Here is a 144,179-nt window from a genome sequence, read left to right as displayed (position 1 = left end):
GGAAGTGGATCTCTTCGATAAAGAGAGCCTTAATTGATCAAAGATGGACAGAAGCAGCTACACCCAGAGAAAGAACACTGGGAAATGAATATAAACTGCTTGCATTTTTGTTTTTCTTCCCGGGTTATTTATACCTTCTGAATTCAATTCTCCCTGTGCAACAAGAAAACTGTTTGGTTCTGCACACATATATTGTATCTAGGATATACTGCAACCCATTCAACATGTAAAGGACTGCTTGCCATCTGGGGGAAGGGGTGGAGGGAGGGAGGGGAAAAATCGGAACAGAAGTGAATGCAAGGGATAATGCTGTAAAAAATTACCCTGGCATGCGTTCTATCAATAAAAAGTTATTAATAAAAAAAAATGTAAAAAATTGTTTTACATGTAACTGTGGAAAATAAAAATATTAAAAAAAAATTTAATGGTCTTGAATTTCCTATCCAATTTTCCTATGAACAGCAAGCAGTCCAGTTTGATTGGAAAGCAGTTTACATTGCAATTAGTATGGAAAAAATGGCTGGAACCTGGTCTTGAAAGGCTTTCAATGTTAAGCAGATGAGTTTATGTAGATAAGTTTATATTGCACTAAGACTTCTAGGACACTACTTTTTCTTAGAATCACTAAAGAACTATTAGAGTACCTTGAACAATGATATAGCATGGTCACACTTATGTTTGAAGAATATAATTTTTTTCCCCCTGAAGCAATTAGAGTTAAGTGATTTACCCAGGATCACACAGTTAGGAAGTCTTAAGTGTCTAAGACCAGATTTGAAGTCATGTCTTCCTGACTTCAGGGCTGGTACTCTATCCACTGCCCCACCTAGTTGCCCCAAGGACATCAATTTTAAGGCCATCGGAAGAGGAGATTGAAGAGGGGACAAACTAGAAATGTGAGATCAATTGAAAACTATTGCATTACTGTATTTTTCAATATAAAATTTAGTCCTATAAATTTTGAAACTATCCTTTAACTTTGTTGATCAAAAATTTAATAAGCATGTCTTTCTTGTTCTCATAGTAGAGCCACTATATACCTTTAGGCCAGTATTCTTTTTTTGTTTGTTTTTAATAGCTTTTTATTTAGAAGTTACATGCATGGGTAATTTTATAGCATTGGCAATTGCCAAATCTTTTGTTCCAATTTTTCCCCTCCTTTCCCTCCTCCCCTCCCCCAGATGTCAGGTTGACCAATACATGTTAAATATGTTAAAGTACAAATTAAATACAAAATGAGTATACATGTCCAAACAGTTTTTTTCTGTACAAAAAGAATTTGACTCTGAAATAGTGTACAATTAGCCTGTGAAGGAAATCAAAAATGCAGGTGGACAAAAATAGAGGGATTGGGAATTCTATGTAATGGTTCTTAGTCATCACCCAGAGTTCTTTTGCTGGGCATAGGTGGTTCAGTTCATTCCTGCTCCATTGGAACTGATTTAGTTCATCTCATTGCTGAAGATGGCCAGGTCCATCAAAATTGATCATCATATAGTATTGTTGTTGAAGTATATAATGATCTCCTAGCCCTGCTCATTTCACTCAGCATCAGTTCATGTGTCTCTCCAGGCCTTTCTGAAATCATTCAATTATGCTGGATCTACAATTAGAATTGTACAGGATTTATTAACTGAAATCATTCTGTTGGTCATTTCTTACTGAACAATAATATTCCATAATTTTCATATACCACAATTTATTCAGTCATTCTCCAATTGATGGGCATCCACTCAGTTTCCAGCTTCTGGCCATCACAAAAAGGGCTGTAGGGCCAGTATTATTAACATTGGATCTCATGACTTATCTTTTTCTTTCTTCTCTCCCTCTTTATTTATTTATTTATTTTTTTGCCTGAGGCAGTTGGGGTTAAGTGACTTGCCTAGGGTCACATAGCTAGGAAGTATTGTGTCTCAGACCAGATTTGAACTCAGATCTTCCTGACTTCAGGGCTGGTGATTTATCCACTGCACCACCTAGCTGCCCTGGATCTCATGACTTTAAAAAAATTTTTTTTAATAACTTTCTTTTAATAAGAGTGGCTTATTTTGTAATCCTATGTATTTTGTTTTATAAATTTAAAAACATTTTGACAGGGAGTTCATAAACTTTGTCAGAGTGCTAAAGGTGTCCATGACCCAAAAAAGATTGACCCCAGATTTAAGGGGTTAACATATAAAAGTGGGTATATAAGCATCATCTCCAAGGTTTTGTCAATCATCTTTTTCATTCAGCTACTAAAATTGTTATAACTTTCACTTCCTCTAAATAGTCAAGTACTACAGTCTTCTCTGTAGTACCTGGGCTGTGAGCCAACATTAGCAAGTTGGATCAAAGTACTCACCAAACCAGAACTATCCAAAAGGTAGTATCCAAAGACAATCAAAGGAAGCTTGCAACCTGCATTTACTGGAAGTTATTCATAGAGAATAATTGCAATATCCTTTCCCTAGCACTAACACTAGCTGCATCTGGCAACATAAGGTAGCCACACCCTGGTCAGGAAGTATAGTAGTTTACCTTCAGCCTCAAAAAGGTATCATAGAATCTGTTATTACTTTCCTCTAACAAATTAGAAGGCAGCATATTACTTTAAATCATAGCAACAAATACAATCTCTAATGGAAACTTGTCATTTCCCTAGAGTCATACATGAAACTTAAGAAGTGCTTATATCCCTGAGGCCTTGAGATATAAGATCAGAAAAAGCTTATAGCACAACAGGAATGTAAGTAGCATTACTCAAATGTGGGGTTGGACTAAGTGGCTTGAAACTATGGTTCCAACAGTCTTCAGTTCTAGGATTTATTTATATAAAATAGCTTTGTTCTGCTTGCTTCACCAAGATGCAAGATTGTAATTATATATAGAACAAAACCGAGTCAGGATTTTAAATGAAGTTGTTTGTTTGTTTGTTTGTTTTTTTCTCAACAGGATTAAAAATCCTTACATTAATTTTGTCACTATTGCTGGGCAGACTATTTTCTTTGAAGTTTATACCATTCACTCTATCATTCCATCCCTATCTTTGTTGTAATTATTTATAGATTTTTCAGATCTTTTCTCCACTTCAGTGAGTTAATACTCAGTTTTCATTCTTCCTTTCCACCCTCCTCTCCAGGCTTCTACCCTTATTTTTGGTGACTTAAGTACTAGTTTTGATGACTCTTTAAATGTATTGACCCTACCAATTCATCAACTTCTTCATGTTGTCCTCAGTCTCCAATTTAGCCCTCCACAGTAGGAATAATACCTTATATCTTATTATCATGGAAGATTTTTCTACTTCCAAGATCTTGAACCCTGAAATTCTCCTGTCTGATATATTTCTTCTGCCTTGTCTACTGCCACTCTTCTAAAACTTTTTTCTTAATCTTTATCTAACCTCTAATCTTCTATTCTCCTAGCCTGTCATCCCTGTTTTGGCTACAACATCTTTGCCTTTCAGTCTAAACCTCATATTTAAACTATCCAGCAAGGTTTTGTCCTCCAACATAAAGACTTTTATTCCTTTAATCAGCTAGGTTTACAGCCTAGCATTCAACTGGTTTCTCATTGTCATGCATCAATGTTTGTATTCATCTCTAATTGATTACCATATTTTCCACAATGGTTTTTCCAAAGTTCCCTCTGAGAGCCCATGACTCTATTCTCTTATTAGTAGATTGAGTCTGCCATCCCTTCAAACATTCATCCTCTATTACTCTACCCTTTTACTACTGAATTCTTCTGAGTCATCTGCACTTATGGTCTTAATTCTGTTTCAAAAGACTTTTATAAAAGTGCCTTTTGTGTCCAAAATGTTATACTAATAAACTAAAATCACAAAAATAAAACTGAAGCATTCCTGAGTTCAAGGAATATATAGTAGGGAAGATAAAAATGAAATTTGAGGTGGTAAGAAACAATCATTATGGGGGAATAGGAAGGATTTAGGTGGTTGCTGAGCCTTGAGTAAATTAGGGATTCTAAGAAGTTTAGGTGAAAAGAGAATATATTCTAGAGATAGGAAACATAGGGAATGAATAATTGGGAAATAGACTATCAAATTTAGGGAATAGCTTCTACTAGCTAGCTTAGCTAGAAAATACTGTGTGTGTGGTGGAAAGTAATATGAAATGTCAGGAAAAGCAAGTTGGGCTCAGAGAATGTTAAATACCAGGTTTTGTGTTTAATCTTATAAAATAGGGAGTTCCTCAAGTTGCTGAAGCAAGGGGATGACATAATATTCAAATCAGTATCTGAGGAAGCTATTTTGGGTACCTGGGGGGGATTTGCTTGAGTAACTGGAAGGCTACAGATAGAAGAGGAACTGTAAAGCAAGGATCAACAAAATTTGGCAGCTGAGTGGATAAGAAGGCTATGTAAAAGGGAAAGGTCAAAGGTGACTCCAAAGTTGTAAAGAGGCAGTAGGCAGGTGGCTTTGTGTGTGTCAGTCTTGTGACTGACGTTTACTAGAGATTATAACTGTACATAGAGGTTTTTGTGGTTATCTTGGGAGAGATGATAATTGAACCCGTGGGTGCAAATGAGATCACTGAAGTAGAGAGACCTGAAAGTAAAAGAGAAAATAATGAACAGACAGAGCCTTGGAGGATCACTTTCCTTCCAGAGCAGGTTGATGGATGAAGATACAGGAAAGGACAAAGTGATCTTCCAAAAGCACAGATCTGAACATAAACCCAGCTATTCCATAAATTCCATTTGCCTTCAGGATCAAACAAAATCCTCTGGTTTTTAAAGGCTTTCAGAACTTGGACCTTTCTTATCTTTTCAGTCTTCCAACACTTTGTTCCCCTCCATGTGCTCTATGATCCAGTGTTCTTTGTCTTTTCACTGTTCTTCACAAAGCACCTCCCATCTCCCAACTCTGGACATTTTCACTGGCTATTCCTCAAGTCTGGGATTCTCTACCTCCTTGTTTCCCTTGCTTCCTTTAAATGCTGCCTTTTTTTTTTTAATATTTTATTTTATTTTATAATAACTTTATATTGACAGAATCCATGCCAGGGTAATTTTTTTTACAACATTATCCCTTGCACTCGCTTCTGTTCCAATTTTTCCCCTCTCTCCCTCCACCCCCTCCCCTAGATGGCAAGCAGTCCTATATATGTTAAATATGTTGCAGTATATCCTAGATACTAAATGCTGCCTTTTGAAGTCATCCTTTCCTGGTCTTTTTATAATGTTAGCACCTTCATCTGAAATTGTTTCCAAATTATTACAAGTGTGTGTGTGTGTGTGTGTGTGTATACATGCATGTCTATATCTCTTGTTTGTAGACTCCCCAATTGTGAGCTCTCTGAGGGTAGAGACTAGGATTTTTGTGTTTTGTTTTGTTTTTCCCATTCCTTTATATCTTGAATGCTTAGCACAGTACTTGGCACATTTTAAACACTTAATAATACTTGTTCACTGAATTTGACTTACATCTCTGGCTGATTCATTCTTCAAACAAATGTCATTAAGTATATTCCTAATGCACAATCTAATCATGTTACTAACTTGTTCAATTATTTTCAACAACTCCATATTGCCTGTAGCCTAAAACCCAAACTCCTTGCTGGTCATACTATAACTAATTATAGTTTATTGATTATATAATAGAACATTATCCAATGCTAAATTTAAAGAGATTAAGTAGTTGATTGTGTTCATAGTAAGTATTAGGGAGAGAAATTAATTTCAAATCTCCTGCCTAATCTAGTACTTTGATCACTAAACAAAGTTCATTATTTTCCTAACTTAAATCTGGGCCTCTACCATTTTCATCAGTGGCATGATTACACTCTTCACCTTCCATATTCAAATAATTAACAAATTCTTGTAACTCAATCTATGCAATATCTTTTGTATATATCCCTTATTCTGTACTCAGACTCTCATTAACTGCTCAAAAATCTTCTTTGTTGTTGTTGTTATTCAGACATATGTGATTCTTCATGAAATGGATTTTCTTGGTAGAGATGTTGGAGTGGCTTTCCATTTCCTTCTCTAGTTTATTTTACATATGAGGAAACTGAGGCAAATTTACTTTAACACTTAGTTGCCTGATAACATGGTTAGTGGTTGTCCTTTGCTCTCCAAGAAGACCAACATGATGTCACTATGTTGCAGTCAAGGTACAGTGATTAGGTGAGCTCAGAAGGCTCTATCACAAGTCAAATAGTTCATATGCACATTTGGAGTGGAGAGGTCTCTAAGTTTGTGTATGTCACATTTCTTTTGAATTAGAGGAATTTTACTTTGCTCACATAGTACAGAGCCTTTCTTGATTCTGACATGCCATCCTGAGTGATCATACCAGTGTCTCCTATATGTCCCAATCAATTCTTCAGAGACATAGTGTCCTTGATAGTGTCCTTCTATTGCTTCTTTCACTCTCCATGTGGGTGTTTGCCTTGGGTGAGTTCTCCATAAAATAGTCTTTTAGACAAAATGTTTGTTTGGCATTTGAACAATGTGGCCCCCCCACATCAGGGCTGTACTTTCTGTAGGAGAGTTTGAATGCTTGGCTATCCAGCTTGAGAAAAGTTGGGCTTTAACTTTCCAGATGATCTTCAGAATCTTCCTAAGACAATTCAAGGGTTAGTGATTGAGTTTTCTGATGCATGATACAGGTATATTATCCAGGTTTCACAGGCATACAACAATAAGGTCATCACACTGGCTCTGGAGACCTTCAGTTTGGTAGGCAATCTAATCCCTCTTCTCTACCGCATTTTCCTTTGGAGATTCCTACACACTGATCTAGCTCTGGCAATGATATTGTCAACCTTGTTTTCTATATATAAGCCCTTAGAAGGTATATTGCCAGGGTAAGTGAACTTATCCACATTTAAAACTTCCCCATTTGTGATCATTGATGGTTGCGTGTATGGAGGGTATGGTGCTAGCTGGTGGAGAACCACTATTTTCTTGGTGTTAGGCCAAAATTAGCACAAACTGCAGAGAATTGATCCATCCTTTACTGCATCTCAGCTTCAGAGACTGCACTGAGTGCACATTCATTGTCTGGTACATAGTGAGCACTTAAGCACCGTTTACTCTTTGAAAAGTGCAGACCAGTGTAGTTCTAAAGTAATTTCTTTTAGAATGCTTTTCTTGTGTTGATGGAGTTATTGAAATTTATGTAGCTACCCCTACTGTTCCCGGTCTGGCTAGTCTTCTGTGCTGGTCAACATAGCCTTAATCATCATTTTGTTAGTAGAGGTGTCAGTCTACCAGTACTTTTATTTATAAAAATCTTTCCTATTACCTGCTAGTTTTACCATCCCCATCAAATCTTATTTTCCTAAGATATGGCAATGAAGGAGAAGCTAAATTGAAATGGCTTATTCCCTTTTGTAAATATGTACCCACAGGACTGCCTTGCTCTTATTATGACAAATTGGCTTTAAAAGCTGTTTAGGTTAAATTCCCAGTGTTGATTGATCCCAATGATCATCCTACCAACGCATTTGTCTTGGTGTTTTAATAAACTTTTAATTTCCTTTTCCTGAGTTTTGCCTCTTTCTGTAGGCAAAGGTTTAAACAAAGAATTTTCTTTAATAGAATATTAAAATAAAAAATATGGAAAGAAAAGTTTTTAGCAATTGTATTGTTAAAAGAAAATTGGTGTTTAATAGTGTTTTTTTCCCTCTATCACATATAACTTCTTTAGCTTGCTTTGATTTTGATACATTTTTTTAGTGGATATACTTATCATCAAAGCCGAAACTACAGAAAATGGTTACTTCACCATAGTTTTGAGCTACCACTCCGATGACCTCACAGCTGTCTTGCCTTCCTCTCTGACTTGCCTTTTCACTAAGATTCACTAATCTTCCCTCACCCCAATCATGAACCAATTAGCCCGTAGACTCATGCCATGTGAAACTCCTCAGATTAGCTCATTATCAGCTGCCACTACCTTTCCCCACCCCCCACCCCAATTTTGTTTAGTCCCATCCAGATAAATTCATCCTGAGTCTGCATAATTTCTCTTCTTTTCATCTTGTGACTCTAATTGAAATCTAATTTCCTAAGATACCACCATATCTTGACAGCTTCTCTAAGTCTTTCAGCCCCTTTCAAAGTTTCTTGCAGTCAAGAAAAATTGGGATAGTTCTTGCTTTCTTTTGTTACTTTCGGATCTTCCATCTTCCTCTTTCCATCACAACTTCCTTTTCTCTCTTGGAGTTCATTGCATCATGTTAAAATCCATGTTGTTGTCACTTATGGACAGCTAGGTCAATTTTCATCCTTTACAAGATTTTCAATCTTCTTCACCCTCTCTGTTTTTCCTGAACACCTTAGCTCCTCATTTTCTTAGTTTTCACTACCATGATTTCTGTCTCCAGTATTATCTCAACCATATTTGGAATTGTCACAATTTAGCCATCCTGCCCCCGTCCCCTCCCCACCCTCCAAGGTCTTTCAAACTTTACTTATTTATGTTGTCAAAATCATTGGTTTACAATTCTATTTATGATCCATATTCTAAAAGTTGGACCGATGGTTGATTTGTGCCATGTGCTTTTCTCATCCAATTCAATTTCAGATATTTGAGCATACCCTGAAAGAACAGAAATCCTGAATTAGGAATCAGAATATCTGGGTCCTAGTCCTTACCCTCCCATTTATTAGCCTTATGACCTTGCACAAATCACTAGCCCTAGTGTGCTTCTTGATCATAAATCTTGCATCTCCAACTGATTCTTGAATATTTTGAACTGTGTGTCTTGTAAACATCTTAAACTTACTCTCATTCAAAATCTAGTTCTCATTTTCAGCTCCTCATCCCTCTAGATAGTCTCTATTGCCAAATCCTGTTGATTATTCTACCTTTCTGACTAACTCTTTCTCTCCTCTGATACTGTCCTCATCATCTCATACATGGACAATTGAAATAGCTTTTTGGTTGGCCTTCATTCTTCAAGTCTCTTCACTCTAGTCTAGCTTCCACTCAGCTACTGTGATCTTCCTAAAATCCAGGTCTGTCCATGTCCCTCTTTCCTCCTCCCCATTTCCCCCATAAATTCTTTTACCTCCAGAATCAAACATAAAACTTCTTTTTGCCTTTAACTGACCTTTCTAATTTTGTTAGACTTTAGTCCCATTCATGTATTGTCCTATCCAATGGCTCAGGCCTTCTTATTGTTCCTCAAACAAGTTACCAATTCATGATCTGAAAAAGGCTTCATTTCTTAAATATACAGAGAATTGACTCAAATTTATAAGAATTCAAACCATTCTCCGCTTGATAAATGCTCAAAGGATATGAATAGACAATTTTTAGATGAAGAAATTAAAACCATTTATAGACATATGAAAAAATGCTCTAAATCATTATTAATTAGAGAAATGTGCATTAAGATAATTCTGAGATATTACTACACACCTCTCAGATTGGCTAAGACGACAGGAAAAGATAATGACAAATGTTGGAGGGAATGTGGGAAAATTGGGACACTGATACATTGTTGGTGCACTTGTGAACTGATTCAACCATTCTGGAAAGCTATTTGGAATTATTCCCAAAGGGCTATCAAACTGTGCATTGATCCAGCAGTGTCTCTATTGGATCTGTATCCCAAAGAGAGCATAAAAAAGAGAAAAAGAGGGGCAGCTAGGTGGTGTAATGGATAGAGCACCAGCCCTGAAGTCAGGAGGACCTGAGTTCAAATCTATCCTTAGACACTTAACACTTCTTAGATTTGTGACCCTGAGCAATCACTTAACCCCAACTGCCTCAGTAAAGAGAGAGAGAGAGAGAGAGAGAGAGAGAGAGAGAGAGAAACACCCACATGTGCAAAAAAATGTTTGTAGCAGCTCTTTTTGTAGTGGCAAGAAACTGGAAACACTGATTGGATGCCCATCAGTTGGAGAATGGGTGAATAAATTATATTATGTGAATGTTATGGAATATTATTGTTCTGTAAGAAACGATCAGTAGGATAATTTCAGAGAGGCCTGGAGAGACTTCCATGAACTGATGCAAAGTGAAGGGAGTAGAATCAGGAGATCATTGTACATGGCAACAGCTAGATTACACGATGATCAATTCTGATGGAATTGGGTCTTTTCAACAGTGAGACGATTCATACCAGTTCCATAGATAATAGTTTTGTGGTGAAGAGAGCCATATGCATCCAGAGAGAGGACTGTGGAGACTGAGTGTGGATCACAACATTGTATTTTCACTATTTTTATTGTTTGCTTGCATTTTGCTTTTTTCTCATTTTCATTTTTGATCTGATTTTTGTGTGTATGTGCAGCATGATAAATGGGGAAATATGTATAGAAGGATTGTACATGTTTAACATATTGGTTTACTTGCCATCTAGGGAAGGGGGTAGGAGGAAGGAAAAGAAAAAAAAAATTGGAAAAACAAGATTTTTCAAAGGTGAATGCACAGGTGAAAATTATCTATGCATATGTTTTAAAAATAAAAGGCTTTAATTAAACAAAATTAATAAAAATTATACTATAGGAGATTTAAAGGGAAAAAAAAAACTAGAAGCAAGTTACCCAATCTTCCAATTCAATGCATTTTCTTTCCTTCCTTCCTTCTTCCCTTCCTTTCTCTCTTCTTTCCTTCTTTCCTCTGTATCTTTCTCCCTCCCTATCTTCCTGCATCCCTCCCTTCTCTCCCTCCCTCTTTTCCTTCCTTCCTTCCTTTCTTTCTTCCTTCCTTTCTTCTTTCCTTTCTTCCTCTCTCCTTCCCTTCCTCCCTTCCTACCTTTCCTCTTTCCTTCCTTCCTTTCTCCCTCTCTCCATCCCTCCCTTCCTTTTTTCTCTTTTTCTCTTTCATAAATAGCATTTTTTTCTGTTTCCAATGATATGTAAAGATTGTCTTCAACATTATTTTTAAATAAGATTTTGAGTTCCAAATTTTTTCCCTTCCTCCCCTGTCCCTTTCTCAAGATGGCAAGACAACTAATATAGGTTATAAATGTGCAATAATGTAAAAGCATTTCCACATTATTTATATTGTGAAAGAAGAAGTGGAACAAAAAGCAAAAGTGAAAATAGTGTGTTTTGATCTGTATTCAGATTTTATAGTTCTTTCTCTGGATGTGAATAGCATGAGTCCTGGAATTGTCTTGGGTCATTGTATTGTAAGAATTAAGTCTATTTTTGGGGAATAACACAATGTTTCTGTTACAGTGTTCGATGTTCTAGTTTTACTCACTTGACTCAAGCATCAGTTCATGTAATTTTTTCTAAAATCTGCCTACTCATGATTTCAGTGCATTTTTAATGGCTGTCTTCTATGCCTGGTATTCCCAGTCTTTCTTCAAGTTTCAACTAAAATACTATCATCTGAAAGAAACTTTTACTTATCTCATTTAATGGGGTAGTACCTTTCCTCTGAGATTATTTCTAATTTTCCCTGTATGTATCTTGTTTTTATATAATTGTTTGCATAGAGTCTATTCCTCATTAAATTGTAAACTCTCTGAGGACAGGAACTGTTTTTGCTTTCTTTGTATCCCTATTACTTAGCATAGGTGCGTAGGGCTTAAAAATACTTATTGATTTGACTTTATTTGACTGAAGACAGAGCTATAACTAGCACTTTGTACCTTTTTAAAAAATGATACTCCGGTAAGCTAAGTGGAAAATGCCCTCAAATAATTTTTTAGAGGATACATTTAGTTGAAGTACAAAGGAAGAGACCTTTGAGATACTAGAGTGGAGGCCATAATACAGCTTGTGAGAATGGGAAATCACCTAAGATCAAGTTAAATCCATTATAAATTTTAAAATTTAAGTTACATTATTAACATTTCTTTCTTTATCAGATATTTAAGTCTATACAATGAACAAAGCAATAAATCAAGTTCTGATTTATAATGTTTGCTGATTTTTAAGGTTCCTTTGGGGTACAAATAGCTCTTGGCCACTTATTTTTCTTAATAGCAAATTGTACTTGCAACAGGAAATGTATCACAGTTGAGGACATGGAGATTGTTTTAGGACTGGGCAGTGGAGAAAATAATGCCTCCTCCTGATTGCTGACAGGACTTTTAAAGGTTTACAAAGTGCTTTAGATTTTATAATAGGAATGAACAGTACCCATGGGAGCGAGTTTTTAGTAATGACTGTGCACCTTCCGTGAAAAAACAAGTAACACAGCTCACTTTTTTTGGAGTATTCTTTCCTGAAGGTAAAATACACACATAGACACACTCCCCTCAAACAATATAGTATTAGCAAAATCTAGGCTATGTAGGATTTATGGGAAATGTCTAGTTTTCTGGGTAGCTAAGAGTTTATCTTTTTTAAATAACAAGAAGTTTTTGTTTGCTTATTTGTTTTAATCATTGTTGATTGAGATTATTTCTAAAATGTCACACATCTTCCAGTTTTCTTTTAAAACTTTAAAATAAGTTTTTATGGATGTCTTGTTTTTCACAGTATCATAGTTTTCCCCAGCATTCTTCCCTTCTTCTTTGAAGAAAAGTATTCTATGTAACAAATAGCATTTTTTTAATACAAAAAGGGAAAGAAAAAAAATCAGAACAAGTGATCAAAACATTGAAAAAAGTCTGAAAAATACATGCAATGTACAACAACTATGGATCCCCTACTTCTACAAAGAGATAAGTTGGAAGTGTCCATTCTTTGCTCTTCTTTTAAACCCTGCTTGTTTCTTTATAATTTTGTTACACTCCCTGACTTTTGAAAGAGATATTGAGAAACTTCTCAGTATAGGTTATTGAGAGTCCAGGGAGGATCTTGCCCCAAAGCGGAACCATATATGACTCAAGGTCAAATAAAGGGAGTTGCCAAACTGAAAGGAAAAGTGATATATTGATGCTTAAAAAAAGCTTGGAGCATGGAGCCTCAGCTGTCCTCAGCTTGTATATAGCCATTGCTGGACTGCTCAGGCAATCATCAGCCTTCTATGGAATGGAATTTGTGGTAGCTAAGTGGCTCTGTGGATAGAGTGCGAGACCTAGAGTCAGGAAGATTCATCTTTTTTGTCTTAATTTTCTCATCTGTAAAACGAGCTAGAGAAGGAAATAGCAAGCCATTCCTGTATCTTTATCAAGAAAACCCCAGATGAGGTCATGAAGAATTGTACATGACTGAAAAAAGACTGAACAATGATGATGTATAGCTTGTCCAGGAAAATTGATCTCTAGTTGGGTGTTGGATGCTACTTTAGAGAATCATGATCAGCCAAAGCACAGCACAGCAGGGATTGTTGTATTCAAACTAAGTATGGTGGAAGCATTTGAGTCAGGTTTTGTAAATTCAATTCACTGCAAAATAGGATTGTTTTGTTCTCTACGGGTGTAATGTTCTTTTGATTCGGTTTCTTTGGGGTCTCTGGAAGCAGCCTTCATTTCAGTTCAGTAATCACCATAAAGTACAGCCAGGAGTTAAAGTCCAGATCCTTTATTGTGTCTTTCAAAGTCTTGTCTCTTTTCCTGGGGCCCAGTTACCTTTCTTAGAGGCCTGTCTCTCTCCTTGGTTCAGAGAGCTTGAGCTCCAGCCTGTCTTTTCTGCCCTCTGCATCTCTCTGAATGAATCCTGGCTAGGGCTCCTAGCTTATATGCTCTACACTGAGTATAAAGCAATCATTATATCACTAGGAAACCATTATTTGTTGTACGATTAAATCTATCATACTGAACCATGCTAAACTAGATAACCATTGTCTCTATCAATTCCACTGACTTTTAATTTAATACCTTGTAAGAATCCTTTGTTTTAAGTTCAGAGTTCTGGCCCATAACACTCTGGTACCAAATTTATAACCTTTTTTGATTGCTCACAGTCCATTCATCTCTCAGTAAACAATTTTCATGAGTTGTGGCCAAAAAAAATTCATCAGTTGGTGACATGGCTTCTGGGGGTGAGATTCTGTGAATTTAGGCTGATCTTGTACTCCAAAGTACTGCTTTGGAAGAACCAGTGAGATCTGCTTTTTCTATTTTTCCTATGTCTTTCCTTGCTTTTCACTGACAGTATATTTGTCTACAGTATCTCACTGGACTTTTCTAATTTACTACTTCTGATTTATGAGAGGCTTAAAAACTTGATAACTAAGCTTGGTAAATAGACTGTAATTAAGGGCTTGAGACAATTGACTCCAGTATAGGAAAGTATACAAGGTAAGTTTTGTGGATTTTGCCCCATTTGCTTTGGCTGCGTGGAGACAGAGGCCAGGGGAAAGGTCAGTGATAATATTTGTCCCAAGGTATGTTGGCCCAACTGGTTCTCTGCTTTGTGTATGCTTACAATGGAGATCTTTCTTCTTTTATGACTTTCTGGTTCTTGGTGGTATTTTAGACAGAGGAAGTTATTAGTAAGCCTAGTTCCTCATAGAAATTAGTTCATGAGCATTTATTAAGCATTTATCCACCATGTCCTAGCATTAGAAGGTACAAAGAATTAAAAATTAAAACATTCTGTATCTTCAAGGAATAATGAGACAATATGTATATATTTATATATGTAGTGTATACATACACATAAAATACATGAAAATCATTGGTTGAGGGAGTCACTAGTAGTAGTAGAACAATTGTATGAAGATATGAAAGGCTAAAAATCTGGAAATTAATGAATCAGGGTTCTGTCTTTACATTTGTAAAGTATAATCATTTATTACGGTAAGTAGAAACCTAATTTAAAAAATTAATAATGATGAAGCATTTATTAATAGCTTGTTATGTAATAAGGCACTGTGCTAAACAGGAAAAATACAAATCTTTTTTTTTTAATTTTATTTTATTTAATAATAACTTTGTATTGACAGAATCCATGCCAGGGTAATTTTTTACAACATTATCCCTTGCACTCGCTTATGTTTCGTTTTTTTCCCTCCCTCCCTCCACCCCCCCCCAAGATGGCAAGCAGTCCTATATATGTTAAATATGTTGCATTATATCCTAGATATAATACATATTTGCAGAACCAAACAGTTCTCCTGTTGCACAGGGAGAATTGGATTCAGAAGGTAAAAATAACTCGGGAAGAAAATCAAAAATGCAAATAGTTCACATTCGTTTCCCAGTATTCCTTCTTTGGGTGTAGCTGTTTCTGTCCAACATTTATCCATTGGAACTCAGTTAGGTCTCTTTGTCATAGAAATCCACTTCCATCAGAATACATCCTCATACAATATCGTTGTCGAAGTGTATAATGATCTCCTGGTTCTGCTCATCTCACTTAGCATCAGTCCATGTAGGTCTCTCCAAGCCTCTCTGTATTCATCCTGTTGGTCATTTGTTACAGAGCAATAATATTCCATAACATTCATATACCACAATTTACCCAGCCATTCTCCAATTGATGGGCATCCATTCATTTTCCAGTTTCTAGCCACTACAAACAGGGCTGCTACCAACATTTTGGCACATATAGGTCCCTTTCCCTTTTTTAGTATCTCTTTGGGGTATAAGCCCAGTAGTAGCACTGCTGGATCAAAGGGTATGCACAGTTTGATAACTTTTGGGGCATAATTCCAGATTGCTCTCCAGAATGGTTGGATTCATTCACAACTCCACCAACAATGCATCAGTGTCCCCGTTTTCCCGCATCCCCTCCAACATTCATCATTATTTTTTCCTGTCATCTTAGCCAATCTGACAGGTGTGTAGTGATATCTCAGAGTTGTCTTAATTTGCATTTCTCTGATCAATAGTGATTTGGAACACTCTTTCATGTGAGTGGTAATAGTTTCAATTTCATCATCTGAAAATTGTCTGTTCATATCCTTTGACCATTTATCAATTGGAGAATGGCTTGATTTTTTATAAATTTGAGTCAGTTCTCTATATATTTTGGAAATGAGACCTTTATCAGAACCTTTAATTGTAAAGATGTTTTCCCAGTTTGTTGCTTCCCTACTAATCTTGTTTGCATTCATTCTGTTTGTACAAAGGCTTTTTAATTTGATATAATCAAAATTTTCTATTTTGTGATCAGTAATGGTCTCTAGTTCATCTTTGGTCACAAATTTCTTTCTCCTCCACAAGTCTGAGAGATAAACTATCCTATGTTCCTCTAATTTATTTATAATCTCGTTCTTTATGCCTAGGTCATGGACCCATTTTGATCTTATCTTGGTATATGGTATTAAGTGTGGGTCCTTGCCTAATTTCTGCCATACTAATTTCCAGTTATCCCAGCAGCTTTTATCAAATAATGAAATCTTATCCCAAAAGTTAGATTCTTTGGGTTTGTCAAACACTAGATTGCTATAGTTGACTATTCTGTCTTGTGAATCTAACCTTTTCCACTGGTCAACTAATCTATTTCTTAGCCAGTACCAAATGGTTTTGGTGACTACTGCTTTATAATATAATTTTAGATCAGGTACAGCTAGGCCACCTTCATTTGATTATTTTTTCATTAATTCCCTTGAGATTCTCGACTTTTTATTGTTCCATATGAATTTTGTTGTTATTTTTTCTAAATCATTAAAATATTTTCTTGGAAGTCTGATTGGTATAGCACTAAATAGATAGATTAGTTTAGGGAGTATTGTCATCTTTATTATATTTGCTCGGCCTATCCAAGAGCACTTAATATTTTTCCAATTATTTAAGTCTGACTTTATTTGTGTGGAAGCTTTTTTGTAATTTTGCTCAAATAATTCCTGACTTTCCTTTGGTAGATAGATTCCCAAATATTTTATGCTATCAACAGTTATTTTGAATGGAATTTCTCTTTGTATCTCTTGTTCTTGGATTTTGTTGGTGGTGTATAAAAATGCTGAGGATTTATGGGGATTTATTTTGTATCCTGCTACTTTGCTAAAATTATGAATTATTTCTAATAGCTTTTTAGTAGAATCTCTGGGGTTCTCTAGGTATATCATCATATCATCTGCAAAGAGTGATAGTTTGGTTTCTTCATTGCCTACTCTAATTCCTTTAATATCTTTCTCGACTCTTATTGTAGAGGCTAGTGTTTCTAATACAATATTGAATAATAATGGTGATAGTGGGCAACCTTGCTTCATTCCAGATCTTAATGGGAAAGGTTCCAGTTTTTCCCCATTGCATATGATGCTTACTGAAGGTTTTAAATATATGCTCCTGACTATTTTAAGGAAAAGTCCATTTATTCCTATGCTCTCAAGTGTTTTTATTAGGAATGGCTGTTGGATTTTATCAAATGCTTTTTCTGCATCTATTGAGATGATCATATGGTTTTTGTTTGGTTGGTTATTGATATAGTCAATTATGTTAATAGTTTTCCTAATATTGAACCAGCCCTGCATTCCTGGTATAAATCCTACTTGGTCATAGTGTATTATCCTGGGAATGATTTTCTGTAATCTTTTTGCTAATATTTTATTTAAGATTTTAGCATCAATATTCATTAGGGAGATTGGTCTATAATTTTCTTTCTCTGTTTTCAGCCTACCTGGTTTAGGTATCAGTACCATGTCTGTGTCATAAAAGGAGTTTAATAGGACTCCTTCAATCCCTACTTTTTCAAATAGTTTATTTAGCATTGGAGTTAATTGATCTTTAAATGTTTGATAGCATTCAGATATAAATCCATCTGGTCCTGGGGATTTTTGAAAAATACAAATCTAAGCAAGTGAATCCTTGCCCTCAAGGAGCTTACAGTCTAAAAAAATTTTTAAAAATATCTTTAGATTTCATATTTTATAATAAAATTTAAATTTCTACTATATACTTCCCTTCTATCTCCCAGAGAACTGTCCCTTATCAAAGATTTTTTTTTTTTTAAGGAAAAAGAGGAGAAAGAAGGTAAAAATCAGCAAAATAAATTAATATATTGAAAAAAATCTGAAATATATACAATGTTTTACTTTGGCAAAGGTATGGGGAGAGATGTTTTCTTGTCTTTGAAGCCTACCTTATTCTTTGTAATTTCAAAACATTCATTTTTGATTCTTTTTTTTTTAAACTTCTGTGAAAAGGAAATGCATCAATTTCAAACCTACCTGGGAAATCCAAATGCACTATTTCTACTCCTGAGTACTTAATCAATGCAAATTAGTAGCCTAGACAATGAAAGTATAAAAAAGGCTTAATGAACTTGCTCATTGTTAAATATTGTAAAGCAACAATCAAGTCAGGAGACCTGAGTTCAAATCTGATCTCAGACACTTAATACTTCCTAGCTGTGTGACCCTGAGCAAGTCACTTAACCCCAAGTGCTTCAGCAAAACGAAACAAAAAAAAAAAAAAGAAAAAAGAAAAAGAAAAAGAAATATTCTGTTTGTTCAAATGTGTGTTTTAAGAATATTTATAGGAAAAGAAGTCTGACCCCTTAAAGATTAAAGGCAATGGAGAGACTTACATGAACTGATGCTGAGTGAAATGAGCAGGACCAGGAGATCATTATATAATTTCAGCAACAATACTATATGATGATCAATTCTGATGGGCATGGCCATCTCCAGCAATGAGATGAACCAAATCAGTTCTGATAGAGCAGTAATGAATTGAACCAGCTACAACCAGCAAAAGAACTCTAGGAGATGACTGTCTACCATTACATAGAATTTCCAATCCCTATATTTTTGTCCATCTGTATTTTTGATTTCTTTCACAGGCTAATAGTACACTATTTCAAAATCCGATTCTTTTTGTACAGAAAAATAACTGTTAAGACATGTATACTTATATTGTATTTAATTTATACTTTAACATACTTAACATGTATTGGTTAACCTGCCATCTTGGGGAGGGGGTGGGGGGGAAGGAGGGGGAAAATTGGAACAAAAGATTTGGCAATTATCAATGCTGTAAAATTACCCGTGCATGTAACTTGTAAATAAAAAAGCTATAATTAAAAAGAATAAAAATTAAAAAAAAAAAAAGATTAAAGGCAATGTCTACTAAGCAGAAAGGCATGTTATAAAAATAAGAGGGAAAATACAACATTTAGCAAAAAATGGTATTCAATGTTAATTTGACACTGATAGAGAAAAGAAAAGTCCAAAAGTAACTAGTTGCCTTTGTCGGAGGGGAGAAGAAAATAGACATGGAGACTATAAACTAACATGTAACATAATGATCTTTTAATTCCTTTTAAAGCAAAGTCAGATAAATAATATATAGAATGACATTAGTATAAATTGAAACAATCAACACCACCAACAACTACTAAAACAGAGTATATGTGTAAGAAAAAAAAGGGAGACATGTAGTCAATGTCAGTCCCTTATGTGGCCCCTTTTCTACCCACCCTCTCCAAGAAGAAAGTTGAGGCTGGGGGTTACCACTTTACTTTTCTCAGAGAGATGGGTTATCAATTTTGAAATATATCTTTCTTCTCCCTTAAATACTATTTACTGAGAGGATATGATTGGGTTCCACGTAACTTCTGATTGCTTTGTCATCTGGAAGAAGGGGGACCTCAAGCTCTATATCCAAGTCTTGACCCCCTTCCCAACTAATACCTGTTCTATAATGAATACATATTGCAAATAACAAAGTAACCCACTTACCTAAATTATAGAAAAACTAATTAGAGATATTTTGCAATAGATAATATATACCAGACAATACAGAATGAAGGAGTTCTCCCAGTGAGAATGAAATAACTTACCTCAACTGAGAGTGTCCTGGATCTTACCCAAGGGGAAACTCCCTTAAGTTTCTAGAGTAGTAAGCTGGGAATAGGGACATGATGGATACTACTAGTTCTCCTCGTGTCTTCCCAGTCTTTTTCCTTCACCAGCCTGAAGTAAGATTGGTCTCATCCCTCTTGAAACTGAGGACCAGAAGCACCCAAAGTAACTTGATTCATAGCTTGATGAGTTTCAAAGGGAGCTGGTTCTTGAAGAGTCCCAAAAAGGGACTGGTGAAGGCTAGAGCAACTCTCCGACTAAGCTCCTCCTCTCATATAGGATAAGGTCTTCATCTCAATAAGGAGAGAGAATTCCATTGCCAGTCCTTTGGGACAGGTATTACATATCTCCCCTGAAAAAAATCCTTTGCAGTCCCTTGAAAAAATCACCTGGGGCATGTCCCAAACCTGTAAATATAAAATCCAAACACTAGCACTTTAAAATAATTTTCCTGGCAACCAACTGTTGGTTGAAACTGAAATATAAGACAAATTAGTTTCAGCAATACATGCAGTAAGCATGGCACAATTCAGAGGAATTCTGCAAGGAATCTGCTGCAATAACATGCTTAACTACATGGAAAACATAGCATAAGTGCATTTCAAAAGAACAGGTATACACAGCAATCAATCTAAAGCTAACATGGCTAACAAAGTAGAGCTAACAAGTTGCAACAATAATACTATATAACACTATCAATAGAGATTATGTATAACTATACATATCCAAGGTTGAAAATCACTTGTCCAGCAGATAATCCAGGACATTTTGCATTGTTTTACTGAAGTCCTTTTGTTCAAACTTTAATAATGAGCACACATCCACATCTTTTCATTCTTTTTGGGTACCACTACTATGGGTGATACATAAGAGCCAATGGATTTTGTGATGTCATTAACCAATTTTTCTTTAAGAAGGTTTCTGAGGTCTTTCATCATAGATGGAGGAATCTTCCTGGATTTTTCTTTGAATGGTCTGGAATCAGTAAGTTGAATTCCGTGAGTTGCCCCTTGACAAAATGCCAAGGGATACCTAATTAGGACATGACCTAGATGAGATTCCAGCAAAGGAGACTGAAAAGTAGCTGTTTGAGAGGAGAACCAGGAGAGAACCGTATCCCAAAAGCCTAAAGAGAAGACAGTATCAGGAAGAAGAGGGGTGATCAACAGTGTCAAAGGCTGAGGAGAATTGACATTTAAGAGATCATTGGTATCTTTGGAGAGAACTTTCAGTGGAAGGATGTTGGAAAACAGATAGTAAGGGGATAAAAAGAGTGTGAGAAGAAAGTGGAAGTACCTATTATAGATAACCTTATTGAGAAGTTTAGCCACCAAGGGCAGAAGAGATAAGGAATTATGGCAATCAGCAAGCAAGAAAGATCATGAGAGTTTATTTGATGTGGGCATGTTTGTATTAAGTAGAGAAGGAGCCAGTAAACAGAGAAAGATTGAAAAAGAGTAATAGAGTGGTGTTGACAGCAGATGAAGGCAATTTGTTGGAGGTGATGGGATGGAATATGAATTCATTTGTGCAGGTAGAAAGATTAGCTTTGGTAAAAAAAAAAAAAGTATGGCCACTTCTTAATATGAGTCAAGGTTGAATGAAGAGATAGGACAGAAGGCATGAGTGATGTGAGATGAGGAAATAGGGAGAAGAAGGATCTTACAGCAAATGACCTCAAATTTTTTTTTCCATAGCTTTTTATTTACAAGTTATATGCATGGGTAATTTTACAACATTGACAATTGCCAAACCTTTTGTTCCAATGTTTCCTCTCCTTCCCCCATCCCCTCCTCCAGATGGTAGGTTGACCAATACATGTTAAATATGTTAAAATATAAATTAAATACAATATATGTATACATGTCCAAAGAGTTATTTTGCTGTACAAAAAGAATCAGACTTTGAAATAGCATACTATTAGCCTGTGAAGGAAATAAAAAATGCAGGTGGACAAAAATATAGGAATTGGGAATTCTATGTAATGGTTCATAGTCATTTCCCAGAGTTCTTTTGCTGGGTGTAGCTGGTTTTATTCATTACTGCTCTATTAGAACTGATTTGGTTCATCTCATTGCTGGAGATGGTCATGTCCATCAGAATTGATCATCATATAGTAATATTGTTGAAGTATATTATGATCTCCTGGTCCTGCTCATTTCACTTAGCATCAGTTCATGTAAGTCTCTCCAGGCCTTTCCGAAGTCATCCTGCTAAATGACCTCAATTTTAAAAAATAAAATATGAGATATAGTTTTAAACTGAGAGGGGCAAGGGGAGGTAGTGCCATGGGAATTTTGAGGAGGGATGACAAGATTTACAGAATGGAAAAGTGTACTGAATAAGGGAAGTAGAGTAGGATAGTTGGATAGCACCCAATACATTAGGTAGTTTCTAACTTTCAATTGTAATTTACATATCAAATTATTTGTAAAATGTCATATTTAGTAGTTATTGAATATTAATTACATGGAGTTTTATAGTTAAAGACTTCTGGTCCCACATCTCTACTTGTCTATTGGACAGCTTGCATTGTACATCTTGTAGACATCTTTTTTTTCCCCTTCCATTTATCTTTTTATGCTTCTCTTGAGTCTTGTATTTGAAGATCAGATTTTCTGTTCCGCTCTAGTCTTTTCATCAGAAATGATTGAGAATCCTCTATTTCATTGAATGTCCATCTTTTCCCCTGAAAGATAAAGCTTAATTTTGCTGGGTAGTTGATTCTTGGTTGTAGTCCAAGCTCCTTTGCCTTCAGGAATCTCATATTCCAGTCACTCCAAATGGGATGGAATTTCCAAATGGAAATATAGAAGCTGCTAAGTCCTGGTTATCCTGATTGTGGCTTCTCGATATTTGAACTCTTTCTGGCAGCTTGCAATATTTTCTCCTTGATCTGTTAATTCTGGAATTTAGCTACAGTATTCCTTGGAGTTTTCACTTTGGGTTCTTTTTTAGGTGGAAATCAATGGATTCTTTCGATGACTATTTTGCCTTCTGGTTCTAGGATATTAAGGCAGTTTTCCTTGATGATTTCTTGAAAGATGCTATCCAAGCTCTTTTTAACCCCATCATGACTTACAGGTAGCCCAATAATTCTTAAATTGTCTCTCCTCGATCTACTTTTCAGATCAGTTGTTTTTCTATTTACATTTTCTTTTATTTTTTTCATTTTCTTGATTTTTTTTATTGATTCTTGATATATTATTGAGTCATTCACTTCCATTTGTCCAGTTCTAAGTTTTAGTAAATTATTTTCTTCTGTTAGCTTTTTTATCTTCTTTTGCATTTGGCCAATTGTAGTTATTGGCCAATTTAAAGTAGTAGTATTTTGTTTAGTGGATTTTTTTTTCTATTTCACAAATTCAATTTTTTAAAGGATTTGTTTTCTTTTTCCTTTTTACTAAATTTATTTTTAAAAATGTTTTCTTCAATTAATTTCTGTGTTTCCTTTTCCAAGCTGTTGGCTTTTCCCCAAAAACTTGCATAATTCTTTTGCAGAGCTTTCATTTCTTTTACCCATTTTTCTTCTTTCTTTTAAGATCCCTTTTGAATTCTTCTAAGTGAGCTTTGAGTCCATTTGAAAGCATTTTGCCTTTGCTGTCCTTTTCTGGGTTTGTATTCTGATCTTCCCATCTTCATAGTGGCTTTCTATAGTCAGACCTTTTTGGTTTTTTTGCTCATTTTTAGAAGTTGAATTCTGCTCACAGGACATAGTGGAGATTGTTCCACGCTTCTTTTGCAGGGGGACACTGAGAGGCTGGTGGTGCTGCAGATGATTTTCCACTATACTGGATGGGCCTGGTCAAGTCCCATTTGTTATGGGGAATCATAGACTCCCTTCTGTCTATGGACAGAATTTGCCTTCTGTAATGGAATGTCTCACAGCTGGTTTGCTGATCTATTAGCCTGAACCAGAGTTCAGAGTAGTCAACGCTGCTGTATTTGGGCTGAGCCTCCTGCTAAATTCCTGCTTCGGGCCTCCACACATCCTGGGCCTCATTGAGCCTGGGACATTCTTATTGGGATGAGTTCCCCTTTGCCCAATTGAGGTAGACCTTTCCTGAAGTCCTTCCATATCTTAAACTGGAAAATTAATATGTCTCCTCTCTGCCATCTTCATCTTGTAAACTTCTTAAACCCAAAATATCTAAAACTAAACTTATTATAATATTAAATATGTTATATTATATTTACTTCCTGCCTAGTTTATCCCTTTTCCTAACTTCCCTGTGACTGTGAAAAAGATCATCATTCTTCCAGGCATTTGGGTTCCCAATGAAGTCCCATTTAGACTCCTCTCTCTCTCTATCCAATCAATTGCCAAATCCTGCCATTTCTATCTTTATAATATTCTAGCCATGATTTAAATTATAGATATGGAGTAATAGAAAGCTAGTGTATCTAGTTGTGTAATAAAAAGAAATGAAACCCCAAGTTAGAAAGCATGAGTGCTTTTTTTTTTTTTTTTTTGAGACTAATAATAGAATAGACTATGGTACCAATTTGGAATAAGGTTAATTGATCTAAAAGTTAACATAAACATTTATAAAGTAATAATCTCGTTCAATTTAGCTATAGGTCATGTCCAATTAAAATAACTATTTTAAAGCCCTCAGCAGAATGCATAATGAAAAAAATATATTCCCTACTCATTTTGAGAAATATTTGACCCAAATTAAATTCCAGTATATAGCTCTTACTGAAAGATGTACTAAGTGTTTTGAACTTCTCCCTCTTTTACGTGCTTCCATCACCTCTACCCATTTGTTCTGGATTAATACCACCACCTAGAGACTGATCTGGGAAATTATTTGAACCTCTTTTTCCTCAAAACTTCACCACTTATAAATTAATTAGTAGTTTCTTACACATACATACATTTTAAAATTCTTCTTCTTTTAGATACTTACTTAGAAAAATTAATTTCCCTTTCATCATTCCAGATATGAATCAAAGAAATCATGCATGACAGTTTATTTTGTCATTTCTTATTGCATTTATATATTGCAAGTCATTTTCTAAATAATGAGCATCCTCCTCTTTAGATAATATCTTTTAAAATTCAATTTTATTTTATTTTCAGGCAAGTTCCTCTCCTCCCTTATATTTTAATTTTTGCTTTCCTTTTTCTCCCTTTTAATTCCCCTTTTAGAATGAAGAAATCAGAATCAAGAAATTTATTTTTCTTGTGCCTATCTCCTCCTGACTATTAACTTCTCTCTCAACCATCTTGACTTGTTTCCATGTTGGATTTTTGTATTTCTTCAATCTTCCTTTGATTTTTTCTTCCTTTTCTTTTTAAACAAGAACATTAAAGTGTTAAGTGTTTGAAGTCAGTTTTGAAAAGGCATGTCCTCCTGACTCTAGGCAGTGCTCCTACCTACTCTGCTATCTAACTGCCCCATAGGGACTGTTTATGATCAGAGTAAAGTTCATCTGATATATTCTCCCCCCCACCTCTTTTCTATATTTGAATACTCTTCTTCCCATGCATCCTAGTTATGTGAAATTGCACATTACCAATGGCCCCTTCCTTTCAACACGTTTTTCCTTTTATTGTCCCTTCTCTTTACCTTCTTAAAATCCTCAGAATAAAATTAATCTGCCTCTCAAGTCTTTTGTTTTTCCTTTTTAACTAACTCAATATTCTTTGTAGACATTAAAGTTTTCAAAGGGACACTTATTTCTTGCCTACCCATACCCATTAGAATGTTAGCACTACAGAACCATATAACCTCTTTCAATTGCTCAAATAAATTTATTTTTCTACGTTGATTCTTAAATTTTCATTTCAAAGTTCCTTTTCAGCTATGGTATTTTTGTCAGAAACATTTGAAAATTCTCTATTAAATTAAAGATTCCCCCCCCCCCCCCCCCCCCTTTTTTTTTTTGCCCTATAGGATTACATACACAGTTTTGTGGAGAAATAATTCTTCCTTAAAAACCTAAGTCTTTTGCCTTTTGGACTAACTATTGTATTCCAAAATATCATCTCATTTATAGTATAAGCTGCAAGGTCTTGCATGATCCTGATCACAGTTCGTTGGTGCTTGAATTGTTTATTTTTTGACTGTTTGCTGTATTTTTTCTTTGATATGATTAATGACATTCCTGAGACTTTCTGTTTTGGGGTTTCCTTCATAAAGTGAACAGTGGGTTCTATCTTCTCTTTCTCCTTGATAGATTTGGTTACATATTTTTTGAAATTATAGAATCTAGGGCAGGTTGTTTTTTTTTTTTAACATTTTTTTTTTTTCTGAGGCAGTTGGGGTTAAGTGACTTGCCCAGGGTCACATAGTTAGGAAGTGCTAAGTGTTTGAAATCAGATTTGAACTCGGGTCCTCCTGACCACCCTTAAACATGGTTTTTAGAGAATCTTATGATTCTTAAATTATCTCTCCTTGACATGTTTTCCAGGTCATTTTATATATTTGATATCTTACATTCTCTCTATTTTTTCAACCTTTTGTTTTTGTTCTAATTATTTCTTGTTGTCTCATTGCTTTCTGTTTGGTATATTCTAATTTTCAGGGAGTTCTTTTTTTGGATAATGGCTTACACTTTCTCTGATAAACTAGTTCTTTCCTCCATAGTTTTTAATTTCTTTAAATGTTTTTTCTTTTAGGTATCCATAAGTCCTCATAGAAAATCCATTTTTTCCTTCCAGTTGAATTTCTGCTTGCAACTATTATGGCTGTTAGCTCTCTCACTTGAGGGATCTATAGATTTTAAACAGTTTTTGATACAGCCTGGGGTTTTTGGTTTATTTCTCTTTAGCTCAGTTTCTGAACTGGGGATTTGGGTTTTGCTCCAGCTGCCTTTTTGGAAGGATCGATGTTTCTCTGAGTCCCCTGGGTTCTTTCCGCCACTTCTCAGGGATCTATCTCTCTGTATCTCTGAAATTCAGAACACGGTTTCTTTAGGGCCCTCTGTGGCACGTCCCGGCAAGACACTTGGCGTTTTGGACACGGAAGCTCAGTTGTGACTTGAAACACCTTGGAGCTTTCAAAGCAGAGCTCTTCTGCCGGTGCTGCCTCGGGACAAACCTCTGCAAAACCATCTGGCCTTGCGGGGTAGGCAGGGCCTGTTTGCTTGTGCTTGTACCACTTAACGCAGGGAGGCTTTTACAAAGGGATATTTACTTCAAAGACGGATTTTAAAAAACAAAAACAAGTGCACGCACATTTCTTCCAATACCCAAAGGGAACACTTCTCTTTATATCACCTCAGACTGGGTTGGTTGGCTCTAAACAGTCCAAGATCATGACTAGGCGAGTATCAGCCTCGGGATGCATCACTCCCAAAGACCACTCCTTGTTCTTCAGAGGATAGATGCTGTGCTGGCTATAAAAGCTGGCCTGGATTCTGGTTTATCCTAAATGAAGATTCCGGGCCAGCGAGGTGGCTCAGTGGATAGAGCACCAACCCTAAAGTCAGGAGATCCAAGTTCAAATTTGATCTCAAACACTTATCACTTCCTGGAAGTGTGACCCTGTGCAATCACTTAATCCCAATTGCCTCAGGAAAAAAAAAGTTAGGGATTCCTTATATCTAGAATTGAGAAGAACAAATAAATTGCAAATGTGTGTATGGGGGGTGTCAAATGGCCTCTGAAGGAAAAAGAAGGCTCCATTTCCCTTATGACTGTAGTGCACAGTCTCTCGCTGGACATTGTCACACTACTAACCATAGCTGGTGATGACGGGTGAAGAAGATAGTCAGTCACATGTGGACAATTCCACACACACCCTGAACACAGACACAAACTGAAGCCCTCCTCCTACCACGCAGCCAGTCAGCCAGAATCGGTCACAACACGTCCGGTGCGATCCAGGCCCTCCAAGGCGCTTTTCTTACTCATCATCACCATTTTCTCAGAAACAGCTCCCTAGCGTTTGGAAGAGACGCCATCTGAGCAGGCTCAGTGAACGTGGCTGTATCCATCACCTGTCCATGAAGCTGTTCTTGGTACGTCTTTGTTCGTATCAGGCCGGATTTGCCCAGAAAATTAATGTTATTCTACTTAAACTCTTAAGTTATGTAATAAACCCCAATGGAGGAACTACCTGAAGGGCCCTAAGTAGCAGAAGTTACTCCAGTAGTGCTAGTGTAGCTGCAGATGACTGGAACAAGTCAACCAGTACAAGACAGTCTGAGAGGCAATACGGTAGGAGAGAGGAGGCCTCACAAACAAGAAGACCTGGGGCCTCTGGGGAAGATGCATTGCCCACTGTGGACTCCTTTTACTTAGGAAATCACAGATTAGGTTAAACACACACACATACAAAACCAAACAACAGCCACACAACACAACTGAGAGGTCTGAGGATCATACTACTTTCTTTTCTTTCTTTCTTTTTTTTTTTTTAATCAAAGCTTTTTATTTTTCAAAACATATGCATGGATAATTCTGACATTAGCCTTGCAAAACATTGTGTTCCAATTTTCCCTCCCTTCCCCCACATCCTCCCCTATTTGGCAAGTAGTCTAATATGTTAAACAAGGTAGAAATAAATATATGTTGAATCCAATATATGCATATACATTTATACAATTATCTTGCTGCACAAGAAAAATCAGACCGAAAAAAATGAGAAAGAAAATAAAATGCAAGCAAATAACAACAAAAAGAGTGATCCACACTCAGTTCCCACAGTCCTCTATCTGAGGGTAAATAACTCTCTTCATCACAAGGTCATTGGAACTGGCCTCAGTTATCTCATCATTGAAAAGAACCATGTCCATCAGAATTGATCATTGGATCATACTACTTTCTTAGGCACAAATGGCTAAAAGCTAGTGATGAAAAGGGTTATTTGAGCTCACTAGATTGATTATAATTTTAAAAAGACATTGTGTGATAAAATACCTTACTCTTCATTTGCAATGTTGGGCTGAGAGTGGCTTTCAGATAGAATAAATCATATTTGATGAATAATTGCTCAGAAATGTTTGCTTTCACAGAATCATAAAATTTGAGAGTTGAAAGGGACCTTAGACCATATAACCTAAACCATACAGGAATGAAATCCTCACTATATTATATCCAGCAAATGCTCATTGAAGACTTCAAAAGAGAGAGAATCCATAAGGGGTTCTCAAACAACGGCCCTCAGGGCCAGATGCTGCAGCTGAGGACGATTATCCCCCTCACCCAGGGCTGTGAAGTTTCTTTATTTAAAGGCCCACAAAACAAAGTTTTTGTTTTTACTATAGTCCGGCCCTCCAGCAGTCTGAGGGACAGTGAACTGGCCCCCTATTTAAAAAGTTTGAGGACCTCTGCGGAACCTCTCAAGGCAAACTGTTAAACTTTTGGACAGTTATAACTTTTTTTCCTGCCATTGGGGCTAAATCTGTTCTCTTTCAACTTCCCCACATTAGTCTTGATTCTGCTTTCTGGGGCCCAAACAAAACAAGACTAACCACTTTTCCACACAGCTGCCCTTCAAGTATTTGGAAACAGTTACAATATTCCCTTAGTATTCTGTTTCCGGGATGAATCTCTTTTTTATTTAAAGCTAAATTTAATTATAAAAATTTCTATATGGAATATTCTCCTAATTCTTTGGATTCAAATTCTCTGTAGCATTATATAACTTATTTTTTCATTCTATTTCTTTAATTTTTTCAATTATCATTTATTTTTCTTTTCCCTTTCCCTTTCCCTCCAATTTAGAAGCAAGAAATTAAAACCTTTTAACCAATATGTATATCAAGCAAAACAGATAACTACATTTCCAAGTCCAGAAAGCTATACTTCATTGAATCTTGTATACAATTTCATTTGTGAAAATTTAAATAAGATATATCTCCTTCCCTGAAACATTCAAACCACTAGACAATCTTAAAAAGGAAGACTTTAGAGAAAAAGGGGAACCAAAACCTTTAGATGGTTTTCATATCTTTCGAAGACAAGAGACTTTCTCAAATAACTTTGAAGGCAAGTTTCTAAAATGTAAAAGTACACATACAACATTATATTATCTCTCAAAGGACACATATAACATAATCTGGTAATTTAATATTTTAAGAATTTACTTAAAAGAATTTGAATGAAAGGAATTAAATGCTCTTCTTACATATGTGGCTGAGGTAGATAGAAGGTCATGGGAATTTGAGTTTGAGGAACTAGAAGGACAGGGTTTCAAGGGAACAGGGGTTGGGCTGAAGAAGAACTGAGACAGGTTCCTGTTTATTATTGATAAAAATCAGGAGAGAAAAAGTGATTGATTAGCTACAGAAGCCCATAATTATTTGTAATTCAATATAATCGAAGAGAACAGGTTGATAAAGAAATGCCAAAATCCTTTTATGTAGTTCATAAAACAAGACTAGGTAGGAATATATCAAAACCATGCTCAAGAAACATAGTGGGCAAAGCAATTTAAAAGTGAGGCAAAAACATATTTAACATATATAGGACTGCTTGCCATCTTGGGGGGGGGGGGAGAGGAGGGAAGGAGGGGAAAAAACGAAACATAAGTGATTGCAAGGGATAATGTTGTGTAAAAATTATCCTGGCATGGATTCTGTCAATACAAAGTTATTATTAAATAAAATTAAATTTTAAAAAAAAAAAGTGAGGCAAAAATGATATCCTAAGTTAGGAATTCTCTCTATGAAGTTAGTATTATATATATTATTGCTAATATGTCATATAGTTAATATTATTATACATGTGCAATTATATATGTATAAGTAATACATATTAGTGTTAGTTTGTATGGCAGAGCTGATATTCATTTACTATATCATCTGCTGATATCATCATCTTGTTCAATTGATTTTTGAAGCCATCTGCTGATTCAAGTCACTCTCCTTCTTCAGTGAGTTCAATACTTGGTTAATTGTCATTTCTCAATATTCAAGTAGAAAAATCTTTGAATGTCAGGGTCCATCTTAATTCCCATGACCTGTTTCCACTCTATCTCAATCATCCATAAAAGTAGTTGCACTTGAAATTTCACCATCTATTTTATCTCTAAAATGTTGTCTAATTACAATCTTCTATCCTTCAATCTTTCCCACTTTACCTGCAGTAGTAACGCCATTACACAGCAGACTGAATTGTAAGGGAATTCAGCAGAGAAACAGAAGCAGGAGATACATTTATCTATCTTTCAATCATAGAAATGCTAATTCTATGGCTCATAGGTAGGAAGGAATTTGGTTCTCATTGATCAGATTATTACTGACCAGATTATCAGTCATCAGTGAATAGAGGAGTGCTTTTACTCACTTTTGTCTCAGGAGTTTGATGTGTGGAAGTTTCCTAAGGCTGGAAGCTGTCTGTCTAAGGGTCAGAATCAGGCAGATGGGGTGGGGGAGTTTCCTGAGGCAGATTCCAAAGCTAGAAGATTTAGGACTACTGACTTATTGTTAGAACAGAGGCCCCCCAAAATCAGGGGACCACAAAATCATATTACACCATTCCCCCTCCCCCCTCAAATAGTCATCCCCAAATTCATTTGGTGCAAAAGGATGGAGGTCTCATCTTCTGGACTGCTTCATGCTGATAAGGGGCGCGGTATAAGGCTCTGCCCAGGGCGGGTCCAGACTCAGTCTGGACCTGAGGAGGGAAGGCAAGATGGCAGCAGTAGCATTCAGGGGTGTCCTGGGTTTCAGAATCAGTTAGCCAATGGTATTCAGGATGAACAAATAGTTGGAAGTTCATAGCTTGGAGCCTGGAGGAAACAAATCTCACAAGTAGGTTAAAAATGCAGGAGTCAAATAGGATCAAAAAGGATAATTAAAAGTGGAGTTAGTAGGGACAATAGCTGGGAACCCCACCCAGAGGAAGGCTGGGGGTGTGGGGTAGAGAGATGAGGCTATCATGAATGCGGAAAATAACAAAAAACAAAGCTAATCTTAAGTGCCTCAGGCACCTTGTGAGTTAGTAAAGGGCCATTGTAGCTCTGCAAAGAGATGGGCAGCCAGAAAGAAGTTCTCACTGATTTGCCTCTGAGATTAGAAGCCGGCCTGAGGATGAAGAAGAAAGGATGGATCCCCCTTTTTTCCAAGCTAGGGAAGTGAAGGTGCCATGGGCAGGGGCAAATAGGCAGCAGCATGGGCAGCTGAATCTGCAAGCCAGTTTCCCTTACATGTTTGATAGGAGAACTTTTTGCTGTCCAAAGTCCCCTTTCTTTTCATATAACCCCCAAAACATTCAAAATATGAAAAGCATATTGGGGGTCAATATAGATGTTCACTCTCATTCCTTTCCCTAGTTCTAAAATTCTGTAAAGGCAAAAATGTTCTGAACCTGGTGAGGCGTTAGAACCTCCAGTGGTTGACCTAGGGTGAGCTTAGAGGCTTAGGGGTCTCCCCAAAGATACCAAATTTAGCCCCACCTTTCATTCAGTAGGGTTAAGGCCCGAGCAAGAGATTAGTTTAGCTTTCAGGATGTTTTTTTTTTTTTTAATAATAGCCTTTTATTTTCAAAATACATGCAAAGAGAGTTTTCAATATTCATCCTTACAAAACCTATAAAAATAGGCACAATAAAAATCAGATCAAAAAAGAAAAAAATAAGAAAACAAAAAGCATAGCTTTCAGGATCTTAACTGTGTGGGCCTTTAAACAAAGAACTTCATAGCCCTGTATGGGCTGCAAGGGAGGCTGGAAGTTAAGGGTTTGTATGGCTGCAGTCACAGAAGCCTCTGGGGTGGAGCTACAGATCAAGATACCACCTAACCCATACGGCCATGTGCATTGGTGGGGGGTTGCATTCTCCTGGATTTGCCCTTCAAGGGCAAAAAGAAATTGTGAGTCTTTATGCAATGGTACACAAAAGCAGGCATCTTTAAGATCTAGACTGGAACACCTTTGTGTCCCCTGGGATCTGAATGTTGGGATTAGGTCACTAAAGCTGGGGAAGCGTGAGGGGCTCACCCAAGGATTCCTTGGTCCCAGCAGAGGAACCTGGTTCCTCCCAGATTTCATATGGGAACCTTTGAGAGAGGTGAAAAAAGTTCATCTGGAGGTCTGAGAAGGGAAAATTGGGTCCTCAACTTCACCATTTAATCATCCCCCAGCAAGGGAAGCATTTTAACCATGCCTTTCCATCTTCGTGGTAAAATCAGTTTCTTGAACCCAAACATAAGATTTTACATTATGTTTATCTTATTTAATTCCAATTCATTCGATCCAAAAGATATTCTAGTCTCAGATTTTTTTTTTTTTTTTGGATTTTAATCCTGTTGTCTAGTGTGTTAGCTATCTCTCCTAGCCTTGCATCATTTGCCAATTTTATCAGGATGCCATCTATACCTTTCGTAGACTGATCTACCTTACATAAAATCACTGAACATCAAATGTGTTTAAGAATGAGCACAGGGTAAAGCACAGATTCCTAAGGCATGTTATGGAACCATGATTTTGTGTTAAGTTCTGAATCTACCAATTAGACTATCTTCTGAAGCCCAAGCTTTGGCACACTCTTTAGTCAAGGCTTCAGCCGCTTCACACCTTCAGGCTTCATAATTGTAATTTTCTTACTCGTTTCCAGCCTCAATTAGTATAAAAGGTCTTTCCAAAAGATCAGGCCTCTGAACCTGAAAAAATAACATGGAGGCTGGTGATACATTTTTTGCATCCAGATCTTTCCCACTGATGGCAGTCTGGCTGTGTCCAGGATGTCCTTCTTCAACTTGCCATGGAATCTCAAAGGAGAATAGGTGATTGGCAAACTCCAAATTTTCTTTCACATCCCGAGTATTGCTATATTTACCCCATATACCAGGCTCAATGTTGAGAAACTATGAGAACAGTATCCTTTTCCCTCTTTCACTGTAGAAGCTGATTTTATTGAAATAGTTATATGTTTTAATTATATGTTATTATCAATTTTTTTATGATGAATAGAACCCTATCTTGCTGCTAAAGCAAGCTGAATGACAGTTACAAAAACAACAAAACTCCAAAAAAACAAAACAAACAAAAAACAAGCAAAAAACTATTGGAAAGATTTCATATAATTTGGAAAACTACTGTTCAGTGAATCAGTAGTGAATCAGGGATTAACTTCATGGCTCAGATAATTTTAAAAATTTGTAAAGCTCTACAAATTCACAGCACTTCCATTACCCTCAGTTAGAAGAAGCAGTAAAAATAAAGATCAGTATTTTGAAAAATAAGCTGATCAAGATATATGGCAAAACTTATCTGAAATGTTTAGATATCTTACTACTTATTTTTCTGACCATGAAATCCACAAGTAGAAAAACTGTTCTTTGCCTTCATGAAATATTCTGAGGAGACTAATGAGAATCCTTGTAGCATCCTCATCTTATCCCCCTTTTATGCAAATCTTTATTTGGTTTGTGACATGTTGAGTTATTGCAGAACATTCACAAAATGTTAAGGGGTTCTATTCATATCTCCTCGATGTACAAACAATGGCCTCTGACAAATGGTGCCAACTTCTCATAATCTGAAGACTAGGTCCATATAAAAGTCCTTTAAGGAAAGCTTTGGAAACTTGTGGGAGGAGTCCTTGTCTTGTTTATTAATCACTAACACTGCTATTAAGAGTCAAAGTTTTCAATCCTGTATCCACAATTCAACTTGTAAATTGCCTCAGCCCCTTTAGAAGTAGACATGGTAATGGAAGGACAGGGTGAAATTCTAGGTACTTTCACTATAGCCTTAAAAAAGAATCTAAACTTTGACAGTAAATGGACATGACTTTATACAAGATCTACAACTTCAGGGACAAAAGCCCATGTGGATAGTTCTAAATAATGTCTTTTTAAAATTTTTGGCTACATTCTTTTGCCTGGATTTTGTAGATATCAAATCATTAATGGTAATGTCACCATCCTGGACTTGGAGTCAGAAAGTGACAATTTTGAATTCTTCCTCAAATTTTTAGCTTTGTGACCCTGGGCAAATCACTGAATCTCTCAACCTCAGTTTCCTTATTTATAAAATAGAAATTATAATAGTACCTATTTCATAGGATTACTAGGAGGATCAATTGAGTTAATATATATGAAAAGCTCTGTAAAGCACAAAGTGCTATATTTAAGCCATTGTATGTAGCCTTACAAAGGCTACATATCTTTTCTCTTTTTTGGAAGCAATGAGGGTTAACAGATATGCTCAGGATCACACAGCTGGCGTCTGAGCCAAATCTGAATCCCCGTCTTCCTGACTCCAGGGCCGGTGCTCTATCGACTGCACCACGTGGCTGCCCCCAAAGTCCTCTCTTAAAGAGAACTTTATTCCTCCAGACATTACCATGTCTCACTTGCTTTCTCATGGTCTGGCCCTGCAACCCTTATGATATATTCCTTCTGGAAACTCTATTTTGATGAAAGACCAAGCTAGCTCCACTTCATTCCTTCATTCCTTTTTCTCTTCAGAAATACTATGAATGTTAGTTGGAAACAACTTGGGGCAGCAGGTTAGAAAACTGTTTCATTAATAGAAATGTAGTTGATAGGTTTGGCTAAAATCCAAGTGGGATTGTTTTTCTTTCAAATGCAGATTTCCAGAATTTTTGTGAGAAATGACAATATTTTACTTGTTTTTCTCAGCTCTCATGAATTCTATTATCTCTACAATGATTCTCAACACTTTGTATCCAGCCCAAAACTCTCTTTTGACCTGCCGTCTCCCATCTGCTTCCTGGCTTTTCTGACCGAGTTCTAGATTAAAAAAAACATCTATAAGGTGGCTTTCCTTATCTCCCTTCATGCTAATTCCTATCTTCTGTTAAATTATAATTTTAACTATCCGGTGTCTCATCCACTAGACTCCCTGTCTTTTGCTTAAACCTGTCCAAAAAAGTTAGTCTAGCACCACTTGTTCTTGAAGAAACCAAGTAGCCGTTTGAGGGGTTTCCCTTAAATAGAACATATTAAATGATTAGGAAATAGCTAAAATCTGACTAAGAATCTGCCCAATATCAATTTAATTAATTTGTATCATCTTCCCCTTTTTTGGCATAAACATTTTTTCAGGTTTGTTGGGTCTTTTTTTGGTCCAGGTGAAATGAATTCTTACTATTTCCTCATTCCTATTTCCTAGGTTTTTCTCACATAGGCCTACATGTGATTTTATTGTAGCCCTAAAGAGAAAGTTCCTTTGACCAAAGACAGCCAATTGGCCCTGACTCTGGAATTCATAGTTCTGTGAACTCCCTGGGCTACTGAGGGACCAAGTGATGTGTCCATAGTCATGCAGCCTTGCAAAGTGGGACTGATGTGAAGGACTTCCCAGTTCTATAGTTGGTTCTTGTCTCTTGTTCACAGCTGTCATTTTTGTTCTGTCCTTTGCGGAAAAAAGCAAAATATAAATCATAGGCTCTGCCTTCTGCAGGCAGTTATCAATGCTCCCTCTCAGAATAGGGGTCAGATTTTTTTCCCCATCCCAAGGAAATTAACTTCCCAATCCCCAAACTCTCCTGCTGTCTTTAGTTTTCCCGCTCATTGCGATTTAGCACTAACATGGTTTTTATAGGATTATCCTAACTTTTGCATTCATACTGTTAAGGCCCTAATGGTTGAGGCCCCAATTCCATTCTTTTATTTTTGAACACGATAAAGTATTAGGCCAAGATAAGATGGAATGTGAAGGAACAGAATGTCTTTTTTTCCTATTAGCTATATATATTTTTTACCAAATCCTTCAAGTCTTTTCTCATTTTTTCCTCTTCCAGTTTTCTTCAAGTTATCACATTTAATCTTAATCAATTGGTAAAAGCAATGAATGCCAATACAAATTTCTCCAAACTCTCCATATTGGTTTAGATTCTCAGCTTTGTCTTTTCCAAATAACTTGTAGGTGAATTGTTCACCTTGAAAGAAATTCTTGAAACCTCTATCGCCTTACTGATATACCCTTTTAATAATTGATAGTTATACCTTCCTTTCCTTTTCCTCATCATGGCAGTTGGATTTAACCTGCTTTCCTCTTATCATTTTTACCGTTCCATTCACTTACCTTTCCATATGATCTACTGCTCAATGCACTTTTTTAAAAGTCCTTTTTCTCAAGTTCTTCCACATTTTTGTCTTCATGAGTCATCCTAACTACTTTCACCATTTCCTTTAGCTCAAATTCTTCTCTTTTGGTTCTATAAGGTACGATTTTCCCCACTCAAATCCCTTGATAATCTTCAATTACAGATCACATTCACCAACTGTTTTCTCTCCTCCTAACCCCATATTATTCAATATTCCTGGAAATAATCAGAAAATCAGTGTCCATACCAAGTGCTGACTGGGCCCTTACCTATACAAAGTAATTTGTATATCTGATTATCCATACATTCTCTATCACAACTGTCCCAAACTCCCTATCTCTGTAGGTTCCACTCTTTTATTCAACTATTTCATCCCTTTTCCGAAATTCTTCTGAGATCTTAGACCATTTGTGCTGAATTTCCCCATTTTCCAAATCTTTTTTCTTCACCTTTATTCTCCTTTTAACTTTAACCTCACAGCTGTGATAAGTTTTCTTGGGACTTTATTTTAATAATCACTTCTCTTTCTCAGTCTTCAATTTCCTCATCTATACTTGTTTCTTACCCAGTGCCTATGGGAGCAGGTAAATAGTGCGTAATAAATGCTTACTGTTTTTTATTTTCATTTATTAATAAGCATTTATTACGCACTATTTACCTGGTACCTAACACCACTCTTCAATACTGCTATCTACTCAGGCTTCTGTTCTATATCCTTTTTTCTTTCATGGCCCAAGTCTTACAAAAAATAGTTTATGATTTCTACTTTTGTTGCAAAAGTTCTTATGATTTTATTTCTGATTTCACCAGTTCCCTGAAATAGTTCTCAAAGGCCATCAGTGACTTTTTAATTAACATGATTGTTTTTTTGAAGTACTAACATGAACATTTCACTGCACTTTAGACCACTGATAACTTTATGTCTCTAATAATCTCATAAATGCTCGATTGCTTTCTCTTTTGCTGGATTAGCCGCCTCTTGCTCCTTAAGTATAATGAGTAATAGCTCAAAATTCTATAAATACCTGTAAATGTCTTTATATAGACTTCATTTGTCAATAGGTATTATCTCCATTTCATAGCTGAAGACAGAAATCCATAGTCCCCTTCAAGATTAATTACCTCTGTTGATATGAACTATTTCTTTAGTTGTTAGTATAGGAAAAAGGATGCTCTCAATTTCTATAATATTTTCTGAGTGCCTCTAGTGGTAGCATAGAAATGCTAAAGATACTTGCGTTTTGAATGTTAGAAAAATATCTTTAAAAAAAGAGAAAAAAAGAAAATCAGACTAATAAAGTTATAAAACAAAACAAAAATATGCTGAAATTTTCCTGTCTGGCACGACCAAATTATAAATTTATCATGTTCACTGAAATGATTACTGAAAAAGAAAATGACAACTAAAATTTGAATTATGTGAGGTTAAACCTTTCCCTTCAAAAATGCAAATAGTTATATTTGGTGCTAATCTAATTTTGTTGGTGCTACATCTTGCTAAATGGATTTGACAAAAATATGAAATTAAAAAAACTGATGAAAATAGAAATGTAAGGGGGAAAAGGATAAAGGATATGTAATTTATAGTTGAGATGATGTTTTTCAGGATTTGTTAGGAAATTAGCCACTCCTTGACATAATATGTAGCATTTTTAAACACAGCATCTTTAAATATAAAATCCAACCACGTACCTATCACCTCTACACACAACTTTTCTAACATTGAGGATGGTACATGCACAATGATTCTCATGAGAATCAAACTTTGTGGATTCTACTATCATAATTTACCTGTTGATTCACCTTATAGGATAGGTAAAAAAGAAAACTGAAGGATAATACTTTTAAATAACACTGGCAAACCAAGAAACAAAGAGAATTCATTGGAATTGGAATTAGAGCTTTCAGCTCAAAGTTAGGAATTTACCAATCATAGAAGAAAGGTTATTTCTAACACAGTTGGAATAAAAGTTAACTAGCCAAAATAGTAGTTATTAAAAAGCACTGACAGGTACTTGAAGTTATAGGGGAAATAAGGAATTTGAGCAACATTTGCCCTCATTTTCCTTCCCCCAAGGTAATGTATGGTAAGACATGATTGGGAAGAATGGCCTGGTCTTTATAGTCACTAATGCTATCTGCTCCTTTCTTGGAGTTTCTAAATCTACATGGAGCTATTTAGCTTAGCCAAAATTTTTGTTTGCCTGGTGCTTGCATGAAGCATATAGATATAATGGCTAAAAAGTTATGAGAAATTTGTATTTCACATATCACAAAATTTTATTTCTGTAATCTTTAGGCAAATTAAACTAATTTTATTCAAAATATAAGTCTACATTAAGTTACAATATTAACAATCTCTAGACATAGTTCTTGAACTTAATATATATGCAGTAGAAATCTATTTGGCTTCTATATACTATATCCTGTAGAACCAAGAAAAGAAATAAAAGCAATGGAAATGATGATGCCTGAAGAAAGAATGAGGACTTTAATACGAAAATCCATAAGATGTCACATTTTAAACAATGAATGTTTTAAAAGGGGGATTTTAATTGTGCACAAAATCAAATTACATAAATTTAGTATTTTCTGGAAGTATTGCTTAAACACTTATGTCATGATCAAAACTCCTTTGGTAGCTTTTAATCAAAATGAAACATGCTATTATGCAAATCCTGTAAAATATACAGAGGTACTTGTAAATGTTATCACAAAAAGTATCTTGCTCATAGTTACCATACTATATAGCTACATAACTTTCATTCTTTTAATTCAAACCCACTTATATATATATACAATATGAAACAAGATACCAACAAAATTCTTTTAGCCTCTCTAGACAAAATAACCTCTGCTTTCACAACATCAAGACTTTAAAAAGCCTTTGATAAACTTTTTTTTTTTTTTTTACAGTGGTGGAGCACATGGTATGATTACTATCCTTGTGCATGACTGTAAAAATAGAACCAAGGTTTACTGTAGTAATACTATAGTTACAGTAAATAAAATCAAATAGCAGTGACCCTAATGCAAAAAACTGGGTCCGCTAGACTCAATCTTAAAATGTCAAACAAAAAAGAACAAACCAAAACACAAATCCCAAACATGAATACCATAGCTAAAATAAAGGTATCTGATGGTTCACTATATTTAAACATAAGCATCCTCTTGGCACTTAAGAGATCTTATTTAGAAACCTGATTTATAAAAAACCAGTCTCCAAAGTTTAAAACTACCTGAAAATAAATGTAAAAGAAACAGATACTGGTACTCATGGTGCATAATTCAAAAAATCAGCGTATTTCAACACTGAATGTTTCTGCCTAAGTGTTCATCAATTAAGGTCTCTTGTTTTCCTAGATACCGAAGTAATCTTTGTAGCTAGAGAATGCAGCATTTAGGGTCTTTTTTTTTTTTTTTAAATGATGTGCATTCATGATCACACACAAAACCAAACCAAACTTTAGGTGTTTTGTCACAGAAAAAAAGTCCACAAGAGGAAATGTCTTTTAATTGGTATCTTCCTGTCCAACTTCAAAATTATTTTGTACAGAGCAGTAGAAACAATCTTAATGGTCTAATAGAATAAGGGAAAGATGGGGGGAGGGGGTGGGGAAGAGAGATGTATGCCATTTAAAAATCACTAAGCCTTGTAAAGGATGATCCAAGAAACATTTCCTTTGCTTTTCATCCACAGCAGGGCATGCAGTTGATTGAATCATATGCATCAACCTGAAAATCTGCTGAAAGTAGGTCTGGAAACAGCATCGGTATGTTTCAGTGTCCTGAAGATACATTCTAGTGTTTTATGAAAAACAGTCTGTTGTTGTCGTCTTCATTATGCAACATAGTGGTACTGATTAGGGTTGTCTTTGTCTCTTTCCATATAGTCTCTGTCTATTAGAGATTCAATTCTCTTTTTCAAATCTCCAGGCTATAAGAAAATATAATAATGGTATAATGGTATTAGATTTCCTAATATAGGATATGATTAAAAAGGAGCAGTATATTAAAATCCACCTTTGGATTTGCTCTTGGCAGCTGGACAAAACAATTAGTAAATTTATTAATTTTATTATGTATTATTAACTCCAAAGTTCATAAGCTAAATGCTAGCTTAAGTCATATTCTGATCAGCTATTATTTCCCTTGACTAGAAGTTTTTCCACATAAAAGTAATGTTGATAGTTACCTCCTATGAAATATAAAAATTGCTTAGTAGTTACTAATCAATGCATAAATTCTTAGGTAAATTTTTTTTAAAAGGCAAATTCATTAATTATCAAGTGTATCATAATCAACAAATATAAATAATATTTCCTTCAACTATTATATCACATTTACTTACATAGTATAACAGAAATACCAGATTGTATCAAGGATATCTATGAACATTTAACAAGAAGTCATCTTTTTTGATAGGGTTATTATTATAATGATAGGACTGGGAAATGCTACAATGTGGTGAAAAACCCTACAAAACCCAAATCCAAGTTCTCTCAGTTTTTTTTGTGGGTAAGACATATAAACATAGTAAAGTGAATCTGGAAATAACTAGAACCAAGTAATACTGGTGAATGGAGCATTATCAAATATAGAATGCTTTCTGGGAGAAAGACCTTTCTGGGAGAATGCAACAAGACTCAATTCTGTTCAACATTTTTATCAGTTACTTGGATGAAGACACAGATGGTATGCTTATCAAATTTGTAGATTTGATTGAATTGTTCAATCTAGTACCAAGTGTCAGAATTACTTAGAAAGTGAGGTATGAAAGACATGAGAGGGGAAGAAGAGAATATAGGAAGGTAAGAAAGCAGAAAAGAATAGAGATACAAGAAAAATATAACAGATTTAATAAAGAAATATTTTCAGAAGAATGCCCTATTTTCTCTACCTTGGTTTAATTGGTTCCTCACCATAAAGCACATCACTGAAAATTTTTGTCATCAAGTATGGCTGCTTAAAAGAGGTTAAGACTACTAAGTTTTTTTTCCTATCTGGAATGAGTTAGATACACCACCATTAGTTCTGACGTCATTTGCTATATGATTATGGATTATTACCTCCATGTTTAAATCAGATCAGTCAAATATTTTACTCAGCAGATGCCAGAATTTAGATCTATCACTGCTGGGGAACATTAAGGCTGATACATTTAGAATGAACTTAAGATGGCTTCTTTATTTTTTGCTATATGCAGTTGATTATGAAGCAAAGAGTAAATCAAATCTGAGAGCACTCTCCAAACAGAATTAGTCAAAAGCCAGCCCCAGAAAAATTCTGGTTAGAATCTTAGAAACAGGATTGAATAGAAAGAGACTATTTATTGCCATACCAATTTGTCACCCTCACTTTTAATCATTTATGTTGTCCTTTAAATTATTTCTCAAAACCTCAAATATTCTAGAAGATACCAACTGATATAATATGAAAACCCTTTCAACAATAAATTGTGAAAATCCGTTACTTTTGTTAACTTAAAATAACTACATGCTATGACCTTTCAAATTCTCTGATGCCTCAGTCTATACATATTAAGGAAAAATCCTCACAGAAAAACTAAGCAGTATTCAACTTTTCCTTGTTTGAAAATATCAGCAGACTCCTTGTTAGAGATTAGAATTTTAACATTATTATTGGCCAGGAAAAAATGATAATTAAAAAAAAATTGGCCTAACGGTCTTACCATTACTTCCTGGTATGTTTCAATGCTTATTTCAAAAGATGATGTTAGCTCTTATGACACAAGCTTAGTTGTTATATGTGAAATGAGATTGTGAACCCCTTGACAGTTACATGAACAAAACATACCTGACAAATGTTTGGTTAATTAAACATAACTTAGTACTGTATTACAAGTGCAATTCAATTTGAAAATGTTATATTTACCTTTACTGGAAATTTCAGCTGATTATACAATTCGGAAACTAGAAGATTATGACCAAGGGTCTTCCTCATCTTCATTATTCGTACAATAGCGGCATCAATCTGATATTGTCTATCCTGAAACACTCGTTCTGTGGTGCTAACTTGTTCTTCAACCTAAAGTTTAATAAATAATGAAATATAGGAAACATTTAAAAATTAGTTCTTTAACATACTTGAATTTTAAAGAAAAAAAATTCTACATGACAGATCAATTTACAAATCAGACATAAGATTATTTTACTTATACCCCTCCCCCACCACGCGCGCACGGCCACGGACAGACGGACGGACACACAGACACACCCACCCACCCACCCCTGAAGTATCATTCCCATTTTGTAAAGACATCAAGGCTCAGGAAAGCTAAGTGATATGACCAAAGATCTTCCCAAGACTAAGTCAGTCTCTCATATAAGTGGATAAGAGCTATCAATCTGAGAATATCCCAGCTACTACATAGTTACATAGTAAGAATTTGGGGAGGGGCTACTGTATTTCTGAAGGAGTGTGGCGCAGTAGGAAAGAGCACTCCTTCTAGTATGGCCATGAATAAATTATTTCCCTTATATGAAAAGGAGGATATTGGGGCTAGATGAGGTTGAAGATTCCTTCTAGCTTTTAAGCTATAATCCCTATGTTTAAGTATACCATGGATATATAAAATTAACTGCATTGTTTGAGATATGAAAGGACATTTTATTAATCAAGATAAATAAGCCAGTGCTCTATATGTATAATTAATTTTTATTTATGCAAGAATTTTAGAGAGTAGCTTATCTGAATTTTTTTTTTTTTTTACTTTGTCATTTGTAACAACTCTAAGTATATAAATAAGCAGTGTCTTGAATAAGGAGAGTGATCAAATATTTGAATTATGTGAATTCTAGGTTGAAAAAAATAGCCCTATTCTGGTCCTTCAAAAGCTCATACATTGAGAGACAAAGTATTTCAACAGTATACTTGAGTAAATGACATAATAAAGGCCAAAGTATATTAAAACAGACTGGAAATGCCCCAAATAGTTTTATTTTGTTGGCTTTTCTTTGCACCTAGAATAAATTCATTATTATCAAGTTTAGATAGAATATTCAACATAAAGTGTCCTGTTTTTACAGGTTAATCTAGCTTTCTTTTTTCCAGATGAAGAAAAAGGCTTGAAAAGGTTCAAGTGACTTGTTAAATGCATACATACAATAAATTACACAGAGAATAAGGACTTAAATATAGGTACTTGAAATCCAAATTCTGTGCTTTTCACACTAATTTTACCATTTACTGTTTCTCTGAACAGTCTACATATTTAAACATACTAACATATAAGAAGTGTGCGTAGCTCCTACTTTTCATTTTTTCTCCTTATATTTGTATCTGTTAAGGTAATTATGAGAATGAAGCCTGAGACTGATCCTGAAAACCCCACACAAAGGAAGTGGCCTAGACTTTACTTTCTGAAGAGCCTCAAGAATGACTGTTTCTATCAATTTCTTATAAATTTTGGATAGCAAGCTTTTATTATTCATTAATGAACACTAAAATGTATATAAAAAAAAACTAATGCAGTTACAATATAATATACTTTTGACCTGTACTAACAGAAGGAAATTTGACCATAAAATAAATTAACTGACTCCTTAATAAATGTCATAAGAATATAAAAATAAATATAAAATTTAATACATACAGTTTCTTTCATCTGGATTTGATTTATCTTTATTCTGAACAATTTGTGCTTGAAATCTCCATTAAAGAAGAATTTATCTCCATCATCTACATCTTTGCCTTTTGGGCTTTTAATCAGTACGCGTGCTTTACCACAAGCCAAAGACTGTAAGGTTCTTCGTAATTCACTATCCTCTGTATATAGGAAAAAAGGTAGTTACAACATGACATTTAACTGAATAATGCATTTATCATTTCTTAATGTTGCCATTCTGATAATACTAATTATTAAATTTTATAAGAAGGGGAACCAGTTTACATATAAATCAATCAAGTTTTATTATATACCTATTGTATGTCAGGTATTTTAAGGTGTTGTGTGAACACCATTAACAAGTGGAGGGGAGGAAGGGTTACATTCCAAGCATACATTGCAAGCAAAGGCATGGGGGGGCAGGAGATGGAATACCATATATGAAAAACAGAAGAAGGCCAGTTTGTTAGATCACAACACACAGGAAGGGCTATAGATTTATTGAATCTGAAGAGAAAAGGTGGGGCTAAGTTATTAATGACTTTAAAAGACAAAGAATAATTTCTATTTTATCTAGAGGAAATAGAGTATGACTGGAGTTTATTAAGTAGGAGAGGGATATAATCAAATATATATCACAGGAAAACCAGTTTGGTAACTGTGAGACTTGAAGTAGGGATATTGATTTAGAAACCCCTATGGCACTCTAGAGCGTGGCTTCTTAAACTTGTTTCACTCTCCACCCCTTTTTGCCCAAGAAATTTTTACATGACCCTGAATGTATGGGTATATAAAATAGGCATCCAACTCAAAACATTTACTGACAACAAATCATAATTTTGCTACCTCCCCATATTCAGGTACATGACCCCATAGGGGATTTCAACTCACAGTTTAAGAAGGTTTGCTTTAAATGAGAGGAAAACTAAGTTGGTAGGTAGTGAAGAGTAGGCATTTCAGCTCCCCACATGTCATGTGAGAGGGCAGATAGGAGTGATTTGGGGAACAGAAAATAGCCTAATTGGAAATAATAACTATGTGTAGTGAAGGAGAGGGAAGAGCTGGAAGTAACTTGATCTTCAGATCACAAACCTGAGACTGAGAATGATTTGGGAAGCAAAGAGTAATTCTATTTGGGATATGGTAAATTTGCAATGTCTCTAGGACAGTCAGTCTGAAATGTCTATTAGGCAATTGATCATTTGGGACTGAAGCTCAGTAGAGAGGCCAGGCTCTATGATTCCTCTAAATAGAGATTATTTGTGAGTTATGTTTAAAATAATTATCCCCATTTTATAAACGAGGAAACTGCAGTTGAGGGAGATTAAGTGACATGCCTAGGGTCACACAACTAGGGTCTGGAGAAAATTCAGTTAAGACTTCTATTACAGATGATGATCAGCCAGGGGAGACTGAGAAGGTAGTAAAACCAGTTGGAGGTAGCCTAGAAGAGTAACAAAAACCCCATTAGTGTCCACAAGGACAAAGTGGTCAACAATGTCAAATGCAAGAGAAATCAAAGATGAGAAGTGAGAACAGACCATCAGATTTGGCTAATTAGGAAATCTACAGTAATTTTTATAAAAAGTTTTAATTAAGGGAAAAATCAGAAGTCGGGGTGCAAAAAGAATGAAGACTGAATGAGGGGAAGACTAGAGACAAATTTTTCTATGTAGGAAAGAAAAGTTCATAGACTAAGGAAATTTTAGTTTCTAGTGAAGGTTTTTATCATGACACATATAGCATTCACACGCTTGTACGCAGATTTAATACGGCAATTAAACAGTTTTTGCAGTGTCCCCTCAAGTTCTTTTTGCTCTTTTCTACGTATTTAACCTTTTCTTGGCCTATCATTATTATTTTCCCATTTTCCTCAACAACTGCCCCTATCAATAAATAAAAATAATCAACAATTATACTCAAATTTCTGATAAATTTGTTGGGTTTAAAATTTTCCATTTTACCCTGCACCTATAGTCCCATCAAGTCTCTACCAAGTGGTGGAAAGCACATATCTTCAGTCAAACTGGTCACCTTTTTGATCATGAGAATTCTTATGTCTATCAAAATTGTTATGTCTTATACTCATTATATAAATCATGGCTTTTTTTGTTGTCATTGATCAGTTGTGTCTGACTTTTCATGATTCCCATGGACTATACTAGGGCCTTTTATCTTTCACTATCTTTCAGTCTAAAATCATATTCATTGTTCCCACGATGCTACGTATTTATCTCATCCTGTCTTCCCTTTTCCTTTTGTCTTTAATCTTTAACAGAATCAGGGTCTTTTCCAATAAGCCATGTCTTCTCATTATGTGACCAAAGTATTTAAGCTTCATGTAAACTTTTCTGTGAATAGCCCAACTAATTTCTTTAAGTATTGACTGATTTTGATCTCTTTGCTCTCCAAGGGACTCTTAAAGCCTTCAGGCACATTTGATTTTGAGTGCCTAGTTTTCCTTATAGTTCAAGTTTCATAGCTATGCACTGCTATTAGAAAAGCTGCAGTTTTGACTCTATAGACCTTTGTTGGCAAGGTGATGTTTCTGCTTTTTAGTTTGCTGTCCAGATTTGCCATAGCTTTCCTTCTAAAGATCAAGCATCTTCTAATTGTTCTTCTGGTTTTGCTCAATTCACTTTATGTTACTCATTTTTAGAGTAAAGGAGAAAGGTATGTCTGAAGGGAGTAATCAAAGTTTAAAGATTATAAAGAGAAAGGAAGACTGAGGAAAAATCTGCTGGAGAAGACTGAAAGGAACAGAATCAAAGATATATGTGGAAGGTTTGGCTTTGACAAAGAGAAAGGCAATTTTATTATCAGAAGTAGGGAAAGTAGAAAATGGGGGATGATGAGTAGGCTTTGAGATTAAAATAGAGAGCTCATTTCAAAAAACCTTAAATTTTCTCAGTAAAGTAGAAGGCATGATATTCAATAGCAAGGAGAATGAGATTATAGGAGAGGAGGCTTGAGAAGAGAATTTGGAATAATTTTTGTTGAAAGCACACATCTTCAGTCAAACTGATTCACCTTTTTGATCATGAGAATTCTTAAGTCTATCAAAACTGTTATCCCTTATACTCATTATATAAATTATGGCTTTTTTTGGTCATTGATCAGTTGTGTGCACTGCAGAGAGAGCTCGGTTGAAGTCAGATAACAATTTGTCATATAACTAATCAGCACAGTTGCCTGATTATTTCAAGCTTCATTCTGATGCATTTGAGTAGGAATAAAGAAAAACAGATGATGGGAGCAATTCAAGGCTGGAGTTTTCTTTTGAACAAGACTTAAGCAGCAACAGAATAAGCAATGAGCATATAAGAGTAGAGAACAGTGTAATGATGAATTGGTTAACTATAGGGTCAAGATCGGGAAAGGAAGAAAGAGAAAAAATAATAGAAGATCAGTACATATAGGGTAAAGGGATAGGAAGTTTCTTTGAGGGGTAAGAAATAGGGAAAAAAATAGAATATTAAAATTCTCAGACTTTCTGATCAAAGAAGTGAGTAACCATGAGAGCCAAGGTGTGATTATTCCTGAGTAGCTGAGAGTTTAGGGAGTTTGAGGTAATATCATTACAAAAGACCAATCCCATAGTATCAAGGCAGGAATCTGGGAGGAGACAAAGACAGTGAAATAGGTACTGAACTCCTTAAGAAAGGAGGGCAGAACGATACAACATCTACAATATAATCAGAAGCAAATAAGTACTTTGAAGATGTTAACTGGATATTTTGAAAATATAGTTTTCCCCACCTACACCAGTAGCCATTTTAATTTCTTCAAAACTGAATTCATCTCCTTCATTAAACATAAGAAGCACTAATGTCTGAAAGAGTGACACCTGAAACTCCTTCTTTCCCTAAGAGAAAAAAAAAGATAAATAAGTTAATATTTATTTTTGAAATAGTACATCCCCTATCCCCACCAGCCATATTAATTATTCCCTTGTCCTTATCCTACCGAGTTCCTTTTAAAGTCAATGGGCATTTCATTCAGGATTTAAGAAGGATTAAAAGACAAAATATATGACAGAAAAGGGAGAGGTAGCCTTAGTGGCTAGATAGAATTAAGATGACCTGAGTTCAAGTATCTTAACTTCCCAGTGTCTAAATCCTGAGATTTTTTTTAATGAATACCATATTGTAAATTATAGTCTATCTGTACTATTAAGAAGAAATTCCTTAGTAGGAGCTCCCCAATGGAAATCACAGGTTTAGTTAAAAAACGAAAAGTGGGAGGCAGCTAGGAGGCACAGTGGATAGAGCACCAGCTCTGAAGTCAGGAAGACCCGAGTTCAAATGTGGCCTCAGACTTCCTAGCTGTTCAACTCTGGGCAAGTCACTTAACCCCAATTGCCTGGGGGGGGAGGGGGAAGGGAGGCGGGGAGGGGCTGAGGGAGAGGAAGGTAGGAAAAAGAGAGAAACAAAATTATAAAGGAAGAAAAAAAATGACTTGTATTTTTGTTAAATATTCCCACTTATGCTACAAAATAGCAGCTACCTGACATCTATATAGGTGAAAAAGAGTTCCCACATCAATGGAACCATTGATAACTTCTTTACCATTTCCCCAAAGGCTGCTATTGAAATGGCATGAGACTCTTTAAGCTCAGGTTCCCTGTGTAAGTCTGTTGTATACCACCAAATACAAGCTCAGGCTCCATTTATTTATTTCAACTTTTTTCCCCCCACTAAGAAAATAATCTTAAAAGATTAGTCATTTTTTTGGGGGATCATTCTTTACCATATAAAATAGGTGAGATTATCTGAGCTAGTTTTGATTCAGAATTATTAGTGCTTATTTGGAATGAAAATTAATTTGTATAAAAACAATGTACCAGAAGCATTATTACAAAACAGAAAATAGATTGGATATATACACACAAAAGCATCTCTTTAAAAATTAAGGTATCAAAACTCATGCCATTATTTTGATATTTAAAATTTACAACAGATTTTCATTAAGATAAACTAGAAAATAAATTACTATAGCCTTTCCTAATACAGAATAATAAAGATGGAACAAAAGGTAATAAAGGAACATTCTAGTTATTTAATACCTTTGAAACATCTTAAGTTTAAATTTTAATTGCAAGTTTTATATTACAGCACTAAGTTTTAATTTATTAGAAATTATCTATTTTTAAAGACAAGACATTTGAATTGTTTCCCTCTTTCTTTAGCAATTCCTTAATTGCTAAAGTTACCCAAGCTAAGGAACATAGTCTACTGTACAGAATTAAGTGTCACTACTGAATGATTTCTTTTTTTTCCAATTCCAAAGTAAAACCAACACTTCTTTTTCCCCAAACTGTTATTTCCATGAGAAAGGGTGTATGTAGGGAAGAGGGGAAAGAGAGAGAGGCATGATGCTTATTTGTTGTTTAAAATGAAAAAATCTTGATAAAATGATTATGCTTAAGAACCACACTATAAGATATTCAATTAACATACTTCTTTGAATTCTGCTTTTAAAACAGCATGTCCCAAAGTGGTTTGCCATTGAAGCTTTCGACCACTGTGCTTTCCAAGATAAAATGTCTTAAATACTTCTTGAAGTTTAACCATCTGTCAATGTAAAAGGAAAAAAAAATTACTTATACTGTTAAATTTTGCATAATCTAGATTTAGATGAAAAACCAAATACTTCAAATTTATTTAAAAAAGAATTCTGAATATAACAATTCTCTTCACATAGCTTTTATTTAAATTGTTTCTTAACTAGATGAAATAATTTTTTTCCTTTGCTATTTCATGGTGGTGGTCTTAGAAGTATTACTAGCTATTTATGTGACCATTTGTCAAGTAAGAAAATCACTGTCAACTATATATTTTAAGTGGAAAATTATACACTATAAAAATAGATAACCAAGGGATGAATCTTTTAAAACTTTTTATACTTACTATGTGGTGAACACTGTACAAAAATAAAGAGGTTCTATTACCCTAGCTAGAGCTGAGCAATACTAATTTCTCTCAGCAATTGTACAAAAAATATTTTGAGTCTATTCAAAGTAAACTGACAATTTTTCAAGGTGCTACTACCAGCATAAACAGTCTGATGCTTTAGAATACTTATGATTTCCCAACATTCTCTAGATTTAAATTTAATTTTTTAATACAAATGATTATTAATTACTTGGAATTGTTCACATCTGATTTCCATCAATAATCATTTCTGTTGGTCTTTGTAAGAATATCAGACCTAGAGTTAGGAAGACTCATTTTCCCGAGTTCAAATTTAGCTTCAGACACATCCTAGCTGTGTGACCTGGGCAAGTCAATCACTTTACCCTCTTTGCCTCAGTTTATTCATCTGTAAAATGAGCTGAGAAGGAAATGGCAAACCACTCCACTATCCTAATCCCCAAAAGAGGTCACAAAGACTCGGACACAACTGAATTGACTGAACAACAAAACCATTTGTTCAATATCTATTCAGTTTGTAGGCATAATATTTATAACTTATAAGTTCTCAGAAATGGCAATAGTCATACTTATTTAAGGCAACTTTGTATAGTGACCAGATCTACAAGTGGATAATATTTATATAAATTTCAATAACAGTACATTAGCATTTATGTAATATATATTTGATAAGCATTTTCCAAATACTATCTTATTTTATTTTCACAACAACTCTGGGAAATAGTGCTATTATTATCACCATTTTACAGGTGCCCAGGATCACATTGCGTCTGAGGCTAGGTCTGTCTTTTGGACTCCTAGTTTGGCATTCTATTCACTGCATTATCTATAATAATGACAATGTTCAATTCTTACCTTTACAAGTCTATTAGGTTAAGAGAAAGTTCACATAATAATAAATCATGAAAGAAATAGAAATTGGTGTAAAGAGAATACAATTATTTTTAAATTGATCAAATTGACCTTTTGACAATATTACAACTCCTAAGGCTATTGCCAAATATTGGCAAATAAAAATCATGAATGTATTATCAACACAAGAGTTTCACTATATAACAGTATATGTCTGCACGAAAGATGTTTATGCTAAGATGGTAGCCTTTAGACATACTGGGTTTCTATGAAACTATTAAGAGATGCACTATAAATAATACTTCTTTTTAAGAGTACTTACCTCTGGAGTTAAATGCACTTCCATAGGTGTGTATGTTGGCCAGTATCCCATAGTAAGTATATTTACTGTTAGGTCTATATTCCCCGGGTCACTCTGATTCTGCATGTACTAAAAGCAAAGTTGTTCATTATTAAAAACAAAAACAAAAATAAACTTAAGTTTCCCCATAACTCGAACATGAATGATGTTTTAAAAATTATGCCATCTACTTAGTTCACAAAATATACCTGTTTAAACTGAATCATAATGTCTTTGGAGAGCTCCATATCCTTGAACATTCCCTCCAACTTGCTGGTGAAAGCAGCACCACATTCTGTTCCAAAAGTAAAAAGATTGTAAGAAATAAAAAAAGAAGTAAAAGAAATCATTGTGAAGAATCTCCAAGAATAAGGATGGGAAAGAATATCTCATTGTTGCAATTGCTCACCATGTTTTAGTTTTGACAACATAGACTTTTCAGCATCAACAGAAGCACTCTTTCCAACAAGGAGTCTTTTTGCCAAATCTTTCTTATAAAATGCCTCAAAAACATCTTTACCTATTTATGGATCAAAATAAAAATAAAGGTTATATATTATGAGTTAAAAGAAGAAATTAATATTCAAAGCTATTTTTTCAATCAGAAAATCCCTGAATAGTATTTATTTAGGAATAAAACCAACTTTTTTTGACATTTAAATGATTGTAATAACATTAGTTACACCAGAGTCTCAAAATCAAAGGCTATCTTTACTCCCCCCAATTTCTTACTAAAGTTGATGTAATTTATACGTGGTTGAACTTGTTAGCTCAATAAAATAATTTAAGTAAAAACAGGTCCAAATACAGAAATTTTAATCCATCCAACACTACTGACATTTCTGAAAGTAAAATTTTGTTCAATGTAAGAAGTTATTTCTTACCATGAATAAATCTGAATATTATCATGATTTTGTCAAGAATTCTTTCTAGTTCTTCATCTGTTGCTTCTTTATTACCAGCTCTAAGCTTGGAATCAACATGTTTTGCTAAGAAATCAAAATAATTAAAAATTATTTTAAAATATGCATTTAAAATAAAGAAATCAAAATCAGCAAACAGAATTAAACCAAGACACATCCTGAAATAGTTTTGTGGCTCAAATTTGTGATTTCATTGGTATAAGGAACTCCCTCTGAGGAATGAATCTTTTGCACTAATGAAGATTTTCTAGTCAAGTTTTTCATAATAGTGTGAGACTCACTGAAGTTACAGGAATTGAATAGGGTCCCAAAGTAACAGAGGTGAGATTGAGATTTGAACTATGTTTTCCTGATTCCCAAGATCAGCTCTCTAGAAATAGAAACTGCCTGACCTGGTACATGTGAAGGCTTTTGAGTTTTTCATTCTCAGGATAATTCAGATTAACTACAGAAAGCAATCTTAAATAGAGAGGAACAGTAGGCATAAAACCTGTTGAATCCTTAGTTACAGAAAGTGATGGCAAATAAGTCAAATAATTTCCCCAAATGATACATAAACTTAAGAAAATACTTTATGAACTCTTTTAATGTCTCCAAAATAATAAAGCATCTAGGGAATCCTGAATTATTCATTCTGATTATTTTAGAAAACCGTGATTTTAATTTGCTTTTATATTAAATTATTCCTCTTAATTCAACATTATTTATTAAATAATAGGTATTGTGCTCTCAAGAGTATGTGCCTTCTTATCCAATACAGAGTAATTCGTTTTGATATGTAGAGTTGTACCAGTTTTTTAAAAAAGGAAAAAAAATTAGCTCTCCTTCCTCCTGGTATAACTGTCAAGAGTACATTTAATAGTATGTGGTGAATAATCTTGTTAGCTTGAGAAAACTCATGTAATTTAATCATTCTTTGCAGACAATATGATACAAAAACGATGAAGAGAATGTGCCCCTTGTCTAGGACATTATACATTGGAGTCTCATCATTGTACTCACAATTAAAGTGAAGATTATAACATATAATATGTCATCTCAAACTGCATGGATAATTATATACATTCTGTCTTCATAAACTGAAGTTCTAAAGTTATTACTACTTATATACAAATTAAGAAATACTAATAGGTGTTAAAAGTTAAGTTACATCAATAGTGATTTAGAGCATTTTATAATTTTATAATTTTTTCATCTGAAACCTTCTTGTTCATAATGTCCTTTGACCATTTAACTGAGAAATGACTTGTATCTTATAAATCTGACTCTGTTCTCTATATATTTTAGAAATGAGGTCTGTAACAGAAACACTGATTGTAAAAATTGTTTCCTAGTTTTTAGAATGGGCAACATTCATTCAACATTCTACTGAATATTTCTACTTTTGGAAACCAAACTCAAATTTCTTAATGAAATATTTACTCTAATGGGGTGTGTTATTTTGCTTCTTCAAAATGACTTTTTTTGCAAATCCAAATTTTTTTTTTTTAAATTTTAGGCTTTCTTTCTTTCTTTTTTTTAATTTTAAATTTTATTTTATTTAATAATAACTTTGTATTGACAGAATCCATGCCAGGATAATTTTTTTACAACATTATCCCTTGCATTTGCTTATGTTTCGTTTTTTCCCCTCCCTCCCTCCCTCCACCCCCCCCCCCAAGATGGCAAGCAGTCCTAAATATGTTAAATATGTTGCAGTATATCCTAGATACAATACATATTTTGCAAATCCAAATTTTAAAGGTGATAAAGACATGACAGATTTTTTTCTCCAGAAAAAGAATTTTATTTCTAGAATTTTATATATATTTTATATTTGTGTTTCAACTAATTTGTCTTTTGCCTTAAAAGGTGTTTTATATAAATTTTTTTTCTTACCTATTAGTTCTGCCGGCTTATTTGGTCTCTTGTTGATAAATGTTTCAAAGGATTCTTTCATCAAGTTAATGAATTTTTCATTTTTCTGAAAGCATACTTCTATGATGTGGTCCACTTTATCCTTAAAATCTAGTAGTTCTTGTACCATATCTTTGTCCTTTTCAGGATTAACTACTATTGTTGTCCCAAAAGTCTGTAAATGTAAAAACAAATGAATACCAAATCATACATGACATCAAAAATTATTTTGTGTTCATATCAAAAATGACACTTAAGATAGAGAAGGGCTTAGAAATAAATTTTTATTTATTTTTTGTTAGAAGTTAGATTGAGGGGCAGCTATGTGGTGCAGCAGATAGAGCATGAGCCCTTTAGTCAGGAGGACCTGAGTTCAAACTTAGGGCTCAGACACTTAATACTTCCTAGCTGTGTGACCCTTGGCAAATTGCTTAACCCCAAATACCTCAGCAAAAAAAAAAAAAAAAAAGTTAGATTGAGATTTTTTTCCCCCCAGTTCTTTTCTCTGGATATGGATAATATTTTCCATCATGAGTCTTTTGGAATTGTTTTATGTTACAGCCTTTTGGGAATAATTCCAAATTACTTCCCAGAATGGCTGGATGAGTTCACAACTCCACCAATAGTGCAACAGTGTTCCAATTTTCCTACATCCTCTCCAACATTTATCATTTTTCTTTTGTCAGCCAATCTGTGTTAAGTGGTACCTGAGAGTTGTTTTAATTTGCATTTCTCTAACGAATAGTGACTTAGTGCATTTGTATATGATTATAGTTTTAATTTTTTCATCTGAAAATTGCCTTTCATAACCTTTGACCATTTAACTGAGAAATGACTTGTATCTTATAAATTTGACTCAGTTCTCTCTTTATGTTTTAGAAATGAGGTCTATAACAGAAACACTGATCTCTCCCACCGTTTAGGAATGAGTTTTTAATAACACCAAGTTAATTTATTAAAATCACTTTCCAAATTCAGTACTTAAAGTGTCCTAAGTCTAAAGGAACTTTAAAATGATGAAAAATTCTGGTCTATTATTACTTCTTAAAATAAATTTAAACAAATAAGAAAAAAAGATATACTTACCAAATAAAACCATTCTTATCTAGTCATGAATATAAGGCCAAGTTCATGGTTCAATATCTTAGATTACTTTCACACCATAAAAGTTAACTAATTTGATAAATTTTTCAGAACAGGCTTCTTTTGAGAATTAAATTATTAGAGAGAGCAGTAGCACAAACACTGCAGTGTTGGTTAGGGGAAATTGAGACTGGAAGCTCTTAGCCACAAACAAAACCTGGATGTCTAAACCAGTCACAATATGATGAGCTCCAGGGGAAAGGGATACCACTAGGATGCCAAAAGAATAACCTAACCCAGACTGATTTTGAAGACAAAAAAATCCCTTCAAATCACTATCGAAAATGGATCTATGATGGGCCACTATTAGGACAAAGAAGGGAAGAAAAAAGAAAGAAAACTATATATTTAAACTATTTGGCAATCTTATTTGTCAATTCATTGGAATTTTGGATATAGGATCTCTTTCAGAGTTTACTACATAGATCTCTCCTCCCTCATACCTAGTCTTTCTTCTTATTCTAATTATGTTAGTGTCATTGTGCATTGGTCTATCTAAAAAAAAAAAAAAAAGCATAAGACAATTATAAGTTTTAAAAGTGGAATTACAAAATGTCTTATGTCTTAAAAAAAACAAAAAACAAAAAACCCAACAGAATGTAAGCCACAAAGGATAGTCTTCATATTTGGCATAAGCACAACCTCTAATTCTTTTTAATTTGCAATGTCAATCAAATCTGAGATTAAAACAGAGTAAAAACTAACAATAATTCTGAAAACTAAGAGAAGTAGCTAAGATATAGAAGTAGCAGAAAACAGTACAATGAGCTCCCACTTAAAAAATTTCCGCAAACATATATAAAAACTGTAGACAAAATCCTGATGGGGAAATTCAAGAAAAAGTCAGATCAGAATAGAGAGCCAGCTAAAGATGTCTCTGAATACCTAGGAACATGGTCTACCCAGAAGTAGGGTGTACATTCAACATTCCAGCTTTAGGTACCATGGCAAGAGTGCCCATGATTCAAAAATCAGACCCAGTATTGTAAACAGGTGTTAAACTTACAGCTTTGTTGCCTACACACCATTTCTAGGTCACAAAGTCAGTGCAGAGTAAGGCAATGATCTGGTCCTGAGCTAGTGTTCCCACAGAGGAAGCCCCTGGGAATTATCTTGAAAGACAAGCAAATCCAGAAGCAAGCATGCCCAGAGCGAGATCTCATTTCCAGTTTCTTGCTAAGTCTGAAGCCTGCAGAGGAAAAACCAGGGCAGGAATCCCGAACCAAAAAAGTGCCTGTAGTTTTTCTCTCTGAACTAGCAGAGTTTCTAGTTGGCTGATCATGGTCGGGAACTTGCACGGCTCAGATAATGCAAGAAACAATCAGACTTTGCTTGGAACAGACACTCTGGGAGTCAATGTAAGTTTGTAGGTGCCTAGTCTGAACTAGAATCCTAGTCCTGGATTAAAATAATACTCAATAACCCTTCAAAGCAGCTGTGAGATCCACCCAGATCTACATTTTAGCAGTATATAGAGTCCAGATCTAACACCAAATCCAAAGTCAGTTGGATGAATGAACAAGCAACAAAAGAATCCCACCATATATGTTTTTTGGACATAGTACAGAAATTTGTTCCTCTTGATTATAAATGTTTATAATAAGATTTTTGTTTTTCTTCTTCAACTGGCTAGGGAGAGGTGGTGATGGGGGTAAGGAGAGAAGAGAGATTATTGATGACTGAAAAAAAATGTAATTACACACATACACATATATAAAAACCCAAATCTAAGGCCTGAATTTCATTTTAGAATAATGCCAAGCATTTCCCACAATACTTATCTAAATACCTTGATGTATTCACTCCAGTGCTGCAGGAGTATCTGTTGCCCTCCTTTTACTCGACTGAACAATTGGTACATCTGTGTGAGATCAGGCACTCTGTTTTCATCAAGCAAGTTATCAAGTCCTAAAATGAAATTAAAAAATAAATTTTAAGACATGATTATAGCTGGGTATACAAAGTCATGTCTGTAATTCCTGTTTGCTAGGGAGGGTAAGGCTAAGTCTTCAGTTCAGTTCAGGAGTTCTGTACTCCATCAAGTTGAGTCAATCAGGTATCCATACTGATTTCAATTGCAATATGGCAAGCTCCCAGGAGAAGGAGCTAGTTTGCCCAACTGTTTCTCAAAAGTTCTGAGATGATCAGCATTGGAATAAAGCTGTTTTACTTCCAAGTTGGGCAAGATGAGACAACACGGTCTCCAAAAAATCAAACACAAAGACATACATTTGCTACACTCAGTAAACCTATACATTAAAAATGTTGAGAATACATACAACATTAGGAATACTCCCTATGATAGTATGTCAATTAATGCTTAGTACTCATGTTTGCTCTGGCTAAAAGATAATTGGTATCCTTGTGATGATGATAGATGGAATAAGTCATTGGGATATCCTTAACTTCACTGAAAAACCAATTAATAAAGGACATTCCACAAGCCTGAAAAATTCATAAAATCATAAATTTTAGAACTGAAGGACTCCTTTGAATATATTAATAATATATTAGAAAACCAAACTGCAGAGATGCTGTGACTACCCAGGATCACAGACAACAAAAGCAACAAAAGCTGAGATTTGAACACCTGAGTCCTTGGGTTAAAAACCAAGTATTGTGTTTAATCACCAAATGTTCTTTCTGGTCAAGTCCCCAGGACTATTATTACTTGCCATTCTTTAGAAAATATAAACATAACTTTTCTTTATTAAAAAAATTTATGAAAGGAAAAAGATCAGTAGGATACAAACAAGGTTTAAGGCCTGATAATAATCAATCCGGTGGGTTAAAAATTGTTTTTCCATTTCTTTCCCATCGAAGTATGATTAATGTAGTCCATTTTAGTGAAAGACATTACTGTGCATTTAAAAGTTAAAAATTAGTTATCATTCAATAACATAAAATAACCAATCAGGAATCTAGGGAAAATTTGTCATCAGTATGGTAATACTTAGCCAGAGACTTTAACAATTTTGGCTATAACAAATTCAGTAAATCTGGCCTCAGACACTTCCTAGCTGTGTGACCCTGGGCAAGTCACTTAATCCCAATTGCCTCAAGAGAAAAATGAAATTCTATAGATAATTTTAAAAAGACTAAAAATTATTTCTAAATATCAAGGAGCCTTTCACTTAATAACATATCCTCTTCCTCAGCCCCACCAAGACTTCGTAGTCTTATTAGTAAAACATTCTTAGTACTACCCAAAAGCTATTCTTAGGTTCTATGGTGTTGGGTTTTTTTTTTTTTTGGGGGGGGGCAATTTAAATACTTTAAAATCAGAACTTATAGCTCCTGCCTTAAGTGCTATTAAATTCACTTTTAATCTTGGCTTTTAAAAAGGTATACATTATTTAGACTAGATATAAAAACTTACTTGGCCTCCAAAATGAACAGTATCATAATTTCCCTCTTTAATTCCACATTTCTTTCAAACATAAGCAATTTGTAAGAGATTACATTTTTTGAGCCAATTAATAGTTGTTATATTTTAAATGCTTACTTTCATCATATCAAATAAATGAAAATTTTTTTAAACATAGAAGTAGTCTTCAGAATAGTCTCTAAATTTTTATCCTATCAAGCAGTCATATAAATCTTTACTAAGAAACCCAAGAATTAAGTGCTACTGTGAGCTAGTTTATTCCCTGTTTCAAACCCCAAGTAACATGACACATGGATAACAAATCCCAATAATCTCTACATTTTATCCATTTTATTCTTCAATGACTATTAACTTTTAATTAATTTCTAGTTTTTCTAGACCATAACTTTGATGTAGAAATTAGATTCTTATTTTTCCATCTTACTTCTCTGAAATAATTAGATCACAGTACCATTAACTGTATTATATCCTTTTGACTTAATCACATTTCAGAGGGGGTAATGAAAGTGTCTGGGGACCTTTTAGCATAGAAATCATTTGGTGTAAATTTACCAGTAAGAGTTATACCATCTCTCTCTTCAATTTCCTCTCAAATTTTTAATCTGAGATTTTCCTTTTCCTCATGACCTGATTTTTACCATCTATGACTAGAACCACTACTATATTCTAAGTTCAGTATTTATAAAATGAAAAACATTATGCCTACTTGTGTTAATTATAGTGATCTCTAGGATAAAATCTAAGCTTTCTGAGATCAACCACTAGTTTTTTCTTTTGTGTATTTTTGTCTTTGTAAACCCAGCACCAATCACAGTACTTGTTGGTATAAAGTAGGAGTTGACCGAATATTCAAGATTGATTCATGGATCATCAGGACAGTAAAGAGCTCAAAGATCCAGTCTTTCATGTTATAGACAAGAACATCAAGATCCTAACTTTTGTAGAAGAGAGAAGCAAAACTGAAATCAGAATTAGAATCATGACTCCACAGATCACAGTTCTACTTCATCAAGCCGTTTCACTCAGGAATAAACATGCAGAGCCTGAAGGACATAATTTATTATTATGTGGAAAATTTTACCTTTCTGTAGAATCGCTGTTAAATGTTCACCTAAAAGTTGTTTCTCCACACAAGCAATTAGTGGTTTCCTATATATAAAAAAAGAAGAAAAAAGAAAAAGAAGAAGAAAAGAAAAGAAAGGCATCAAAAATATTACATGGCTTTGATACACTAGGCTAATTCCACGTGACAAGTAGAATGTTATATCACTGAAGCAAATATAGTAAATGTCCATTAATATAGAACTGAAAAACAGGCAAACTCAAATAATCAGAAAATTTTAAATGTGTAATGCTGAAAATTGTTTGCTCATCAAGACTGAAGTACTGTAAGATCAATCACTTTTTAATCATTAAAAGAAAATCAAAAATGCAAAATTAAAAAAAAATTGTTTTAGTTCTTGAAACGTAAGCAATCCACAAATGATATACATTAAAAATTATTAATCAGCATTCCCCATGATTCTAGAAAGAGGAATGAAATATTAATAATAAAGACCACAAAACTCCAAATAGTAAGCACAATATACAAACATGTTAAAATATTTAATTACCAAGTTATTAACAAGGAGAGTCTTCACTTATGAAGAAACCACAATAAAAATATTTTAAAAGAATTGACTGTGATTATATTAAAATTATATGAAGTCAAAAGAACAAAAAATAATCTGGCCTTTTTAAACAAATCTTCAGAAAAGAACTCCAACAAGAGAAACATTTCAACTATAACACCAAAGGGAAGGTTTTTGCTAATTATTTTCACCTGCAATAATGCTTTATTGTCGTCTTCATTCTAAATTTTATTGACATTTATAATTTCTAAGTGTCTTAGGAACAGAAAAAAAGATTTGAGAAACCCATTTCCTGACAGTGAAAAATAGAATTTTAATAAAACTGTCTTCCTGTCAATATCACCAAAAACATTTCTATTATGGATATAATTCCATGAATTTATATAGTCAATACCAGAAAAAAGATATTGGGAAACCCCTAACTTCTGGAGGAAGCAGCCAGCATTCCAACTCAGAAGGATTCTCCTTCTACATCTGTCTTAATTCCTATTTCAATCTTTTATGCCACAACTATGCACAAAAGATTAAAATTGTAGGTTTCTGTCAGTTTTCTGGACAAGAAAGTTTTTTTTTTTTTTTGAAATTACAGAATCCTTAGAAAGAGCTCTCTGCCAGGAGCAGTTGTGCTGTGTGCTACAGAGACATTTTCATGCTCATTTTTCAGAAGATAGAATTCTAACAGGAGAAAACATTTTCTATCTCCAATTTCAAGGACTCCGCCAGATACCTTTGAGATATAATGGATCCTCTGAGTTGCTCCTTCTATTAGATTACTGCTCAATTTTATCATTCCACACACAACACCTCGTGTCAGGAAGATCCAAGTTCAAATCCAGTCTCATATAATTGCTAATTGGACCTTGGGTAAGTCATAACCTCAGCCTTAGTTTCATAAAATGGCAGCATCCTCCCAGGGTTTTGTGAGGATCAAGTGAGATAACATTTGTAAGCCCTTTGCAAACTTTAAAGTGCTATATGTTTATATAACTATTAATTTTTTTCCAGTAAAGATAAGGTAAAAGAAATTGTGACTAATCACAATTTTTCCTCTTTCTCATTTCACACACCCCACATATTGTTTCTTAAAAGTTACAAGGTATTTTACATACATTATCTTATTTGATCCTCACAACAGCCCAATGAGTTATTTATTTTGCTGAGGCAATTGGGGTTAAGTGACTTGCCCAGAGGCACACAGCTTAACACTTGTTAAGCCTCTGAGGCCAGATTTGAACTCAGGTTCTCCTGTCTTCATAGCTGGTGCTGTGCTATCTAGCTGCCCCAAGTTATCATTTTACTTAGATAAGTGTCTTGTCCCAAGTCTCAAAGTTAGTAAATGGCCAATGGCTTCTAATCTGTCATTCTTTCCTTTACAGAATGCTGCTCAGAAATAAAAAACACCCAATGTATCTATAATGAGACAAATCAATTCTATAACTAAAGAGAGTGTTCTTGATTTTTGAAAAAGTGACTGGGAAAAGAAAATGAAAAAGTTATAAATTCATTCATTTCTTTAATTTATTGTTTTTATTTTTAAACAAATTGAATTGTGGAGTTAAAAAATAGTATCAAGGAACAAAAGAGATTCAGGGACAAAAGATTTAAGGGAAACTTAAAAAAATTAGAAAAGAAGGAGAAACGATATGAATTAATAAGTCTTAGAGACTAAAATTTTGTGTGAGGGACTAACAGTGATAAGTTTGTACAAATGGGAAAAAGGAGATGAGACAAATGAGAGAAAAATAATGCAGGTCTATAAATTCGGAGGTATATGATAATAAAGGAATAACGATTTCTTTATTCTTTTATGATTGACAGTTATCTAGAGTAAGACAAAAAAAAACCAATGAAGGAGAGAGAGACTGAGATGAAGGGTCCTGAAATGGGAGTGTCCTGCTCTAGAAGAGAAAAGACCCAACACTGCTTCTTTCAGGGATCAATTTTTCTAAAAGCACAGCAGAAAACAGAATGGAGTGCTCTACAAAGGCAGTAACATAAAAATGGGATAGATGAGGAAACTGCAGTTTGATTTCTCAGAAGATTTACCCTCATGACACTTAAAAAATAAATTAAAAAATAAGGCCCTATAAACAGAGTTGAAAAGAAAATAAAAAGAAATGAATAGTTTAAGTAAATTAAGTTGAATAAATCTATGGGAACAGGTAGATTAAACAATGCAATAAAATTAAAGAGGGGTGGTGCACTAGATCAAAAATCGAAAACAAAAGTCCCATGGGAATAAAAGATTTCCATCATTACTGCAGGCACTCTGTTACATTTGTTGATTCTGACTAAGTTTTACTCACTGATGTGAACTCAAAGACATAGAAGGAGGTTTACATCAATTCTCTCTATCTTCTAACTACCCAGCAAATTATTTTAAGATGAAAACATTAGATTAAAAAGTGGCAAAATCAGGCAGCATGATAATTATCTGGTACTACCTGGGTAATTGGGGCTGGTAGAACTTCTGGACTAGGGAGATCTAAGCTACACTGCATTATTCTGTTGAGATGCCAAACCATGTTCAATATCAATATATGAGAGCAAGGAATCACCAGGTTGCCAGAGGGTATGTACTGGTCTAAGTCAGAAAATGGAACAAGGTTTCAATATTGGGCAGTAGTAGAATCAAACTTTTGAGTAACTTCTTTACTTCCAATCTGGGTGAATTGAGGAGACCAAATTTTTTTTTCCTTCTAAAAGGAATGGAGGAATTATGTAAGTAAATATGGAACTGAAGATTCAATATTTGAGGTACACCTAATTAAACTCTAAAATATTCAATATCTGATAAATTCCAACCGAGTTCCATCAATAATAACGTGATCTCTTTTTATTTAACACTTTTAAATAGCTCAGCTTGAATTAATTTCCTTGAAAACAGGAAACTCCTATTAGGCAGAGCAGGTAGTTATTCCAAGTGTTTAAATTCAAATAGCTCCCTTCACACTAACACCCAACTTGTAGATTTCTTAAAAACAAATTTCACCTCATTAGGACATAATAACACTGAGCAAAGATTTGCCTTGTGAATGTTTCATAAATGTTAATGTGACTTATACAGATTGTAAAAGAAGAAAATTTTAACTATGGTAAAATTAGACAAAGTAAATAGTACTCACTGTGTGCTGTGATCTAAATATGTTATTACTCTGTCTCCTTCTTCTTCTAAACGTTTGTTTACATGGTTAAGATATTCTGGGACCTTTCAAATGAAAAAATGCCAAGAGATCAACGACAATACTAAAAGCACCACTCTATGATCATTTCTATGACCATTTTTTTCTGGGAAGTTAAAAAAAAAAGATTATATTTTCCTCAAAATGTATTCAGCAATTAGGCTTAGGAACAAAAATACCAAGATGCTAGATGTGGGGCTGTAAGAGGCCTAGCACAACTTGCTTATTTCCTAGATGAGGTCAAGGAATGGGGCTCAAGAGTCATATCCAAAGTCACACAGATTAATTCATGATTTGAACACAGATTCTTTGACTCCAAATCCAATACATTTTCAATTTTATTTTTCAGTTAACGAGACTTATTTTCTCTCACTTTCACACATTCCTCCCTTCAAAATCATTTTTACTGCCAACTTTTGTTCTTGGCTTAATCATTAAAATTCATTTTGAGGAAAACTTTTGCTACATTTTTTTTTTCACTGTCCTTCAACAATGGCTGAAGTGAATCAGTAATGGGGCAGGATGCTAAAAGTCAAAGTCACTTGGCATTATGATCTACATTCTCTTTTTTAGTGAGGTTCTATGGACTTCTCATATCTGGAAAAAGAAATTCATTTGTTTATGTGTTGATGAACAATTTATTAAATCAGAAGATATAAGACTTAAAATATTATGCTTCACATCCCATTCAATATTTGATTTGATGCAATGCTAATAAAAAGATTCTGTAAAGTAGCATGAGATTTCTCTACTCCAAAGCTTCTCACAGGGAAATCACTTTAAGTGTTGCTCTTTAAGAGCAACAACTTCATTCCTTGGCAGCTAAAGAGGAAGCAAAGTTCTGTTCTGGAATGTCTTGCTCAAATGAGGAGAAAAAACCACATAGTTGGAGTCCATGGCAACTACCTAAGTGCCATTTTGGAGAAAAGTTCAAAGGACGTGCTTATTAATCAAGTCATATGCAAAGAACTCATTATCAGGACATTAGCAGAGTGTGGAAAATTAATATTGGCTGGAATTCAGAAGACCACATCTCCTGGGTCAGCTCTGCCACCAATTAGCAAGGTGACTCTTTCTCATCATATAGAAAAGGGGAGATGCTGAATTAGATAACCTATAAATCCCTTTCCAACACAGATAATCTATTTCTAAAAATATTTTGTGGGAAAATTCATAATTTTTAGCTTTTATTATAATTGTTGTTGAATTTCAATTCATAAAGTGTAGTGGAAAGAGCATTGAATCATTGGACCTGGTTTCAAACTACCTCTAAATATTTACTTTATTTATAATAAAGGCTAAGTCACATGTAAAACCTCAGCTAAAGAAGGAATTATGGCTTTGAAGGTCTCATCCAGCTCCACCTCTTTGATCTAATGACTCTTTTCCTCACATATCTGTAGAAGCATCTATTTCACCTTTAATATTAATAAGCATTTTTTATTGTTGTTGAATTATTTCAATCGGATCCAACTCTTCATGATCCCATTTGGAATTTACTTTACAAAGGTACAGGAGTGTTTTGCCATTTCCTTCTCCAGCTCATTTTACAGATGAGGAAACTGAGGCAAATGGGGTTAAGTGACTTGCCCAGGGTCACATAGCTCGGAAGCAGTAAGTATTTGAGGCCAGATGTGAACTCAGGTCCTCCTGCTGTCAGGGTTGGTGCTCTATTCACTGCCCCATCTTATTTTTGTTTTTACTAAAGACAAAAATCCTACTTTACCTAAATATGGCTTTAAGAAAAGTTACAAAAGTATGTCAGCAAATGTACATATATTAAAATTAAAATCATCAATACTGAAATCAAACAAAAATATTATGGTTATATTTAATGTTTTTACCTCTCTTTCTTGCATAAGTCTTTGGCCTTCTGCAGCATATAAACAATTAGTCTCTTCCAAAAATTTCTGCTCAAATGAATCTTTATAGACCTAAGAAATGAACATTATTATTTTGTAACAAGAAATTAAAAGTCTTTGTTTCAGTTTTAAATTTGAGGTCATACAAGACATTTTAACATATAATTGGTACCAAGATTTAGGGAAAACAAGAATAAGTCAAAAGTTAAAAGTGACTAAAAAGTCACCTATTTTCCTTATGTGTGTTCTTTTATGTACCACTGTATCCCTGCCTCTCACAATTGCAGGTACTACTACCATGTTGGGCCTTGAAACAATTCTTTTAAATATCCTTGAAATAGTTACATCTCTCTAGCAATATGTCAGATTGGATCTCTTAGTGCCACTTAAAACTCCTGGAATCATGTTGGACCAATTTGGATTCCCGAGGCAGAAATACGTAAGTACATAGCTAAATGCTGGTTTTCAAATGTCAAAAATTTTCAGCAAGGCATGTTAGGCTGAATGTCAAGTTTACATAATCTAACATTGTTTCAAATATGGTTGTGTTTTTGTGGCACTAATGTCAGAAAGAACAGTTCCTCATCAACAATCCACAAAATCTGATACTTGTTCCTGGGTAGCCAAAATTTTAGACAATAAAATTCTCTCTAAAAAAAATTTTAAAAATCAGTATTTTTAGGAACATAGCAAGACTATAGACTATTAGACTATAGTCTATATTTAGTCATATTAAGATTACTGTAAAATTATTTAGCTAAATAACTTTCTACATGGCATATTTTTGCGTTAACATTTAGAAGAGTAGTTCAGATAATTTGAGAAAGATTCTGAAGCTCAAGTTATAATTTTTTTCTCTCATTTAGCTTTAAAAATATTCTAATTAAACAAATCTCACCAAAAAAGCAATAGTGATTGGTTTAGGAGAAAAACAAATCTATTAAATTCTTTTTTATATAGCATGTAGTACAGCATGTTACTAATTCTGGTTAATTAGCACTTTTAATTAAACCTATTTATGCATCTAGTTGCAAAAACTAGTCTAGTAGAAAACTATCATAAACACATGAGAGGGGTATTACATATAAACCAAACCTTTTGAGTTTTATAATTAGCAATATTTACTTTCTGAGTGTTCAGTTTGGATTCTGTCCCTTCCCCAGAGTTAAAATGTGGGAGAGAGGGGATTTTCATCATACCTTTTCTTAAAATCTCAAGGCAGAATTTTAAAATATATGTATAGGGCTTTTGTCCCCAAACCACAATCCATTAACTCTACAAGAACTCTGTTTTGCATTGAATAGACCTTCATAGATATGAACCATATTTAATAAGATCGTTTCAGAATAATTACTTCAGAGTACTAGAGAAATGCTTGCATAATCATGTGTATATTACATTATGCTAATTCTCTAAAAATGAAACCATGCTCCCCAAAATAAAAAGTTAAATCGGATGAAATAATGATCAATATAGCCAATAAAATGTAACTTCTTCCAACCCAGAAATCAGCTAGAAGTCCTTTGGCTAGAGAAAAAGGGATCTCCAGCAAAGTTAATGTCAGTGAAAAGAATGTGTGTGTACATATGCACATACTTCCCTTAGGAAGAAAAAGTAAAGAGCTCTTTTTAGCCCAAGGAGGTCAGAAATGTACCTTGTGGACTTTGGAAGTCACTCACATCTGCAGCAGTGACTAACAATATCCCAGGTTAAGAAGCTCCATGACAGCTGGCAGCACCCAGCCCTGATACACAGTAGAGAGTCTAGAAGATTTAGTGCTACGAACCGCTAAGAATGTTAGGAGACAGAGGTTACCAGAGTTGACCAACTCATCCAAAAACAAACTACTACTTCAGGATGGGGGGAAGCCTGGTTTTGGCACACAGCTCCAGGTTCAGGAATTAAGGCTGGGGATTTGCGTAAATTGAAGTCAGTGCTCACTATAATAAACTACTATAGACCTAGACATACCCAAAAAATTGAATCTAAAAGAAAAAGTAACTGTTTAACAATAGAAAGCTGAGACCCAAAGAAGGGAAAAAAAGATTTTTCACAATGACTATATGAAAACCTAGGGGAAATAAAACAAGTAATAAAAATATTGTAAAATAAAAGCTCTTGAGAAAAGAATTGGAAGTATATCTTAGAAGGGAAAGTAGTAAACCCTACTTAAGTAATGGACTCTAAAAATTACAGTAAGGCCAAAAAGAAATCAATGACTACAGGAGCAGAAAATTAGACCAAACTAAAAAGATTTTTTTAATGGAAAAGATAACTTAAGATAGCTGGTATCAAAAAGAGGTCTCCAAAAAAAAGTCAAAACAAGTTTATTTAAGACTCTGAAAAATCATGATTAAAAAAACCCAACAAACCACATACCTGGACATCATATTGCAAAGATAAGAGTAAAAATAGAGGGGGAAAATTTTATCATTTCCTTAAAAAAATCTGAAAATAAAGTCCTAGTAATGTTCTAGCCAAAATCCAATTTCCATATAAAAGCAAAGAAAAAATACTAAAAAGAAATAGTTTTAAGTTCCCAATGGTAAAAGTCAGGAACACACAAGACTTAGCTATAAGCAGCAGAGACATTGGAATACAATATCCCAAGAGGCAAAAACAAGATGCAGAATAATCAACCAAAAGAAACTTATTCCTTCAAAGGTGGGTATGATTATTTAAGGGAAAAAAAAAAAAGAAAAATGAATGGAAGAGAACTTTCTAACAGTTCTAAAGACCAGAATTGAGTAGGAACTTCGAAATGCCAGTGTCAAAAGTCAAACGAAAACTAGAATGGTAAATTTATTTGAGCAAGTGACGATGTAGTACTAATTTCTAACATAGGGAGAACATCCAAGTGTCCCTTCAGAATCTTTTATCTTCAAAAGATATTAAGCAAATCAAAACATCTGAAAATGGACTAGTTCTGTTCTGAGTTCTGTTTTAAAAATGCAAGGAAGGGAAAAAAAACAAAAAGAAGAAGGGAGTGGAATTTGCTAATCTTTCTAATGGGGCAGGAACCTGGAAGAAAAGATAAGGAGCAGCAGGATGAATACAGAGAGGCTTGGAGAGACCTACATGGACTGATGCTAAGTGAGATGAGCAGAACCAGGAGATCATTATACACTTCGACAACGATATTGTATGAGGATGTATTCTGATGGAAGTGGATTTCTCTGACAAAGAGACTTAACTGAGTTTCATTGGAGAAATGATGGACAGAAACAGCTACACCCAAAGAAGGAATACTGGGAAATGAATGTGAACTATTTGCATTTTTGATTTTCTTCCCGAGTTATTTTTTACCTTCTGAATCCAATTCTCCCTGTGCAACAAGAGAACTGTTCGGTTCTGCAAATATGTATTGTATCTAGGATATACTGCAACATATTTAACATATATAGGACTGCTTGCCATCCTGGGGGGGGGGGGGGAGGAGGGAGGGAGGGGAAAAAACGAAACATAAGTGATTGCAAGGGATAATGTCGTGTAAAAATTATCCTGGCATGGATTCTGTCAATACAAAGTTATTATTAAATAAAATAAAATTAAAAAAAAAAAAAAAAAGATAAGGAGACCAGGCCTCATAAATTTTATTTTTATCCTAATTGGAAAAAGTCAGGTTGAATACACATACAAATGCTAACATGCACACAACAACAGTTTGTGTTGTAGAAATGTATTATTTTTAACAGAAAAAATAAAGAAAGGATTTGGATGGAGGAGATTAAGAGGGAGCCTAGTCCCAGGGAAGGAAGAGTCACAGGAAAAACAAAATTCCCTAATCCTTAAAGAGGGATTAAAAGAACTTTAATCTAAGAGGATGTCCATCAAATGGAGACTGGCTAACCAAATGCAATAGGACAACACTGTGATGTTAAGAAATAAGAGATAGTTTCAAAGAACCCTTGGGAAGTAGGAAAGGATACAGAGTAAAGTGGGCAGAATCAGTAAATCACATTACACAAGAATAACATCATAAAGGAAATAACTTTTATAGCCTTAAGAACTGATTAAAAAAGCCATGATCAAGCATATCTTCAGAGGACCACTATGAGGAAATGTTACATATTTCTGGTCAGAGAAGTGCAGGGAAAGACATCTACGGATCTGGGCATTGTTTGCCTAAGCTTATTTTTACAAAAGATCTGAGCCCTAAGCCCTCCAAACCCCCACCTCTGCTTTTAATAGGAAATGAAATACCTACAGAGGGGGAGTTTGAAATAATGTTAAGCAAAGAATGCCAATGAATCATAAACAATGAACAGAAGGGAGCAGAAGTTAAGAAGGAAGCACAGACAATTCTGAAAGTAACATGTGGAATTTATTGTATCCTTTTTTAAAAAAAGTAGTGTGAAATGAAGACCAATCCTCTTTTTTCTGTTCTATTGTGTTTGCAAAATTGTTGTGAGATGATTCAGAATTATAAAACAAAAGTTTTAATGAGGGAGAGCACAACCAGAATTTGAAAACACTGATTGTAGAAGGTGCTATAAAAAGGTAGGAGAAAGAAGTTAGGAAGCCAAAAACAAAACTGGTTTATTTTTAAACTTTTGGCTGGTTCTCTTTAACCCCCCCCCCCAAAAAAAAAAAAAAAAAAAGAAAGAAAAAAGAGAAAAAAAGTTGATAATCAAAGTATTACAAATACTTTCCCAACAATTTAAATCCTATTCTTTAAAAATAATTTGTTCCCTAAGGATGCTGACAAAAGAAAATCCTGTGCTATAATATCTAATAACAGAATTAAAAACAAATTAAGACCACAATGCTGCCACTTTTGTTCCCCAAAACTGTCATCTCAAAAAAAGCGCTATTTTAAATGAAAGATGTTTTTCTACCACCACCCCCCAAAAAAAAAAAAGAAAAAGAAAAAGAAGATGGGTCTCTACTTGTGATTTTGTTAATTTAGTGAACTTCCAAAATAAAAATTCATTCTCCTGGTACAGAAAACAGTAACTTGCATTCTAAAAGTTATACCTGGGCCACTGAGATGTTAAATGAATTGCTTTGTATATTGAAATTCCCAACTCCAAAAATGGTCCTTTATCCTTTTTTTTCCATTAAATATGAAATATTATTGAAAATTACGTAATTTTTTTTACAAAGCTCTCTTTTTTTACTCTAGTATGTCAGATTTATCAACAGCATTGAAAGGATCATAAGATTATAAACTTACTTGAAGATCAGAGAGCATACTCAAAAGACTTCGTAATAAGCTCCTGTCCACAGCTTCACCATTTCTCTCTCGTTCAATTAGCAGAAGAATTCCATCAATAGTCTTACTTTGAACCAGTTTATCACTAATAACGTGGTTTCTAAATAGTTCTAATCCCATGTCCCTGTACAAATAATAAAAAACAAAGTTAGAACTCTGTGGTAAGTAAATATGATTAGTTTCACTATTATAGAATTAGCAGCAAAAATGTTAATTCTCTAAGTGCATCAAAATGTCAAAAATATCCCTTTACCAATTTAATACACTTAAAGTCTCTTTAAATGGCGTATCTTGCCTTTTCAGGATGATTACATATTTTATCCTTTCACCCACTCTATGTTGCAAACATATATATATATAACATTTGATTTCCTGCCTCTGATACAATGTCTGCTATGCCTGGATTGTTTTCTCCTCTCAGGCTCAATTCACAGGCTACCTCTTAGAAATACTTTCCTGATTACTAATCATTGGTGTATTCCCTTTCCTCCAAATTTATTTTGTATATGTGTATGTTTCCTCGTCTCTTCCTCAACACTCTTAAAAGGTAAACACCTCAAGGACAGGGATAGTTTTCATTTTTTTCTTTGTAGACACCCAATGTTTTGTACATCATTCAAGAATATTAGTTAATTCCTAGAATAGAAATAAGATTGTTCTACTTTAAAGCAACATGGCAAGCTTATTTTCAACTGTCAAGTCATAAAGCCCCACTTCTGGTCTAAGAAATTTTTAACTACGCCATATCAAATGTAAACCTGCACCATAAATGCAGCTCACCTAAATTCAGGGCTTCAAACTATTTTTAGTAGGTGACCGGCTATGAATTTTATGGGCCTTGGAATCTAGTACTTTTTGTCTTTAATTTACTACTTCCATCTATTCACTATATTTCCTTTTCTTGATTTTTCTACTTCTGCTTCTCTACACAACTTAGAATTCTAAGTCATTTTTTTCTGCAATTTTGGTCAAAATTTTATTCCTTATGTAACAGATACATACCCATAACTTATTCAGTTTGGTGAAAACATTCTTTAACTGCATATTTATCTACATGTGTATACTTACTGTGACGGATCCATGATTTCATCAGTGTGGGTACTCCCTCCACCAATGTAGATTGCAACCCTTCCAATGCCTTCTCATCCTGTGATTCTTATCCATGTCTTTCCATAAATCTTCCACAGAGGACCTACTCAACATGTTGGAGGCCTTTTTTCTTATTCTTTTTAACGGCCCAAAGGTATCAAAACACCCAACTGTTGATCTGTATGTCTTTTATATTGCTTATCACATGCAATTTATCAATAATATACTGAAGCCTAGATGTGGCAGTATGGTGCAGTGGGCTTCTGCCACTGAATTTGAAATCAGAAGACCCTATTTAAATTCCAGCTCTACTTCTCACTACCCGTGTGATCTTGGGCAAATCACTTAACACCTTTTCCTCATCTTCAAGATGAAGGATTTGGGCCAGATGACCTCTTAGCTTATCATAAGCTGTAAATTCAGTATCTTTGCTCACTATACATTTCCACTGTCCTTTTAATGTAATTTTGATTCTTCTATGCATATCACATTCCATTAGTGATATGGAATCTGGGAGAATGCTACTTTTTTTAAATTTAACTTTTTTTGGCACTTAATTTGGGTCTACAGAAAGCACTAGTTTTTCAAGTCTAATCCAGTTCAGTTTCCTCCTAAACAATTCTAGCCTCAATTGTCATTTGTATTGCTTGTTAATAGGGTGCCAAATCAGCAGCATATCATAGCATGGACAATATTAATTTATTATCAATTTTATTCTCTAAGACAACCAGATTTCTTTCCCTAGAGTAGCAGCCAGCAGAGCCTTGCATAAAGCAGACACTTAGCATTTACTGTATTGAATCACCTAAAGGAGAACTTCTATTCCAGGGCTTGATGTACTTTGTACGTCATATGAACTGGAAAATTTGGAAAATCTTGCTATCAACAGGGAGCCTTTTGAGGACATCTTCCAAGACACTTGCAAATATGTCAGGTTGACATATACTTGTTTTACATTTAATTCTGCTTGTTCCTCTATTTTCACAAAAGATAATCTATTACAATTTCACAAAGATTTTCCAAGGTAAAAAAAGCTCAGTATGTTTTCTCATATATTTTCCATCAATGCAGTCTTGGTGATTCCTTTTTCAGTTATCTTGAAAAATCAGTCTCAGAATACTTATTCTGTGTCAGCTCTAAAGAATTCCCTCATATGTATCTGGTCAAATACTAGATGTATAATCCAAATACTGTGGTTCTATCATCATGGCTGATGAGAACATATCACCATTATAAAACTAACTTATGGTGAAATTTTAACTCTACTTGTTACTCTGATTTTAAATGTCCTAGGAATGTCTGATATGACCAGATCTAATGCCAAGCTCTTTTTTTCTACTCAACTGTTTTTTGTGTTTCATGAAGTGAAACCACTTCTTGCATTTCATCATTTTCCAATATTAAGATTAGGCAAATGATTTTTTTAAGAATAAATAAGTAATACTTCTAACTGCCATATCTTTCTACTTGTCAAAGAAATATTTGTTGACTAAGGTAATTTCTGGGCTCTTTTATTAAACTCTGGAATTATGATGATTATTTACTGGCTAAATTATTTATCACCACTCCTAAAATGGTGAAAGATGTCCATTATTTGGAGTTGACAGTTTACATTTAAAAAAAAAAAAAAAAAGGAGCTTCTATAATCCTATGAAATAGGATATTTTCTTCTCATTTTAAATTCTCTTCTAAAATGATATTTATTTTGATGAATACTGTTGGTTTTGAAGAGACTGTGTTCATAGCTACTACATTTCTATAAAATGGTTTTCATTTTATGTTATTCAAGTACTTGTCATCCAGTGCCTTCCAACCTTCTTAAATAATGAGAAACAGTAATAAGGCATTTGTTTTTTTGCGTGCATGAGACTAATTCTTTTATTTATTTCCTTGAAGAGAACTTCTGCTCTGACCTTCCATTTAGTTGTAATCTTAATTCTTCTGGTTTCCAATAGGAATCTGGTTCAGTTCCTCCGGTAGTGTGAAAATTTGATTGTTGGACAAAAATCACACATTAAGAGTACCAATACTGAATGTTTGTAGATGGCCTTAAGATTGTGTGAATTTTAGTGCCCCCTCTGCTTCACTTTCTAGCCACTATTGAAGTAAAGGGGCACTGGATAGAAACAAGGGCCATATTGTGTTTCTGTCCATTTCATGGATTGCTATGGCCAAAAAATCACCACCTGGTAGCCAACCTTCCGGTGATAAGCCTTTGCATACACAGCTAGGCTGGCTCTTAGAAAACAGACACACAGTTTGTTACTAAGTCTGCAAATAGACACCCACACACACCCTCTCATACTATTTTGTTTTTGTGTGAAGCCAGTTCAAATGTTACTCAATGAATCTATCATCATCACCATCACCACCACCACCACCACCCATCACCACCATCCTAATAAGAAAAATAAAGGATTTGGAATCAAGGAGACTTCTATTTGAATCCTAGCATTGCCATCTGCTACCTATGTGACTTCGAAAATGTCCTTTATTATATCCCTGAGCCACAGCACCCGTATCTGTAAAATGAGGAGACCTGATAAGATGATCTCTAAGAGCCCATCTAGTTATAAATCTCATCACCATAAGAAAAGGTATTACTTTTCATTAAATTTTTTAATATAAGAAACCTGACTAATATCTGAGTATTTTCCAAGATAACTATATACTAAAATGTTTTAACATACATTTAACATTTGTACATTTCTATAATCACAAACTATCATAAAATCATTTTATACTTTTCTTCAATTAAGCAGAGTATTTTCATGTGAATTAGAAATGCTAAATTGTAAATTGTTTTGCTAAGAATATCTCTTTCAAGATTTCATCATAGTTAAAATTTAGTGGAAAAACATTGCCACAAACAGTTGCTCACACAGATACTTTCTGAGCTAGGTTTTGATACTTTTAATTTAAGACACTTCAGAAGTAGAATTATTATTAACAACTATACTGAAAATTTGTTTAAATTTTATTACTTAAGTCTCAGGTTTGCATATTTCTTTTTTACCTTTTAGTAAAGATTATTTTAATCTGTCTTATTTCAGTGAAAATTAATCATTCAAAAAAGCTTAACCTTCCATTTTGCATTTTATTTTACAATTTAAAAAAAGCAAAATCAGGCAAATTTAAAAAGTTTCTTAGATTCTAATAGGCAATACTGGCAGAATGAGAGGAACGTAAACTGATCTTCAAAAGGCTGATTATATTCATAGTTTCTTATTTTTCATTTGATGATACAAATCAGATTATCTCCACTCCCACCCCACCCAAGTCATAGAGAAATGCCTCTTTTTTCTGTCCAACTTCTGGCAAACTCAACCATCTAGAAGACAGCCATAAATTGAAAAAAGGGGTAGATATGACTAAACATTAAGGAAATGAACTATCATAACAATATTTACACTGGATAATGAAATCCAGCTTTCTTCTTTCAGAGAAGAGTATAAAAGCACAGAAAATATGGTAGATAGTTCATAACATCTATTATTACATTTTAAGAAAAGGTTCAATCTGAGGTGAGAGGACCATTAAGGGTATGACTATTACATTTAAACAGCTGTCATAAAGCACATGCATTCTCCTTAGGCCTAATAATGCTTACTCCAGTTTCATGTATACAATTTATATTACTGGCAAAAGAAAACTGGTCATCTATTTGACTATGGCAACCTATGGTTCTTCAGGGCCACTCTAGATCAGAAGTAATGGAAAGTGGCAGCAGAGGTGGGGAACAGGGGAAAAAATCATTCCTACTGAGAGCAGTGAGCAATGTCATGTGACCTAGGCAAGAAAAAAAATCAACCATCACCTGCTTTAAAAAAAAAAAAAAAAAGAAAAGAAAAAAAGGCAGTTCTTAATACCTTGAATCAATCAAGGAAAATGAAATTATATTTAGTGTACTGCTTAACAAAGCAGGAAATATTTTTATAAATATTTTCATGACATAAATAATTAGGATAAAAAAATTTCCAATCATTACAGGATTACGATGACCTACAAATTTTTAAAAATCATGTATTTTAAATACTTCATTCTCCAGATAAGGCTAAAAAAAACAAGGTATAAAAAAATCAATTCCTTTGAGCTTAAAAATCTTGGGCAGAAAAACAATAAATTTGTTTCTTCAAGTATTAATACAACATATTGATTTCATGTACAATATCATATTTCTAAAATAATGTTCTTTGTTAGGAATGTATATAAGCACTTTTTTTGTAGATAATTTGAAACTGATGTAATGATTTAAAATTTCAATAAAAATACTGAAGTTTAGTTTCTTAAGTCTAGTATTTCCATTAAAATCCTTCAAAATTTTAATTGAAATTTTTTTTAAAAGATTATAAGAATTTTTCAAACACCCAGACACTCTTCAAAGTTAACTCTATAATTCTGAGACTCTTGTTTTTTAGTGAAGACAAGTTAGAGACTAAGTGTTCCTAGAAAATAACCATTTTTACAGATGATTGTTAGAAAATGCACAATATATCAATCTAAAAGTACCAGCCCAGAAAGGTGAAGTGATTTCCTTTGAGATCACAAAAGGAATGAGTAGCAGAGACAGGTTTCAAACTAAGGTACTCTGGCTTTTTACATTCTGTTAAAGAATAATACTGAATCCAACCAGATTTGAATTTGGCACCTAATGCTAGATATATCTTTTTAAAACCAATCCCCAAAAGCTAATACATTTGAATTTACTGATTTAGGAAAATCAGTTTTTCCTTCACCATTTTTAAACCTTGTTATAAAATTAATATAAGGTAGCAAGTATCAAAAATTTATTAAGTTAAACTGTAGATATCAAATAAGATTAAAATGACTAAGATGGTTCAATTTTGTAATGTAGTCCTTTTTAAATTGTGTATTCTGAATTGTACCTGGAAAGTCACTGGTATTGGAAAGGCCTCAATGAAGAAACCCCTTATTGATGCATAGTGGGATGTTTTCTATTTTTAGGCTTAGAAAGATCCTGGGGCACTGAGAGGTTAAGGGACTTAGGTCACAAAATGTGTATCAAAAGTGGACTTGAACCGAAATACTTGAGTCTTAAGTTCAACTCACTATCCATTACTTCACATTACCTCTCTACATTCTACATTTTGACAACTTGTTCTATATGAATGGTTCAAAGAAATGAGGTTTTATTTAACATTTGGTTTTTCTGATGGTAAAGAGAAGCAAATACAATTTTTATTACCTCTTAACATGGGGTTATGGACACAAGATCAGATCTGCACAATGCTGAAGCAGCTTTCTAATGGCTTTGTGTAGAGAAAGGTAAGGGAAAGGGATGAAGAAGATAAATCCTTGCTTATGTGCTCCAGGGAACTGGAAGCTGGAGAGAAGAGCCATTCTAACAAAGGGATACTTAGGTAGCTTCCTAAATTGATAGGTTCTGGTCCAGAATGCCATTCTTTTCTTCTACTAGATTCTTAAATTTTAGTTTTTTGAAATATTACTCATCCTTTTAAGTTCAGCTCAAATGTGATCTACTCCATGAAATCTTCTCTATTCTCCCTAGTCATATGTCACACAAACTTGTCTTATACTTTTCTTGTATAACTAAGAAACAAAAAGAACAAATGCTTTTAATGAATCACTTCACCTATCAGGTAAGCTCTATGAGAGCAAGAATGAAATCCTGTTTAAATTCTAGTAAAGCACATAATAAGTAATTGTTGAACTTAGCAAAGAACACAGTGGGAGACTGCAGTGAATGTGGGAGGTGTCCTCGATAAGGAATGCTGATGTCTTAAGATATTGGATCAGATTACATGAGACTACTCAGGGAAATGAGGTAGATTTGGCAAGTTAGAGAACAATGTAGTTGTGCACTACCTAAGATAATTATGAGTTCTCTTATTTTCTCATATCCTCTTCTCCAATTTTAAAATTTATTCAATTGCATTTGCATCCAGTTACTTAAAATCCCACAGGTGTTAATAAAAATAAAGAAGGGTAGGTGCTAGAGTTAAACCACTTCCACAAGGGGTGGAGAAAAAAATTAAGATATGGGTCTAGGAATGAAAGTTTGGCATATTATCAGGATGGAAACTGATCAAAATATTTGATCTGTGTTGCAGAAAGGGAAAGTACTATTGGAATGCTGATGCCTCAGGTCGAGATCTGTTCTACTAATCTGATAGATCCTGATAAACCATCACAATATAGAGTATACTTGGTGGCAGCAGTCAAACTTCATAAGGGAAGAATAAAGTTACTTGTAAACACAATGCACAATAACGTTACTAAGGAGAGAAATCTTATTAAGAGAAATCTAAAAATCTCATTTCAAGATATGAGGATATATTTTAAATATATATATATATATATATATATATATACACACACACACACTCACATATATAATATGCATACATTTATGTAAATATTACATAAAAATATATGTACATACTGTAAAACAAAGTCAGGAGGATCCTATGAACCAAGGTTTTTGGACAGTGTTAAAATGTTAGATGAACTTAGTAGAGGTATACATGTTATCAAATGGAGGGTTATAATATAACCCTTTAGAGTAGGGGCTCTGAGAATTTAGTGTGTGTGTGTGTGTGTGTGTGTGTGTTTTTAAAAGAGAATTCTGGCTTCATAAAAGAGAAAGAACATCTCACTGGGAGGCAGTCAACGTAATTTTAGTACTGGCTCTGCCATTTAATAAATATGTGACCATTCCTAAGTCATTTAACTTCTCTGAGTTCTCATCTATAACATTATTATAGCAATCTTATGCATATGTTATGCAAAAAAATCTACCTCAAAAGGAAGCTCTGTGTGTGTGTGCGTGTATGTATGTATATTATCTTTCATTGTTATATAAATGAGCTATCATTGCTACTTGTATTATCAAAGTTTTTCCACTTAAAAAAACTAATGTTTTTTTAAATTTCTACTTTAAATTTCAAGGTTTACTTTTTTTCTATATTTAAAAGTATAACCTGAAATAATTCTTGGAAACTCTTTTATCATGAGAAATAAATAGTCTGCTTCTCCAAGGACATCAAGGATATTTTACTCCAACTTTATGATAAAAAACAGATACTCTATTAACTGGGGCATTCTTTATCTGATTTTATACATAGTACTATCATCTTAACTATATAAACATTAATCCCTGAAAAAAAAAAACAATTAAAATTATTTTCTACATCCTTTGATATTTTTCTTTTGTGACAAATTATTTTCAGTTTTGATATGAGACTGCTAACTGATAATTTCAGTATTCTACTTTATTTTTTAAGCTGACACTGTCTTTCAATTGTATAGTCATTTTAATATAGCTATGTTTGTAATCTCTTTTCAGTGACAGACTGAATATGTTAATATTTTCTTATAGTTTTACCTTTTTGTACTGATGTGTACATCCACCTAGTTTTTTTCATTAAACTTGTGAATGCAAAGCATTTCTATTTCTTTGAAAACACAATGTGCCTTATCAATTCTTTTCCCAATCTTTCACAGGAAATCAACAGGCCCATGTATTCTGCCACAAACGGTGTTACTGTGGTGCTTATGATGCGTTTACCGCACTCCTGGACTACTCACTGTGCTCTGGCCAGTCCTACCTGTATTCTATTCAAGGAGGCCAGAGGCACATGCTACTCAATGTCTACACACCATGGGGTAGATCTGGGTAAGTAGAAGTGGTCACTGGCATAAAGGATTTCTCCCCAAAGCCTGTTGAGGTAAATCCAATCCTGTTCTGGACCTCTGGTTCCTGGAAGAGGATATACATGTTTCCAGAGAAGATAGATAATGGATACATTTAAAAATTTTGAAAAATGTTTTGAAAATTAAACATGAATTAAAAAAAAAAAAAAAAAGCTCTTTATACCTTTAGTCTGGACCTGTGATTTCAATGGTAGAGGGAACTCCTGGTGTGGAAACTTCCTCCACCAATGCAGATAGGCAACTCATCTGTCACAAAATGTTGCCTTGGGCAATGAAATATTAAATGACTTGCCCATGGTCACACAATTATTAGTGTCAAAAGGCAGAACTTGAACCCAGGTCTTCCTGACCCCAAGGCCAGTCCTCTACTCACTACACTACAATGTCTTATAGTTTAGAAGTCAAAAAAAGTTTTGCTTTTATATCAAGATACAACCTAAAAACTAGATATACAAGTTACCAAAAATAACTACTTGGGAAAACAAAATTTTACCAAGCTTATACTTTTAGTAGATTTACTTACACCACAGAAATTTAAAAAGATACCTACCATATAGAAGGAAGCATTGAATTCTGAAGTACATAAGTGCGATCCAAAAACAAGAAAATACTTCTAATCATGATCTATAAAATAAAAACAAACACCAATTTTTATTTTCCTAATACATACTTATTTTTATTTTTTATTTTTAATTTTTAAATTATTATTACTAATTACATATTAACCATCTCAAGTTTTATATATATGCAATATATGTATGTATGTATGTATGTACATACGTATGTATGTATGTACATACATATGGATATTTCTTTCTTAATGCTAATGAATAGGGCCCTAAGTAATTCACATCTTTTTAAACTGGCCATTTTCTGACAGATATGGTAAATCTTTTCCAGGGAAAATGCTATAAGATTCTTTCCTCTCTCTGCTTCCTTTATGTTCATATATATGTGGTATAGTTTTTTTCCAACAGTTAATACACTGAGGACAGCTAGGTGGCACAGTGGATAGAGCACCAGCCCTGAAGTCAGGAAGACCTGAATTCAAATGTGGCCTCAGACACGAAACACTTCCTAGCTGTGACCTTGGGCAAGTCACTTAATCCCAATTGCCTCAGCAAAAAACAATAAAATAAAAAAAAAAAAAACCGTTAATTCACAACAGTGAATAGGGCATTACTTATAGATAGCAAGATTTTAACTCCTATGAGTGGAGCAAGAAGATTTATGTGGGCTATATATATTTATACATACACACACATATAAATGCAACCCACTCATCTCAATCAAAACAATGCTAACAAAACAAAAAAAGACAACACTATTTAGGAAGACAAGACTTTCCCTTTCTCTAACACTCCAAAAGTACATAAAAACAAATTACAAAATATGTATGTATAGAATGATGCCTTTTAATAATGCCTTATTATTTGTACATGGTACTCAGAAATGAACTAGATCTATGTATAATTTCAAGAGCAAAAAGCCTTTATAAACTATTATCTCAGTCTGACTCCCAACTTAATTGATTTGGGAACCAAGTTAACAAAAGTTCAGTACTATTAAAAAATGATAGTTCAAACAATTAACACAAGGATGTACATTGGATTGTCTCTAATAAAAAGTAGTTTTCCTTTAAAATACCACATATTTTTGCATCTAAATTTGCTTTTAAAATTATAGTTAAAGCTGCTTATTTCATCTTTCACATATAATTAAGCCTACCCCATTTATAAATAGTTTCTTTATACAGAGCTCTTATAAAAGTTAACATATGGTTTTATGTTACAATTTTTATTTTACTAGGTAATTGAGAAAAGCAATAGATTAAGTAATCTCCAAGTGAGTACAAAGGAAAAAAAATTTACATCTGGATTTGTAATGAAAATTTTGTATCTAACATTTAAATATACAGTCTGAGGATTTATAACACTTAATGTTGTTTCAGTCTTTAATTTAAAGATTTTACTAAGGAGCAACAGAAACGCTGTATCATTTAGGATGAGAAATTTTACAGATCAATTTTTCTCAGCTAAAATCCATGCTGAAATTTAACAACCACCATTTCTTGACCTAATGCCAAACTGTTAGGTCTGAGTTATATCTTCTGTAATGGCTGAATTATTTGTGATTTTTAAAAAGCGTTTCATCTTGACTGGAGTTAAGGGGAGGGGATATAATTCCACCCCAATTACTCAAATCTCCTTTGTTTTCTTTTTCGTCCCATTTCATCCCCAGTAGCAACTAGAATGGGACAAAAGATTTGAATAAACAGAAACTGAAATCCAAGCAGTTCTACTTCGACAAGCTTTTAACTGAAGTAGAATGTGAAAGTAGACAATATATAATCAATTACAGAAAAATATAATAATCTTACCATTTGTCTGCAATGATCTTGCCAGCATTTGTTTATCTTCTTTAAAAATAAAACGCTATCTAGAGAATCTGTGCAGCACCTGCTAAGGAAATTTCATTTATGTCTTAATTTCAGCGTTTCTTTCCCCAAAATATTATTTTGATAATTATCCAAGTTAAATCCAAGAGCACGTATTTTAAGCTTGAAGCTCTTATTCCCCCTTAAATTAATCTTTTTCAGTCAATTCTAATGATACTTTGATCCTTCAATTACTTTCTTATTGCCTTTGATACTTTTGAGTGTCTACTTCCAGATTCCAGTTCAGCTTCTATTCTTTCTCTGACACATTTTTAGATGGTTTCTTCATCCAGCACACAGAAGACTAAAACCAAGGTAAAGATAAAACCAAGGTACTAATAATTCTATAAGGCTTGACCTAATAATCTTAATTTTTAGAGACACTGACACTCTAGAAATAACTAGACTTTGTCACGACAAAGGAACAGGAACACAGGCTATTTTTAGTATGGAAAAGATTATTGTTAGGAATACAGTGGGGAGGGGCCTGAAGTTTAAAAAAAAAAAGGCTAAAGTCTCAACTCTAATTTTCTGACTCTTGTTCAAAACAGAGGCTCTAATCTTAACATGAAATTTCATCTATGGAACAAGATTTTGGAATTATAAAGCTTAAAAATCTATATATATATATGTTCTGAAGCAGGCTAAGCATAATTTAAAAGAGAAGGAAATCACAGTTTAGGAAAAAGAATGGTACTTGAGTACTGACAATTTCAATTATATACTGTCAAGAAAATTCATAATAGGCTTAAGCAAAAACAACTTCATCTTCACTTTTTCAAAATCAGGGACTATTAACCCTCAGCTTCATGAACAAAGATGAGAGACTTTGCCAGACCACCAAAGGTAGGTCTAAGACACACAGAAATGTTAAGAACCTCTAATTGAGATGGAATCATACTTTAGGTTACTGGAGTACTATAAATTTTTGTCAGTAAAATCAACTGAATATGGTTAACAAATCAATAGACAGTAAAGATAAAGATTCAAGTTCTGAAAAAAAATTGTTTAAAACTACCAATTTTAATCATTGGAAGGTAAACACTGACTTAAAAAAAAGAAAGAGAATTTTATCTATTGATTGACTGTCCAGATACTCATCAGAATTAATAAATCAAGAGGTCTACATAAAAAACTGGGATGCTCTCCTTCAGAACCAAGTGTGGATTAGGCATGAGAGTGCAAACAGGGGGGATGGTGGAATGTATTATGATAGAGAGGATCTGGATTCAAAACTTGCCTTGGTATACATTGGCATTTCTAAAATGAACTGAATAGAAAGTGTTTGGGTATAGTAGTATTCAACTGAAACTCTAAGGATAGGCAATTAATGTCTCTACATTGTAGAAGTCCTTAAAAGTTATATTTCTCAGAAAATTCTGTCAATATCACCTATGTAAAGCAAGGAATTCTTAATGGAGATATACTTGATATGTTTAGGACTCTTCCCTTGGAAATTAAGGTTATCAAAAGAAATATTTGCTTCTAATAACCAGGACTGTGCTGGGACCAGTACTGCAACTCTCTTCTAGTCTAATTAATTCCCTTTATGAGAATACTAATGCTATGGATAGCTTCTCTAAATTCTAACTGAATGAAGATAATTGAAAAAATAAAGCATGAATTATATCTATAGCATTTTACATCCTATTACTAATGTGAAACTATTAGACAAAAAAAGCATCTGTGGAAACTATTCTTGGATGGCCTGTCTGTGGCAAAACTGAACTGAATGAAGCCTTGACCATCTGGTCAAACCTTAGGTTTTATAAAAAGCAGATTACCATAATATATATTAAAGGAAAATAAAAACACATCAGGAACTTAGGAATGTTTTACATTTTAAGGAAACAGCCCATAACTACAAATCCAATGGGCAAAAGACTGGTGCTTCTATGTTCTGGATTGAGAGAATATAGGTCATTTGTAAGAGACAGGGAATAAAAGTAAATATCCCTCTATAACAACATGAAACTTCCTAGTTGTATGAATTCTAGGTAATGTACCATAATGCTTTTGTGCAGACGAACTTAAGAAATTACCTAAATTCATAATACTATAAAATTGAGATTCCATATTTGGGGATACCTAGGATATAAACATATTGAGAAAGAAATCATTCAAATAATTAACTGAAATATCCTAACAGGTACTTCTAAGGTATAATCTCATCCATGGAAATTCCTGCACATTAATACCAAGATGTGATAAAAATTTCAAGGGAAGTAAGAAAAACCCCCCGAAGAATGTGGGGTGGGAAACTCCAGCATGACTAAACCTCCATAATAATGCAAAGTAGCAATTATTAAAATAACTAGGTACTGTTAAAAATCAACACAAAAGTAGATCAACACAACCAAAAGAGACAAGTTCTAGAAGTAAATGAATGTAGTACTGCAGATTTCAATAAAACCAGGAACACACATCACTGAGGTAAGGACTCCCTAGTCCATAGAACAGTGAGGAAAATCATAAAGCAGTTCATCAGTCAATAGTTTTAGATCAGCATCTTATTTTATATATCATGATAAGCTCCAAATAAATAAGTAATCTAAATCTAAAATGTCACATCACATATAAAGAGAACACAAGTACTTTGCATAAGAATTAAACAGTGCATAATTAAATATGACAGATCACACAAAAATACAAACATGGTATGGACACACAATTTAAGGAGGAAAAAAGTTAAAATTCAAGAGTTCAATCTACAAGACTAATTTTTGCCAACTATTTCTACATCCAATATGCCAATTTAACAAAAATATATTAGCCTTCAAATGATGAAAACTACTGTCACTGTAAAAAATTGTTACTTAAAAAAAAATCATCCTATTGAACAGATTTAAAATTATTTTTTCCATAAGATAAAGAGGGTTTTGAAGATATAATTTTATAAGAAAAAAAAAGGATATTCTCTGAACTGAAGGATTTGTGCTTTGACATGATCTTCACAAACCTGTCGCAGTTGCTTGTAGAGTGTTGGGGACACTTTGTAAGAACAGAGATTTTCAACAGCCTGGGGAAAAAAAAGAAATAGCTTAAAATGAAAACTATATGTTTAGTAATTTTATTTACAACATCATGAAAACAGGAACAATGTACAAATATTACTCTCGCATATAGCAGGTAGTTAAAAAAATTTATAATGAATAAAAAAGCTCATAAATTCATTATTTCTTGCATTTAAATTTAGGACAATTATTGTTATCTATTTTGCAATTATGTTATTATAAATGGATGTAGATAATTTAACTCAAAATTGAAAAGTCAATTATATACCTAAAGTGCTTACATACCAGAAGGGAGATGGGTTTCCCTGTAGCATCATTCCTGAAATATCTCAAAATATCCTCCCTCCCCCAACTCAAATTTCCTGACAAAAGCAGGAGGAAACCAAGAATATTATTATTCTAGTTTTCCTTCTTGTTTTGTGCACACCCTTGAACATGGATGTTAACTAGCTCTGGCTCAATTTTTTTGTTGGAATCTGGAGCTGAGCTAATACAATAAATGCAGGCAGGTGAGTAAATTTTGCTTACATGTGATTATCAGTGATTTTACTCTTGGATATACAAAAGCAATTTTAAACAATCCTGTGAGCTGAAAAAGCACGATAGTTTAGTTCCATATGAATTATAGATATCAATAATCTAATCTTTTAATCCACATAAAACATCAATATTTAAGAAATAAAAAATGTTTTAAATAGGTGAATGAGGCTCTGACAAAAGTAAAGGAAATAACAAAAAAAAAAAGTAATTTGTATAAAAGAGAGCACAAACACAATCTTTACCATTATAAAATGTGTTGTATTTTCACATGAAGAGAAACTGCCAAACTAGGCGCCAAAAGAATTCACCAGGTAAGTATTGCCTAGGGGAAAAATGCTTTTCTATTATGAGATTTTCCTTGAAGGAATATCCACTATCAATGAGATCATAGATCCAAAGTACAAAGATGTTCACTGCAGTAGTTTTTGTAATATCTATCCATGTATATACATATGCATTCCTCCCCCAAAATACCTCCAAATGGGGGGATGGTTGGCCAACAAATTACACAACTATTAAAAGTGTTGAAAATGGGGGCTATGCTAATAGGCCATTTTTCCTGTCAAATGAGAGAACTAGACTATTTCATTCATATTTAACGTCTCTCACAGCTTTGAACTCACTATAAAAGATTAAGCTAAAGCCCAAATATTTAAACTGTGGTTTAGCAAACCCCCATATGGAGTCTCATCAGTAATTGTTTGATTTTTATGCATATTTTACACACCAATATACCTGGAGTCACACAAAAATTTCTCAGGTAAAAAGGAAAAGGAAAAAGTTGAATATCTCAACATTTTCTAGTTATCCTCTTACATGTATTAATCTTATCAAGTTCTGCAAGTAAAATGCCTCCAACACATTATACATTGCCCTTTTATTAGTCAGCAAAAATCTCCCATTAAATTCACCAAAGTCTATAGAACTTCCCCTTCTATAGATCATTAATGAATTCCATAGAATTATTACATAATGTATTCCTTACAAAAGACATGCAGAACATTCATTATTGGCATAAACTGAAGGTAGGGACATAGCCTTTTTGCATTTTCTTTTTCAAAAAGCACTGATAAGGGGCAGCTAGGTGGCCCAGTGGGTAGAGCAACAGCCTTCAGAGAAACTGAGTTAAATTTGGGCTCAGACACTTAACACTGCCTAGCTGTGTGACCCTGGGCAAGTCACTTAACCCCAATTGCCTCAGGGGGGGAAACTGATGAGGTAATATGGATTAGTTAAGAATATACCTTAAAGAAATGACTATCCATCATTTAATTTGTAATACATGTATCTTTTTAATTCCAAAAGATTTCTAATTCCTCCCCCCAAGCAAAGTTCTCCACAGTAAATATCTGATTTATAATTAAATTACATTGAATCTATGAACAATTTGGAGATAATCTTTGTGATAAATGGGGAAAAACATCAACCTGTAATGTTAACATTATTAGACCTGGAAAATAGCTTTTAAGGCTCATGAAACAGGAGAGACATAAATGATTTCTGGAGTGTTCATGCAAGTATTTAGTATGTATTGTTAGGCAATTATGATTTTAGATTCTATTTTTTGTATCACTTATTTAGCACTTACTGAATAATTCTTTTCATGCACATACTTTAAACTACTTTATAGATAGTGTCTTGAACATAACATGCACTAAAATACAGATTCATTTGCTCCAACTCTGTTTAGAAATAAAACTTGCTCATGATGTGGAAAATGATTAAAATGAATTTAGTGGAATATGCTTCTTGGATAAGCAAGGGTATTATTCCAAAGCACTTATAAGAATGAAGTCATTCCAATAAAAGTATCAGATAAATTCAGAGATTGGAATGAGGATGGATAAACAAAGCAGCAGAATATAAAAGATAGCATCAGAGATATATTATTGGAAAAGACATTAGATATGGAGACAATTGATGGACAATCTGATGCTCTACTTATAGCTATACAATGTCAAGAGAAGTAGAGGAAGTGGATAAAATAGGATGTTGAGTGGATTCTCTATGGAGTAGTTATAATACATGTAAGTCAGGATGAGAGGACATGAATAGATTACTATGGAAGTGCCTATATTATTTGCCTTTATGTTAGTGTAACCCTTCCTAATACTGTTAGCCCTAGTTTGTGACAACTTGGTTTTTCTTGCCTTACAAAATACTAACATGAATTCTCATTTCCCTTTTATTCCATTCAAATCAATCTCAAAGAAATTCCCTTATCTTCTAAGATTAGCATTATCTCTTTGGACGGCATTTTGTCACCGGGCAAAAAATAACCCTCTCATTCTTCCAAATAAGATATTTAAAGATGTTTTGGCATCTGAAAAAATTAAGGTTAGAGAGCTACACTGCATTCATAAATTAGGGTGTATTAATACCTCAAAATTTACAAAAGTAAAGAATTATCTATGTAATTGTATGTTTCAGGGTGAGATACTGCCAATTAATTGGTATAAATTATCTATGTGCCAGTACTTGAGTCAAAAGACAAAAGAAAGGATCAACTTGTAACTAAGAGAGCTTGTGGTGAGTAGGGGATTTGGGGTGGGAGGAGAGGGAAAGTATGAGAAGAAAAAAAAGAACTCATCCTCATAGTACTCTGGTTACCCTACTTACAATCCTAAGTAAAATAAACTAGACAAGATCTTACCTTTCTGGCTTCTATAACTCCTATGAATGGACTGATACCTTTTTATACTTAAAGACTAATATAAGCTCACAATGAAGTAATATGTGGGACTGTATTTCTGTCACCAACCAGGTTTGCATATAACACATAGTAATAACCCAGGGTCTAAGTTATTGTGCACAAAGAAATGAAGTTTGGAAGACTTCTATGAAATAATACAGAATGAAATAAGCACAGTCAAGAAAACAATTTATAACAATTCAGAAACACAAAAACTATGGAGTGCAATACAATGACCAATCATGATTCCAGGGGACCCTTGCTGAAGAATGCTGCCTTTTTTCTGACCAAGAGTTAATTAGACTAATAGGTAGACTAAGACACATTTCAGGATATGGCAACTAGGGTAAAAAACCAGGATTTTGCTTGACTATGCTCATTTGTTACCATGGGTTTGGGGGGGGGGGGGGCAGGAGAGGAGGGGAAGATATGGGAAAGAATCAAGTTAAAAATGACTGATAATTTTTAAAAGTTCAAATCTGATTCTAAGAAATGGATCTTGAATGATGTATCCCAAAACCTTTGTGAATGTCACTGATAATTTCTGTAGTTTTTGGTCACTTTTAAAAAATGATTTTTAGATCGCTTCTTCACTTTTGTCTAAAAGGTCTTTAAAACACTAGGTTTTTTTTTTTTTTTAAACACTGTCAGGATCATAGATTTTTAGCTTTAGGTTCTTAGAAAATAACTTTTCACATGAAAAAAAGCCATACCACTTTAACTTATCACTCTGAAAGTTTCCAGTGGATAGATCATCACATTTTTCTTTCCTAGAATAAGTTCTTCATATCTTCACAAATATACCAAGAACAATTAATACTACCCCCCGCCCCCCAAAAAAGCTTCATGTTTCAAATATATCACTCCTGCAGGGGAGTCTATCTTTTTAGTTTAGAAGTTAAGACGGTTTGAATTTTTTTTCCTCTGCTATGTTAACCTCACACCATCATACGGTCTCTTCCAATTGCTCAAATAAATTTACCGTTTCATTTTTTCTTGGTTTTCATGTTTGTATTTCAAAGATCTTATTGGAGGGGTGGAGTGGAGAAGTGATTGTGTAAGGGGAACCTGCCCCAAGGTTAGGGCTGCTTCTTCCCCTTTTCCCAGGTATGGGCTAGTTCCAGGAGGATTGAAATCATGATTGATGCAGAGATTTGTGGCCTTTCTCATTAGACTTCCACCAGACAAGCCTAGGGCCTAACTCCAGCCCCTCCAAGTTCAACCTAAACATGGCTATGGATAAATGCATGACTGTTCTCTACTTCTTTCTCATCCACCAATTTTCTGAGGCACTCACCAACTTGCAGCCCCAAACCAAGAATATCATATATCACTTCTGACTCATGCCACCATCTTAGAAATGCAAGCTATGATGGACTACGATTCCTAGGACATCCTGAACATCTGCAACTTGATGGAGGCCCAGACCCTGTACCAGAAAACTGGAAATATCCATAACAGCCTCCTTCAGCAATTTCATGCACCAAGGACCACTTCACCAAAGAAATTTATATCCAAGTATGCTATGCCGAGTGTCTCCTGCAGAAAGCTGCTCTGACCTGACAGGATGACAGCATGGTAAGCATCATCAAAGGTGGCATCAGAGTGCCAAACACATACCAGACATACAAGGAATTGGGTGTCCTGGTGCAGTTCTCCAGCTACTCAGAGGGATTAAAGTATAGCTATTTTAAAGTGTTTAAAGAAGCTTGGTATAGGTACCTTTTACTTGACATTGTCCATGCTTCCCACCATGATTCTGTGACTGCTAGAATTCATGGCATTCTCTGGAAACAACTACAGGCTACAAGAAACAGTCTCTGTGCAGTTTATGGGCCATGCTGTGCTATATTGCTGCTCTGTTATCACACCTTCCTCAGCTTCATCCTTGGCAAGGGAATGTTAAAACCTGAAGAGGTCAAGAAACTCCTCCAGCCTTACCTGAAACATTACTCCAAAACATTATCTTCCTCTTCTTTCCTGGCCAGTTCAAAGCCATCAAAGGTCACACTGACACAACCATCCATCACTTTAAGTAGTGCTGTGAGGCTTACAAGCACTGGAAGCAGTCCCAACTATATGCTATTAGAAGCTCATGTGGTGTTTCATGTACAAATGGAAGATAGCCTACTTTTAACACTGACCTGTTCAGCAAAGAACTTCTGGTCAAAAGCCACTTATATCTACACGAAAGCTGCAGATCTCAGTGTATCTGGAAACAATGACTACAAGTACAATGAAATAGAGCTATTTCAAGTTGTGCCAGGACTAAAGCTCAAGATTTCTGGCAAGTTGCTGCCTACTGAAGTTTGCCATTTGGAAGTCTTTGGCAGTATCTCACCCTGAACCTCACCTTGCTGCCTGCCCCAGCTTTGGCAAGATATACTTTTGGAACAGCCTCGCAGTGATTGGGAAGTAACAGCAGCTGATGGAGGGTATGTTGGAAATACTCATCAAAGATAGGAGCTCCTGGAGAAATCACCAGCAAACAAGATCTCAATGGATGATCCATATGCAGTAAAGTTTTCTAGGGCCTGTGTCTAAAGCATCTGAGCTAGGTCAGGGAGGCTGAGGAGAATTTCCAGTTTAAACTATGCCAGTGAGAAGATGATTAAATATGATCACTAACTGATCCCCAATCTCTCTCTATTGGAGAGCTTGCTGCTATGCTTGGAGCAGAGCAGGGCCAAGGAAGCCCCTCAAATGCTGGAAATGGCCAAATAAAACTACAAGAATTATTCCATAGAGTCCAGGAAGTACTTGTGGATCCAAGTAGCCAGCTTCAGGTGGGGGCAGCCCCAAAGTATCCGGAGTGCTCTACCTTTGAGTCTTTGGGCTGACCAGACGACAGGAAGATGGAAAATATTTCAGGACAATCAGTCCCTACTTCCCATCCTCTTGAACCAATGCCAAAAAAGATGGCCAGTGGTGGATAGCAAAGCAAAGGTGAAATTGAGTTAACTGGATCAGATGGTTTTTTTTTCCCAGAGCCTGCAGTCACCCCCAAACAGGCCATCAGTCTCTCCTGTGATACTAACACAATGTTTAAAGTTAATATTTTCCTTAGAAATATGAAGGTGCCAAGGAGGTCCCTCAAGAGGCCCAGTCCACTTGCCTCTGCCTTGAATCCAGATTAGTCAGAAATGTTGCTCCCTTGTACACGAAGCTAGAGAGGGGGACAATTTTCAGGTTTCCAATCTCCATGTTCTATAGCTGGACATGAATGCCTATGGCTAGGCAATGGATGTCCCCCCAGGGTCTATGAAGGACCCATCTCCTCATAGACTATGGTCTTTCATCTTGATAAGTTTCTGGGAAGCAAGGCCCACAGGACTTAAGGAGTTGATGCTAGAAGAAATCTTCAGGGGCCTCAAGGCATTCACCTTCAAAACTTCAGACTTGACCCCAAACTCCTGGTACTTCTGCAAGACGCCTGAACAGAGAGGAAGGTACCAGACTAATGAAAGCAGAATAGGCAGGGGCTCTGGGAACATGGTCCAGGGGCCGGATGAGGTCCAACATGTCATCTTGCCACATTCTGTCTCTGACATGTCGTCAAAATCCCAAAGGAGTGTGTGAAAGCAGCAGTCTTCTGAATTTTTAAGACACCCAGTTTATTTAATGACAACAATCTTTCTTTGTGACCTGTTCAGTACATTTGTGATTTTTCATGACTGAGAAAATAGATTTCAGCAATAAAATCTTAACCATTTAAGAAATTAAGACTCCCCAATCCATTTCTTGTCTAGAATTATATTCAGCTTTGAAGGAGGAAGTTATTATTGTAAACCTCTATCTTTTACGTTCTGGAATAACATATTCCACGACCTGCTCTTGTTTATAATTATGTCTTAGTTATTAAGATGATAAGCTTGAGTGTACTTACAAACCACTGCAGGACTTTTTTTTCCTTTCTTTTTTGCTTTGAGTTATGTCAGTTTGGGATTTTGGCTTTGACATACCTGGTACTTTTTCCTTTGGAATTTCAATCACAAGGTCATCAGGGTATGCTTTTCTTTTTACCTTTATTTTGCCCTCTTGTTCTTTCAAATAGATAGCGTGTAAATACAGAGTGCTAAACCAAGACTCAGGAAGAACTGAGTTACACAACCACCATTTGCCTTGGTTTCCTCACCTGTAAAATGGGGAATAACAATAGAAACCACCTCCCAGGATTGCTATGAGGATCAAATGAAACAGTAAATGTAAAGTGCTTATTAGCTTTTAACATGTAGTAGGCACTATGTAAATGCTATTATGAAGACTGAAATAATATAAGCTAAAAAAAAAAAATCATGGTTTTCACGAAGTCCAAGTGACCCCCAAAATTAATACTCTGATCTTGATCGGTTGTTTTTTATATTGAAGAAATTTATTTTTGTTCTAATATTTCTTCCTTTCTCATGTAGTCCCTCATTTTTTGATCTAGTTTAGGCTTCAAGGATCTTTTACTCTGTAAATTACTATTTTCTCTTCTAAACTATTTATTCTTCCAATTTTCTTCTAAAGCTTTTATTTTCTATTTTATCTTGTTTCATTTCTCCCAGGGATTTATGTCCTAATTGTGGAAGTTCATCTTTTTCTTGGAGGGAACTATTCTTGTAGCTTTTCTTTTGAGTTCTTTTTGGGGATTTACTTACAGTAATTATTGATGCTAGCAGTTTTCTTTGATATACTCATTTTTTCTTTACTTCCTGAATTGTGGTTTTTATACTGGAGCCAGCCTCTGCCCTCTGATATACCTTTGGGTTAATATGGTGCTGTCTCTGGGGTTCCTGTACTGAGCTCTTTTTGTTGAGTTATATATCCCCTTGAATCTTGAAAGTTCAGAACATTAGCTCTTCAGGTTCCAATCTGAAAGGTACTAGGGAACCTCCTAGGCCTGCAGTACCTTTCTGACTTCCCTGATGCTTCCCTGGGGAACTGTTTCTTCCACCGAAAACAGTCTTGCAGAGCTTGACAGCTACTCTGCTTGGCCAATGGTTTTGCTCCTTGGGGCCTCCTTTATTTATTGGCCTCAGGCTTCTAGCAGATCTCCTGTGCAATTCTGGGGTGAAAAGTCACTTACTGTAGTTTTTCATTGATTGTTATTTGTTATGGAGAGAACTTCAGGATTTTGCTGGAGTAGGCACGTTGTCAGTTACCTTCCTTATTACCTTCAAGGACTATTATCTCAGAATTGACTTGCTCCACAGAGATTTCCCATGATTTCTTGGCGTAATCTTGTTTTCTTTCCAAACATTCCTATAGCATTTTGGCTGACCTTTCCTTTAATCTCTTAATTCTCTATCTTATATATGACCAGTTCAGTCCAGTACATCCCTAGAACTGTAGAATGAGAGTCTGGGGGCTGAAAACATTTCATTTTTGTCTTTTGATCCCTATTACTCAGCACAATGCCGGGAACATCATGGGCACATGTCTTTTAAATAAATGAATATGATTAAATTACAAACTCTTTAAGGATGTTTCAATTTTTTATCTCTTTATCTCCAGAGTCTGGGAGAATAGAATAATTCTCTAATCCTTAAACTCTATAAAATCACCAGATTCCATTATTCCCTCAAGCTATCATTCTCTACCTCTCTTCTCTTTCCTAGCCAAATTCCTAAAACAACACAACCTTCTACATTTGTTGCTTTCACTTCCTCGCTTCTCAACTATTTGCAACTTAGTTTCTGACAATATCAACTCAGTCAAAAATAGTTATCTCCTTTACTGCTAAATCTGATGGCATTTTCTCCCACCTCAAGATTTTCATGACCTCTATATATGACAGCAAGGACTATCTTCTCCTGGACCTTTTTTTCTCTAAATTTTGTGATACTACTTCTCCAGGTTTTTCTACCTCCTATCCAATCATTTCTCAGCCTTGGACCATCACCCCTATAGTGCCCGTTAACAATGGGTATACCCTAAGGCTATGTTCCTGATACTCTTATCTCTATATTCTTGTCTAGTGATCCCATAAGCTTCTAACACAGGTTTAATTATATGTTTATAATGACAACTCTTTAAACAACCAACCTGAGTACCAGTTCTGTATTATCCATACATCCATAATATCTCATTCTCTCCTTTTTTGTGTGTCTTTACATTACCAGAAAATAGTCATTAATGATCTTGTTTAACAACCCAAACAGTCAAAAGAAAATTAACTTAGCCTTTTATTATATTTAAAGAAATTTCTATTGTGCATGAAAATATAAAAGTCTAATATTAACTCATTTAGAAGTAGCTTGACATAGTGGTTCAAGTATTGGGCTTGGGAGTCAGAAGAGCTAGATTTGAACTCTGCCCCAGACACTGTTTTAATCAAGGACAAGTGATTCAATCTCTCAAAGCATGCTTCTTCAGTGGAAAGTAGGGATAAAAATACTTTCACTATCTACCTCACAAGGTTGTTTTGGGTCAAGCACTCTGGAAGCTTAAAGTAGTATATCAACATGAGTTATTTTATTATTAGCTTTCTGTCTTAAATTGTGGCAATGTTCTTGTCCTAGTCTTACTAAAATTGAACATAAGATCTAAACAGTCTTTAGAGCACAACAATGGGGTAGGCAATCAAGTTTCTAAAAGAATAGAATACTACCCTATCCTCACGTTTCCTTTTATAAAGCAAAGAGAAAGAAAACCCCATCAGATCTGGGGACTGGTAATGTAAAAATATTCTTTTTCCCAGACTGCTACTTTAATTAAGAGTCTGGAGTCTCAGTACCTCTATTTTATTCTAAAATACCGAGTTAAATATCTTAACTGACCTGATGTTTGTCTTGGTTTGATGATACTTTAGTAAAGACCAATATTAAACAGCTCCTGCTAATGAATAATATAAGATATAGCTAATAATTATGTGAACAAGATTTATTACAACAGAAGGGAATATTGCCTGCTGCTACACAAAGAGCGGCTTTCAACACACTTTTAATTACAATCATTGTCAATCAATAAATTGGCCATTTCATTTTTAAATCTTTGTGAAGCAATATTACTTTGAAAATGCCTTTCTAGTTTTCAGAGAGAAGATACAGCAACTTATGTGATAGTGTGAATATCATATTATTCAAGAGTACAAAAAGAATAACTTTCTCCATAATAGGCATGTATTCTAATACAACGCAAGTTATTGGGTCAGAGGAGGCATTGCACAGCAAAGAGTAACACATGAAATGATGATTAACTTACTATTAATTTTTATGGAGAATGCAGAAAGAACAAACCTCATTGCTTGATAAACCACAGAATTAATTTGGAACTTCATTAAAAATTTCTTTTTTGACAGTTCTATAATCTGGAATTCATGGAAATGACTATCCTAGAACCCCAATCTCTTAATATGATTCAGACCTGAATCAATTTTTATTTTAAACAATAATGGGGGTACATATATGCAAATTCTATTGATAATTAACATTAAACTCAAGAAAATGTATTTATTAGGAATGTGTTTTATGAACAAACAGTATAATTTCTATTTAGAATAATCAAAACACCTGGCCATAATTCATGGAGATTTATTCAAGGGGGCTTAAAAATATCTGGGATTCTTCTTCATGTTAGATAAACTTCAACATTAGATGACTGGTTCACTACTTTCAAATTATGGCAAGTGATGCTATCACCTACTTGAAACACGACTCAATATTTCTTTGTCACCAATTTTGAGAGGCTTTTGACAGATAATCTGGCTGGGCACTAAATACCAACAACCAAATTTCTCAATTAAAACCAACTGCATTCTTATTGATATGGTGGTGAAATGCAAATATATATATATATATATATGTAAAATAAAACCCCAAAGAGAATTCCACAGCTATAAGAAGCCATATGGATGATTTTACATGAAACAATGAAAATGTAATTATAAACTACTTATTTTAAGTGAGGAAAATCCTGAGAAATAAAGAGATTCACACAGTTCTCAGGCAACTTTCTCTTTTCCCCATGGAAAAATAACATGACCCTCTTTATATTCAAATATTTAATATGATGAGCCACATTTTATTGGAACTTGTATCACATATATTTTTTAGTTATTTTGGATACTAAATAACAAGACTGGTTAAAAAAATTCCTTTGGAAAGATTATGTTGGGAAATATCAGATGGGGGAAAGTATACTATAGATTAAGTAGCCTGAAAAACAGGAAAAAATAGTATAGTTTTAAAACATTGTTCAAGTAATGAAAACTTATACATAAAGTTAAGTATGTAGTAGATGCTTAATAGTTGCTTGTTATTGAGTTTTCAAGCTAATTGTTAATATTGTATTAAAAAAATCCTCCACTAAAGAGTCTCAGTTCAAAACATCATTGTGGGTCAGGTAATCCAGGGTTTTCATAAATCAAACAGAATATAGTCACTCTTAGCTCTCTACCAAAATGAAAAGGTTTGGTAAACTGTAACCTGAGGCTGTTTGAAGAGACTAATCATCAAAGACAACTGAAGGATAAAGGGTTTTTGTTTGTTTGTTTTTTTGGCCAGCAACTTTGGAAACTTATCCACACTAAAGAGAATTAATGTTGGACTGATACCAGGATCTATAGATGAAATTAGGGATACCTGAAGTACAGAAGTATATTTGAAATTATTTTCAATATTTCCCGAGCTAAGTTTTAGATGGTTTAAACAATTCCTTTGATCTAAATTTACCAATATAAATTATTAGATTACCGGGAAAAAAAATTGCTTTTGAAGATGAGTTAAAGAAGTGTTGAGTCAATTGAGACTCCATTGTGCTTATTTAATATCTGGGATAAAAAATATAGAGGAACCCTGATATTTTATGGGATTTCATTACAATTAAACCTTCACTATTACAAGAGAGGCATTCATAAATTTCCTCTTAAGTGTTTCTGGAGCACCAACATGATTCTGCATAAGATGCTGAAGAGATAACTTTCCAGACAAATTAGTCTGCAGAATTTCTGTAGGAAATCCAAAGTTAACTTCTTAAAATCAATCAATAAGCATTTATTAAACAGACTATGTGCCAGGAACTGTGCTAGGTATCAAAGATAGAAAGACAAAAAAGAAAAACATAAATTATTGCCCATTGAGGCACACATTTAGGGCCCATTTTTTGAGACAAGAGTAGTGCTTTATATCATTACTCCTAACTCTACCTCCTATTGCTTAATTTCTACGAATTCCAAGAAATTTCATTTTCATTGCTATTCTATATACCACAATGTCAAATTCTTGCAATGGTGTAGAATATTCATAGGCTACTATCCAAGGTAAAATCTTCAAAGAATTTAGATTTATAGGCTGCATGCATAGTAAAAAGGGATATCCTACTTATCAGATACATTTTATTCTGGGGGGATGTTATTATTAAGATCTAAATCTTGATACAGACTTCCTAAAATGCTACCTGCTGGTGACTTCATTTTCATTTCACAAGTTAGGTGGAAGTTACAGTTTGCCTACTGACCTAAGACAACCTCTCCTTACGTCTCTCTCTCTCTCTCTCTCTCTTTTTTTTTTTTTTTACAATGTTGCATGTTTAAAAAATATTTTTAAGTATTTTAATACTTAAAGTGAAATAAATAAAACACAATCATGCAGCACTATAAAAAGAATTTACCCCTATGTAGGCAATCTGCAGATTCCAAAAGAGTTCTATATCATTTCTGACATATCACCAGCAAGATTATGCTAGGTGTCATACTAAGCAGGAAAAGGAGCTTTGGATTAGATCTGAGCATCATAGGCCTGGAAAAAAAAAAAAAAAAAAACCACAGTAAAGGAAAGATATTTAAAACAGGTGTCCTCAATCCTCTCCTCTTGCTTCCAATTATTAAGACAATCCACAAAGAAAAAAGTATAGTGAGTAATTTCTTCCCCAAATTAAAATTCTATCCATTGCCAATGTTCAAACTTCCAACAAGCGACTCCTATTACTCTTGCACCAAATGCAATGAAAAATTTCAGACTTCTTACATTTGCTCAGAGGGTTTATTTATATTAAATCTCTGAAAGAGTAAGATCTTTTTGTGTCATGATAAAATTTACTTTTTTAATAGTACACTTTGAGAAAGAAAATGTGAATATGAAGAGTTTTGCTCATTCCCTAAGCTATCCAAATAATGAAGCTTTCAAAATTGGCATTAAAAATAAACACCCTCATAATCAAGTTTAGCATTCTGCAAGTAGAAGAATAACTGACATTTTCAATTCAACAAGTATCAACATTTTACCAAAACTCTACCCCACTGACAACATTTGAGCACTTACCTGGTAGAGTTCTTCAAGATTATATTTAATGGAGGTGCTACTTTGTATGGCTCTTACTGCTTCATGAAGTTTCTGCCATGTATCCTGAGTATAATTATCTGGCAATTTCGGTCTGTCTGTAAAAGCATTTACAAAATAAATGGAAAACAATTTGCTTACAGCCAATCATTTTAAAAAGCCTACCAAACTGTGCATCCAAAACACTGGGCATGTTAGGTTAACGCAGAAATTAACCTCTAAATTGGGAACTATTTTCTATGTCATATCTAGCGATGATGATTCTTAGGTTAAGGTAAATGTACAAGCAAAATGCAGGCTTGTAGTTTTATTTTATTTAAAAACATTTCCTTAATAAAGATATAAATACATTGGGTTCCAAATAATGACCAGTTAATAAGTACTTGTTTTAAGTGTTCAATAATGGATAGATTACCTTGGCTCAATTAATAATATGTATTGCATATTAAAAATGCCTATTTGCTACCACTATAGTTAGTTTGTATAAAGTAGTAGAAAAAGTAATCACTACATCACTACATACAATGATCATTACAGAAAGTAGTAGCTCTGTCTCCTATAGTAATACTGAACAATACTGAGTGATATTTTTTGGGAGGGATGGGGAAATAGTCTGGGTTATAATTTCCTTGATAATAGGGAACTCCTGGTGTGCAAATTTCCTTCCCAGGTGTACTCCTTAGAAATTTTAAGGAGTTTGTAGAACACTAAGAATGGGTGATTTGCCCATGGTCACATTACTAATATGTGTCAGACACTGGACTTGAACTAACTCCAAGGTCAACTATCCACTGAACCTTTGCTTCACATAATTAACAGGCCCTCATAGACATATCAAATCTATGGTGTTTAAAACTCACTCACCAATTCTATAAGAAAAAAGAGGAAAACCGCTTAAGATATTGATAAAAACAAAATTAACTAAACTACACGACCAAATTACTTGTTTTATTCAGAAGCTCAGACTAGCCAAACGAGTTTTAAAGTCAAAATGTTCTCTAAAGGGAATAATGAGTAATTATTGTCCAGATCTAAAAAAAAAAAAAAAATTGAGAGCCTTAAGACTCTACTTGGACTCTAATGAACCTTAAAAACGCCTTTGATTCATCTAGCTTTAAAATCACGAAGTTAAAAACGACCATTTTTATTTCTCCCCACAATAGAAAATGTATAATCACTGTTGGGACTTAAAACCCTTAGCACCTGTAAAGGTTTACTGACATTTCTGTATGGTCCTGGAAATAGAATCGATTGCATGATACCGGCAATACTACACATTGGGAAATAATTTTAAGGCATAACGACAAACCAAAGTATAGGATACTAAAGGTGCATTTACAGTACCCGTTAGCAACCTCTTCCTTTTCTGATATATTATTCTCTCTACGTACGAACCTACCAAGATAACTGGAGGGCCTAAGTCCAGACCCCTAGGAGAAGCGACTTAGGGGGCAGGGGCTGGGGTTATTTCTGACAATAAGAAAGGAAGAGGAGGATTATCTCTCTGCCAACAAACTGGAGTGGGAGGGCCCTGGCCGACAGTGAGGTCACCAAAGGTCACTGCAGCGCGTGCAGGCGGCGGCCCTCCTCGGAGCCCCTTCCCCATTGGCTGCCGCTGAAGTCATGCTGCTCCGGGATTCCTCTAGCAGCGCGGAGCCGACCTAGCGGGCCGCCGCCGCTCGGCGGAGGACGCAGGAAACCTACTCCCCCCCCTTCTCTTTCGTACTCCCGTGAAAAAACACGCTAATATCGTCGCGGATCTCCGCCTCCACGGCGCGCGCGCCGCCGCGGGAGTAGGGGAGATGGGACGGGTCAGTCAGAGAGAAACAAGCTCCCCTCCCCCTCTCCCTCGGGACCCTGGGGGTGGGGAGAATGGGGAGCAACCCCGACGCGACAGGGCCCGACCCGTCCCGACTATGCCTCCCCTCCCGCCTCCCTCCGCGCCCTCACCTCGTTTGCACACACTTACCTACCTCTGAAATTTTTAATCACTAATTTCTTTGAGGAGCCGCCACTGCCCCCGCCCCCCCCGGGTTTCGTGGCGACGGCGGCCGCCGCCAGGGAAGCGGGTTTCGTGAGGCCATTGGTGTGTCCAACGAGAGCCGAAAAGTTCCCCTTCTTGGGGGTCTCGTCTGCCATGTCTACTGCTGAGAAAACAAACCCGCGGCGGCCGCTCCGCCCCCCCACCGGGCCCCCGTTCCCTCCTCCTCCGGCCGCGGCCCCGGTTTCGCTTCCTCCTCCTCCTTCCCCCAATGCCCCGGTCTCCCCGCCTACTTCTCCTCCCCCCGCCCGGTGCCCCGATCCCTCCTCCGGAGGTGAGAACTAGGCCCCGGAGGGGGACAGCTCAGGGAGTTCCAACCAATCTCCTCCGGGAGACCACTGGGGGGAGGGGAGTTAGAGGGGATGGGGGAGGGGGCGGTTCTCTACTGGTCCTTTTCCCCTCCCGCTTCTCCCTCGCAAGTGAACGGTGCTACTACCGCCCAGCTACGAGGCTGAGGACCTGACTGGTACACAGCTCGCCCCGTGTCTTCCCTGCCCGACCCAGGGTTCCTCGTCTCCTCCCACCGCCCCCCCCCTTCCTCCTCCTACTTCTCCCGGAGGTTCAAACCTCCCAGGCGCCTCCCTGCTTCCACCAGCTGCCTCTACTTTTAGCTGGGCCCGGCCCTTCTCACAAGGTGGCACCTCCTTCTTCTCGGAAGAGCAGGAGAAATGGGGCCGATAGAGGAGGCCTCAGAGCGTCGAGTTGGGAGAAGCAGCCGATGGGTAGTTAGCCCGCGACTTCCAACGGATCCCCAAGAGGCCACACTCCTCGGCTTCCTCCCCCTCCCCAACACACACGATCCCCACCCCCACCCCCCCACCAGCCCGGGTGACTTCCGCGCGACGCCCCACGAGCCTGCCTCCCACGTGCCCTACCCAACCGTCAGTCTCCTCCTACACGCGCTTACACACAACACTCTCTCTTCCTATTGTTCACCTGGCCCGCCTCCCCACCCCTTCCCCTCCTTCCTCCCTTCCTTAAGTGCGACGGATGCGGACGCCTTATTCTTCGCAGCGACCATTGTATGTTCCCATCTCAGCCCTTAGGGCAGTGATAGTATGTTTTACACGCGGGAACACGAGCCTTCTAGATTTTCCAGCTGGTGAGAGTGGCCTGTTAGTGGTGGGAAGGCCAAAGATGGTTAAGGAATCCCCCTCTTAACGACCCGCCTGAGTAGCCGTTCTGCCGGGCACGCCCAAAGGCCGGACCGCCCCTCAGGCAGCCGCCATTCCGGTGACGTAATGGTGGGGGCTACCACAAGGAAGATGTGAATAGGGGGTGAAATGGGGTAGGTAGGAAAAGAGCCTATATAAGGCGGCGGGCTTTGTCACAAAAGCATTACACAATGTCATTTTTAAAAATTTAATTCGCCACAAGTCGAACTTATAAACAGCTTCGGATATTACCTCAGCCTTAATATGGACCCAACCCTAAAGTCACGGTCGCTGAGCAATTTCAGAGAAGCTCAAGAAACTTTAGGTCCCTGTTCCTACCCGCCTCCGCAGCCGCGATCTGTGATTCCCAACCCAGTCCTCAGAGAAACATGCAGAGATCCCTCCCTCCTGCTTCCTCCCCACCTAAGTGGTGGCCACTTAGTGCATCCTTAGCCCAGCACTCCGAGCTCCCCACCCCACCTCCCGTCCAGGCCCACAGGTTCAGACAGACGCCTGAGCTTCCGAGGCAGGTCGAGAAACATGCGCGCGCACATGCGTCCAGCAGGTCTCCAGAAGAGAGGCAAAAGGGGCGGAGCTCCCAGAAGGCGCCTGGTCAGAGGAAGTGACGTCCATTCCACGCGTAACCTTTGACCTTGACCTCTTGGAACTGAATCCGTGCTACTAACCTGTGGTTTGGTCCTGCGCGATTTCTATCTCCTTTTTCCCCTCCTCCCAACATTTTTTAATTGGGTCGAGAAACCTGTACCCTCCATGGCGCACATCACTATCAATCAGTATTTACAACAGGTAAATTCCCAGCTATAGGAATCCCAACTGGGCCGGGTCGGGCCGGGGGAAAGGGGGAAAGGGGCGCGGTCGCTACCGAAGATGCCCCTCGGCTCGCTTCCCTTTTTTTTAAGGGCTGGTGCACGAGCTCTTTTGAGGGGTTTGTGACTCCACTTTCCTGGATGACCCCGCACGAAGCCCTTCTCCTCAGGTTTCCTTGCTCTAGGAAGTCAACTCATTTTTTAAGAAATGAGAAAGAGGAACGGTGAGTGAAGAGAGAACCTCGAGTTTCAGGTAGTTCTTGGTCTTTTCCTAAATTTATTTTGGGCATTTTGTGTTTCCATTTGTCCTCTATGGCCGATGCTTGATGCAATTCATTCAAATCCAGCTGCCGTGTGTTTTCCTTTACATCTTAATAAGCGTCCTCTGTAGTGTTCTGGTTCTGTTTTCTTGGTTCTGTCTGCATACAAATCTAACAGTCTTTTTTTATTCTGAATTCGCTGTTGCTTTTATCTTTTTTAAGGGCACTACATTCATATACTAAGGTTTTGTTCAGCTGTTCACCCTTTGATAGGTGCGATATTTTGTTTACACTTTTAATTCCATAAAAAATTGTCAAAAATGTTTTGGTACATAATGGGATCTTAACGGGTTTTACCTCTTTGGGGTATATGAGCAGTTAAGGTTGGGTCAAAGGGATTGAATTGGTGACTTTTTTTTTTAAGCCTATTTCAGATTATCTTTAGAACATTTTGGACTAATTTGTGACTCTCCCAAACAGGATGTTAATAGCTGTCTTCTCTCATAGCCTCTATTAGCACTGGCTATTTTTTTTTTTTTATCATAGAAGCTATATTTTCATATTATAAAGTAGGGGGTTATTAACCTGAAATCCGTGTACTTTTAAAAAAAGAGTTGATAATTATATTTTAACTGGTTTCATTTGAGTTCTCTGAATTTTATGCATTTGAAAACGTTCCAAAAAGGGATTAATAGTTTTCATTAGACTACTGGAAGGGACACGCACAAAAAAAAAGGCTTTCCTTTTTTTTGGAGGGGGTCATAGATGGTTGGTGCTTTTCCAAGCACTTAACTCTCATCAAACTGACCTATTTGCTGGCCCTTACACAGCGTTATTTTTTACCTCTTTTTATTTCTCTTCAGTGCCCAGTATGTACATTTTTTTCCATCTCCACATCTAAAAATACTGTTTCCTTCAGAATTCAGTTCAAGTTTCTGCACTAGGTCTTTGCTGATCTTATATTTATTTTGTATGTGTTTATTTCTATCTGTTTTGTCTTGTCTATATGGTTCCCTCTCATGCCAATACATGCTCCTAAAAATCAGGGACTGTTTTGTGTCTGTCTCTCTAGCACTTGGTCCATGCCAGGCATATAGTAGGTGCTTAAATGTTTGTTAATAAGATTTATTTTGAGGTCTGGGCTGCTTGTGATCATTGGCAGTCCAGTATAATTTCTCTTTTTTTTTTTTTTTTTTTTTTTTTTTTCAGTATAATTTCTCAAGTGCAGTTCAGTTTGTCTCTTCCTATTCAATTCTGGATGTTTGTTCTAGTTAGCTATCCAATTAGATATATAGCTATAAATATGCACTCATAGAATAAATAAACTTCCCTTCACCTGCATGTCCTACTCTAGATAATGGAGATTCTCTTTTGGTTTTCTCTCTGTTGATTGTCTAGCTAGTCTTTAATATCAGTGGTTTCATTGAGGAGGCCCAGTACTAATTGGGGGGATGTTATAACCAGAACATGTCTTCAAAGAAGAGAACCCAGCCAGCTATAGAAACTTTCTTCTAGATTCTTCCCAGGCCATGTCAGTGACAGACACCTTTTGTGAGGATGTGTCTGAAAACTGGAGGATGATTAAAGTTGCTTCTAATTTTATTTATCAAGGAATCTTGTGTGATTTTAACATTTGTTTGTGGGATCAAAATTTTTTTGTGGGTTTAGTAAAAAGAGTGGAGATTTATATTTCTTACATTTTTCTCAATTGTGTGACTGCACTACTTTAGAAAATTATTTGCACAAGACAGCCCTTTTTTTTTTTCACCAAGGATTTGCAAATAATATTACATGTTATGTGTTTAGATCATTTTGTTAGTAATTTAAATTCATTTGATTTCTCTTTTTTTTTCTTTGATAGTGATGATCCTCTATTTTTTCTTTTCATTTTGGCATTTCCTCCACTTCTCCCCTTGTTGTCATTCTGTGAAGGAAATATAAACTTTTTACTAAAAAAGAAGCTTTTTTGTATTTTTTTGCACTTACAAAAATATATTATCCATCTTTAGTTTGAAATTTTATGGATCTTATTTAGCTTAATTTTTTTATGCACCTAGAATGCTATTTTTAGTGGGTTAGAAAACATGCATAATTTAAAATTTGCCAGTTACCAATTTTATTTTGGCAGAGAAGGCATTTTAAAACATTTTTTAAAAAATTACGAACTTAACACGAGCATTTCAATATTAAAAGAACAAAAAAGGATTGTATAAGAAACTGAACTTGTTACATGGTTTAAATATATATACAATTATAATATATAAACATAAATATGGAAATTTGATAATAAAATTACGTGTTTGTATCTCATTTTGTGCTAGGATAATAGGATCATAGATTTAGAATTATAAGGGAATTTAGAGGCAAAAAGTACAACATTATTTTTTACAGGTGTGGAAATTGAAGGAATAGAGGATGAGAGAGTTACATAGCTACTATTTATTTACCTGAGGTAATCTTTGAACCCAAATCTTCCTGATTCCTTATATTGGAACATAAGTAGTTTACTCTTTAGTGTGTATGATAGGTTTACATATTACATCTTTTAATACTTTTCACTTCTGTGAAACTTTGTAGTTTCTACATAGCTTTAGTGTTTTCGTAAGGAATATTTAGGTGATGCAAAATATATACATATATCTTTAAATCTTTAGCTATAGCTCTATATCTGTCTATATCTACTATGTACCTACCTATCTATCCACGATTCCTATGTAGGATCGTATTCAGTTTGGTTGGGTAAATTGTATATTTGGTTTTAAGCCTATATCCTTTGCCTTCTCAAATGCTGAAATGTTGTATTTCAAGCTCTATTTCTTTATAATAGTTGCTGCTAAATTATGTGTGATTTTATTTGTGGATCCACAGTACTTGATTTTTTTCTTTTTGACTATTTGCGATATTTTTTCTTTAACCTGGAAGCTCTGGATTTTGGTTATGATGTTTCTGAGTTTTGTCTTTTTTTTTTTTTTTTTTTTTTTAATTTTTTTATTTAATAATTACATTATATTTACACTCATTTCTGTTCCGATTTTTTTTTCCCCTCCCTCCCTCCACCCCCTCCCCTAGATGGCAAGCAGTCCTTTATATGTTGGATATGTTGCAGTATATCCTAGATACAATATATGTTTGCAGAACCGAACAGTTCTCTTGTTGCATAGGGAGAATTGGATTCAGAAGGTATAAATAATCCGGGAAGAGAAACAAAAATGCAGATAGTTCACATTCGTTTCCCAGTGTTCTTTCTTTGGGTGTAGCTGCTTTTGTCCGTCATTTATCAATTGAAACTCAGGTCTCTTTGTCAAAGAAATCCACTTCCATCAAAATATGTCCTCATACAATATCGTTGTCGAAGTGTATAATGATCTCCTGGTTCTGCTCATTTCACTTAGCATCAGTTCATGTAGGTCTCTCCAAGCCTCTCTGTATTCATCCTGCTGGTCATTTCTTACAGAACAATAATATTCCATAACATTCATATACCACAATTTACCCAGCCATTCTCCAATTGATGGGCATCCATTCATTTTCCAGTTTCTAGCCACTACAAACAGGGCTGCTACAAACATTTTGGCACATACAGGTCCCTTTCCCTTCTTTAGTATTTCTTTGGGATATAAGCCCAATAGAAACACTGCTGGATCAAAGGATATGCACATTTTGATAATTTTTTGGGCATAATTCCAGATTGCTCTCCAGAATGGTTGGATTCGTTCACAACTCCACCAACAATGCATCAGTGTCCCCGTTTTCCCGCATCCCCTCCAACATTCATCATTATTTTTTCCTGTCATCTTAGCCAATCTGACAGGTGTGTAGTGGTATCTCAGAGTTGTCTTAATTTGCATTTCTCTGATCAATAATGATTTGGAACACTCTTTCATATGAGTGGTAATAGTTTCAATCTCATCCTCTGAAAATTGTCTGTTCATATCCTTTGACCATTTATCAATTGGAGAATGGCTTGATTTCTTATAAATTTGAGTCAGTTCTCTATATATTTTGGAAATGAGGCCTTTATCAGAACCTTTAACTGTGAAAATGTTTTCCCAGTTTGTCGCTTCCCTTCTAATCTTGTTTGCATTAGTTTTATTTGTACAAAGGCTTTTTAATTTGATGTAATCGAAATTTTCTATTCTGTGATCAGTAATGGTCTCTAGTTCATCTTTGGTCACAAATTTCTTTCTCCTCCACAAGTCTGAGAGATAAACTATTCTATGTTCCTCTAATTTATTTATAGTCTCGTTCTTTATGCCTAGGTCATAGACCCATTTTGATCTTATCTTGGTATATGGTGTTAAGTGTGGGTCCATGCCTAATTTCTGCCATACTAATTTCCAATTATCCCAGCAGTTTTTATCAAATAATGAATTCTTTTCCCAGAAGTTAGGGGCTTTGGGTTTGTCAAACACTAGATTGCTATAGTTGACTATTCTGTCTTGTGAGCCTAGCCTTTTCCACTGATCCACTAATCTATTTCTTAGCCAATACCAAATGGTTTTGGTGACTGCTGCTTTATAATATAATTTTAGATCAGGTACAGCTAGGCCACCTTCATTTGATTTTTTTTTCATTAATTCCCTTGAGATTCTCGACTTTTTATTGTTCCATATGAATTTTGTTGTTATTTTTTCTAGATCAATAAAATATTTTCTTGGAAGTCTGATTGGTATAGCACTAAATAAATAGATTAGTTTAGGGAGTATTGTCATCTTTATTATGTTCGCTCGGCCGATCCAAGAGCACTTAATATTTTTCCAATTATTTAAGTCTGACTTTATTTGTGTGGAGACTTTTTTATAATTTTGCTCATATAATTCCTGACTTTCCTTTGGTAGATAGATTCCCAAATATTTTATGGTATCAACAGTTATTCTGAATGGAATTTCTCTTTGTATCTCTTGCTGTTGGGTTTTGTTGGTGATGTATAAAAATGCTGAGGATTTATGGGGATTTATTTTGTAGCCAGCTACTTTGCTAAAATTATGAATTATTTCCAATAGCTTTTTGGTAGAATCTCTGGGGTTCTCTAGGTATACCATCATATCATCTGCAAAGAGTGATAGTTTGGTTTCCTCATTGCCTACTCTAATTCCTTTTATATCTTTCTCGACTCTTATTGCCGAGGCTAGTGTTTCTAATACGATATTAAATAATAATGGTGATAGTGAGCAACCTTGCTTCACTCCAGATCTTACTGGGAAAGGTTCCAGTTTTTCCCCATTGCATATGATGCTTACTGATGGTTTTAAATATATGCTCCTGACTATTTTAAGGAAAAGTCCATTTATTCCTATGCTCTCAAGTGTTTTTATTAGGAATGGATGTTGGATTTTATCAAATGCTTTTTCTGCATCTATTGAGATGATCATGTGGTTTTTGTTTGTTTGGTTATTGATATAGTCAATTATGTTAATAGTTTTCCTAATATTGAACCAGCCCTGCATTCCTGGTATAAATCCTACTTGGTCATAGTGTATTATCCTGGTGACAATTTTCTGTAATCTTTTTGCTAATATTTTATTTAAGATTTTAGCATCAATATTCATTAGGGAGATTGGTCTATAATTTTCTTTCTCTGTTTTCAGCCTACCTGGTTTAGGTATCAGTACCATATCTGTGTCATAAAAGGAGTTTGGTAGGACTCCTTCAATCCCTATTTTTTCAAATAGTTTATATAACATTGGAGTTAATTGTTCTTTAAATGTTTGGTAGAATTCACATGTAAATCCATCTGGTCCTGGGGATTTTTTCTTAGGGAGTTGATTGATAGTTTGTTCTATTTCTTTTTCTGAGATGGGACTGTTTAGGATATTTACTTCTTCCTCTGTTAGTTTGGGCAAGCTGTATTTTTGGAGGTATTTTTCTATTTCATTTAAGTTGTCGAATTTATTGGCATAAAGTTGGGCAAAGTAACTCCTAATTATTGCTCTAATTTCCTCTTCGTTAGTGGTGAGTTCTCCCTTTTCATTTTTAAGACTAACAATTTGATTTTCCTCTTTCCTTTTTTTAATCAGATTTACTAAGGGTTTGTCTATTTTGTTGGTTTTTTCATAGAACCAACTCTTAGTTTTATTAATCAATTCAATAGTTTTTTTACTTTCAATTTTATTGATCTCACCTTTTACTTTTAGAATTTCAAGTTTAGTGTTTGACTGGGGGTTTTTAATTTGTTCCTTTTCTAGCATTTTTAATTGCAAACCCAATTCATTGACCTTCTCTTTCTCTATTTTATACAAATAGGCCTCTAGAGATATGAAATTTCCCCTTATTACCGCTTTGGCTGCATCCCATACATTTTGGTATGATGTCTCATTATTATCGTTTTCTTGGGTGAAGTTATTAATTATGTCTATGATTTGCTGTTTCACCCAATCATTCTTTAGTATGAGATTATTTAGTTTCCAATTATTTTTTGGTCTACTTCCCCCTGCTTTTTTGTTGAATGTAATTTTCATTGCATCGTGGTCTGAAAAGGATGCATTTACTATTTCTGCCTTACTACATTTGAGTTTGAGGTTTTTATGTCCTAATATATGGTCAATTTTTGTATAGGTTCCATGAACTGCTGAAAAGAAAGTGTATTCCTTTCTGTCTCCATTACATTTTCTCCAGAGATCTATCATATCTAGCTTTTCTAGTATTCTGTTTACCTCTTTGACTTCTTTCTTATTTATTTTCTGGTTTGATTTATCTAATTCTGAGAGTGCAAGGTTAAGATCTCCCACTATTATAGTTTTACTGTCTATTTCTTCTTGCAGTTTTGTCTTTTTTTAAAATTTCTGATAAATGATGGGTAGTTTCTATTTCTACTTTGTCCTTTGCTTCTAAGGACAAATTTTATTTTATTTTAAAATTTCTTGAAATATGATTTTTAGGCTCTTTTTAGGGGGTTTTGGCATTCAGGTAGTCCAGTAATTGCACTTTTTTCTCTTGATCTGAATTTTATTTTTGCTAAGAAAGACCCTATATTTATTTTCTTTGACTTTGGTTTTCAGTCTTTTGACTTGACTTAAATATTACTGACTTTTGAAGTAATTGGCTTCTATGTGATCCATTCTAATTTTCAGAGAATTTGTTGCTTGAGCAAGGCTTTGTAAGTCTTGTGATGAGCTATTAATTTCTTTTCTAGCTATGTCTTATTGAGCTCTTGGTATCGTCCCAATTTTTCCTGTAGCATTCATTCATAAGAACGTTTTAAACTTAAATTAAAAAAAAAAAACACAACTTAGACCTCTTTTTCCCCGCCAAGAATTCTAATTAAATTTATGCCTAAACTATGTTTTTCTTTGAGGCTTTGCTGGTAGATATTTTAGAAGCATTCTATTGTGTCTTGAGCATCTTGATCATCATTACAGCTTTTTATGATGGTATTCTTTTTTTCTTAGTCTTCCAGCCCATTTTTTTTGACTTCAGACCTGATGTTAGGCTGGACTCTGAGTACTTGTACAAGAAATATCTAGCATAATCTTGTAGTTTCTTGGGGTATTGAGTGCTGGGTCTCAGGGACAACTTAGTGCTTCTAAAGTGGTTTGATCCAGGATAAAATTTGATTTGAAGTCTGCAAATTTCTGACCTGAATTTGGGTCTTGGCAATAGCAAACTACTGGACTTGGTTATCAACAATAGACTACTGGACTTGACTATTATCAGTCAACCTGAAAACTGGTTCAGGAGAATAAAAGTAGGTTCCCCTTTGGTCTGGCATTTTTGCCCTAGTTATTTCCTTACACGATTCAGACTGAGCTAGAAATTAGAATTGATATACCCTGATATGCTTCTGGTTCTGAGCAATGCAACTGCTACTTATTTCTAAACTTGGCTCTTCTCTCTGTGTACACAGCTAAATCTACAACCTCTCTCTACCAAAGAATGCCACATTGGGTGCAGGTCTCCTCCTCAGTCTGCCCTGGATCTGTGATTTGGAAGTATATAATAAGTGACAAAGCTATCAGGTGACACCCATCTGGGACCTCTTCTTGTACTTGTGCACAGCCTCTTTTCTGGTGTAGAAGGGCTCCGTGATGGAATGCTCCTGGCCAGACTCTCGATAGTGTCTGTAAACCTCTCTGTCTTCCTTGTTGAATTGGGCTGGAAGAAAGACTTAATTTTGACTTTTTCTTGGATTTCACCACCAAGATTTGGTCTGTCATGGTTTGTAGATCTGTTTAGAGGACTGTTTTTGGTGTGTGGTTTTTTTTTTTTTTTTTTTTTTTTTTAAGGAGAGGAACCTACCTGTACTATTTCCTGCTAGTCATCATCTCAGTCAAGCTCCTATAGATCAAGAACTTTCCAAGTTGCTTAACTTCTCTCTGAGATTATCTGCATTTTACCCTGTTTATCTTGTTTGTACAGGGTTATTTTCATTGTGAGCTCCACAGAGAACAGAGTTTTTTAGGGTTTTTTGGGAGGCAGGAAGGAGTTCTTCAGCACTTAGCATAGTGCCTGGCACATAGCAGTCACTTAAAATGCTTGTTATTTGACTATCATAGTGACCTTATCCCTAAATAATTGAATGCTCTTAGTAATTGGAATAATCCATATTTCAGTAAATATCTCAAGACTACCATAAGGACTTAATTGAGATAGTATTTTTCCAGTTAACAAAAATCAATTTTCTCCCCACTTGAAAAAAGAAAGAAAAACAAAACATTATACAAAAATAGTTAAGCAATAGAAATTATCGTATTGGTCATAATATGCACGTGTGTGTGTTTGTGTGTGTGTGTGTGTGTGTGTGTGTGTGTGTGTGTGTGTGTGTGTGTGACAGACACTGGTTAAATCATTTGTCTTGAGTCCTCTATTGTACTGGTTCAGAATTAAATCTTTTTTAAATAGTTTTCAGCATTCACCTTTTTTTTTTTTTTTAAATTTTATTTTATTTAATAATAACTTTATATTGACAGAATCCATGCCAGGGTAATTTTTTACAACATTATCCCTTGCACTTGCTTATGTTTCGATTTTTCCCCTCCCTCCCTCCACCTCCTCCCCAAGATGGCAAGCCGTCCTATATATGTTAGATATGTTGCAGTATATCCTAGATACAATATATGTTTGCAGAACCGAACAGTTCTCTTGTCAGCATTCACCTTTGCAAAAACCTTGTGTTCCATTTTTTCCCCTCCCCTAGACTGCAAGCAATCCAATATAGGTTAAATATGTACAGTTCTTCTAAACATATTTCCATATTCATCATGCTGCATAAGAAAACTCAGATCAAAAGGGGAAAAAAACACGGAGGAAGAAAAAGTAAGTAAATAACAAAAAGATGAAAATATATTCTTTGATCCACATTTAGTCTCCATAGTTCTCTCTGGATGTGGATGGCACATTACAAGTCTTCTGGAAATGTCTTAGATCACCTCACTGTTGAAAAGAGCCAAGTCCTTGACAGTTGATCATCACATCTTGTTGATGTGCAATATTTTCTTAGTTCTACTCACTTCACTTTTCTGAAATCAGCCTGCTCATCATTTTTTATAGAATAATAATATTCTGTTACATTCATATACCATAACTTATGTGGATTCTTTCCCCTTTTTATGATGTCTGGCATACAGACACTAGTGAAGACACTGCTGGATCAAAAGATAGGCACAATTTGATAGCCCTTTGGGCATACTTCCAAATTGTTCTCTACAATGGTTGGATCAGAACACAACTCCACCAACAATGTATTAGTGTCTCAATTTTCCCATATCCCCTTCAACATTTATCATCATCTTTTCCTGTCATTTTAACCTTATCTGAGAGCTATGTAGGGGTACCTTGGAGTTGTCTTAATTTGGAACTCTCTGATTAATTGTCATTTAGAGCATTTTTTTATGTGACTAGAAATGTCTTTAATTCATCTGAAAATTGTTCATATCTTTTGATAAATGGCTAAAATGGATAAAATTTATTAATTGGAGAATGGATTATATGCTTATTTGAGTCAGTTATCTTTATTTTTTTAGACAACCCTTGGATGGACGTAAATTTTTTTGCCCAAGCTTTCTGCTTCTGTTCCGATCTTGGCTACTATTTGCGTGCATGTGTGCGTGCGTGTGTGTGTGTGTGTGTGTGTGTTTGTGTGTTTGCCTGCATGCGCATTTGTGTAAGAGGTACCAGATGGGTGTCATCTGATAGCTTTGTCACCTACACATTATTTGTCACTTCTAAATCACAGATCCAAGGCACACTGAGGAGGTGATCTCCACCCAATGTATCATTCTTTGGTAGAGAGAGGTTGTAGGCTTAGGCTGTGTACACAGAGAGAAGAGTCAAGTTTAGAAATAAACATGCAAAATCTTTTAAATTTACTAAAATCAAAATTATCCATTTTGTATTTCATAATGTTCTTCAGTCATAAGTTCCTTCCTTTTCCACAGACCTGAGAGGTAAATTATCCATTATTCTCTTCATTTACTTATGGTATATCACCCTTTAATGTCTAAATCATGAACCCCTTTCAACTTTATCTTGTTATAAGGTGCTGGTGTTGGTCAATGCCTAGTTGGAATTTAGTCTTTAAGAGCTGTCTCTATACCACTACCCACTTCTCAGATTGGCTAAGATGACAGCAAAAAATGATGAATATTGTTGGTGAGGATGTGGGAAAACAGGGACACTAATACATGGGTTGTGAACAGACCCAACCGTTCTGGAGAGCAATTTGGAACTATGCTCAAAAAATTATCAAACCTTTTATCCAGCAGTGTTTCTACTGGGCTTGTACCTCAAAGAGATCTTAAAGGAAGGAAAGGGAAAAATGTTTGTGGCAGCCCTTTTTGTTGCAGCAAGAAACTGGAAACTGAGTGGATGCCCATCAATTAGAGAATGGCTGAATAAATTATGGTATGTGAATGTTATGGAATGATTTTTGTTCAATAGGAAACGATCAGGAGGAGGATTTCAGAAAGGCCTGGAGAGATTTAGATGAATTGGTGCTAAGTGAAGTGAGCAGAACCAGAAGATCATTGTACATGGCTACAACAATATTATATTATGATCAATTCTGATGGATGTGGTTCTTCTCAACAATAAGATGACTGATGCCAGTTTCAATGATCTTGTGATGAAGAGAGCCATCTACACCCAGAGAGGGAGGACTGTGGAAAGTGAATGGGGATCACAATATAACACTCTCACTCTTTGCTATTCTTCATTTGCATTTTTTTTTTTTTTATATTCATTTCCTTTCCTTTTTGATCTGGTCTTCCTTGTGCAGCAAGATAATTGTACAAATATGTTTATGTGTTTACATATATTGGATTTAACATATTTTAACATGTATAACATGTTGGATTACTTGCCATCTAGGGGAGAGGATGGGAGGAAGGAGGGGAAAATTTGGAACACAAGGCTATGCAAAGATCAGTGTTGAAAATTATCTGTGCCTATGTTTTGAAAAAATTTTTAAAAGATGAAAAAAGGTACAATAACATTGACCTATTTGCCCCACATCACCACTGACTGAAGAAATTTGTCGTACTAAATAAAGGGGATACATTTTAAAAAAGGAAAGAGTTTTTATGTTCTTAGGTAACTTATTCTGGCTCTGCTCACTTTTCATTAGTTTAAAACAAATCTTCCTAGGATTTTCTGAAACTTCTTCAGCCATCATTTTCTTGTGATGGAGTCATCCACATCCAGAGAGAGAGAACTATGGAGACTCAATGTGAATCAAAGCATAGTATTTTCACCTTTTTGTTGTTTGCTTGTTTTTTTCATGTGTTTTCTTTTTTCCTTTTGATTGATTTTCTTGTGCAGCATGATGAATGTGGAAATATGTTTAGAAGATCATTAAAACAGTAGTATTCCATTACAAGAATGAGCATCTTTAAAACAGATTGGATTGACATTCAAATCCATACTATCTTGTCAGCCTTATTTTATATAGTAATTTCCCATTCTTTCTAAACTCCATTAAAACTGTTTTATTCCCTTTAAATATTCCTTTAGATCTCCTGACTTTGTTTTTTGCTATTCCCTGTGTTTGGACTCTCCTTTCTCATTGTCTTAGAATTTCTATTCATCCTATAAAATGAATTGAAAACCAGTATCTCTCATGAAGCTTCTCTCCCACCCCACCTATTCTCTTTGAACCTTACACAATACTTTGTTTTCTTGAATGTATTTATTTTCTCAATTCTTAATTATTCCTATATGTGCTTTATTCAACTGCTCTTCTTTCAGTTCTATGAGGGAAAGTAAAATCTCTTATCTCTCCTAGTTCTTTGTTGTATTATAGTAACTGCCTAGTAAAACTTATTGAATAATGAATGAGTTTTAAAATAATTCTTGCTAAGAAAATTAATTGAATAGTAGTTAATTGGGGATGTATGTCTGATAAAAGTTAATAACTTGTACAAGTATTAGCATAACTAACACGTTACAAGATACAAGTAACATAACAAGCAAAATAACAAGTACAAGTATATGATTCTTCTTTCATTTGTGTTTTTTTCTTTAATTTTTGTAGGTATATGAAGCAATTGACACCAGAGATGGATTGTCTTGTTCAGAGTTGGTATCTTTTAAGCATCCTCATGTTGCAAATCCCCGGCTTCAGGTAGGTGAAGTGTATTTAGAGGGAAAAAAATAAGAAATAACTATTACCTTAAGGAAAATTCAGAGTTTGAATAAAAGCAGAAGTATTACTATTAAAAGTTCTTTGACTATATAATTTCAGAGTCCTTGTTTCATAGGATCATATTTAGAACTTGAAAGTATCACAGTGATCATTTAGTCCCATGTCTTGATTTTATAAGTGAAAGAGGCTATTTTTCATCTTTACTTTTATCACCAGTAAATAGCTTAACTGGTGTATTCAAAACCTTGTTTCTTAACACTAAGTTCAGTGCTCTTTCCATATACTGTATTGGGCTGTCTCTCTGGCTTCTCAACTCCAAATTTCTTTAAATTTACAGAATAAATATGTGAATACAATTTTAATTTTTCACAAATCCTTATTCCTCAGTTATTTCAGTGAAACAAATCTAAAATTTGAGTAAAATTCAATTCAGCTTTTCAAAAATAAACTCTATATTCCTGATTCTTTAAATTTGTAGCCTTAGAGGAAAAGGAGGGGTGACAGTTGGGGTAGAAATTTCCAAATTACTCTACTAAAAATTTCATTTGGAAGGGATTAAGATAATGTGGCCTTAAATGAGACACCTGCTTTGAAGTCGGAAGACCTCAATTGAATTCTTGTTTGCTTCTAACTTGCTTCTTGACTGATTTTAGTAAGATGTTTTGCCTTAGTGCCTTAATTGTCCTATTTAGAAATGGAAATACTTGATGTATACTCTTGAAGTAAATGTTGTTTTGTAAATATAATTATGTAAAAAATATAAATCACAATATGCAGATCAGTAATTACCAGTGGAAATAATCCTAAAGGAATTTCAATCTTCATCTTGTAGTTTGTTTTGTAAGAGTTTTTAATACTCTGAAGTACTTTCTTACATTTGGGATCTCCCCATGTCCTTTTTACACTTCATTTTTCACCATCAGAATAGCTTTCATAGCTTTGTAGAAGCACCCAGAAGTTGGCCTCAACACTCATCTCCTTTTTTTTCCCCCTCTATGCCTGTATTTTGCAGCATATAGAACCCTGTTCCAAAAATGACATTTGCCTGTAGGTTTTACCATCTAATACAGGCCATTCTGAACAGTTTATTAGCTGGAGTTTACAAATTAGTACAATATTTTGTTGGTTGGGAATGCTGTTAAAGGGTGTCAGGTTTCTTTAATGGGGAGAGGGGCGCTTCATGCCTTCCTTGAAACATTAGAATAAGATGTTGAGAATTTTAATCCTATAAGGTATTTGGGGGGAAAAGCACTTAAAATACTTAAAATAAAATACTTAAAATACTTAAAATAAACTGCAAGTTCAGGTTAAAATTTTTCCTCCTCCTCTCTCCCACCCACTTCACTCCCACCCCGTTCTTGTTCATGCCAGCATATATTGGTTAGTGGAGAATGGTTTAGTTGGTTTTGTGAAATTTGTACTCATTTAACATCTTCCAGAAAGTAAATTAGAAACTGTATCTCTTGAATATTCTGATTGGGGCTTGACTTCATCTTGTACTTACCAGTGACTAAACAATTTTTTATCAGGGTCAACACTTGCTTTTTTCCTGAGTTGGTGCCATTTCTTTTCTCTCTGACTTTTTTTCTTAAACATGTGATGGAGCTTTATGATATTTTTAAAAAGAAAAATCCACATTATAAACTCTTCTAACAGCATGATGCTGTGCTGAATTGCTAGTTCTCTAGGAGTTCTTTTAATATATTGAGGAAGTAGTTTTTCTGATTATCTTCTCTCTCTTTCCTGTAGTCTACCATATTGCTCTTTTACCTTTGTCATATGATTTCTTATTACTTGGAGAATCGACTCTTTTCCATTATCCATATCACCCTACTATATGAGAACATTCTGTGCCTAAGTATTATTTTTATTTTTTAATTAATTATTTTTGGCCACTTTACAACTGAACTGAGACACAAAGAAGTTCACCGATTTGTTTTCATCACATAACTAGGAAATGGAAGAGAGAATTTGATCTCAGTTGTCCAAGAGATCAAGACCAGCTTCCTTATTTACCAACCCTGCTTCCTTGAGGTTCTACTTTAATATTTTTATGAATCTGCTAGAAATGAGTTTGTTCCCTAACTTTGAAGAAAATTAAATTAAATTTGAATCTTAATTCAAAATTCTTGATCTAGTTGCTCTGGAATTTGACTATTACTGTATAATCACAATCTTGAGTTTGTGGGTTATGCTATTCAATATTACAATATTTAAAAGAAATGTAAACGTGGTTTATTTTTAGGATTTCAAAAATTTGATTAAATCAAATTACATTTAATCATTTTAAAAATATGATTCAGTTACTTTTTGTTATTATTTGTGTCACCTTTGTGCCAGATTTCTTTGTTTGGAAGCTGAGAGTTTTTGCATTTTGTTTCAACAACTCCTTATATTAATTCCAGGCATTATTTACCTGATCTTTCTGCCTGTATTCACTTGAAAGTGATTTACCCTTAAAAGTAGACCTTCAGACCAAAGTTTGAAGTTGTTGAAAGAAATTTATTGAAAATTCTTGGTCAAAAAAAAAAAAAAAGAAAAGAAAAAGAAAGTTCTTAGTCTACATTTTGAAAAGTGGGAGTTAGTCATCCAACCATTCTGAAGAACATTTGGAATTATAAGAGCTATAAAACTGCATACCCTTGATTGAGGAGTACCACTATTGGGACTGTATCCCAAAAAAATTATAAAAGAGGGAAAAGGATTCAGATGTACAAAAAAGTTTGTAGCAGCCCTATTTGTAATGGCAAGAAATGAAAAATGAGTGGAAATCATCTGAGGAATAGCTGAACAAGTTATTGTGTGTGAAAGTAATGAAATATTATTGTTCTATAAGAAATGATGAACAGGTTGGTTTCAGAAAAGCCTGGAAAGGCTTAAATACACTGATGCTGAGTCAAGTGAGCAGAACCAAGAAAACATTGTACACAGCAACACATGATTGTTGATGATCAACTTTGATAGGTAGCCCTTCTCAACAATTCGGTGATCAAAGGCAATTCCAACAAACTTTGGACATTCAAAGAGAACTATGGATACTAAATGTGAACGGAAGCATACTTTTATCACCTTTTTTTTCCTTTTTTTTTTTTTTTTTTTTTCCTTCTCTTGGTTTTTCCTTGTGTTCTGATTTTTCCCTCCCAACTTAACTCATGGAAATATGTAAAAAGTGAATGTACTAGTATATCCTTAAAAAAAAAAAAAGTATCTTTTCAAAAAAAAAGAAAAAAGTAAGAGTTAGACAGAAGAACAGGGAAGACATTTTAGATTGAGAGCTATAAGAAAAAAAACTGGAGAGCTAGGAATTAGCATGTTAAATACAGAGAACATTGACTAGATCAAAAAGTTCATACTGAGAAATATTGGAAAATGGTTGATGTACCTAGTGCAAGATTTAGAAATTCTTGGAAATAATGTAGGTACATGTACATTGATTTGATATAGTTGGCAGTAGAGAGTCAGTGTTGACTTTTGAGCAAAGAAAAAAAAATACTGTAAAATTTTTTGTATGTCTGCAGTAGAAAGTGACTAAAATAAAACCATTTTAAAAAATGTTTATTTAAAATTTAAATACAAGATAAATTGTGGTATATGAATGTTATGGAATATTATTGTTCTGTAAGAAATGACCCCCAGGATGAATACAGAGAGGCTTGGAGAGACTTACATGAACTGATGCTAAGTGAAATGAGCAGAACCAGGATATCATTATATACTTCAACAACGATATACTATATGAAGATGTATTCTAATGGAAGTGGATTTCTTTGACAAAGAGAAGATCTAACTCAATTTCAACGGATCAATGATGGACAGAAGCAGCTATACCCAAAGAAAGAACAATGGGAAATGAATGTAAACTGTTTACATTTTTGTTTTCCTTCCCAGGTTATTTATACTTTCTGAATCCAATTCTCACTGTGCAACAAGAGAACTGTTCAGTTTTGCACACATATATTGTATCTAGAATATACTGTGACATTTAATATATATAGGACTACTTGCCATCTGGGGGAGGGGGTAGAGGGAGAGGGGGAGGGGAAAAATTGGAACAGAAGTGAGTGCAAGGAATAATGTTGTAAAAAATTACCCTGGCATGGTTTCTGTCAATAAAAAGTTATAACTATTGATTTAAAAAAAAATTTAAATACAAAATAAAAAAACAGAAAAAAAAATAGTCATGTACACAGCAGAACAAGAGAGGATTCAAAATATGTACCAATCAATTTCCATTTCAAAAAAGCATATATAATAATAGAAAACATTGTACTCATATGTCCATCTTTTCTTTGCTTCCTTTTTTTTTTTTTTCCTCAGCTTCGCACTTTTACTTTATTCATTTTTTCCCCTTCCTCCCCCTCACCTCTTCAAAGCAAGCTATAATTAAGCATGGATATATTTAGGTGTTCATACGCATGCACGTGCGTGCACACATCTATCTTTATACTGCTAAACACATTCTTACCTATCTACATTTACAAACACAGGACTTGTTAGTTTAGTATGTTGGGAGAGTGATTGATCACTTTTATTGCAGCACATTGGCTATAATCCCTGCTCTCCGGTCAAGATCCCTTGGGAAATAGGGAAATTTAAAAAGTATACTCATTATGTATAATAAGAAAATCATAAATCCCAATTCTAGGTGTTTACTGTGGCTGAGATCATTCGAAGAAGGAGCACAGAGGATTGTTGTTAAGCCAGGGTCAGGGCACAGCTTGCTTACCGGGCCTTAAATCTTTTTTTTTTTTTTTTTTTTTTTTAAATAATTTTTTATTGATAGAACGCATGCCAGGGTAATTTTTACAGCATTATCCCTTGCATTCATTTCTGTTCCGATTTTACCCCTCCCTCCCTCCGCCCCTTCCCCGAGATGGCAAGAGTCCTTTACATGTTGAATGGGTTGCAGTATATCCTAGATGCAATATATGTGTGCAGAACCAAACAGTTTTCTTGTTGCACAGGGAGAATTGGATTCAGAAGGTATAAATAACCCGGGAGGAAAAACATAAATGCAAGCAGTTTATATTCATTTCCAGTGTTCTTTCTCTGGGTGTAGCTGCTTCTGTCCATCTTTGATCAATTAAGGCTCTCTTTATCAAAGAGGTCCACTTCCATTAGAATACATCCTCAAACAGTATCATTGTTGAGGTATATAATGATCTCCTGGTTCTGCTCATTTCACTCAGCATCAGTTCATGTAAGTCTCGCCAGTCCTCTCTGTATTCATCCTGCTGGTCGTTCCTTACAGAACAATAATATTCCATAACGTTCATATACCACAATTTACTCAACCATTCTCCAATTGATGGACATCCTTTCATTTTCCAGCTTCTAGCCACTACAAACAGGGCTGCCACAAACATTTTGGCACATACAGGTCCCTTTCCTTTCTTTAGTATCTCTTTGGGGTATAAGCCCAGTAGAAACACTGCTCCGGGCCTTAAATCTAATGAACAGGATGTCTCCTAATATCTTGACAAGATTCAGGAGAAAAATAAAACTTAAAGAGAACATCAAATAGTCCAACCAGAGATACTGAGATGATAGTGATGTTAACTCAGTTGGGGGCATTGAGAAGTTTTAAGTGAGAAAATTGTTCTCATAGAATAGCATTGTTGTCTTTATTATATGTTTGGATTTCTCATTATTTTTGATATTCTGTGTAGTATATTTTGTACATTTAAATTAAATAAGTTATTGTGGTAAAGTTTAAAGTTTTTGTATTATGACTTTTTGTTATAAAAGGTCTGTTTAAGTTTATTTAAGTCTTTTCATTTTTTTTATAAATCAGCTTCCCTCTCCAGAAGAGAAGTGTCAACAAGTTTTGGAACCTCCTTATGATGAAATGTTTGCAGCTCATTTAAGGTGATTAGAGTAAATCGGTGGTGGGTGGAAAGTAGGCACTTAAATATTCTTGAATTGTATTAGGTGATTTTATCTTGAATTTTTAAAAATTGAAACTATTAATAAAATTATCTTGATCATATAACCTATTAAAATTTATAAAGCTAATGTTTATAAATGCTTTGAGAAAAAAAATTCCCTACTTAAACTATATCTAGTATAAAATACGCTGCTTCAATTTTTCTTGAAGGCACTTTATTTAGTGTTTTCATTTGAGTATGGGGAAGATGCATTCATGATTCTAATTTTAGCTTCACTGTTAACTTGTTATATAGAAATGTTTTCTTGCCTTACAGCTGAAGAAACAGGCATGGAAGCAAAGTAAATATTATTTTGAATATAGCTTCTAGTTGTAGTTGTTAACCTTTAAAATATCCATTTGGACAAACTATTCTGAAGCTAGGATGTGTTTAATTGAGCAGCCTAAATATAGTTACGGAATAAGTGAGAGAGAAGGGCCTAATAAGCTATTGGAAGATTCATCCTGGAAGTGTGATAGCCAGCACTTCCTACTGGTTTTCAAAACACTGCTTGGGTTTGGTGGAGTTCCATGCTTTCAGATAGCATGATGGAATTTGATAGGGCTTACTTGTCCCAGACTGTAGTCTATTTAAAACTCTTTAACCCTATTAATATAGCTGGGGGCTACTAATCGAACCAGAGAAGTCATCAGGAAGAATTGACTACTACTCCTGAGTTTTCACAAAGTAGTTCCAAGAAACCCCTATGAGGAGCAGGACCATATCCCAACACCTTATCTCAAGACAATTATTTCTTTCATTCCCAACCATTCTTTAATTAGCACTTTGGAGCATTTTACTTATCATTCAGAAACTAGTAGAAGGTAGGATATTTTGTGGTAAAAGTGGGGAAATATGTTTAGTTTTTTCCAAGAATTAAGTTTTCTAAGAATTTTTTTTTAGGTGTACCTATGCTGTGGGAAACCATGATTTCATTGAAGCGTACAAATGCCAGACTGTGATTGTTCAATATCTTTTTAAAAATTTTTTTTTCATGAATTTAATTATGTAATAACTAATTATGAGTGCTTAATTACTGATTTAAGAATGTGTAGCTTGGGACTTTTTTATACCTTTAATTGGAAAGGAGTTAATGTTAGGAGATAAATTTTATTTTAGCTTTTCAGTTCAATATTTATTAAGCCATCAACATAGTCCAAGGCACTGGACCAGCTATTGAAGAATCTAAACATGAAAATGACTTAATTCTTCCTCATACCTAACTTATATTACTTCATTAATTTATTCAGCAGCCATTGTATGCCTACTATATACAAGGTATTATATGACATAGGAAAAATAAGATGTAATCACTTCAAGATTTAAGTGCACAAGAAAAGAATTTAAGGATTTAAATTCATATAAAATTTATATGATATGATGGGTAACATCAAATAGGGTGGAACATTTTTCACCATGTCTTGTTCAAGGATTTTGTTCATGATCCCATGGTAAAGGACAGATATTTATTTGATTTAAAGTTTTATTCCTTAATTATATCAGTTGATTAAATCTGAATCATGGATCATGAATTTAAAACATTAATTTTTCATGGCTACAAATAACCTTAAGGCAAATTTAGTTTTTCTAACCAACAAGTCATTAGCTTTACCTACATTTTTATGCCCCTCACCTGTATTTTTGTAACAAAAAAAAATGAGTAAGAAAAACAAATTCATTAAAATTAAATAGCCACTATATTAAATCCTTACAGAATACATTGTTGTCCAATACTTATATTTCCTTTCTTCTTGCAAAGAGAGTACATCTACTCATCTCTTTTTTGTGGACATGTTTGATTATAATTTTGATTTTAGACTTTATATAGATAAAGAAGGTTGAAAAGATTTGCTTTTAAAGATGGAGTGTGTGGCAAACCATTCAATAAAATCTCCACTTTGGTTAAAGCATTGTGCTTGGCATTGGAAAAGATGCAAAGTTTAGATAATTTATCATCCCTGCCTCTCTTAGAGTCATAATCTACTAGAGGAATGAAACACAAACTCACAAAAATGAAATATTAAATTAGTGTCATAAGCAGATGTAATATATCAAATGAGATCTGAATTATTGCCATTATAAATACATTAATATTATCTAGGCTGCAGAAAATTAAATAAAAATGTTGAAATTATATTACATGCTTTGCAATATTGTTTTAGTAGCATATTCCTAAACTCTTGTGCAGTAATTATTTTAGATATTTATAATCGTTTAAATGCAGTAACTTGAAATTTGATTTATGAAAATAAATTCTGAATATATTAGTAACATAATGGAAGATGAATGACTTTTTCTTACACTATTTCTATAGTCTTAATTTATTTGTAAACATGATACATTTTGAGTTTTAGTCTATATCATATCTTCCTTAATGTAATACATCTTTCCTGAGAGCATTTCAAGCCCACAAAGAAGAAAACTGGTAAGTACTCTGTTAAAACAGTTAAAAACTTTTAAGTGGCAAACATTTTTTTGGATCCTGAGTTTCTTTTAAGCTGTAAATGTCTATTTTCTTGGTGGATTTCTGAGATTTGAGTAAAAATAGTTGAATTTCATTATTCCATATAGTTTCATTGGCATGTCATGAAGACTATAGTATGTAAAATTTTGGGCTTACATTATTTGTAAGTAGTCTTTTATTTCAGCCCCCCAACCCCACTTTATTGAATATTTTTTCCTCCCTTTAAATCCTTGAACTGTTTTGAATTTTGACAATATTTAAATTTTTTTGGTGATCTCTTTTGTTTTAGCTACCTTCTGTAATGCTCCTCACCCATATTTTTGTAACAAAAAAAAATGAGAAAGAAAAAGCAGTTCATTAAAATTAATGAGCATATTTACTCTTGACAGAATGCAGTGTTGTTCACCATGTCTTTTCTCACCTCTGCACAGAAGAGAGTGCATTACTCATCTTCCTTTTTTTTTTTTTTTTTTTTTTTTAAACATGTTTTGACTCTTGATTTTGATTTTGGACTTTTTGTAGTTAAAACAGGTTTAAAAGATTTACTTTTAGAAATGGAGTCTGCAACAGGTCATTTAATAAAACCTCTACTTTGGTCAAAGCATTGTGCTGGGCACTGGAGAAGAGTCAAAGATTAGATAACCTTCTGATCCCTGCCTCCCAGAGCCATAGTCTACTAGGGGGTTGAAACACACGCAAATGAAATATTAAGTACCTTAAGCAGATGCAGTATATCAAATGAGATCATGTAAGTAAAGCTTTTCATAAACTTTTAAGGCAATAGATACATTATTAATTATAATGATGAGAGGGGGTAGATTGTTATAGACACTCACACATTAGGTAGTATTTGAGTTGACCTTAAAGGATAGATAGGAATTGAACAGATGAAGAAAGGAAAGGGAGGATATTTTAGGCATAAGAAATGTAGTAAACAAAAGGTTTCAATCAGGGTTTCTTAACCTAGGGTTGTTAATTTAAAAAAAAATTTTTTTTGGTAGCTATATTTCATTTTCATTGATTTCTTTTGTAATTCTGTATATTTTATGTATTTAAAAATATTTTCAGAAGGGGTCCGTCCATACACTTCATCAGACTGTCAGTGGGATTCATTCATAACAAAAAGGTCAAGAATTCTTGGTCTGGAAGGTACAGGGAATATTGGGAAATAGAGATTACATTCAATTTGGCTAAAACATTAAATAAAAGAGAGTAATGTTATTAGAAATGTAGGGTGGCATCAATTTATGGAGGACCCTGATTGCCAGTAGTTTAAACTTTTCTTGGTGGACCATTGTAGAAAATTTTTGAGCCAAAGTGTAATACCTAAATCACGTATATTTAGGGTATGTTAGGCTGATAGTTTGGAGTGCAGATAAACTTGTTGGGAAGTCTTAGAGAAAATTATTTAACAGATAGTTATATTCTTAAAAGTTTTTTATTGTTATTTCTCTAGGGCTTTGCCTATTATGTATGCTGTAGCTCTTGATCTTCGGATTTTTGCTAATAATGTAAGTAAGCAATAAGATGTAGAACTATGAACTCAATACTAAAAATGTATTATTAGCTCCTGCATAGTTTTATTCTCTCTTTTCCCCCAAATTTCAAGAATTGGGATTATTTGGCATGAAGAAGAAAACTTTGGGAAATTACTTGATTGAGTCTATGCTTTATAAAGGCCAGTCTTGTATAAATAAGTGCTGGGATTCTGAGAGGTTATTTGTATGGATAAGTTGAGTGTAGTTAATCACAAGTGTCTGATTTTTGGCCTGTAGTTGCTAAAGGGACTTCATTCCTTTTCGAGTGATTATTTTGTCAATGATTCTTTAGAAGGTACAAGAGATAAGTCCTCTAAGTAACTGTACCATGGGAGAGTATAGTAGCTACAAGTGACAGCTAAAGCTGTCTAAAGTATCTAGTATGGGAAAAGCCAGGCATTAACTAATGCTAGGCTACCCATCTAGGTTTTCCCTGATAGCTGGGTATGTGATAGAATAATCAGAGTATATGAAAAGAAAGAAACAAAAACCTTTCCTTTTACTTCCCAATTAATGACCTTTAAGCCAAAAAAAAAAAAAATGTTATATTCCCATAGTAGTAACTGAATGATCATCCTTTTTCTTTATTGAGGATTTAACCATAAATGCAACACATGCATTAATTTTGTTGTTACTGTTGTTTTTAGCATTCTCTTTTGTTCACTGACTGATTGATATGGTAAATAACTTAACTCCTTAGTTAAGTTTTGAATAACTTATTTTTCTACTTAGATATGTGATTTCATCAATGTGGAGAACTTTCTGGTGTGGAAATTTCTTAGGTGAATAAGTCAGCTGCTTATCTGTAGCTGATTGCCTCAGATTCATTATGAGAGATTATAAATCTGACTTGTCTGTGCTTTAGTTTGATCTGAAGTCTTGCTGGCTTCAAGGCTGGTTCTCTATCTCCTGCATTATGTTGCCTCTCAAATTATTTATTATGATGATAAAACTAGTTAAATTGCAATATGTCGCTTGGGATGCTATTGAGTTTTACATAGAGATTTTTTTGTAATGATAATTATCTATTTTTAAATGTTCTAAATTTAGATTAGTATATAATAATTTTAGTATGGATTATCTAACTTCTCAGATTTGATTCTACAATTACAAATTTACATTTTACCTTTAAGGCCAAGTATTTTGCACTTCAAAAGTATTCTGAAGATTTATTGAATTTATAAAATAATCCAGAACAAAAAATCCAAAACACTTTGTCTTTTGTTAGGCTGACCAACAGTTAGTGAAGAAAGGGAGAAGTAAAGTTGGGGATATGTTGGAAAAGGCAGCTGAATTGCTGATGAGCTGTTTTCGAGTGTGTGCTAGTGATACGTAAGTAAAATTCAAGTTCATATTTAATTCGATTCACTCTGTTGAATGCCTACCATGTGCAAAATACTATGCTAGGTCTTAAAGAGTATACAAGATGAGTAGGACAAAATACCCTGAGGAGTTTACTGTTTAGTACAATCTTAATCACTAAGGATTCTTTGTCATAGTTATTATTTGTGAATTGTTTAATCATATTACTGTGTGTTGTTGAGTGTGTTACTGGATTAGCTACTAATCTGCAGTTTTTTCATTTATTTTAATCTAGATAATTGCTGTGCAAATTCCCAATTTTAAAAAGAAAATGTAAATTTAAAAAAATATTCTACTTTGAAGCATTAGCATCTCTAGAAGCACTAGAACCCCTATTGTAACACATCTCACTTTTTAAACCTCTTTTCATAGCCTACTTTGAACACTCAATGAAGCAAAGCAATATCTGTGCTAAAGGCTAAAAAAAAAATCTTAAAACTTACTCATACTGATTTTACATAATATACAAATAATTTGTTAGGAATTTTCACTTATTCTGAATCTAACACCCAGAAAACGAGCATTTCTAAATCTAAAGTAGACTGTAGAGATTTGCCCACTAAACTGTGACTGTTAAGGCCAACTTGCTTTTTCTTTTAAGTATATAATAAACACAATATTTAATTTTCAAAAGTTGTTCTGCTAGTCTTGTTTTCTTTTGACCTTCTTTTCTCTATGCATTTTATTTATTCATTCACTTATTCATTTATTTTGCTGAGGCAATTGGGGTTAAGTAACTTTACCTAGGGTCACACAGCTAGGAAGTGTTAAGTATCTGAGGCCAGATTTGAACTCGGGTCCTCCTGACTTCAGGGTTTTTTTTTGCATTTTAGAAAAATGTTTTATTAGCCTTTTCCTTTCTCTCCTCTCTCTTCTCCCATCACGTCTTTTCCTTTTCCATCAGCATACTTTCCCTTCTGTTGCCCTTTCCACAATTGAGGGGGAAACATTTTTAATTTTTTAAAAAGAATTCCCATCTTGGTTATATATAAAATATATGTCTTATTCTACACCTTGTCCATTGCCTCTGTTAGGAAGGTGGATAGGATAGCATGCTTAATCATTAGCATTCTGGAATTTGGGTTGATCACTGTACACAATGTTACAAATTACCATGAGAGTAAACTGGAGTTTATGAAGGCAGGATGATTATTCCTAAAGAGCCAAAGTATGTGCCTTTGTGTCCAAGAAACATGAAGAGTGTTGGTTATTTTTTGGTCAAGGTCATGTTTGTATTTTGAGCCCCCAAGACATATATCCTGCTGGATAGCCCAACACTTTTTCCCATTTTAGAGTATGCTGGTCATAATATGAAATAATCTTTATTTATTTACTTACAGAGATCACTGTTAATACTCTTATGTTAACTCCCTCATTACTTTATCTCCAAGATTACTAATGTTGCAGTCTTTGGCAATTGATTGGTACAGTGGATAGAGTGCATCTTCCAGAGTTCAAATCCAGAGTTTGCCTCAGACTTGGAGGAAGGAAATGGCTAACCAGTCCAATATTTTTGCCAAGAAAACACCATTTGGGATTGCGAAGAGTTGATATGACTGATTAAGAATGTTGAAGATGGACATTCACCTAATTTGTGACTTTAGCCAGAAGGATTTATGTTCTTTTCAGATTCCCTAATATACCTAGCATAGGATATACATTGGTTACTTTTAAGCATTTTTATTTTTGATATAATAGCAGAACCATTGAGCTATAGAAGTTAACTCCATTATCATTGGCGTTAAGTCCTTACCTAGCCAAGGCTTGTTCAAGTAAGAAGTTTGTCTTCTATGTAGAAAGAGACTTCTTATCTTTTGAAAGACAAATTCTATAAGAAATTTAAAAAAACTTGTTGTGAGTGGCAAAGAAGTGGATAAAACTTCACAGTTTTGCCCATATTGGAAATTGGGAAGATTTTAGTGCCAATAATAGGAATAGTAAAATTGGTGCTTGTCTTATTCCTACAGAATAACTTAATATCTAAGAGAAGCTAATGAGTAGCCAGGTGATTTAGTAGATAGAGCACCAGGTGTGGAGTTAGTAAGATCTGATTTCAAATCTGGCCTTATTGATTTTATTAGTTATTCGTCCCTGGGGAAGTCACTTAAATCTGCCTCAGTTTCCTCATCTATACAATGATTTGGAAAAAGGAAATGGCAAACCACTCCAGTAAACTTTGTCAAGAAATTCCAAATGGAGTCATGAAAAATGGAACACAACTGAAGTGATTAACAACAAGAGACACAATCTGAATGTCTTCCAAAAAAGTCTCCCTTACCAGTTATGCTTCCTAGATTCAAGGGAGATTCTCCTTCAGTTGAAATTTTGGTAGCTATCTAGCCTGTGCCTACCCAAGCAGGGATATACATGTTACTTTTCAGATATTTAACATTTGGGGCACAAGCATATTTATCTTTTTTTGATAATTTGTACAAAATAAATAGTTTTTACCAGTTTAAATGGAGCGTGTAAACTTAGTAAAATACTGGAAGGAAAAGAATCTGGGTTTGATACAACAAGCAGTAACATTATCCCAAGAATTGAGAAACCCAAGTCATTTTTAGGGTACTGCCAGCCACACATTAGATAAGAGTGCTGGGCCTATAGAGACTCATATTCAAATCCTTTCTTTCCAATCTTTCAATCCAATTCTTTCTAATTGAGTCATTTAATTTCTATCTGCCACAGTTTCTTCAACTATAAAATGGATGTAGTAATAAGATCTACCTCACAGGGTTGTTATGAGGATCAAATGAGATAATATTTATGAGGTGCTTAGAACATAGTAGGTCCTTTACTTGTTTGTTCCTTTCCTTTTTCTCTTTTGATTTTAGCAAAGTCAACTGATTTTCCTGCAACAGAATTTCCTTATCTGTAAAATGAGGGAGGTTTACTATGGTCCCTGTTAGGTCTTAGTGATTCAAGAAGCCTTCTGTGTAGGTACATACTTATTTTCTAAAGACATTTAAAAAAAAATTTTAAAGACATTTAAAACACATTTTTCCATTATGAAAAACACAGGATAAAGACAATCATAAATATCCTTATTTTCTAATATTATAGTTTATTTAGAGAGATTTCATTAATTTTTTAAAAGTTTTTGAAGATGGTTTTTATTATTGGCTTTGTTTATAAATACTGACTAGGTCAATAAAGAGAAGGTATTATGGAATGGGCTGAAGGGAGTTGTGTACTTCTCCATATGAATTTACAGTACAATATTAGAAAAAAATACTAAGTACTTCTTTCATACAGAGCACTTTACATGATCTGTTAGAAGTTAGAATTTCCATTTTACATTTAGAATTTTCCATATTACAAGGGGCAGTTTAGGGTAATTTGACCAGATTTATACTTTTAAAAAATTATTCTGGTAAAGGTATAAAGGAGAAATCATGGAGATTAATTAGTAAACCAATGAAACCTGTGAAGTGGTGATTGTTGTTGACCAGATAGGTGGTAATTAGGACCTGTACTAGGGTGATAGCAGAAAAAATAGAGATTCAAGAGATGTTAAGCTACAGGCATTCATCATATTGGGGTTGGATTCAGTGTGGGCACTCACTCAATTTGAGTTGTACTGTAGTTCACAATTCCCAAACTCAAGCTCTTAGCCTTCCCCAGTAGCAGGGGCCATTGGCATGTACCACTACACTTGACCAGTTCAAAATAATTTGAAAAGAATAGTGCAAAGATGAAAATTTTCAGGTCAGAAATGGAGAAAGATCAGGGGAAGAGCAGTAACTTGTGAAATATAGTTGTTGGCCAGCAAGATTCACTCTGGGAAGTTTTTGACTCCTTAACAGTCAAAGTTCTCCTTAAAAACCAGAGTGGGAGAAAATAAAGATATATCAAAAGACTGAAGGTTGTGCCAAGGGCATTATGAGTAATGGAGGTAAGAAGTTGTAGTGAGAAGAATTGTAAAAATCCTAGTTCTTGGAGATGACTCATTTCAGAGAAATGATGTCTGTGATTGAAGCAGGATAGGGAGGGTTGTTGGAGTTAAAGAGGTTGAAGTCTGGCTAATGAATGAGTTTATAGTATTAACAGTGATAGATTCCTGGATACAGTAGTAGGGAATGAGGGTGAAGGGAAGACCTTGAGCTAAATATGAAAGTTACCAGGAATAAAAGGGAAGAATAATCTGGTGATTGGGAAATAACTACAAAAATATGGAGAAGGGATAATATAGATGGCTTGCATGGAACTCGAAAGAGAGAGCTAGTAAGAGATAATGGTAGAAAAAAAGTCAAGAATTTTGTCTGGAGAAACAAGTAGTATGTCCACTAATTCTCATAACTCTGTAAGTCAAAGAGTAACTTCCAGTGGAGACAGTCTCAAGGTACATGAAATCCACAAATCCAGTAAGGATTAGAGTGAAGAGGTAGATGTTGAATGGGATGAAGATGGAAGGGAATTTGTTGATAATAGAGTTAAAAGGATATAAAAAGCATAGTGAAGTGGGTAACTTAGTTTTAATTGAAATTTAAAGTGTTCAATCTTAGACTTACATGTTCAAATAGAACATGTATCTTAACTTTTTCTATTTTTCCAAAGTGCTTTTCACTTAAATTAGGCAAATTTGCATGACATTGCTGTAAACTGTTTATAATACATATTAGACAACTTGACCTAAGAGATGTTAAATCAGGATTACAATTCCCTGATTCTCAGTTTTTTAGTTTCATAAATTAGATAAGACATTTTTTTTCTACTTTCATTTTAATAATGATAATGCGAAAGGCTCTTGGCTCTTTCCAAAAGCTTATTTGATTAGTTGATTGTTTTTCTTGTTTTAACTAGTCACAGAAATTTTACTTCTTTTTCTTAATTTCTCGCAACAGTCGTGCTGGTATAGATGACTCTAAGAAGTGGGGAATGCTATTTCTGGTCAATCAACTATTTAAAATTTACTTTAAGGTAGGCTTCTAGTTTAATACTTGATAAAAATGTTTATTTATAAAGTGTATTTCTTTCTAGGAAGATTACCTCGTGAATGCTACATTTATCTTAACCCTGGCTGATGAAGTAGCAAGTTCTGACTTCCATTTTTACAGAATGGTTTTAATATTATTACTGAGATAGCATAGTATCATTTTATCTAACATTTATTTTACTTTTGTATATTGTGTGCTAATGTGAATCTCCTCTTTACAGATCAACAAACTTCATCTTTGTAAGCCCTTAATTAGAGCAATTGATAGCTCAAATCTGAAAGATGACTACAGCACAGCACAGAGAGTTACATACAAGTACTATGTTGGTCGCAAGGCGATGTTTGACAGTGATTTTAAGCAAGGTATCCTAACAGAATAAGTTATTAATATTGGTAGAGGGATTGAAAACAACATGATTCATAGTTTAAAAAAAAACATTCATTTCATTATACAGCTACTATATTTCAATTCCAGTTAGGACAACAGGTAACAGGTGTTGGATTGTATTCTTTGTTGGACCCAAAATTGCTTAAAAATAAATGAAAATGAAACATCTGAAAATTCACTGTTCCTGCTGTGAGAAGATTCCATTCTCTTCCAACAGAGAGAATTCACAGTATTATAGACTAAAATTGTTCTTTTCTTTCTTTCTTTCTTTCTTTTGGGATGTGTAAATGAAGCAACCTCGAAATATATGTATTTTAAAGTTCTTATTCAATTCCCCTAGTATCCAGTAAGTAATGACTTTGTGGAATACATTATGTGGATACAAAGGTGAAACACTACCATCTGCTCTTATATTTTTGGTGGGAGAACAACTACGCAAACAGCTCTAGTACCATTTATAAATACTGTAAGAAAAGAGCAAAGAGGAAAGTTCTCTTTTAGAATACCTTAGCAAAGGCTTGGAGAAGGTGGTGACATCTAAGCTGAGCATAGCAGAAAGGAAGTTTCCATCAGGTAGAGATAGGCTGAATCTGTTTCAGGGCTGGGAGACTGCAAAGGCAAAGAGGCTAGAAAGGTAAAGTAGTTTTCTAAACCTTTCTTCCAAGCTGACTCCAGGCTAAGGAGTTTGTATTTTATTAATTTTTTCAGTCACAAGCCACTTGGGCTTTTGTATAGGGAGTGATGTGATCTGTTAATCAGAAAGATGATCATAACATCAATGTAAAGAATAACTTGAACAAGAGAGTGATTGGAGGTAGGCCTGTGAGGAAACTTGTATAATAATACAGATAAGAGGTCCAGGAATACCTGAACTAGGCTGGTAGCAGTAGTGGGGGAGGGGAAGGAAAGCATAGAAGCAAGAGAAATTTCACAAATAGAGTTAGTGAAATCTAGCCATCGATTTTGATAGGATGTATTGTGGAGGTAAGGGAAAGGAAAGTATAAAAATGATTGCAAAATTGTGATCCTGCATGACATCAACAGAAATAAAGAAGGATGGGGTTGGAATAAGAGCAGTACAAGTTTGGACTTCATGAGTTTGATGTGATAGGCCATCCAATTTGAGGTATCCAAGTAGATGGGTAAAAATACACAAGTGGAGTTAGGGGGAAAGAGGTCAGAACTGGAGATAGAAACTTGAGAATTATCTGAATATGAGTGATTCAGTTCAGGCCAGCATCATCATAGTTCAGTGTCATGGGTGTACCATATTGGCACCAATATCAGAGGACTTTGGTTCAATAGCTTAAATTCTACCTTTGGCACTTAGTAATTACTATACCTTGGGCAAATCATTTAAGCTCTTTGGGTCTCAGTTTCATCGACTGGAAAAGGTTAGACTAGATGGGCTCTGTGGTCTTTACATCTTTAGATCTATGATTCTGGAAGTCATGGAATTGTGGATGCTAGGGGATAGTGTAGATAGAGAAGAGAAAGGCAGGGAGAAGAGAGAAAAGAGAAAGCAATTAAAAAGACAAAAGGAATTTCCAGAAAAGGAGGAAGTCGGGTCCAGTGTTACAGAATCCATGGGAGGCACGGCAAAAGAAAAGAGAAGAGTGTTCATTAGTATTGCATGCAAGAGAGAAATTTAACAGACTCAGAACTGAAAACAGCCATTGGATTATGGTGGAAGGAATGTTGGATTTGGAATTAATACAGCCAGATTAGAAGCTTCCTTTTCTTGGTATTTTAACTTGTGTAAAAGTCAATTAACCTCCTGTGGCATCACTGTCCTCCTTTATTTCTAAAATTGGTAGGTTGTATGAGATGATTAAGAGACAAGATGATTCAGTGGTTTCCTTTTTTCTTAATTACTATTAGTGACTAATGTATATGCAGAATTTTCTATTGTTTTTAATTTCAAAGGCATCATTAAATCAATATTGAGAAAATTGTTATTAAATATTTTCTAATTTTATACTTCCCATTTGTTTTTGGATTTTTTTTTAAACAGTAGTGAGATTGTTTTGAATATTACTTCTCTTAAATCAAATCATTTTCCAAACATCTGTAGAATTAACCTGCCACTTGGTAATAGTGTAAAAACTTGATTTTATTAGCAGTTGTAGTATTTCAGTGGGACTGTGCAGATCCATTTCTCCTTTGACCAAGACTGCAACTTAGGGGAAAATAAAAATACTGGAAATTGTTATGTAAATTCAGAGCGTTTAAAAAAAAAAAAAAAGCTTATTTTAAATTTTTTCTATTAACATTTAGTGTACTAATATTTTACCTTTGAGCAGTTGCTTAACTTTAAAAAAGATATCTAATTTGGCATAAGTGATTTATTAATATTATCCCAATATTATCTGTGTTTTTTGTTGAATCTGAATATTTACATGTGTTTTAAATTAAAGGGATAATCTTAAAATTTACAAGTAAATTTTACATAATAAAATATATGTTCCCAAGTTGTAAAACCAGTTTTTGTCAAGGAAGCAAAATTTTTCATTGGGTTAGAGTTTTGTACCAACGGGAAAAGAGTTGGTTTCAAGGCAAATACATTGCTGGCTTTAGTTCTTAGAGATCAGTAGAAAGGCTCATACTTAGTAGATATGGAGAAAATATTTGCTATGTGCAAGAGCATGGAGTTTAAGAATAAGATTCAACTTAGGTGTTTGCTATAATACTACCTAGTTTCTATTCTTTAGATTTCCTCAACATCTTGGAGAAAATGGAAGGATGTATGGTTTGTCATTAAAGCCAGGCCCATTAGAGAGTTCACCTAATCCTGATATTATTTCCAGTAGTTTAGTAATTTGAAGAATTATTTAGATAATCACAAAATGACAATAGTTAAATTCATTTAAATTTTAAAGTAGACCGTTGGATTTAGCAGGACTTATTTCTAATTTTAATATGTAAATGATATTAAATCATATAGTAGAATGATTTTTTTTTTTTAATATTGATATCCAAGAAGGGAATGAAGATATTAGTGGACATCTCATTCATTTTATTAGACATTGTTAGTTATGTTGAGTTCATTTGTGCGTGGTTGGTTATTTGCGAATATGTAATAATAAGTGCTTATAAATCATCCTATGGTAGAAAGGAAATAATATGATTCAATAAATTTTGTAATCATAGCACATGGTAATAAGTGCTACTCTCTATTCTATTTTTATCCTGCATGACTATTTCAGAAGCTTCTGAAACTATATATTTTTAACATGCTCATTTTTTCCCACATGTGTGTATTATTGCCTTTTGTATAAAGTAATTATGATGTTGCTACAGCCTTGCCAGATAGCCTTAGCCAATTCTCTTTCTCTCTTTTTTGCTGAGATAATTGGGGTTAAATGACTTGCCCAGAGTCACACAGCTAGGAAGTATTAAGTGTTTGAGGCCAGATTTGAACTCAGGTCCTCCTGACTTTTCAGGGCTGATGCTCTCTCCACTGTGCCACCTAGCTGCCCTACTCATCTTTTTTTCTTTTCTTTTTCTTTCTTTTTTTTTTTTTTTTTTTGGCTGAAGCAATTGGAGTTAAGTGACTTGCCCAGGGTCACACAACTAGGATGTATTAAGTGTCTGAGGTCAGATTTGAACTTGGGTCCTCTTGACTTCAGGGCTGGTGCTCTATCCACTATGTCAACTAGCTGCCCCCTTAGTCAATTCTCATCAATGTTAATGACACATAATTTCCCTACCTTTATTTCTCATTCATAGAAAACAGGCAATCTTAGGCATTTTTATATTGAATCTTGATTACCATTAAAAAATAAAATCATCAATTATAGAAATTGAATTAGGCTGCATATTTATATGAGGAAAAGGCACTTTTTGTCCTAGATATTGGAGGGATAAATTGTAATACATGTTATTTTAATGTTGATGAAGAGGCACTGAAAAATGTTTAGTATGATCTTTAAATATTCTTGGGGGGGGGTGTTATTTGCTTACAGCTGAAGAATATCTGTCATTTGCCTTTGAGCATTGTCACCGTTCAAGTCAGAAAAATAAAAGAATGATTCTGATATATCTGCTGCCAGTAAAAATGCTGTTGGTGAGTGATTATACTTCTTTATTTTTCTAGATTTATTGAGTTTGAAGTGAAAGAAATGTCTTGATTACTGATTTTATAATCTTAGTTTATCAATATCTCACTTACATTGTGTCCTTGGAATAATAGAAAAAGGAGATTTGGAAGGTGGGTAGAACTAATTTATATGATGAATATTTTGAGGATATATTTTGCTTCTGTTACCTTCCTTTTAAAAATGTGATTCTCCCCCCCTTATCACAATCATCATTTTCACAAAACATTTGTTAGTTGGTCTTATCTGAGAAAAACTGACTCATAAAGCAAGGAAAATATAACACTTCTTATTTCATCTTAGCTGGATTTAATTTCTGTCCACTAAAGTTTTGGTATTTAAAAAGAAATGGATAGTATTTGTTAGGTTTAATTAAGTTACTTTTCCTTTATTAAAAAAAAAAACAAACAAACAAACATCCTTATAGGTTTGTCAAACTGTGCTTACTTTGATCCAGCAATGTTTTCTACTGGGCTTATATCCCAAAAGAGATCATAAAGGAGGGAAAAGGACCCACATATGCAAAAATATTTGTGGCAGTCCTCTTTGTAATGGCAAGAAACTTGAAACTGAGTGGATGCCCATCAATTGGAGAATGACTGAATAAGTTATTATTTATGAATATCATGGAATATTATTGTCTGTAAGAAACGACCAACAGGATGATTTCAGAGAGGCCTGGAGAAACTTACATGAATTGATGCTAAGCAGAACCAGGAGATCATTATACAACAAGATTATATGATCAATTCTGATGGACCTGGCTCTCTTCAACAATGATATGAATCAGGCTAATTCCAATGGTCTTGTGATGAAGAGAGCCATCTGTACCTAGAGAGAGGACAGGGGGAACAGAATGTTGATTACAATGTAGTATTTTCACTCTTTTTGTTGTTGTTTGATTGCACTTTGTTTTTTCTCATTTTTTCCCTTTTTGATCTCATTTTTCTCTTGCAATATGATATTTGTGGAAAGATGTATAGAAGAATTGTGCATGTTTAATATATATTGGATTATTTGTTGTCTTAGGGGAGAGGGTAGGGGGAAGGGAGGGAAAAAATTTGGAACACCAGGTTTTGTAGGAGTGAATGTTGAAAATTATCCATGCATGTGTTTTGAAAATAAAAAGCTTTGATAAAAAATAATTTCAAATTAGGGAAAAAAAAACCCGTATCCACATACAACTATTTCTAGGGGTAATAAATTCTAAGAAAGCAATCATAACTCTTTTTTTTGTTTTATTTTATAATTTCTTGGATAAGGGTTTATAGAGTTTTGTTCAATTATTTGTAAATACAAAATTTTTATTTCGCAAAATGTAAACATTTTTCATAGGGTCATATGCCAACAGTTGAGCTTTTGAAAAAGTATCATCTTATGCAATTTGCAGAAGTAACCAAAGCTGTGAGGTACAGTATGTTCTCTTATTAATTTTTAAAATACTGTAAATTTATTGGACTAATTTTTTAGTTTAGTGCATTTGCCGTAAGTAAAAAATATCTTTCTTTAGTAATGTTATTAAGGTACTAAATTATACTTGTCTATCTTTTCTATCAATTATTATAGTGAAGGAAATCTTCTGCTCTTGAATGAAGCTTTAGCAAAACATGAAACTTTCTTTATTCGCTGTGGTATTTTTCTTATTCTTGAGAAGCTGAAGATCATCACCTATAGAAATCTCTTTAAGAAAGTGTAAGCATTTTCCTCTTTCTGGTTAAATAACAAAGAATAAACTTTTGCATGGGGGTGGGGAAGGGAGATATTTAGTAAGAACAAGGCCTTTAGAGGTTTGTGGGGAATTCTCTCTTTTTTTTTTAAACGTATCAAGTCACATTTTAAATGTAAGCATTGTATTTTGTTGGGTTATTTCTGGGGAAATAACTGCTAAAATATATATATATTTTTTTAGAAAAGCATATTAGTAAGATTAAATCTGGATTACTAGGATGTATTATATAGTATACAAATGTTATATTATGCGCATAAGTTATGAAAAGGAGAGGGTGTACACTTTCTTGAGACATGGAAAAATTATCCTGTTCTCTGATTATAGACCTACAATTTTTTGCTTGGCCCTGCCAAAAGAAATGAAACTGGCCAAAGTTTTCCCCATTTATTTCTTAATCCAAAGGATTGCACTGTTCCATAGTGGGCTTATCTCATGGTTCATCAGTGACTTATTGTTGTTTATCAAAACATTATCAAATCATTATCAAATGACTTTTTAAAAAAAGATTTAACTCTTCTATATAATTTTGAAATTTTTACATGTATATATTTACAAATAAAGTAAGACTAAAATTTTGTCAGTATGAATAAACATATTGAATTAGTTGCCTTTTTCTTGGAAAATTAACCAGATGTTGCTATTAATTTCAATTAATACTGTTAATAGCTTTTCTCTGTTTTTCCAGGAAAAGCTGATGTTTGTTAACAAGAAAAATAAGATTTCATAATCTTTTTTTTTTTTTTTAAATCAAACTTTTGGTTAGAATGGTAAATCTCTGGATGTCATATATCAGATTTATTAAGTTAATTGATCCTGAAGGAATAACTTTAGGAGATAATTGTAAATTAAATTATCATCCTTTTTAAAAAAAGGAGGAAATTGATTTCATAGATTTTTTTTTCCCCCATTATAACTTTTAGTTTTTTTTGAAGACCAGTGTATACCAATGTAGTATGCTGAAATATTTTTGGTTTTAATCCATCAATATAATCAATTTTTTAAAAATCAATTGATATGCTGTGTATACTTAAATGTATTTTCTCAATTTCAGATATTTATTACTCAAAACACATCAGCTTTCTCTTGATGCTTTTCTAGTTGCCTTAAAATTCATGCAAGTTGAAGATGTTGATATTGATGAAGTTCAGTGCATTTTAGCTAATCTCATATACATGGTATGTATTTAGTTTGACTTAATTTCATTGGTGATAATAGAATTTGAATTTTTTATTCAAGTAAATGTTAACACTACTTAGATATCTCTTCTTTTTTTATTGAACCGTTTCAGTAACTTTTTCTTAATAAATCCATTTTGTTTTGATATATTATGTAAAATGCAGCTGTTATCTATAATATTTTAATTTTGATTCCTGTACCAAGTTGCAGTGAAGTAAGTTGTGTGATCATTGCAAATTTGGAATCATAGGAAAGACTATAGTCTATACTTTTCATCTTTAATGTGATTTTAAGAAGTATGAAGCCAATCCTAAATAACCCCTTTTTATTCTTTTCTCTTCTTTCAGGGTCATATTAAAGGATACATATCTCATCAGCATCAAAAGCTAGTGGTTAGCAAGCAAAATCCTTTTCCTCCACTTTCAACTGTGTGTTGATTCAACAACACTCTGCAGATTGTGCAACATTAAGACTAAACAATTTTTGCAGAAATTTAAACTTGCAAAACTTTTTTCAAAAATAAGTCATGCAGTTGAAACTCAAAAGTAATTCTGTTACATTCAGGACTGGAATCTTGGAAACTTCTCGTGGCTTCTTTCCCAGGGACACAGGCTATGAACTTGGCAGAGTTACCTAGGGGACATGAATTGCTCCTTTATAAAATACAGCTTCTATTAACTTCGGTATGATCTGAAGTTTTATTAAAAAAAAAAAAAAAAGAAAACATTCCTAGTCTACCATGAAGCTTTTACAAAACTTCTGTAAAGATGGTATTTTGAAAATTAAGGCAGCTAAACATTTTACTTTTCATAGTGCTATTCATTAAATGATCTTTGTACTTTTTCATAAGTTTTTTTTGGGAAAAAACATTCAGTATGTATGGAAATGGTGAATTCTCTTATCTTTCAGAGTATCAGGATTTCAGTATTCCATTTCAAAATTTTGTCCATAACAGCTTAGATTACTTTAAGAGGGAAATTACATTTGATTGTGAATGCTGCTTTTCCTTGTATTTACTCACTACAACTTAACATTTTCATATTTTGCAAGACAAGCACATTTGTTTTGTTTTGTTTTGTTTTGTTTTGTTTTGTTTTGTTTTTTTTTTTACCTGACTATGACAAATGCTTTGGAAAATCATTCTCACCTCAGATCCTTGTAGGCTTGTAAGTTTGTTGCACAGAAATTCTCTATAAACATCTCTCCACTTTATCCGAGGAAAAGAACTCTTCAAATTCCTCCTATTCCTAGCAGAAAAGATAGGACCATAATCCATTTTCTTTCTCATTTTCAAGTTTATCTGAACCCTGACAAAATTGTCTTCCCCACTTTCTCAATATTGGGAATGCTGTGAAAATGATTAGAACAGCTGTAGACTACCTCTTTGCTTTTCCACATCATATTCTCCCAGTTGTCTTGGAATTCCTAGTAGCTTTCTGGTTTCAGACCAGCATGAATCTCTCCATTTTTCAGGATGATAGAGATCCCCACCGAAGCATTCAGAAGCTACTCAAAAAAAAAAAAAAAAAAAAAAAAAAAAAAAAAAAAGGATATAATCTCACTGCAAGAGGTCTTCCCTTGCTGTATTTTGATAATGAAATTTTTGCTGTACCAAAATAAGTTTTCCAGTACCCACTAGTACCCTCATTTGGAAGGGTTTAGTTTTAATGTATGTGTTAAATATAAACCATTATACAAATGCAAGGTATTTTTTTAAAAAAATAAAATGTTATTGATATTTTTTCATTTTTATGTCATTCTCGCATCTCTGTTCCTTCTCCCAGAGAGCCATCCCATGTAATAACAAAAATTAAGATGAGGAAGAAGAGAAAAAATAATCGGCAAACCTGTCAGTATGTTGCCACCCCCCCCAAAAAACAAACAAACAAACAAAACCAACAACAACATTTGTAATGTTATACGTTGCTAAAACCTCTAATTATGCAGAGGAGTGGAGGACAGTTTTCCCTTTTTTATTCTTTGGATACATGTTTATTATTTGTAGTTTTTTGGGGGGGAGTTCTTTCAATTTGTATTGGAGTCATTGTTGGAAATCTTCCACTTTTTTCATTTTCTAGCTTTTCATTTAAGTCTGTGTTTTTCTGTATTCATTATATCCATCACTTTTTATAGCATATTAGTATTCCATTACATTGTTTTATAATTTGTTTAGGCTTGCTTCAATTGATGAACTTTTGCTGTTTTTCCCAGTTCTTCGACATGAAGTATTACTTTTGCAGAATAATATGTAATAGTTAAGTAAGTACTGAAATCTGAGGACCTGAACTGGAATCACTGCCTTAACACTGACCATTTAATAGTTCTTTGACTATAGGAAGATCCTTATCCTCTCCAAGGCTTTTTTTTCCAACTAAATTATATGAGAAGTATGAGAGAACTAAAGAAAATGAATTTTTTCCTGGGTGTTTTTCTCATTGTCCATTTTTTAAAAAATCAGTATATTTCACATTTGAAGCAATGCTCATTTACATATAGGGAATGGACATTTTCTTTAGAATTAACAGAAGGTATTTAAATAGTTGAAAAGTTGAGTATAACATTTCATACATTCAAAAGTAATATTGAAATTACATTCTAGGGCCCAAGCTCAAAATGCTTTCAGCAAGGAGAATCTTCAGAGCTTTCCCTTCAAGTTTTCAAGCATCCAAGGTTACCTCCATGTCACAATCGAGACTTTTCCATTGCTCATCATGATTGCTTCAAAGATCTTTATTTCAGCTTATATGCTGACAAATGTTGCAAGGCTGAAGTAGTGGGGATATTCTAAAAAGAACTTGAAAAAAATCCTTTGATATTTTGACAGTTTGTGAGCACAAGGGAACAGTATCATTTGAGGTTAAAAAATACAAGAAAGTGTAATAGCTTCTACATGTTTCAGAACCCTCCAACCCATATTCTACTCTGCTTATTTTTTAAAATCTATTTTAACTAGTTAAATGACTTAGGACATGTCATTTAATCTATCTCAGCACAGTTTTCTCATTTGAAAAATGAGGATGTTTTAATATGTAAGCTTTAAATATCTTCTGTCAGTGTCCCTGAGAAAGATGTGCTTGACATTTGTCACTTTGAGAATGTGGAGGAATTCTCAAGGAGCTATTTTTTTCCTTTGTCCTCCTAGTCACTGCCACTAGCCGATTTATAGGGTCTATGCTTCAACATATAATTTACAACCATGTATATAAAAGTGGTCAGTTTAAACATGAACATAATTTTTCATACTATATTATCTATGCAGCATATATTAGGAAAAAAAGATATATATTGAGGATCAGAGAACTAGGATACTTTATCCTAGATTGGAAGGGGCCAGCCCTTTTAATTTACATTTTTAGAGATGAGCAATTCAAACGGATGGATAAAGGCATAACTGAGACAGAATTGACTCTTAAATGTAATGCTTTCTCCGTATGCTTTTTAAATAGGGGCCCAGTTCACTGTCCCTCAGACTGTTGGAGGGCTGGACTATAGCAAAAACAAAAACTTGGTTTTGTGGGCCTTTAAATAAAAAAACTTCATAGCCCTGGGTGAGGGGGATAATCGTCCTCAGCTGCTGCATCTGGCCCGCGGCCATAGTTTGAGGACCCCTGCACTAGACCATTTTGCTTGCTGAGTTAGGACTTCACAGAATAGTCTTATTTTTTTAATGACTAGATCAAAATATCAAATTTTAATGTTATCCATTTTAAGTGGGAAAATATTTCAAAATGAAATGGTTTTTATTATGGTGATTCATTGATCCCAATGGGGTTAACATCTTTACCATAGCCTTATCACTTAATCCCTTGAGTCTTCATTTTCTGACCTTCTAGACTCCAATCTCTGCTTGTCTACTTCAGTAGTACTTTCCATGTATTGTCATTGGCCAGTGTTTCCAACAGGCGAAATGAGGTTTACTTTATCAGACTACTCCAACTATATTTTGGCCATAGTACTTACCTATTTAGGATGAGCTCCCCTGTTCCCATTTGACCATTCATTTATCAACCCTGAGTTCCAAATTGGGCTTTACTTTCTTAGGGCCTGACATTTTTTCCTTTACACCATCTACTCCCAAATTGTTTCCTTTATATTTCTTTAGCCTGTTCTGTATACTTGTATTACAGGGTCCACTCTACATATCTTGGTTTTGTGACAGATCCATGCTCTCCAGTCTTAAGCACTAGTATGTCTAATGATTTCTTTTGTATCCTTTTCTAGGATTAGAACCTCTCTCCCCTTTGGCTAATTTTAGACTCATCATGAGTTCTCAATCCTTTTTGTAACTGAAAGCCTGATTCTTGAAACTTAAAAACAATTTACTTCTACTGATTGTAGTTTTTAAAATGGTAAAGAGGCTAATGTTCTTTACTATTCTTATCTTTAGTGCACTAATTTAATACTTCTTGCATTTTATAGCAAAAACTTCTGCTTAGTCAACATTTTCATATGCCTACAGCTAACAGGCACCCTATCATACAGGATTTCAGGTTTTTAGATAACAAGTTTTATTTTCTCTCCTAGAATGTTAGCTCCTTGAGAGTAGGAATTGTTTTTGCCTTTGTGTACAAGATAAATATTACTTTCTTGTTTGTTATCTTTGAAAAGAGGTAGAAATAGAATCTTGCTTTACATAAGTGTCAGTGAAGGCCCATTTACATGTATTGTTTACATTAATTGAAAGACTTGTAATCTTTGTTAAAAATAATCAAAATAAATTTATAATTTGTTGCTTTTTTAAGTTATCTCAGCCAAGTTCTTAAAATTTGAGTGGCTTCTTAAAAATGGCTATCAGTATTTAAAGTGAACGTAATTGAAAATTTGCATTTTAAGCCCCTTTTTAATATTTATTGATGTTATGCTTGCTTTTGAATGGGCCTTAATATTTCTTAAAAGTTTGTAAGATTGCATGACAAAATCAATAAAGAATTGGTCCAGAATCAGGAAGATTGGGTTTGGGCCTTGTTGTTTACACATTCACCATGTGACCATGAACAACTAATTTAATTTCTCAGACTCCTAAGCAACTTGGTGCAGTGGATGCTGAATTTGGAATCCCGAAGACCTGAATTCAAATCCTGTTTCAGATACTTATTATCTAGTTGACTCTGGGCAAATCATTTAATCTCTGCCTCAATTTTCTCATCTGTAAAATGGAGACAAATGTATCTCCTACTTTTTAGTTATTGTGAGGACTAAGTGAGATCACTTAGAAAAAACATTTTATGAACTTATAAAGCTATAAAATATAAAGGCTAGCTGCTATTGGTACTAAAATAACTCTACTAGTCATTAGTTGCTGATATTTGAGTAGGGGATTTAGGTTTTTCAATTGAAGCTCCCTATACTTGTGAAATCACAAGTCTAACCTCTTCCCCCTTACAAACAAAACAAATTCCCACCCATGCAATGGCCCACAATTTTGGTTAAGCCTGCCCCTAAATATATCATG

The 144,179-nt window shown here is 34.4% G+C and overlaps 2 protein-coding genes across 6 annotated transcripts; one reads left to right on the top strand and one right to left on the bottom strand.

The window, feature by feature from the left end:
• Positions 1–39,001: 39,001 nt before the first annotated feature.
• CUL4A (cullin 4A) lies at positions 39,002–101,918 on the bottom strand. 2 transcript variants are annotated; one of them, XM_051984231.1, is made up of 20 exons: positions 100,225–100,450; positions 98,234–98,349; positions 84,662–84,765; positions 81,690–81,759; positions 79,860–79,933; positions 70,487–70,649; positions 65,293–65,382; positions 63,392–63,474; positions 59,717–59,784; positions 57,037–57,155; positions 54,087–54,279; positions 52,170–52,274; positions 51,695–51,805; positions 51,495–51,580; positions 51,268–51,375; positions 49,620–49,733; positions 47,920–48,025; positions 44,149–44,321; positions 42,429–42,581; positions 39,002–40,470 (listed from the first exon to the last, which is right to left on the bottom strand). In XM_051984231.1, exons 1-20 carry the CDS (start codon positions 100,388–100,390, stop codon positions 40,375–40,377), a joined length of 2,298 nt encoding a protein of 765 aa, XP_051840191.1. In that variant the 5' UTR covers positions 100,391–100,450; the 3' UTR covers positions 39,002–40,374. The 2 variants fall into 2 exon arrangements, with proteins under 2 accessions (XP_051840191.1, XP_051840192.1); XM_051984232.1 differs by lacking the exons at positions 39,002–40,470; positions 42,429–42,581; positions 44,149–44,321; ... (10 more) ...; positions 65,293–65,382; positions 70,487–70,649 and adding an exon at positions 79,195–79,355 and having other exon boundaries at positions 100,225–101,918.
• Positions 101,919–102,020: 102 nt separating this feature from the next.
• PCID2 (PCI domain containing 2) lies at positions 102,021–143,674 on the top strand. 4 transcript variants are annotated; one of them, XR_007951753.1, is made up of 14 exons: positions 102,021–102,253; positions 115,000–115,089; positions 120,905–120,978; positions 121,941–122,008; positions 123,423–123,462; positions 124,958–125,012; positions 126,268–126,371; positions 131,246–131,321; positions 131,559–131,700; positions 135,691–135,791; positions 137,158–137,231; positions 137,389–137,514; positions 138,650–138,726; positions 139,075–139,170. XR_007951753.1 is itself a non-coding variant. In XM_051984233.1 (14 exons), the coding sequence occupies exons 1-14, from the start codon at positions 102,218–102,220 to the stop codon at positions 139,162–139,164; spliced, it is 1,200 nt and encodes a 399-aa protein (XP_051840193.1). In that variant the 5' UTR covers positions 102,042–102,217; the 3' UTR covers positions 139,165–143,674. The 4 variants fall into 4 exon arrangements, 3 of the variants coding, with proteins under 3 accessions (XP_051840193.1, XP_051840195.1, XP_051840194.1); XM_051984233.1 differs by having other exon boundaries at positions 102,042–102,253; positions 138,603–138,726; positions 139,075–143,674; XM_051984235.1 differs by lacking the exon at positions 102,021–102,253 and adding an exon at positions 102,313–102,497 and having other exon boundaries at positions 138,603–138,726; positions 139,075–143,674.
• The last annotated feature ends 505 nt before the right edge of the window (positions 143,675–144,179 follow it).

The sequence above is a fragment of the Antechinus flavipes genome, chromosome 3, assembly GCF_016432865.1.
Source record: "Antechinus flavipes isolate AdamAnt ecotype Samford, QLD, Australia chromosome 3, AdamAnt_v2, whole genome shotgun sequence".
Classification (NCBI taxonomy): Eukaryota; Metazoa; Chordata; class Mammalia; order Dasyuromorphia; family Dasyuridae; genus Antechinus; species Antechinus flavipes.
The sequence above is the reverse complement of the archived record's forward strand: the minus strand, read 5'-3'. Positions and strand labels throughout refer to the sequence as shown.

Bases quoted from the DNA above. Each gene is read 5' to 3' on its own strand.
- CUL4A (XM_051984231.1), bottom strand. From the start codon at position 100,390: ATGGCAGACGAGACCCCCAAGAAGGGGAACTTTTCGGCTCTCGTTGGA. The intron at 51,806-52,169 runs GTAAGAAATAAC...ATCCATAAATAG, and splicing joins AATATTCAGATTTATTCATG to GTAAAGATGTTTTTGAGGCA. The intron at 44,322-47,919 runs GTGGGGAAAACT...TCCTATATACAG, and splicing joins TAAAATGGCTACTGGTGTAG to AGGATAGTGAATTACGAAGA.
- PCID2 (XM_051984233.1), top strand. From the start codon at position 102,218: ATGGCGCACATCACTATCAATCAGTATTTACAACAG. The intron at 123,463-124,957 runs GTAAGTACTCTG...TTATTTCTCTAG, and splicing joins GCCCACAAAGAAGAAAACTG to GGCTTTGCCTATTATGTATG. The intron at 126,372-131,245 runs GTAAGTAAAATT...TTCTCGCAACAG, and splicing joins CGAGTGTGTGCTAGTGATAC to TCGTGCTGGTATAGATGACT.